The 144,179-nt window shown below is 40.7% G+C and overlaps 5 protein-coding genes and 3 long non-coding RNA genes across 8 annotated transcripts; 4 read left to right on the top strand and 4 right to left on the bottom strand.

The window, feature by feature from the left end:
• Nucleotides 1-5,040: 5,040 nt before the first annotated feature.
• LOC145806976 (uncharacterized) lies at nt 5,041-5,436 on the bottom strand. The gene has a single exon (XM_082904860.1). The coding sequence runs from the start codon at nt 5,434-5,436 to the stop codon at nt 5,041-5,043; it is 396 nt and encodes a 131-aa protein (XP_082760986.1).
• Nucleotides 5,437-23,221: 17,785 nt separating this feature from the next.
• LOC114306126 (uncharacterized) lies at nt 23,222-24,715 on the bottom strand. Its single transcript, XR_014351258.1, has 2 exons — nt 24,336-24,715; nt 23,222-24,251 (listed from the first exon to the last, which is right to left on the bottom strand). It is a non-coding gene; the product is annotated as an uncharacterized LOC114306126 (long non-coding RNA).
• A 2,217-nt stretch (nt 24,716-26,932) lies between these two features.
• On the bottom strand, nt 26,933-28,327 carry LOC114306125 (uncharacterized). The gene is made up of 2 exons (XM_028251318.2): nt 28,132-28,327; nt 26,933-27,959 (listed from the first exon to the last, which is right to left on the bottom strand). Exons 1-2 carry the CDS (start codon nt 28,137-28,139, stop codon nt 27,341-27,343), a joined length of 627 nt encoding a protein of 208 aa, XP_028107119.1. The 5' UTR covers nt 28,140-28,327; the 3' UTR covers nt 26,933-27,340.
• Nucleotides 27,261-29,804, top strand: LOC145807834 (uncharacterized). Its single transcript, XR_014351259.1, has 2 exons — nt 27,261-27,898; nt 29,501-29,804. It is a non-coding gene; the product is annotated as an uncharacterized LOC145807834 (long non-coding RNA).
• An 8,606-nt stretch (nt 29,805-38,410) lies between these two features.
• On the top strand, nt 38,411-38,872 carry LOC145806977 (uncharacterized). The gene has a single exon (XM_082904861.1). It carries the CDS (start codon nt 38,411-38,413, stop codon nt 38,870-38,872), a length of 462 nt encoding a protein of 153 aa, XP_082760987.1.
• A 1,701-nt stretch (nt 38,873-40,573) lies between these two features.
• LOC114306124 (uncharacterized) lies at nt 40,574-41,757 on the bottom strand. The gene is made up of 3 exons (XR_014351144.1): nt 41,249-41,757; nt 40,937-41,068; nt 40,574-40,851 (listed from the first exon to the last, which is right to left on the bottom strand). It is a non-coding gene; the product is annotated as an uncharacterized LOC114306124 (long non-coding RNA).
• A 20,727-nt stretch (nt 41,758-62,484) lies between these two features.
• LOC145806979 (uncharacterized) lies at nt 62,485-62,949 on the top strand. Its single transcript, XM_082904863.1, has one exon. It carries the CDS (start codon nt 62,485-62,487, stop codon nt 62,947-62,949), a length of 465 nt encoding a protein of 154 aa, XP_082760989.1.
• A 466-nt stretch (nt 62,950-63,415) lies between these two features.
• On the top strand, nt 63,416-64,130 carry LOC145806980 (uncharacterized). Its single transcript, XM_082904864.1, has 2 exons — nt 63,416-63,598; nt 63,837-64,130. Exons 1-2 carry the CDS (start codon nt 63,416-63,418, stop codon nt 64,128-64,130), a joined length of 477 nt encoding a protein of 158 aa, XP_082760990.1.
• The last annotated feature ends 80,049 nt before the right edge of the window (nt 64,131-144,179 follow it).

Genomic DNA, 144,179 nt, shown 5'->3' on the forward strand with positions numbered 1-144,179 from the left:
CTTAATTTTTGTAGAGCTTATTTGCCTGGGAGGCTGAAGAGTTGGGCAGATTACACACCTTGCTGAATCAGTCTCTGATTTGAAACTATAATAAGTTGGATCAGTGGAAATGGTTTCCATGCTCGTCAGGTCAGTTTAGCTGCTCATCTCTTTTATCATCTGTTACTGCCTTCTGGTTCTGTGGGGGTATCAAAATTGTTGTGGTCTAATGTCTCTCCTCTAAAAGTTCAGTTCCTCGGGTGGTTGGTCTGGAAGGAAAAGTTGAAGACTTCAGTGTTCCTTAATAGAATTGGTGTTTTGGGTCATAATGTTTCGATGAATTGTGTGTTCTGTCAGTCTCATGTGGAAACAGTACCTCATGTCATGCTTTGGTGCCCTTTTGTTTGGCAAATCTGGTCTGATCTATTGAGCTGGTGGGGGCTGTAATGGATTGTACCTGATATAGTGGAGGGTCTTTTTCTCTGGTGGAGTGGTTTTAGATGGAGGACGCTTGAGAACAAAATATAGAGAGCAATGCCTTTAGCAATTATGTGGTATATCTGGAAGGTTAGAAATGAAATTGTGTTCAATGGAAATGAAGCTGTGTTGGGAGAAATTTGTGAATTAATTAAGCTGAGAATCATTAATTAAGCTGAGAATCACGTACGGGGAGCAAATATTCTGCAGAGCCCATACTCCTTTCTACCAAGCTCCTTATCCGTCCGATCGACCTGAGAACACAACGACGGTGAACTACCCGGCGGTGTGTGGCCGGAAAACCCCTCCGACGGTCAAGTTAGCACACACTCAGAAATCGAGAGAGAGAGGAGAGACTTGAATGTATAGATTTATCTCACCAAAATTGTGTTCCATCCCAGCATGGGGGGCGCAGACAAGCTTATATACTTTCTGTGCCTAAATCTGCTCCCATTAGTCTCTTGATACGTGGTGCTGCTCTCCCATCTGTTAGCACAAATCATGCAATCACCACCTAACCAAACCGTCAGGCAATATTGGCGGAGCCCGGTAGACCGGCGGAACCACCTCGGCCTTTCACGACCGCGCTGCGCAGCGTACTCGTGTGCTCCACTCGCTGAGCTCCAGAACGACCGAGCTCAGTTGCATTCCGGCAAAGCCGAGTTCAAGATAGGTCGAGCCAGCAAACCGAAGGCCTTCCTACCGTGCTAAACACGTGAATCGTGGAATACAGACTGGCAGGCAATCATCTCGGCCAAGCAACTCAAGTAGCTCGGTTTTCTACATAGACAAGCCCAAGTAACTCAGTCCTAACATGGTCTTGGGCCTCAACTGAGCAAAACCTTATCTGGACGAGCCCAAGCTATCACGGCCCAAACATGTTCGGCCCCTCATTTTGCCCGGCCTTTACCATGGCCCATTCTAGCTCATAAATCTCCCTCTCAATTGCCCCTTAATTCCGTTCGCGCAAGCGTGACTGGGATTACATGGTTCGTCTAGGGTAGACTCTCCCTCGGTCCCTAGTTTGTAAGATGTTAACCGCGCTAATCTCCATGCTCGGTTTCTGGGCTTGCTCGGTCGTCGCCTCAACCTGCCATCTTGTCTCTTCAGAATTGACGCCGCTGCCATTATGAACACGTGTCGTGCATTTATTGGCCTCAGGCAGCCAACCCAGGCATCCCTTCATATTCAAATTTAGGCGTCCTTTCACTCCTATAAGTACGCCATTTCCCCTTCACTTTCTCTTCTTATTGCCTCTCTTCCATTCCTGACATCTTCGAGCTACAGTACTTGACCTCCATTCTTGTTCTTGTTCTTCATTCGTGCTTGAAGAAGTAGCCTCTGCCTCCAAACTGGTAAGTTCTTCAAATCTTCTTTGTTGCTTTTTTTTTTTTATTTGGTATTTCACATTCTAGGGCATAAAGTCCATAGGTTTTAGGATATACCCCCCCCCAAAAACCCTCTCCTGCCCCTGTTCTTTTCGCTGTTCTTCAATTCCAGTGATGAACACAAGAAGATCTGGAGCAGATCGGGCTCCAAGTCTTCTTTTGATCCCAAAAAACATCTAAACCGAGCAAATTGCAAGTTTACAAAAACCCCTGTAGAAACCGAGGTAGGCAGAGGACTTGACCGCTCGACCGGGCTAACATCTGGTCCGCTTGAGCGGCCGAGCTCCTAGGTTTACCTTCGTGACCGAGGTGGTCTGGCACTTTACCTGATCGAGCTAAAGTCAAGCTCCTTTTGCGCGACCGCGCTTTCGCTTATACTTACCCTCCTTTTTCTGCAGAGTCCAAGGGGACCACACACCGAGGCTCTCAAAGACTGAGCAGCCATCAAACAAGAGTCTGTGCCAAACCACTTCAGCCGCGCTAAAACCAGCCGGCTACACATGGGGCGCTATCGCTTCCTGGTCGACACACCGGTTGCTCTAGCTGCGTTCCGAGAAGAGTATGGTATCCCGGACGACGTTCACCTAGAGCTTAGTGCCGAGGAGACGACCCCATGGGGCAGATTAGACCAGTGCCCCTTACCGTGCTCTCCATAATAGAAGGTGGTCTCCGCTTTCCAGTTGACCCCCTGATGTGCAAGTTCTTGTGGCGCACCGGGCTAGCACCAATCCAAGTCTCAACCAACACTTATAGAATAATTAACGGGATCCACGAGCCGAACAACCGGCTAGGAACCAATTTAGGGTTAGCCGAAATACTTCGCTAATATACCCTCGGGCATACAGGCGACGTCCTTGCGTATTATTTAAAGATTAGACCGGGCAAAGAGAAGATAGTGACCGACACCCCGGACAAGGACTTACATGACGACGACTTTTTCTAGGTGTCTGGTAACTACGAAACAGCCAACGTGCCGGGCTGGTTTATCAGCAAGAATTTCGGCGAAACATGTAAGCCGCGCTAACTGCTCGGTTAGATTACGTTCCTTAACCATTTTGTACTAATGCGTTTTGTTCCTTTCCTCTTTGCAGCGATCGAAGCTTTGTAAGCCAACTACCATTACCCCAACGAAGCAGCAATCAGGATCGTGCTTCGCTACTGCAATCGGGATTGCCACGAACTCCTCGGTTACGTACTGACCTACAAATACTCAGCTCCACGCCGGAGTAAGGTCACAGACTTTCTACGTGCTCCATCTCTACCTCCCGATCCCACTTTACCGGACGTGCCCCTTATCCGGTTGACTGAGGCAGAAGAGATGGCAAAAAGAAGCCGTATCAAAAACCTCCTCACTACTACCTCCACCGAGCTACCGAGCATCCAAACTCGCACAACTGCTGATGGTTAATCAAGCGGGACCGTGGTTGCATTGGCGTCTCCTGCCGCCGGGCAGGCAAGCAAAGAAAGCCACTGGACTGGGAAAATGCCACGTATCGACCCCTCTGCCGAGCTAGTTGCGGAGTTGAACACCGAGCAACCAGTGGTGACAATTGACCCAACATCGCCATGGAAGCCGCAGCTCAAGCACCGGGGTAAGGAGATCCCGGCGGCTGCCTCGGTCAAAGGTGACAAGGAGCATCTACTCGCCTTTGACCTAACCAAAGCCTTGCTACTACCGAGCGACGTGGTCGGCAGTGACCACGTACCGGACACCCGGCTGGTGAAGTCCTTAGTCAAGTCTATGACTCGGGTAAGAACTTTGCATACTTTGCTCAAATTTTTCCAAGTGTTTGCTCTGATAAAATTTTCTTCTTGTAAGCCATCCAGAAACAACACTTGGTGATGGAGAGGATCCACTGACTTCGGCAGAAGGTAACCGACGCTGCCAGCCAGGTTGAACACCTTCAAGCCGAGCTCGGACGATCCAAGGCTTCGCTGGAGATAGAAAATTCTGACAACTCCAGGTTGCTCGGCCAACTTGGTGTCGTCGAGCAAGAAAGGGATGCTCTCCGGACCAAGCTGGAGGCGTTGAAGCAGTCAAGGAAGGAAGAGCTGGGGGATGCCAACAACACCGGTTTCAAGGAGGCCGATGAGAGCTACACAAAGCAAGTCCATGCCACCCAAGACATCTTCTTCAAGGCGGGCTGGAAGGCGGCTTGTGAACAGCTCGACCAATGATCTGGGACCGACGTGTTTGCCTCTCCCTCAACTGCCTTCCTGCCGACGTACCTTGTGCCATATGCCAACGACGTCTTCAGCGCATTGCAGGCTGAGGCCGAGGAAGAAGAAGTGGAGGACGCCGAGGAAAATGCTGAGGGTGACAACCGCCCAAAGCAGGCCGGCCAGGAGTAGACCGGTGTTCAGGAGACCACAACCACAGTCGACCTGAAGGCGACCGCGATCGGGGATGAATTCACAGACCTTTCCCCCTTAGTTTAGTTTTCTTTGTTTTCTTTCTTTTTCGTTTGAAAATGTAACTGGGCTACTGCCTCACCTTTTGTAATGCTATTACTTATCAATGAAAAGTTGTATTTTCGTTAAGTGTTTGCATTTATCAACCTATTCAACTGGAGTAAAACATCTCGGTTGAAATCTCATAGTTGACAAAATCATCAACATGCTTAACCGGAAAAAGAAATCTCAGTTTTGATCATAGAGTTGAGTAAATCATCAACTCATTCAACCAGAGTAAAACATCTCGGTTGAAATCTCAAAGTTGAGTAAATTATCGACTTGTATAACCGGAACAAGACATCTCGGTTTGAATCACAAAGTTGAGTAAATCATCAACTAATTCAACCGGAATAAAACATCTCGGTTGAAATCTCAAAGTTGAGTGAATCATCAACTTGTTTAACCGGAATAAGACATCTCGATTTAAATCACAAAGTTGAGTAAATCATCAACTCATTCAACCGGAGTGAAACATCTCGGTTTTAATATCAAAGTTGAGCAAGTCATCAACTTAATCGACCGGAGTAAAACATCTCAGTTGGAGTCTAAAGGTTGAGTAAATCATCAACTCAACCAACCGGAGTAAAGCATCTCGGTTTCAATCACAAAATAAGCATCAAAACAACAGAATGCTTCAACAAAGGTAAGTCACTTCTATTATATTGACAAAAAGAGTATTACATTCTGAAATGCAAGGCAAACAAGTCTTTGCTCGAAAGAATAATCATAAAAACTATGAAAACTAAAAATAGTACAGTCTGAGGTTGGTTGCATTCCATGGCCGGGGTATGCCTTTGCCGTCCAAATCTTCCAAGTGGTATGCCCCCTTGCCACCCAGACCGGTTATCCTATAGGGTCCTTCCCAGTTTGCCCCTAGCTTGCCTTCGTCTAGCACCAGGGTGTTGTCCATGACCTTTCTTAAAACCCAGTCGCCAACTTTAAACGGTCTGGGGTGCACGGTTTTGTTGTACTTCCTGGACAATTCTTGTTGGTATGCAGCCACGTGAATCAAAGCTTTTTCGCGGTGCTCTTCAGCAAGGTCCAATTCCAGGGCGACTGCTTCAGAATTCAGCTCGGGCTCAAAATTTTCACTGCGGATGGTGGGCATGCCAATTTCCAATGGGATGACAGCCTCCATGCCGTATGCCAGGGCAAAAGGAGTTTCCCCGGTAGATCACCTCGGGGTCGTCCGGTATGCCCAAAGGACACTTGGGAGTTCCTCGGCCCATTTTCCTTTGGCCTTCTTAAGTCTTTTCTTCAATCCATCAAGAATGGTCTTATTTGATGCTTCGGCTTGGCAATTGGATTGCGGGTAAGCTAGGGTAGAGTTGTAGAATTCAATCTTCAATTCTTCACAAAATCTTCTGAATAAGCGGCCGTCAAATTGGGTTCCATTATCAGAGATCAGAATCTTGGGGACGCCAAACCGCGTTACCACATTCTGCCAGACAAACCGTTTGACGTCCTTTTCCTTGATAGTTGCTAGGGGCTCAGCTTCAACCCACTTGGTGAAGTAGTCCGTAGCGGCAATGAAGAACTTCCGGTTGCCCGGTGTCGTTGGGAGTGGTCCCACTATGTCTAGTCCTCACATCGCAAAAGGCCAAGGTCTTGTGAGGGAAAGGAGTTCTTTGGCCGGTAGGTGAATTTGGTGGGCAAATTTCTGGCACTTCTCATATTTGTGAACATATTTCTGAGCGTCCGCTTGCATGCACAGCCACCCAATATCCCTGCGAGATAGTGCGGTAGGCCAAAGATCTGCCCCCTATGTGATTGCTGCATATGCCTTCGTGAATTTCGTACAGGAAAGCTTCCACGCAGTTTGGGTGTACACACTTGAGATAAGGACTGGTGAAAGACTTCTTGTATAAAGCGCCAGATAGAGAGAGCCAAAACCGCTTTGACTTCACCCGGACTTTATGTGCTTCCTTTTTATCGGCTGGCAGTGTTCGCTTTTTTAGGAAGAGGATAATAGGGTCCATCCAAGAAGGGCCAAGCTCGGTGCAGAGTACTTCTGTCTGCTCCGGTTCCTCTATTCTAGGCCTTGGAAGAAACTCAATCAGGAGAGGACTGGGAGAGGTTCGGTCGACTATGGAAGCCAGATCGGCCAGCTCATTCACGCGGCTGTTGTCTTTCCGTCCAATTTGTTGGACCCTAATCGCCTGGAATCGCTTGATGTGGTCCCTTACCAGAGCTTGGTACTTTGCCATTCTGTCATCCTTAGTTTCGCAAACCCCAGATACTTGGTTGACAACCAGTTGGGAATCGCTGTAGACCATCAGCTCGGACGCGCGCACCTGGAGCGCGCTCTTAAGTCCCGCCAGTAGCGCCTCGTACTCGGCTTCGTTGTTTGATGTAGGGAATCCGAGGGTGACAGAATGCTTAATGGTCAGACCATCTGGCGAGACCAAGACTATGCCTAGCCCGGCACTGTGATGATCCGAGGCCCCATCTACAAAAAGTTTTCACATTTCACCAACAAAGAGCTTCCAACATTCTGAGGGGTTCTGGGAGGCTTGAAGGTTGATGGGATCACGGTCGCTCGGCTATTCGGCTTCAGGTTCAATGCTGATCGATTCCACTTCCTCCCCCCTCGGCGACGCGGCACTGGACCCAACAGGTTAGTCTGTTATTCCCAAGTCCGTCGTCGCATCGCCGGGCTGCGGTGACATGCCGGCTGGAGGTTCTATGGCGGGGCGCGCAAGTTCCGCGTCGCTAACACCGCCCTGCTGTATAATTTCGGTGGAATCTTCGTTGGCCTCCTCGGCTACCGTGGTGAGATCCACCGGAGATACTTGGTGAATCTTGGGCGAGAACTCGGCAACAAAATCTGCCAATGCTTGAGCTTTTATGGCCGTTCGGGGTTGAAACTTAACGTCGAATTGCCCCAACTCGACTGCCTACTTTAGAATTCGACCGGAGAAGTCCGTCCGTTCGAACAAGGCTTTGAGGGGAAACTTGGTCAAAATGATGATTGTGTGGGCGTGAAAATAGTGTGCCAATTTCCTGGAGGCCATCATCAATGCTAAGGCTAGTTTTTCTAGCGGCAAGTATCTCGACTCTGTCGGTAGCAAGGTTTTGCTCACGTAGAAGATGGATAAATGCTGGATACCTGTTGACCGGACAAGCACTGCGCTAACTGTATGCTGGGACACGGCCAAATAAAGGCAGAGTTCTTCACCGGGCTTGGGCGTTACCAATAGTGGTGCAGAAGACAAATACTCTTTGAGTTCAGCCAGAGCCCGGTCACACTCCTTGTCCCACAAAAACTTGGATTTCAAGGCTCGAAAGAAAGGACGGCAGTAATCTGATGACCGGCTTATGAATCGGTTAAGCGTGGTGGCCATGCCGGCTAGATGCTGCATATCCTTAGCCGAGTTGGGTTGCTTCAATTCCTGTACGGCTCTGATCTGTGTGGGGTCTGCCTCGATGCCTCGGTTTGTGACTAGGAAACCCAAGAATTTTCCGAATCCCACGCCAAAGGCACATTTTGACGCATTCAGGCATAGGTTGTGCTGTTTGAGGATGGAAAACATCTCGGCTAGGCCGGACAAGTGGTCTGCTTGATGCCGGCTTTTAACCACCATGTCATCGATATAAGCCTCCATCGTCCAGCCTAGCAGAGGAGCAAACATTTTGGTCACCATCCTTTGGAAAGTTGCCCCGGCATTCTTCAAACCAAAAGGCATGACTCGGTAGCAGAAGAGTCCTCGTGGAGTAGTGAAAGAGGTGATCTCACGGTCGAGGCCATGCATGGCAATCTGATGATAACCGCGGTAGGCATCCAAGAAACCGAGCCTGTTATGTCCGGCCATTAGATCCACCAATTAGTCTATTCTGGGCAGGGAAAAGCTGTCTTTAGGGCATGCTCGGTTGACGGCCTTGTAGTCGACGCAAACTCACCACTTCCCATTCTTCTTGGGTACTATGATCGTGTTTGAAATCCATCGAGGGTAGTGCACTTCTTGAATAGCCCGAGCTTCAAGCAAGTTCTTTACCTCATCTACGACTACCTCGGCGTGGTGGAGCACCGATCTCCTGGTTCTCTGAATGACCGGCCTTGCACCAGGGAAAACATTGAGGTGATGACAAATAAAGCTCGGGTCGATGCCGGGCATGTCGTAGGGCGACCATGCGAAGACTTCAATATTTGCCATCAAGAATTCTACCATCTCGGTCCTTTCTTAGGCGGTAAGGCTTGAGCAGAGCAAAAAGAACTTGTTCGGGCTTTCAGTGTCAATCCACACTTCTACTAACTCCTCAATAGCTTTGTCCTCAGCCTTGGCGCCCACATCTTCAAGGACTCCACGGTCTTCTGGTCCTTCAATCATTTGGACGAAACCTTTGGCAACTCGGCTCTCGTTCACTGGCACGAAGCATTGTTTCGACATGACTTGATCGCCCCAAACTTCCTCAATTTCCCCCATAGCCGAGGGGAATCTTATAACCTGGTGGTAGGTTGGCGCCACAGCCTGCATAGCGTGAAGCCATCCCCTACCGAGGATCAGATTGTACGTAAACGGGACTTGTAATACCCAGAACTCCACCTGCTTGACCACGAATCCGGCTTTAACCGGTAAAATTATCTTTCCCAAAGGCCACTCCGGTTGCGAGTTGAAACCAACCACTGGAGAAGTTGTCGGAGCCAAGTCTATATCTTGGAGTTTGAGTTGTTTGAACGCGTCGTAGTACATGATCTCGACCAAGCTTCCCTGGTCGATCAAGATGCGCTTGACATCAAATTCTTTGACGCGGAGTGTGACCACTAGGGTATTGTTGTGTGGCGTTTGAATGTGCTCTAGGTCCCTCGTGGAGAAACTAATCACTTCTTTCTCCTCGGTCTTGCCCCTTTTGATCGCGGGCTGGATCGACAACACTTTCCTCATGTGTTCCGCCTTTTTAATCATCCCTCGGAGCTCGCATACACGCGTCGGCTCCACTATGCCATGGATTACATTAACCACTCCTTGAGGGGGTGCCTCCAAGTCATCCGGTCCATGCTGATCATCCGGGGTGGGATGTGCGGCCTTAACACCCCCGTCAATGTAAAGATCCAAGTGTCCGGCTGCGACTAACTCCTCCAAGTGTTGCTTCAGAGGCAAACAGTCCTCTGTTCGGTGTCCTCGCTCCCGGTGATATGTGCAGCGGTACCGCGGATTGAAACCCTTTTGTGCGTCGCCTAACTTAGCAGGAAACCGGACGTAATCCTTGTCACGGATTTCACTAAGTATACGATAGATTGGAATCTTAAAGACCATGGTGATTCCTGTTCGAGCTTTCAACCTTCTGTTAGCATCAGCTACATCATCGCGGGGGTATTCCTCTCTGTCATTCTGACGACCCCTTCCCTGGTTTCGACGATTTGACCCTCAGTCAGATTCCTCGGTGCGATCATTTGATCGGTTAGTTTCCTGTCCGATCGCGTGTACCTTGCCAGCTGACCTCTTGTCTGTTACCACCGGAGTTGTCTTCACGGTGGAAGCCACTGCATCATCCTCTACTCAGATGTGCTTGTTGATGCGCTGCATTAGTTGGCCCATGGATGTTGGCTGGCTCATGGTAAGTGAGTCCCGTAATCTATGTCCGACAGGGAGACCGCGCTTATATTGGGTGATTGCCAGGTAGATCGGGCAATCTAAAATCTCATTGAAGGTTTCCCAGTATCTGGAGTTGTATGCCTTGAGTGTGTTGCTCGACTCCATTTTGACACTGAGAAGGTGATCCACCTCCTTTGGCGTTTTTGTGTTGGTCTTAAAACGAGTCACAAAGGCTTCCGCCAACTGCTGCCACTTTTCGATGCTTCCCTCCGGCAGCCTCTCAAACCATTTCAAGCCCAGCTCGCCCAAACTCGACGGGAAGATTAGGCAAATAAGAGCGTCATTCCGCCTATGTCCGGCTATGACCTGTCGGAAGTGGCTTACATGCATGTATGGATCGGTTTCCTGTCGTAGAGCGTAAACTTGGGCTGGTGAAAGACCGCAGGGAGCGGTGTTGTTTCTATCTCCAGGGAGAAGGGAGTGGCACTCAGCCTTGCCAAATCTGTGTCTAGAAGGAGGGGCACAGCTGGGCGGGGTGGTGGCATTATGACCTCTTCACTGGCATGACACCCGAAAGATAGCCGCTGGAGCGCCGGCACCCTCTGAGTCTCTTGCCAGCGAGCCCGCTCCTTCAAGACAGCTCGCAAGTCCTCAGAGCGCGCGAAGTAGGAATACCTCGACATCATCGCCAGACGCGAGGGTTGATAGGTACTGTCTTGCGTGCTCGACTTCTCTGTAGGCGCGTTGGAATCTCCAACCATGAAACTTCTAGTAATAGAAAGGGAGGGAGTGTGCCGCTGGCTTTGACTGCCTAAACGGTGTGGTTGGGTGCGCTCACTGTGGTCTCTCACTCCAGCAACACCCTTCCCTTTGACATGCCGCTTGAGATCTTCCATCTCTGCCGCCATTCTTCGGATGACGGCGTTTTGGTCCCTCAACTTGTGCTCCAGATGTCTGGCGTGCGATTCTCTCCGCCGCCAGTGCCCGTTTGGGCTCCGAGAGTGACCAAAACTCCTTCTGCGCTTATCCCGCGTGTCTCTTGAATGTCCTCTTGGGGAAGTCTCCAGGTCCGCCATGGGTGGAATGGCGGGGAGTTCGTCTCTCCATCTGGCTGACTCTGGGGTAACTCCGTCGATAGCGGACGTCGGTATCTTGTCGTTGTTCGCCATGGAAGGCGATCAGATGAGCTTGGAAGACAAGGTTTTGTCTATCAAGTTCCCACAGACGGCGCCGGTATAAAGCCCCCGGTCCCGTGCCTTGTACATATTGTCCGCTTTTGCATTTCGACCGCACGGTTTTGTTCCTCCCCCGCTGGGGGAAAAGGCATATGCAAGGTAAGAGGAGCCAGCCTGCTTATAAGGTGGGAAGTAGTCCCTTACAGACCGATGTGGGATTTCTCGCACATTAGCCCCCAGCCGCGCTGGCTCCAGTCACCTCAGAGGGAGTTTCCACAGACGGCGCCAAATAAAGCCATCGGTCCTCGTGCCTTGCACATATTGTCCGCTTTGGCATTCCGATCGCACGGTTTTGTTCCTCCATCACTGGAGAAAAAGGCCTATGCAAGGTAAGAGGAGCCAGCCTGCTTATAAGGTGGGCATGTAGTCCCTCACAGACCGATGTGGGATTTCCCGCACAGGGTGAAAGCTCACACCATGGGTTGCTCTTACACAGTGTAGGACTTCATGTCTAACCGGCAACAGATTATATGGAGTTTAGGAGCTCAGGTGGTGATGGGGAGTTTTGACTGGGTTGTTCTACTTTGGTGAGTTGCTGTGCTGTAGAGCTGTTATGCTGCTGTGTTTGTGTTTCAGGCTGTATTGTGTCCAGTTGCTGGTTCGGTTGGGTGTTTCTTTGTGTTTTATTATTGCTATAGTTGGATTTCTGGGTTCAGTTTGTCACGACCCAAACCCACCCCTATGGGTTTAGCACCGTAACCGGCCAGTAATTCGAGATTACCGAAGGCCTGCTTAACAGTAATACAGTAATACAGAGTACAGGGGCTGGCGGAAGCCAATACAGTAAATAAACAAAGTCCAATGAGCTGTGATAATCTGTATGCAAAAAGACGTTTCATTCAAATATATACAGTCAGACAAAACAGTATGTACATATATACAATTATTCAGTCAGGGACCTAATCCTTATTAAACAGTACAGAACAATACAGTACAGTAAACAAAACGGTTACAGAGACGGAAGGGGAAGCTAAAACACCCCTAAGCCATAACTTGGCAGGCTCGAAACCTCGCATTGAGGCACATAGGTTGGCTTGACAAAACTGGAGTTTACCCCGACGCTCCTAGCTGCGGTCTAGTGCCTGTACACCTACATATATATATATAAGTAGTGAGCTAAAACCCAGTGAATAACACAATGCGTAAAGGGGTTAAGAATGAATGTCCTTACAGTAATGAAAACAGTTCATTAAACCAGTATTTCAGTCGTTTAGTCAGTACAGTCATATATGGTACATCCATTAGCATAACAGTACAGTGAACAGTATGTCTTAAAAGACTGAGCAGTAAATGATGGCCATCAATCAATAAACAGTGGTGGTTCCAACAAGGGAACCGACAGAGATCTCTGTAACAGTAACAGTAAATAATAGGTGCTAAGGATGCCACAATACATTTCAGAATATAGGACATAAATTCATTCAATTAACAGTATCAGTTCAGAAAGCAGTACGGTTCAATTGTTCAAAAGATAATCATTTTGAACATATCTTTACACAGTTGTTACTCACAGAGTTCTGAGTTACAGTAAGGCTAGAGCGCATCTCCCGTCGCTAACCCTACACAGTTACAGATTGAACACACACTAAGTTACACAGTTGGGAAAGATAACAGCTTAATCCCTAATTTGCCTCGGTGTGGTTCTACATCTATATCCTCACTAAGATGTCTTAAACTAGGCCTAAGAATGCCTAGAATGAGATGAGGATCTAAAGATGCACTTTAAAAGCATTTTCAGACTTTTCAGAAAACAGGGGTCACGCTTGAGCGTAGGTTACTTCGCTCGATCGGACATGCAGACGAAGGTTTTCGCTCGAGCGTAGACTTACCCGCTCGAGTGTTCTGCAAAACAGTCAAAAGTGCTGGATAGGCGAAAATCACGCTCGATTGGGCGCTCGACACCTGCTCGAGCATAAGACACAATGCCCCGCTCGAGCGTCAATTGTTCCGCTCAAGCGGACTTCAAAACAGAACAAAATGCTGGGAGCACGATTTCCACGCTCGAGCGCCAGTCACCCTGCTCGAGCGTGAGTCCAAATTCTGGAAATTCTAGATTTGAACCTCAAGCTCAAAACCAAGTTTTAAACCATAAATTTCGATCCTCTTGGGCCAATTTTCCAGAAAACACATCAAAACTCATACTTTAACATGATTCAAAGCTCAATTTGTAAAATCAAAGCCCAAGGGTGTTTCAAATAAATCCAATTCAAACCAATTTCTATGAATATGAAGAACGTGCAAACATGCATGAATTTAAACACTTCAAAGCTTCAAATGCTAGCTCAATTGAGCCAATTCTTTCTAAAAACATGATGAAATCATGGACTACTCTTAAAACATGGACATGCATGTGAGGAATGTGAACTACAACCTCAAAACTTCAATATATATACATGCATGCAACAATTAAGCTTCAACACAACAATTTGAGCCATAAGTTGGCTCTAGTCTCCAACCTAGGTCTAAACCATGCAAGAAACAATTTAAACACAAGAATGAGAAGATGAATTTCTACCTTAAGTCTCCAATTTAAGGAAGGGAAGCTCAAATATGCAATTTCTTCTTCAATTCCAAGCAATTCACAAGCTAAAGTGAGATGAAATCCAACTCTCTCCCTTATCTCTCTCTCTCTAGTCGGCAAAGGCAAGGAATGAGATGAGCAAAAGTGTGCCTAGGTCTACACTAAGGCTCAAATGTTGATCATGGTGTGGGCCACTCGTGTGGCAAAATGGTAAATAAGGCCAACTATGCAATTTAGCTCATTTAAATCTAATTTAATTGTACCTAATCAGTTTTCAGGTAACTACACCATAAAATCACATAAATTACGATGATCATAAAACACTAATCGGTTTCCGGTTCGGCCGCCGATAAGGCCTTCAATTAGCAGTTTAAACATAAAAACTGAACAGATAATTAAACAGTTAACAGATAGACATACAGTTAAATAGATATACTTAGTCAATTCAATTCCATATTTCAGTCAGTCAGTTCAGTATTTCAATCAGTTCAATTATCAATCATAATCAGTTTCAGTTTAACGGTAATCAGTGGTTATTCGGTAAACAGTGACGAGGGTTGTTACACAGTTCCATTATATTGGTAGCATGTTGGGATGATCTTGGTTTGTTGCTTCTGCTGGAGTTGGCTTAATCGACTTATTGGTTGCTGAGGATGTTTGCTGGGTTGTTCTGGTGGTTGCCCCTGAGATAGTGGTGGGCGGCTGCTGACTATGCTGGTGTGTGTTCTGGTAGTGTTTTTATTTTGCTTTTGGTTCTCTTCTTTGGCTTGGTTTGGTTTCTCACCAACTCTTAATGGTGTGCTTGCAAGGGATTAGGTGGTCATATTGGTGCCAACTTAGTTGAGATCGATATATCTCACTATGATGCATTTTGCACCCATCCTTCCCTTTTCTTTTTTTGTTGTAATATGTTCCTTGTTTCATCAATAATTTTTTTTTCTTTTGTTGATAAAAAAAAAAAAAAAAAGAATAGAAATTTACAAGAATGGACTGGACGGTCTCGTCAACGTTAATTCACTCTTCTCCATAGCGGTTTTCTTGGGACTTTCGTTCACCACGCCAGGCCAACGAAGCCTGGAGAGCCAACCAAAGTGCAACGCAGAGCCCCACAAGGCCAAGTTGCTCGTCGTACTTGTTGCCAAGCCTGGTCGTAAAGTCATTGAAAGTCCATCTCCAAATCTACGGTCGAGATAACTTCAACCCCAAAGGTGGACTCTCGTTCTGGAAATGGTTTTTACCCTGCTTGTCGGTGTACGCATCATTCTTGGGTTGTTTTCTTCTTAATGCTTTCGATGATTTATCTGATTCAGAAAAGGTTTTGAAAGCTGTCTTGCAAAAGCCCTTATTCAGAAGGAGCTATTCTTTCAATGATTGCTATTGTTTTTATTGGTATGCTCATCTATATGCCTCTAGTTGTGGCTGCTCTACATAAACAACCTCCCAATCCTCCTCAAAAGGAGAGAATTAGAGCAGACCCTTCAAGTTAAGAGGCTTCAGCAGTAGCAGAAGAAGAATAAGGAGGCTGGTAGTACCCAAATTATAGAGTATTTGGGTTGTGGGGTGACGAAGTTATGCAATTTGAAAAACAAAATGTTTGGTGTGTATGCATTTTTAATTTAGTGTCATGTCAACATCTCACATTACTCCAAATAAATTTAATTCATATATTTTTATTTTTGGATAATTTTTTATTCAAAGGCTAATATTACTTGGTTGTATTGTATGCACTTTAGTTAAGTAATTGTTAGGTTGGGTTTGTGCTTATGTTAAATGTATTATTAGGCTATGTGTCTGGTATTTGAAAGTTGATAATTATAATATAAAAGTATATATTTTTTTTAAATTTTTAATAAAATAATGTTTAACTGATTTAAATTATTCATATCAAAAACTGTAACACATATTTTGAAAAAGTAAAAATAAAAATTATAAACAGTTTAATAAGCACCAAACAAAAACCAATTAGAGATGAGAAAAACAAATTAATAGGCTATTCCTATTGCTGATATTTACTTCATTCAATGCATCTCATCACTAAAAAAAAAAGATTTTTCTTGATGTTTTTTTCCTGACATTTTTATAAAAATTTACAAAAAGTTTTATTCCCAATGTTTTTCAATAAACTCCGGAATTTATGTTATAATTTCCAGAGTTCTTAGAAAAAATCCATAAATATTAAAGTAAAATGACGTGGTTTTAAAAAATGATGCTTGACGATTGCTAATAATTATATTTTTTGGTGTTTTTTTTTTATGGTGTTTATTAAAAAACTTCATAAAAAATATTATGAAATAATTTTTTTTAAAAAACATCACTAAAAATAAAAAAGTTTAAAAATATATAATTTGTTTAAAAGTTTTAAACGGTCCTGAGTTGGAATGAATGAGAAGAAAAGCATTCAAGTGTTAGGGGTGCTGCAAAAGGAGTCTGGATCCTCTGCGGCCTTTCTCTGCGGTGGTCCCTGTGGCACTCCTAAAACGACGTCATTTTGGGGGAAAATTTCAAAAAAAAAAAAAACAAAAACGAAAGCACAGAATCAGAGAGAAAGAGGGAAAGAAGAAAGCGGAGGAAAAGAGAGAGGAGAAGGAGAAGAAGAACGAAAAAGGCACAGAGGAAGAGAGTTCTTTCTCTCTCACCGGCGACTCCTTCGCCGTCAAACTGTCAAATTCTTTATTTCTCTTTCCGTCACTGCCGATTGAGAATTTCGCTCGTCTTTCTCTCTCTCTCTCTCTCTCTCTCTCTCTCTCTATAACCAGTAGGCGATCATTGAAGGATTTGGCCTCACCACCATGTTTCCAGATCTGAGATCGCTCCGATGAACAACGGTAAGCTCCGGTGGCGGCGGGGGAATCGGTTGGAGAATTCGATTCTCCAAATTTGAGTCTCTCTCTTTCTCTGCTCTTTTTTTTTTTTAGTTATTGTTGTTAATAATGATGATGAAATTATATCAGTGTTCTTGGGTTTATATCAGTTTTAGTGAATCACATTTATGTTGATTGGGTTTGTAGATTCCATTTATATCAGTTCTTGGGTTTATTTTTTGTATTCTTTGTATTTTTGCTTCTTTCTCTCTGGGTCTGCATTTTTTTTTTCTTTTTTTCTGGGTCTGCATTTTTTTTTTTTAAAGTTGTTGTTGTTGATGATGATTATGAAATTATTCTTTGTGTTCTTGGGAAAAATGTCCATTTTGAATGATGACCATGGCCATTTTGGATTGTCCAAATTATTCTGTGTATTCTTGGGAAATTATTCTTTGGATGACCATGGCCATTTTGGAAGACGACAGAGCTTGTGTTCTTGGTAAGTCATGGTAGACATAGATGGCCATCTTATTCCCCTCTTTCTCTCTGATTCTGTGCTTTCGTTTTTTTTTTTTTTTTTTTGAAATTTTCCCCCAAAACGACGTCGTTTTGGAGGCGCCGCAGAGAAAGGCGACAGAGGATCCAGACTCGCTGCAAAAAGAAGGTTAGTGATAGAGACGTAGACATGTTAGAGTATTTTCAATCATGTTTGTTAAAATAGTATTATTATTGTTATAATTTGATAATGAATTGTATTATTTTATCAAATTATAATAATGGTGTTCCAATGGTCACATATTATTTTGACAAATCTCAACTAACTTTTTCTTAAAGCTTGTAGGTATTGTTTGGTTATAGGTTTTTTAGTATTTTTTTTTGGTGTGTTTATTTTTTTGTCTTTTGTGACCTTTTTTCAACTATTTGTAAAAAAATTACATATTTACATTATATCCGACTAGACAAATATAAAAATTGAAAAATATCCAAAAAAAAAAAATTAAATATAATTCACCCCATAAATTTAAATATAAAATACTCCGAATTACATTGAAAAAGAAATGACATTGCAAAATTAAAAAATACATTCTCCCGTAATTATTAATCAGAAAGTAGGAGAAAATAGTAATTTGGATTGCTGGCATGTGTCGATCACTTGACGAAAATCTCATTTTTGTGCATTATGTAATACACTTTCGTCTGAGAGTTCAAATGAAAAATGTCCATAATCATTATCAAACGTTCTTCCTTTTTAATCTGAAGTTTTCTCATCTCCTGCAAATGTTCTTCCTTTTAAATCTCTAGTTCTTTCATCTCCTACAATGGTTGAATAATTTTTTTCAGCTTTTTTCATTTCCTTCTCAATAAGGTGTTGGTTAAATGTCTCCAACAAATTGTTATATTTGTGGACTTCAGCTTAAACAGAATTCTTTTGCAGATTTCCTACCGATAGGCCTTTTACCTTTGCAGAGACACTATCCTTACCGATTGGATTATTACCAACATTTGGACTGTTGTTGTCTTCAAGAGAAATGTAGTTATCCACAGGGAATTCGAGGGCTGAATGAGGGAAAAACGGTGTATGTATCTTTGACTTCACTGTGTTCGTAGGAGTTATATCTTGCCACCTGATATTGTTTTGCAAGATTGGCCAACAATGTTCAAAAGCAAAATGTTTGTTTTCATCTTGATGATATAAAAGTTTTGCTTGAAGCATCTATATTAATAAAATATTAAATTAATTAATTAGTTAATTTTTATACAACATGAAATAAAAAACTAACATAATAAATGAAAATAAAATCTTACTATATCAACTTGAGACATCCTACTTGGGTGTAGATTTTCGATTTGCGCTAAACATCCACGAAATTTGTTAGAACATTTCATAATTATACCCTATCAAGATTTGATAGACACTTGTATTCTTGACTGATCATTCTAAAGTGAGTAATAATTTTCATAAATTCTCCCTTAAAAGTGAGCATAAGATTGCGAATTGCCAATAATGGGGTCTTCAGAAATGTGACACCAAGCTTTACAAAGTGCCACATCTTCATCAATGTGAATGATTTTTCTTTCTTTATTTTTTTGAACCTCCATAGTAATTGTGTGAAAAAACTATAAATAAAAAAATAACTTGGGAGGTTTGTTGTGAAATGAAATTGAGAAAAATGGAGGAGAAAAAGAAAGCAATAATGTGTGAGGCTTGCTGTGAAATGAAATTGAGATTGAGGGTTTGTACTTGTAGAGAAAAAAAAAACTACTTTTTTTTATAGTCGTTGAAACATAAAAATATGACCGTTTATAGATGTTGTCTCTTTTTTACAATTTTCTTTTTCTTTTCAGAACAAAAAGAGTTGTTGTGCAATTCCAAGACACCATCCAAAACCATTGGATGATTTCTTAATCTACGGCTGAGATGCAGCCTCCGGATCTTCATCTAGCTTTTGCTCTCTTTTGCTCTCTCTCTCTCTCTCTCTCTCTCACATTTCAACGCAGGGCTCTTTTAAACGGTGTCTGTTTCATCTCTACTCTCTCTGTCTCTATCTCCATTTTCATCTTTACTCTCTCTTCATTTTCATCTCTCTCTCCGCTCGATCATCCTTGCCTTGCTTTGCCTCTCGCGCAGAAACCTCCATCTCTCTCTCCATCTTCATTTTCATCTCTGCTCTCTTTCTCTGCATCTCTGTCTCCATCTCCATTTTTATCTCTGCTCTCTCTTTCTCTGTCTCCATCTCTATTTTCATCTTTGCTCTCTCTTCATTTTCACTTCTATCTCTCTCTCTCTCTCTCTCTCTCTCTCTCTCTATCTCTCTTTCCACCTGATCATCCCTACCTTGCTTTGCCTCCCGCATAGATACCTCTATCTCTTTTTCCATCTCCATTTTTATCTCTGCTTTCTCTTTCTTCATCTCTCTCTCTATAGATCGTCCTTACCTCTCTCTATTCCCTCTATTTTATCTCTCTTAAAACCCTAAACCGTTTGGATCTCTTTATCTTCAATCCATCTGAGAAACCAGAAACCCTAATCGTCTTTCTGATGGAGAAGATGAAGATGAAGTACAAACAAACTCTAAGACAAAGAAAACAAATGAAGAAGATGAATAAGACGAAAGCTTGAGATTGCTGAAATCATCTGAAATCCATCATGCATCTTGTGAATCTAGGTAAATTTGTTTTAGATTTGTTATTCACTGAAATTTGTTCTAAAATTTGTTGAGATTTGTGAAAATTGGATTCACTTGTTTTAAAAATTGTTATGAGATTTGTGAAATTGTTATTAGATTTGTGAAAATTTGTTCTAAAAATTGTTATGAGATATGTTTTTTAATTTGTGAATTTGTGATGAAGAACAAAATCAGATGAATTTGTAAATTTGGAGCCAAAATTCTGTTAATCTTTGATGATGTGGCATGTTTAGCAAATGCCAAAACTTCTGCCAAATTTGACAGTAGAAATGACATCTGCTATATTTGACAGTAGGAATAACATGCCATTGGAGACCCCATTTTTTCATTCTTGTCAAATTATAGCTTTGGCAGCTCATTTGGCAGCTCCATAGAAGATGCTCTTATATGTAAAAAAGAAATGCTATACATATATCATTTATTCTCTTTCATAATCACCAAGTATTACTGTGTAGATAAAAAATTATAATTAATTTTTTTATTCGAAGATAATTATTAATAAATTAATAAAAATGAAAAACATTTTGTTCGGTAAAACAATAATATAAACCAGTGAAAAAATAAAATAAAGAGATAATATATTTAGTAGTTCTTGATTTAAAAACATCAATGACTGAGTATTTCTCTCACTATCTCTTTTTACTTTGTTCAAATGGTTATTCTGATCAATAACTTTGTTCTCATATTTTCTCTCTCTCTCTCTCCACATGATTGCTCAGCAGATATTCCAATCCACTAAAATTGACCGAGATCGAACCAATCCGCCGTATTTTAAACGGATACGTGATGACGAGCAGACGGTTGTAGATTGATTTTTCTTAATCCGTTTAGTTTTGGACGGATGACAGATTTGAGGTTCTTTTAGCCGCATTCAAACCACCAAACTGCATGCACCCCTACTAATTTGTAAGACTTTGTGTTTTCAATTTGTTTAGATATTCTATTTGTATTTTCAATTGAAAAAGAGTTTAGATATTCTGCTATGTTTTCAATTATTTTCAATTGGAAAATTCTTTTATCAGATGACAAGTGATGATATTTGGTATTTTTGTGTAGAAAATATAATGCTTAATTTTTTCATTTAAAAAAAAATCAAATTAAATAGTTTTTGAATAAAAAAAAGTAATGAAATAGTTTTGATAATGCATGATTTTCTTATATGTATTTATTATTGGTATTTGACAATTTCTTTCATAATTTTTTAGTTATGTTGAGTTTGATTGTTATCCGAAAAAAAATTGTTGACAAGTTATATTATATTCAAAATTTGTAAAAGTTTAAATCGCCAAAGCGATTTGCATCCATCCGCCAATTCGTCAACCCGCATCTGCCAATCTGACAGACGAATACGAATTGATTTTTTCCAATCCGCTAATCTGACAGACGAATAACGAATTAAAATTTTTCCGACCGTGAGCACTCCTAGTTCTCACTAACTTTGCTCTCAATTTTTGTATCTATTTTTTCTAGTTGCGGGCAAAATAAACCAAAGGCTATTACAACAAATTAACGTTTGAGGAATAAAAATGTAAGAATTAGAATCAAAATATCTTAATTATAAAAAATATCATTATTATATTTTTAATAATGAAATTTGGCATTTAGTAATAGGAAAATGTTATTCATACAAAAAAAAAAAAATTACAAGAATGATATGGTAACGTGATTTTGATAAATAAATATTATCTCGTGGCTGTTGTTTTCAAATAAATTGTTACATTCATTCATATCACTATGTAAAAAATAGTGTATCAAAATTTTGTTTTTATATCATTATTCTTGGTGATGAATTATTGCAATTCTTTCGGATCAATATTTTCGTCCAATTTTTTTCTTTGTTGGCCATTGTTTTATTAGCCATATTTTTATAATTTTATCACTAACAGTCTTTTTCCACTTGACATGACCTTTTAGTGATAACTTAAATGATGACAGAAATTAGCTTTTTAATATTTTTTATAACAAAATTTTTACTTTTAAGGATAAAATTCAAATTTTGAGCCCTAAAATTTTTATCCGGTCATTGAAAGTCAATTGACATTGACTTGGGCCGATTCATGCCATATTTCTAAAGTCTAGACTCTGATCATGGGCTAAAAAATATAGTTTATAGCCTTTGGACTGGAACTAATTTGGATATTAATATATAAAATAAATTAGAAAAAAAATATTAAATTATAATAATAAAAAAAATCCAAATGCATTACATAATTAGAATTGGATGTTGAATCATAAAAAAATTAAATTTATCTATTGAAATACATAACTACATTAACTATGATTATGCTACTAAATTTTATGCATATTTCTTGTGAAAAAAAAAAAGTTGGTGTGCTACTCAGTTTTTTTATTTTAATCTTTTTTTTTTTTTTCTTCTAAATATATATATATATATGTACACAAAAAAGAAAATAACATATATTATTCAATAAATATGGGTCATGCCTTGAAAAGTCCATCTAGCCAGCCCAGATGCCCTATCCTTCTACCTAAGCCCAATTCCTATTTTTAGGACGGGGCTTGGACATTCTGAGGCCTAGGCCTGAGCAGAAGCTCGATGGGCTCGGGCCAGAAAGGTGAGGTTTACTCTCATGCACGATTATGATACACTGCCCAACTTTTATGCTCATTTGGATTGGACCCATGTGGATATCTATCTATCTATACTGTGAAGGATATATCTCAAATTTTGAATTTTTTCAAAATGTCTCTATAGTTGGTATTTATGTAAATTTTTTAGTATCAATCATAAAATGAATAATTTTGTCATAAATTGATGTAACAAAATGTTTTAAAATTTATAATTAATGTTGCAAAAGTTTGTAACTTGATTACGATATTTTTTTTATGTCAATTTATAATATAGTTATGTATTTTGTGTTAAAATTACACAATTTTATGATAAAATTTACACCTTTTTTGATAAGGTGCACAACATATGCATAGCATTTTCCTTTTTTTATCTGTACATCATTCCTATTACTATATACATATTTACAAGACTTTAAAAGTTGAACAAATTTCGGTGGCAAATCAACCCAACTTCAATATATATCGATTGAAAATATATATATATATATATACATATGTATAAGATATAGAAGAGGCTTCTCGATTTGGACTCGGAGGGTATTGTTGGGCCTCCGTGGATCTATTACAGAGCCCACATCGATAATCCAAATCATTTAATATATAGAACTTGTTGAGTATTTTATTCTTGCAAAAACTTACATTGATCGGCTATCCGTAACCACTTGGTCAAATCACATTTATGTCAATGGTAAATATGATTTTTAAAATAAATTGTTAATACAAATATGATCTGATCAACTACCTATTGATATCTGATCAGCGAAATTTTTTACAAGAATAAAGTACTCGATGTACACAATAAACAATTTGAATTAACAATATAGGCTTCATGATGAGCCCATGGAGGTCTAATATAGTACACTCCAGTGAGTATTCCCAACTGGAAAGAACCATGCGCATACACACAATTACAAGGGTATTGCTATACAAGTTCAAAAATTAGACCCAATTTTCAAAACCAATGATGTGGCATTCAATTAGGGTATTAAATTAACATTCTCTCTCATATATTCTCAATCATCATCCAATCATATTATTTATACATCATTAAATTTAAAAAATAAGTCTACATGGATTTATATATCATTTTTCATTACAACAACATATATACAACATATATACACACATGCATGTTCCTGCTAGGACACAATATTTCAAACAACTTGGAAAAACAGGATAATTTGTAGAATTTTTGATGAAAGCGTGTGAGTCATGCCCAATTCAAATAGTTCTTATTAGATAGACCCTCCCTCAGCCCTGTATGATCCTCCATTATCATCTCTTTGCCACCTTTGTCAAAAGAGAGTTTGTTTTCTTCCTTAAAGTGGGCAACCATTTTCAATCCATCTATATCACCCCCATCACCCTTGTCTCCCATGGTCTCCCACCTCTTGGACTTTGCATCCATCTCTAATTGCATATAGAATTAGGTCTCGCATGGATCCAAACATAGCTGGCTAGAATGAATCCAAACGTTTTTTAATATTTATTTTGACAACTTATTAAATATATATGTATATATATATTGGAGGTTCTATTCTAGTTGTAGCTATATTGCTCTGCTTCTAGCTTTTAATATGGGAGATGGCTGTGTATAAAGGAGGCAACATGAGAAACATAAAGACGACCAGAGCAGAAGAAACAATAGAAATCACGGACACGGCTGCTCCGAGAGACTTGGAACCCTTGCACGACAGTTTCCCCAACCGAATCTGGATGATATCAACCATCGAAAGCATCAAGAAAAAATAAGCAAAAAACGTGGCCAACCCTGCTACAAACACCATCATTTCCCTAATCTTGTGTTTCAATTTCCAACCACCACCGTAAATGTTGAGATGAAGCTTGACTGCCATGGCCACAACGGTCGATGAAAGGAAGCAACTGAAGGACAGTACCTCGAACACAATTAGCCTCTCCGTCACTAATGTTCCTGCGTCGCACTCTGCCCGATTCTCCAGGCTTCGCTGCTGACCCGTTGCCAGGGCTAAACCCAGGAACACTGCTAGGGTGAACAGTTTGTTCACGTTTACTAGATCATCCACTGCTTTGTTGTAATCCTCTGTCGAAACTTCAAATGTCCTGAATTATCCGAGACAAAAAAACAAATCAAAGCAATTAATAAGACAGTCATTTCATAAATATTGCCGAGAAATTAAGCTTTACCTATCCATAAGATTGATCGGTTGGTTTGGCATTTTGTTTGTTCTTAGCTGTCAAGTTGTATAAGATGCATATCTCTTGTATTTAAGGGCAACACTAGATATGTACAACATAAATAATAGATATTCTCTCTATTATGTATTTCTAATTGAGAGTTTCATTACATTATTTAACGGTGAGTGTAATAATAATATTTTTTAATTTAGAATAATTATAAATTTATATTCATATTTAATAATTTCATAGCCATTAAATACGTAATGAAAATTTTTTATTATATAGATGGAGTGAAAATGATCAAGATTTGAAGATAATTGTTGTATGCAACACGTTTGTGATATAAAACTATGAAAAAATTGCTGGCATATAACATTTCTTGACGCAAAATGTATTACTAGTTCACAAAAAATATGAAGGATGAGCATTAAACTGTAGAGTTCACATTTAGGTTTTGTTTGGAAGATTGAATTTTAGTCAAAAAAGTTTTAAAAAATTCAAAAAAATCATATAAAAAACTCATGCCCTTCTTTACTGTTTACAATTTTTTTTTTTAAAAGAAGTTAAAAAATCATTTATCAACACTTCAAATTTTTTTTTTATTTCATATTTAAATTAAAAAATTAAAAAAATTACTAAAAAATGGCTTTCCTAACCAACCCTTTAAAATAAATTTTAAAAGCCTATAATTATTTACAAAAACTAATAACATGGTACAACCGGCTCTCACATCATGCTCCCATAGCAATTATATGGTTTTGTCTAGTTCTGGCTTTTGTTTTTCTAGAACAATTGAAATAAAAATTTTAATCTGTCAATAAATTTTTTATAATTGATTGTGTTTTTAATATACATTTTTAAAGCGGCTCACATCATGCTCCCATAGCAATTATATGGTTTTGTCTAGTCCTGGCTTTTGTTTTTCTAGAAGAATTGAAAGAAAAATTTTAATCTGTCAATAAATTTTTTATAATTGATTGTGTTTTTAATATACATTTTTAATAAGAGTGCCAAGACTTTAGACAAAAAAAGAATACTAAGAAAAATAATTAATGATTTAAATTTATTTTAAATATAAGGCTATTTCATAAAAATTAAAATTTTGAATTATACATTATTTTTATATATATATATATTTTTAAGTCTTTATTTATATATATATTTTTAAGTCCGAGTAACATTTGCATGTGATTTTTAAGCTTAGTAAATGCCCGTTGAAAATGAATAGTATTTGAATTTGATTGTGACGTTAAAAAATATATCTTATATCTCTGATTTAAAATAATGATAAAAAATTGATATAAGATAAAATCCATATGTTCACCGATGACATTTCACCTGTAAAATTAATGTGTAAAATATTTTGTTGTTTTTAATTACTTCTTTTAACAGGATCTATTCTATTTGAAAATTGTTAAAATAGTGAAACATATATATATATATATATATATATATATTTAGGGACATTTTGAGAAGAGATTAAAAAAGTCAGTTTTTTAATTTTTTAATTTTTTTAATAAAAAAGTCAATTTTTTTAACCAAAGAAGTCAGTTTTTTTTGTCAAAAAGCCATCAGAAAAATTTAAAAAATCAAAAAGTCAATTTTTTACCAATTTTCTAAAACAGCACTTACTATTTTTTTATTTTGTATTTAATTTTGTTACTTTAGAGCATCCCTATGAGTTTACTTAAATTTTATTCTGAAATATTATTAAAAAATTCATTTCCTATTTTAAGAATTACTTTCTCATCTACGTTTCCCAACAAACTCCCCATTCCTTTTCTATTCTATTAAAATAATCTTTTTAATTATTTTTGAATTTGAATATTTTTTTAATAATAAAATAATTAAACAATATAAAATAAAATCAATAATAGAGGCTCAAAGGCAACTCCATTTACAAAAGAAAGCAGCAGAAGCAGAAACCAGGGATCGGACGTCCAAGAGCTTGACCAGCCGGACGTCTAGCTGGACGAACGACGAAGCAATTTTTGCTCAGATCATTTTATCTGGACATCCGGATGGACAATCACTATCAGATATGAGGGAGCTATAGTGACTCCCTACAAATAGGGAGTAATTGTAGCATTCCTAAATTTAAGGGGTCATATAAGAGATTTGATAGGGAAGAATTTTTAAAGAATCAATCCCTTATAATAGCAAAAAAATTATTATAAGGAATCTGATAGGAATGCTCTCACAAGTCTTTGGAAAACACCCAATAATTTTCTACTAACTATCTTGTTTCATAGATAATATGTCTCAACAAAACACTCTCTTTCTTTAATTAAAAGGGTAAATTACACTTTGCCCTTTTATATTTGGTTATTTTTTTATTTTGACACTTCATATTTTAAAATTTTTTCACTTTATTCTTAAAATTAATTTCTGTTAAAAATTAAATATAAAATAACATATTAATAGTCTCCTAGCATAAAAATATTGAGAATCTCCCCAAACTGCAGTGCACATCCGAACTGGAGAATCTCCCCAGGTTGCCTTCAGCGAATGGTGTTCATTCACATTTACACCCATGCATGCAATGCAACCAAAGGAACTGGAGGAACATATTAGGCAATACGCAATGAAAAAAAAAAAATGCATTTCGAAAATTAAAATACATTAATTAGATTTATTTTGAGTACATACTAGTGCTCCTCCTTCATATTACACTAAATTAAAATGCATACCTTACACTCTTTCTTATTTTTATACACCAACAATGATAGAAAGTTCTAATTTTAGAATTTTAAAGAGAGCTCTAATGATGTGGTAAGAAAAAAAAAAAAAAAAAAAAAAACAAACATAGGCACACATTACATCACATGTGGGCCCCACTCATCATCACATCACTAAAGCTTTCTTCACAATTTTAAAATTAGAACTCTCAATCTTTATTCTTTTATATACAAACAAAACGCAGACACAAACAGTACAGTACTCTTTCCATCAACATAGACAACAAGGCCTAACAAACTATTTGGGTACTACTAGTAGCCCACCCAGCCAGCCTAGCTTTGTTGTTGTCCTTCTCCTGAAGGTGGTGTACTAGTAGTAGCAGTAGCAGTAGTATCACTAAAATTCAAATTCAAAGTCTTATGTAGAGCAGCGAAGACTAGAGGTAGATAGATGAGCATACCAACACAAACAATAGCAACCATCAATAGAGTTGCTCCTTGTGTGTATGGGCTCTTGCAAGACAGCCTTCCCAACCTTATCTGAATCAGATAAAACATTGAAAGCATTAAGAAAAAGCAACCCAAGAACGACGCAAACACGGACAAGCTGAGGAACACCCATTTCCACCACGTCAGACGTCCATGTCCTGTCTCTTCATCGATCTCAAAGTTTCCATTGTCGTAAATTTGGAAATTAACCTTCAATGACTTCGCAACGAGGCTTGAGAAGAGGAAGAAACTGAACGCTACGACTTCTAGTACCACGAGGTTTTTGGCCTGGTGGGGCTCGGCGTCGCACTCTGGTCGGTTCTCCAGGCTGCGTTGGCCTGGCGTCGCGTACGTTAGTCCCACGAATACCGCTATGCTCAACAGTGAATTCACGTTAACCAGGTCGTCCAGTCCACTCTTCAAAATTTCTTTTATCTTCTTTTTTCGTTCTTCTTTATCTTGCCTGAAATAACAAACAAACAAACAAACAAACAAACAAACAAACAAACATAATAATAATAATACACAGAAAGAAAGTTATAAGAACAAAGTCACTCCACTAATCAGAATAACCATAAGAAAACTTAGACGTGTAGCTTCAACTGAATCAGCTATAGAGAGAGAGAGAGGGGTACCCATTCATGTTCTTCTTTTTTAGTTTCTTCTCTATGCGATTATGTATTGTAGATTGTGTTTCTTCTTTAAAAAGAGTACTCTCATATGAAACTTGGATTGGTTAAAAGTTTAACATGTTCACTTCATTGTATGGTGAAATTATGCATTGACGGATTAATATGTACTTATATCATTTATTTGAATTGTTTAATTCATATGATAAATTGAGAAGAATATGTATATAAAAAATTAGATTGATCAGACATAAATAATCATATTAAAAATATACTATATATGAATTGTTTATTCATCAAAACATATATAACATAATTTTTAACACTACGCCAAAATTGGGCTTTAGCGGCGGTTTTTTACCGCTGTTAAAGGCTGTAAAACCGCCGTTAAAGCCTTTAATGGCGGTATTAACGGCGGTTTCGTTACCGCCGTTTATGCGTGTGTCGGAAAAAGTGAAACCGTCGTAAAAAGGCAAATTACCGTCGTTAAAAGTCGACCAAAAACGGCGGTAATATAGGACCAAAAACGGCGGTTTTTTATCGCCGTAAATAGGTTCAAATTTTTCAAAAAATAATTCTTTCTCCTTGCACTCCCCAAGTTTTGAACCCAAGACCTCTCATCCACCAACACCAACCACTCTGCCATAGCCACTCTTCATGAAATATATTCCCTAAATAAATATTTAAACATTACTTTTACTTTATTGTAGATGGTTTCGCCGGAGCTCGCCGGAGTTTCGCAGGAGCTCCGCCGGCAAAGACCACCGTCATTAACGGCGGTAATGATTGGGCATTAGCGGAGGTTTTGTTACCGCTGTTAAAAGTGGGCATTAACGGCGGTTTCGTTACCGCCGTTAAAAGTGGGTTTCATTACCGTCGTTAAAGACACTTTTAGTGGCGGTTTTTTTAATAGCGGTAACGAAACCGTCGTTAATGATACATTAACGGCGGTATTAATGGCGGTTTTCGTTACCGCCGTTAATAGTACCTTTAACGGCGGTTTTCGTTACCGCCGTTAAAAAAACCGCCGTTAATGCCCTGTTTTGGCGTAGTGTAAGTATGATCTAATAGTATGAAAATTAATATTGGATCAACTTGATTTTTTACATAGATAATTTTTTTAATTAGTTGTATAACATGAACGGTTTACATTACCGAAGTGAGTCCAAATTAATCTAATAATGGTTCAATTTTTTCGTAAAATTCACATCTTTAATTTTAGCAAATCTAAACTCTTATATGAATACACATAAAAAAGTGAAATAAATATCATAATAAAATTGCACATTATTATATAAAAAAAATAAGTCTAATTTTTGAACTACATCAGCACTACTCTTTTCTAGATAATGTGAATTTTTGCTGATCATTGCAGTGAAAGTAGGTCTAGATTTGGGTCTTGGTTGGGCTTTGATGAAAATAGTGGTGGGTGTGGAAACCTAGTGTGATTAAGCAAAGTTTTGCTGAAGGATTTGGTGGGATTGGACGAAATTTGTTCGGTTTGTTGATTAATGTTTGTAAAGTTTCCTTGAGATATGTTGAATTATTATTGATTTGTTTGTAAATTCATAGTGAAGGAACTTGCAAAGCTTCCTTCAGTTTATACTCTGTTTTTTTTTTTTTTTGTTATTGATGCCCTGTTTAAGAAGATAGTAAAGTGTTATTTTGATTTTCAGTAACATGTTATTGTTTACATTAATTTCGATGGTAATTTTTTTTAAAGAATTTTATACTCAACATTGATCTTATTTGATAGATCTTGGAAGAGAATTCTAAAAATAATAATTTTATTAACAACCGACATCTAAATCAAAAGTTATATTATTTTAAAATTTAAAATATTAAATTACTCACTAATTTTTTTTGATAATAGTGATATGTGCTGAATTTATAAAAAAATAAATAAATATTATACTTATTTTTAATATATTAAAATTTTATTATGGAGAAATTTCGATCAAATCACTTTCATTTAGGCCTCGTTTGGCAAGAGGCTATTTTAGCCAATTAGTTAAAAAGTTACTAAATTAATCAAAAAGCCAACAATCCATATCAAAAAGTCAAAGATTCTCTTTTCTCTGTACTTTTTGCACATCTTTTCGTAATTAGCCAAAATGTCATCCCAAATATACAAATTTTTTTTACCTACCTTTTTAGCCAAATAACCAAAAAATTACTAAATTAACCTGTTCCCAAACGAGGTCTTAGGAATGAGATTCTCTCTTAGTTGACAAAATCAACCAGACAATGTTTTTTGGTTTTGGTAGGTCTACACAGCCATTTAAAAAAATGATTCAAGTTGCACATTTTACAAGGTCTTGTAATTATATTATTTATGTAAAAATTAAATTAATCTAATGATAGTAGATACATATTAAATCAAATTTGTCTTTAGAATAATATATAATATATTTTTTAAATTATATTTGTTTTGTATTTTTTTTTAAATGTTATATGATCATGTGATTGCAATTGTCCAATTTTTTTTTTTTTTTTTTTTTTTTTTTTTTTTTTTTATCAATAACATTTTTATACAAATTCTATAAGATGAATAATTTAAATTATCAAAATAAATCCAATAATGAGCTCACTAAAACCTAACAGCGATTAGAGAGAATCTCTAAATTTATTTATTATCTCACATAATATATCATGAGAAATGATTTTTTCCCCGAAAAATCATTCCCCCGAATCCCCCGAATCTGAAGAAATCGAAGGCAAGAGAGAGTGAGGGAGAAAGAGAGAGGAGAGGAGAGAGGGAACAGAGGGAGAGAAGAGAGAAGAGGGAATGGACAGAGAGAGAGGGCCCCTCCTTCGCCTCCGTCGCCGCCGATCGATGGCAGATCGATCGGCCGATCGTCGCTACAGCTCTGATCGTTGCAGCTGCACCCTCGTCGCAGCTCGTCACAGCCCCACCTTCGACCGCCGTCGCCTCCGGCCCCGCCTCCGCCTCCAGCCCGATTTTGTTAGCCCCCTCCCCTCCAGTTCTTCTTCTTCTTCTTCTTCTTCTTCTTCTCCTTCTTTCTCCTTCCTCTGATTTTCTTATTCTGAAAAAAAAAATTCAAAAACGACGTCATTTTTTGAATTCGGTGAATTCGGAGACTTAAATTCGAGCTACCAATCACTACTCATATATCATTCATATACTGGTAATACAATGCAAGATACATAAAATTCATCACACTAATTCAATGATGACATGTGAAAACTAATGATGAAAAGAAAATAAAATGAAATTTTTAGTTAGCAGACATGTTTGCCCTTGCACTTTTTCATCACTGCTTATCATTTCATAAAGTTTTAATATAATATTTTTAATACAAATATAGTGTATATATATATATATATATATATATATATTTTTTTTTTCTATCTGAACTTTTCTTTGCTATTAAAGTTATAAAATTTTTCATGAATATATAATTATCTTTAAAAACTAAATCCAATTTATAATTTTTTCGCTTTATTTTTCCTTATCAACTCGACTCTTGTCTTCATGCATGAAAGAAACTAATGAACCTAATTAAATCAGATTTGTTATTTTTTTCATTTTATTTTTCCTGACCAACTTGATTATTGTCTTCATGCATGAAAGAAGCAAACAAACATATTTAAATCTGATTTGTAATTTTTCCGTTTTATTTTTTCTTACCAACTCGATTGTCTTTATGCACGAAAGAAACTAATAAACCTACTAATGAACCTACTTAAATCTGATTTGTAATTTTTCCATTTTATTTTTCCTTACCTACTCCATTGTTGTCTTTATGCATGAAAGAAACTAATGAACCTAATTAAATCTGATTTTTAATTTTTTCGTGAAAGAGAAGAAAAACAATATGCAAAAGAAATAATTGTTCTTTGTTTAGTGATGGTGAAAACTAATTATGAAAAGAAAAGGAAATAAGAATTTTATGTTTTGTTTGTTGGACAGAAAATATTTTTTTTTAAATATTTTTTCACGTTTGGTACAATAAAAAATAAAAATTAACACTGCTGGAAAACTGACTTTTAGCGGCGTTTTAAAAATGCCGCTATAGATATAAAAAATGCATCTAATTGTTTTTGTGGCGTTTAGTACCAAACGTCGAAGATGCGGCCGTCGCTATAGCTTTATGACGCTTTAAAAGCGTCGCTATATTTAGTATAGGCGGCGTTTTTAAAAACGCCGCCGAATGTCCTGTCCTAACGGTATAATGACGTCACTATGGCATTTAGCGACGTTTTGGAAACGCCGTCATAGACATTTATGCATTTTTCAAATATGGCCGTTGGGTAAGGATATAGTGACGTTTAGAAAACGCCGCCATAGCCTTTTTCAACAGAGTACCCATTTAGTACAGTTCACCTTTCATTGACAAAAGGTTCTACCACACATCTCTGCATCTCATAGAACATTAGAGAAAATTGGCTTCCTAGTTTCCAAACTGATTTTTCTGCATGTACCAAGCTAATATTTAACTGGCACTAGAATTTCTATAAAGTGTCATAACATGGACATGAAAGAGTTGAAATTTAGCAAGCATCCTCAAATCTTAATTGCTTTTCAATCAGCAAGAAATCACTCAAAGTAAAATGATTTATAAAAGCAATTGCAAGTGAATCTATCCTTGCAGCATAGTTGGTACAGTACTTTAATGAATGTAAAAATGACAATCATTTCAGATTCTTCTGAGACACATTTATTAATATCAATAAGATGTGATACATGTACAATTACAGAATATATCTAGACACAATATATTGGAAATCAGTGAGGATTTATTTACAAAGTCAGCAGGCTTGAAAACTCATGCAGAAAGCAGAGAAGATATCCATATTCCTAATGACACAATACCGATAGTAGCAAAAGCTTGGCCCAGTTTATAAACAAATTTTTTTTTTTTTTTTTCTGACGACACAAACTTTGCCAATCTGTCCTGCAAAAAGTCACAGCCAGGACCAAATTAGAAAGGTTAATATCAGTACAATAGATTAATACATTAGATTAGAATGGAAAACATTTGATTAAATTAACTTAATGCATACAAGTGCATTCCCCTAATCAGCAATGACGATGTTAACATTATCTTGTGAACTTCGGTCCTGTAATATACACAAATCACAATTTAATTTTAAGTTACTAATTCTCCGTCCAGTTTAATTATTATTTCTATTATCAAACAAAGTTCTTATTTTGCTATTTTATAATTTAATATCATATAGAATTGACAGTTTATCCCACTTTTACATTAGGCCAAGGGTATTATATCCCATGATGATGAGTCTTCGATCTAATTTGGATTTTGATGAGTCTTCAATCCATCTTATCGGTCTGATTGGTCACTGCCTTGATGATGATGATAAAAGACCCATTGCAGATTTATTACATTTTCACCTTACTTTTGCTAAACAAATAATGAGCATCATGCCCCTCAATGATGAATTTAAACATTAAATTCAATATACTTAAGGGTGATACCAAAAAGCTTCAATGTGCAAACAAAAGAAAACATAACATCATAAAAAAATTCCCTCCATAGAACCCAACTGAACTTTTTAAATAACAAAAAGCATACCAACTGATCCTCTTCCTGGAGTTCGTGCTGCTATATATGCAAAGCCCACATCTGGAAACAAGCCAATCCCATTTTCTGGCATAGCAAGCACAGTCCTCTGAAAGAAACTCAAACAAGTAAAAATTAATAACTTAAATAGTGTTTTTTTATCTAAATATATATATATATATATATATATATATATATATATATATATATATATGTGTGTGCTAGAAAAGGCAACCAGACCTCAGTGATAAGCTGGTAGCGACCACGACCAGATAGGCCAATTCCAAATCCCATTGTTATGTTGTCCATGAAGCTTATATATGGCTTTTGTACTCAGAAATTTTACATATTGAAGAATATTCTGCAGTAAATACATGCAAAAGGTTGGCATGATAAGCACTTATAATTTTTTTCTAATATAATAGACATATAAATCTACTAACTGAAGAAGCAATATTGCACAATGTGTGATGCAGATGAAATCTAAGTTAAAATTGTTATTTGATCAATCTAATGAACAAGGATGTTCACAGCTTAACTGGCACAAATTATGGTGCATAATATGATTACCCCCAGTATTTTGTCTCAAAAATGCATACCACCCCTCTCAACTTTAAAACACTACAACCCCCCCTACTCTAGACTAAAGTGAATGTTAGTTTCTCTATCCAATTGCTGGAATTACTTTTATACCCTTAAAAGTGATTGAAATATATTTGATGGTGCTCTGCAAATTTGCAAGACTGTTATTACTGTACCTAAATTCAATAAAAACCATGATTTGTTTGAGAAGGTAATGCTTGAACTTGCTCTCGACAAGGATAATCACAAGGGAAGGATGCAACGCCATAGCCGAGTTCACTGTCTCAGGTTAACCCCCACCACACCTTACCGGTCCCACTCCGCAGCCCCTCTGCTATTTGAAGAACACAACTCTTGAGGATTTTGCACTTCAACATCAAAGTCATACCAGGATAATTGCTGAGTAAATATGTCCCTCTAAAATTCTTAATTTACCACAAAAATGAGCATGGGTGATGTAGAACAAGTAGCCGAAAACTTCTTGGAACAATTGGACCGACAAAAGGCAAGAAAAAAGATGTAGAACAAAATTCTATAATTTTTAAATTTCTTAATTTTATTATTTAGAATTAGGTTTTTGACTAGGATTTTAATAGCTTAGAATTTTTAGTCTCTTAGGTTTCTTAGTTCTCTTAGGTTTCTTAATTTGTGTTGATTTAAGTTTCCTAGTTTATTTTGGAATCACTTTTCTTACAAGTATTAGGTATAGTCTATTATAAATAAGCCTACAAGCATATGTAATTTTCATTCATTCAATAATGTTTTTAAGAGCTTTCTTCTGTCTTCCTTGTGGATTCAAGGTTGTTCTTATGGATTCAAGAATTCTCGTCTACTAGAACGATATCTAGTCTCGCGTGATTTATTCCGCTGCGTCAAGTGGTATCAGAGCGAGGATTCACCTGGCTCAATGGCACAAGACAGAGTAGATCATGCAAACCCTACTGGCGGTGATCGTGGGGTCGAGGCCCTGTGGGCATTCATCCCCAGGACGGATTCGAATTTGATGGTACCCACTTCTCAGACCGATCTTTGAAAACCACTTTGATCCTTCCAGCATATCCAACATATCATCTAGTTTGGGAATGGAAAATCTATACTTGATGGTAATCTTGTTGACGGCTCGGCTGTCTACACACATTCGCCAACTTCCATATTTCTTTGGCGTTAATAATGCCGGAACAGCACATGGACTTAGGCTTTCACGAATAAGTCCCTTCGTTGTCCATCTGATAGTGAGGAGGAGTCTGAGCCAGAGTTTGAACCACTTCCAGCCAACTATCAACCCCGAAGACAACAACAACAAGGGTTCGATGAGTACCGAATGAAGATAGATCTTCCCCAGTTCAATGGAAATCTACATATTGAGGATTTTCTTGACTGGCTTTTAGAGGTGGAGCGATTTTTTGAGATGATGGATGTTCCAGAATCAATGATGGTGAAATTGGTAGCGTACAAACTAAAAGGAGGTGCTGCGGTATGGTGGGATCAATTGTAGAAAAATAGGCATCGACAAGGAAAAGAATCTGTACGGACTTGGCGTCGGATGAAACAACCCCTCAAAGACAGATTTTTACCACCAGATTATGATCAACACTTGTTTCAGTTGTACCAAAATTGCAACCAAGGAAGCCGATCTGTATTTGATTATACAACTGAATTTTGCCGACTTTCAGATCGCAATAATCTGAATGAGACCAAAGGACAGCGTGTAGCCCGGTATCTCAATGGGTTAAAATTAACCATTCGGGAGAAGATGGGGCTATCAGTAGTGTGGACTGTGGATGAAGCACATAATATGGCTCTCAAAGTCGAGCTAATGGAGCGCAAGACAACCTATTCTGGATATCGTCGGAACCTTCCTGATTCATCGTTTTCCACTAGGGAAAAAGGAAAAGGGGCTGCCTAACCAACAGTTCCAGTACATCAGTAGAGGGGTATCGCTGGTGGAGGAGGAAACCAGATGACTGGATCAAGTCGTAGAGAGGCATCTCGAAACACAAATCCTTATGCCAAACCAACAATGGATAAGTGTTATAGATGTGGTATGCCTGGCCATCGCTCTAATGTCTGCCCAGAAAGAAGGACTGCTAATTTAGTTGAAGAAGAAGATGAAATTGGAGATAATGGAGATGCAGAATATGAGGGTGATCAGTATGAAGGTGCTGAACTCGCTAGAGAAGAAGGAGAACGAGTCAACTGTGTAGTTCAAAGGGTTCTATTTACACCAAAAGCTGAGGACCTCAGTCAACGTCACAGTATTTTTCGCTCTTGTTGTACCATAAACCAAAAGGTGTGTGACCTTATTATGGACAGTGGAAGTTGTGAAAATTTTGTGGCTAAAACGATTGGTAACACACCTGAACTTGTCTCCTGAACCACACCACTCTCCCTACAGTATTGGCTGGATCAAAAAAGGACCTGCTGTCAAGATAACTGAAGTATGTAAGGTACCTATTTCTATTAGTAAACATTATAAATCTGATGTATTATGTGATGTGGTTGATATGGATGCTAGTCATGTATTACTTGGAAGACCTTGGCAATTTGATGTGGATATTACATTTAGAGGGCGTGACAACACTTATGTGTTCAATTGGGGGTCTCATAAAATTGCTATGAGTCCCTTAAAGCAACACAAAGTGCCTTCGAAAGTCGAAGCGAAGTCTTTCCTCACTATAACCAATTCAGAGGCCGAGTTTGTGGCAGATGTGAAAACTTCACAAGAGTTATATGCTATGGTTGTGAAAACAATGGTACCTATGGCCAAGGAGAACACAGTCACACCAATCCCTCAGAAAATTCAACCATTGTTGGAGGAATTCCAAGAGCTTACTGCTGACGAGTTGCCAGATGAACTTCCACCCATGAGGGACATTCAACATCAGATTGATTTCTTACCAGGAACAAGTCTGCGAAACCTACCACACTATAGAATGAGTCCAAAAGAGAGTGAGATCCTACGAGAGAAAGTTGAAGAATTGCTGTGAAAGGGACTTATTCGTGAAAGCCTAAGTCCATGTGCTGTTCCGGCATTATTAACGCCAAAGAAAGATGGAAGTTGGCGAATGTGTGTAGACAGCCGAGCCATCAACAAGATTACTATCAAGTATAGATTTTCCATTCCCAGACTAGATGATATGTTGGATATGCTGGAAGGATCAAAGTGGTTTTCAAAGATCGATCTGAGAAGTGGGTACCATCAAATTCGAATCCGTCCTGGGGATGAATGGAAAACAGCATTCAAGACTAAGGATGGTTTGTATAAATGGTTGGTTATGCCATTCGGCCTTTCTAATGCTCCTAGCACCTTCATGCGAGTAATGCATCAAGTATTACGACCTTTCACTGGGAAATTTGTCGTGGTTTATTTTGATGACATATTAATCTACAGTAAATTTGAAGAGGACCACATGTCCCATTTACGAGAGGTGTTGACAGCACTGGGGGTAAGCAAGTTGTACATTAATCTTAAGAAGTGCAATTTCCTTACAAGTAGTTTGCTGTTCTTGGGTTATTTGGTTAGTTCAGATGGCATTCATGTGGATCAAGAGAAGGTTCGAGCCATCCAAGAGTGGCCAACACCCAGGACTGTTAGTGATGTTCGGAGTTTCCATGGGTTGGCTACGCTTTATAGGCGTTTCATTCGAAGTTTCAGCACTATTATGGCACCAATAACAGAGTGCATGAAGAAAGGAAAATTCCTGTGGGATGATGATGCAGAAGAGAGCTTCTTGCCGATCAAAGAGAAGTTGTGCACTGCACCAGTACTAGCTTTGCCTAGTTTTGAGAAGATTTTTGAGATAGAGTGTGATGCCAGTGGTGTGGGCATTGGGGCTGTCCTATCTCAAGAACATAAACCAGTGGCTTTTTTCAGTGAAAAATTAAGTGAAGCTCGGCAAAAGTGGAACACTTACGACCAAGAATTTTATGCAGTGGTTCGAGCTTTGAAGCATTGAGAACATTACCTGATACAGAGAGAGTTTGTGTTGTATACTGATCATCAAGCCTTAAATTTCATCAACAGCCAGAAGCACCTAGATAACATGCATATAAGATGGTCTACTTTCCTTCAGAAATTTGCTTTTACTATTCGCCACAAATCAGGGGTTTTGAATCGAGTCGCGGTTGCCTTGAGTTGACGGGCTAGTTTATTAGTCATGTTGACACATGAGATTGTGGGTTTTGAGTTCCTGAAAGAACTTCATCCTGATGATGATGACTTCAAGGAGATATGGGCAAAGTGTATTCAAAGACAACCAGTAATTGATTTCCACATCACTGATGCCTATCTATTTCGAGGAAATCGCTTATGCATTCCCCGTAGCTCTTTGCGAGAGAAACTAATTCGAGATCTCCATGGTAGTGGCTTAAGTGGACATTTGGGCAGGGACAAGACTATCGCAAGTATGCAAGAACGATATTTCTGGCCTCAGTTGAAGCGAGATGTTGGCAATTTTGTGAGGAAGTGCTACATCATTTGTCAAGTATCCAAAGGACAGTCTCAGAATACTGGCTCTATATGTCGCTACCTATTCCTAACAGCATATGGGAAGACTTGTCGATGGACTTTGTGTTGGGACTCCCTCGTACCCAACGTGGAGTTGATTCTGCGTCCGTAGTAGTTGATAGGTTTTCAAAGATGGCGCATTTTATTCCTTGTCGAAAGACTTCAGACGCCTCTGATGCGGCTCGATTATTCTTTCGAGAAGTAGTTCGTTTGCATGGAGTCCCTCAATCCATTACCTCAGATCGTGATGTCAAGTTCCTTAGCCACTTCTGGGTGACTTTGTAGAAGATATTTAACACAGCCTTGAATCGTAGTTCAACTGCGCATCCTCAAACAGATGGTTAAACAGAGGTGACTAATAGGACTTTGGGCAATTTGGTTCGCAGCATTTGTGGAGACAAATCAAAACAATGGGATCTTGCTTTGCCTCAAGCAGAATTTGCATATAATAGCGCAGTTCACAGTGCCACAGGAAAGTCACCATTCTCTCTGGTGTCTGTCGCGCCTCCAAAACATGCAGTTGATTTGCTCCGTTTGCCTCGGGGTCCAGGAGTGAGTACTGCCGCCGAAACCATGACCAAACAAGCCCAAACAATACAAGAAGAAGTACGACAGAAGCTGGAGGAAACAAATACCAAATATAAGGCAGCTGCAGACAACCATCGGCGCTCCAAACTATTCAAGGAAGGAGATTTAGTAATGGTGTTTTTGCGCAAAGACAGATTTCAAGTTGGCACATACAACAAATTGAAGCCTCGCAAGTATGGTCCATATAGGGTGTTAAAGAAAATCAATGACAATGCTTATGTGATTGAGCTACCAGACGACATGAAGATTTCCAAGACTTTTAATGTAACTGATTTATATGAGTATCATGCTGAAGAACCCCTCTATCCAGAATCGAACTCGAGGTCGAGTTCTCTCCAAGAAGAAGGGACTGATGTAGAACAAGTAGCCGAAAACTTCTTGGAACAATTGGACCGACAAAAGGCAAGAAAAAAGATGTAGAACAAAATTCTATAATTTTTATATTTCTTAATTTTATTATTTAGAATTAGGTTTTTGACTAGGATTTTAAATAGCTTAGAATTTTTAGTCTTTTAGGTTTCTTAGTTCTCTTAGGTTTCTTAATTTGTGTTGATTTAAGTTTCCTAGTTTATTTTGGAATCACTTTTCCTACAAGTATTAGGTATAATCTATTATAAATAAGCCTACAAGCATATGTATTTTTCATTCATTCAATAATATTTTTAAGAGCTTTCTTCTATCTTCTTTGTGGATTCAAGGTTGTTCTTGTGGATTCAAGAATTCTCGTCTACTAGAACGATATCTAGTCTCGCGTGATTTATTCCGCTGCGTCAATGGGGAACTACTTATATAGACGTTATCCATGAACTACTCATCAGATTCAAGAGGCCTCATTGAATCAGGCGAAAGGCACACAACAAAATCCATAGTCCAGGTACATCGAGGGAGAAAATGGGAGGGTGAGATAAAAGATAAGAACAAAGGCATTAAATTTGAGTGAGAATCATTTCTTGTTGAGGCCATCTGTGTATTCACTTTAAACAGGAGTAGAGGGCATTTAAGGGTAGGTTTTTAAAGTTGAGGGGGATCACATCTATATATACAAACCATTTTATACACGTTCGGATGTTGCTTCTGTATCTGTAGTATTAGTGTTTGCGATATATCCATCAATACATGATGGAATTTATCATCGATATCCACAGGCAAAATATTGCAACTCTTAAATCTCAATATATCACTCAATATATATATGTACACATTACAATATTTCATTCCATTATTAGACTGTTGCCATTTTAAAATTAACAGTTTATTAGATCTCTTTTTATGTATTTTCAAGTGGGTAACACCAAGAATAATAATTTTTAGTACACTTTCAGTTCATACAGACAATTAATCTCCCAATTCCACATACATCTCCAAACACGTCCTTGAAATGAAGGCGTTTTGAATTATAACAGACAAAACAAGAAGCAAATACCTGTGGTTATCCTGAACATCCTTTAGTTCCACCACACCATTTTGTTGTTCATCTTTGACCTTTGAAAGAGGAGAAAAGAACTGCAAAGGGGGGGAAAATGAAACACAAGGTAAGCCTGAAAATAACATGGTAATCATTAAAATATATTTCTCTTTCTTGTAGTACCTGGTGCATTGAGATGAAAACAACTGTAATTCCTAACATAAAGTTTATAGTCAGAGTGGCCAAATAATGCAGCAGATGCTATGCCTGTGAATATTGTGGCAACAGTTGATGAATACTTCTTCAAGATTGTATCTGGTCACATCAATCAAAATGTCAGATTGCAACTAAGAAAATTCCCCATGCAATAACTCGTGTAATGGTGCATATTGAACAATAACAAATATAATTCTTAAAGTCTCAAATGAGCAGAACAGCATCTGAAGGTTGATGCATAGAAAGAAGACCTCAAACTACTAAGGAAAGTAATCAAACCTGCATATTTGAAGAAAAATGAGGATAGGATTCCTTGTGCTGCATTGTTAAATATTATAAGCATGGTAGCTTTTGAATGGCCTTCAAAGATGTCAAAGCTACTAGGACCTGAAATATTCAACATTACAAAATTAGAGCCACAACTCAAAAATGTATATCCCATGAACCAAGAGCACTAATCATCCTCGAGTGTCCTATACAGATTGAATTGTCTTGAAGCTACACATCCAATAGAAAGGTTATAGCCATTAAAAAGAATGGAGCCTTCAACACAACAAGGCATTAACTATTTCATGAAATTTTAGTGTGACACTGGGAAAAGACATTAACAATATGTGCTGAAGGCTCCATTCGTGTAAAGCCACTAAAATTTGTGCAATTTCTGAAATATGACCCGATCACTTTACCTGTTTAACAAAGTAGAAAATGAAAGAAAATAGAAAAAAGCAAAGACAAAAGGCAGTTTTGGTTTATCTTTTCCACCTAAGGAATTGCTAAAAAGCATTAGGGGTCTATGAAGCACGGGTATGAGAAATGGTATAATACGGATACGTCGATTCGGTAAAATTCAAAAAAATATTTATTTTTAATTTAGAGTAATACAAAATTTGATTAAATGGTTTAACTTGCTAAGATTCAACCTACAATTAACATTTAATGCCAAAAGTAAAGGTATAAATTACAAACCAAAGCTTAATTAATCGACTAGGCTGTACAATGAAGCTTCATCTCCATACCTTTGACCATGGCAGTCACAAGAATGCCTAGGAAATTATTCATAAAAGTGAAATATTATAAAAGTGAACTTATTTATAAATTATACAACGCTAAAAACTTTAAGAAAAAACTAGTGCATGAATCAATATTATTTACCTTTGACTGTTCATCACTGCAAAAAAGAAACCTAGTTCCAATCCAATTTAAGAAAAAACTAAAACTGTTCACATTGGGCACACTCACATGCTATATGAAACTTGTCCTTCCAAGAGGCCCAAAGTCTATGACTAACCCATATTTATGATTGTCATGGCAGGTTCCCCAATATGTCACTTTAAAATTTCTTATCAGTCTTTGGCATTCACTTATAGTCTATATAGCCATAGTCAATCCATTAAGTTGGATCTGAAAGCCACGCTTGGGGAAGTTGGCTTGTTTAGGTTCCAAGTAGACCGTTAAAGCATCTTTTGCAGCCATTTGAGTGCTTATTACCTCAATCAAGATTTTCAGAAGCCTAGCTCCTTGGTTTTCACAAGATCAGTTTATTGGCCTTCAATATATTTCAGCGGTTGAACAATGACTAACAATATTTTCACATCTAACACAAAATCTAATATTTTGAAGTAGTAGAAATATACATACCATTTTCCCCAGAAACTATGAAATCGTCAATGTATTCATGAACACTAATCCAAAATGCAAGAATTGCCAATCCAAATGCACGACCGCCTATGATATCAACCAAACTGTGCATCCCAAGGTAAATTCTTCCTAACAAGACAACCAAAATTTCAGTTTGAAATTGCAGAAAGAAAAAAGTAAAAAAGTTAGAAAATCAGCCATAAACTGGGGAAAAATCAAAACTAGTCTAATGCATACAATAAACACAGAACGATTTGAACTGTCTAGTGGTAACAGACAATGATCTGACCTGTCTAGTGGTAACAGCTGGTGCTTAATTTGGTGATAGAATTCACTATAAGCCAACACCATAAGAGAATAAAGAAAGTAAGAGAAACAAGTCAACTACTAACTTGTGAGTTAATCATTTTGTCTGTCTTTATTAGAGATATGGCCCAAATGATTTCAGATACATCATACCAGTGATATATTAATTTCTGCAGTGTCAATATAATAATTAACAAGCTCTGCCTAATGTTCTTGCTTTCTTCCACATTCTGCTGCTGTTTTTTCAACTCAAACCTAAGTGTGTCTTTAAATATCAGCTGATAATATGAGAATTTTGTACTTCACGTACTGATATTTATTGATACGTAATCAATGACGCTGTGGTTTTAAACATTGTTTAGATTTAATCTATACTTGAGTCATAATCATTTTTGTGTCTCATATCTCATTATTTTTATATAAACACCACACATATACTTCTAAAATAAAACTCAAAATAAATTTTAATCCTTAGCATTTTTAGAGTGGCTCCTCGAGGAGAAGAGTCTACCAAAGTGGAACACATTGACTAAATAATTTATTAGATGACCAAATTCAAAGCATCCTCCAATGTTAGTTGTAACAGGCCAACATCTCAACTTGTATTGTCCTCAAAAATTACGAAGTGATGCATTTTTTTTATATGCAAATTTAATTAAATATAAAAAAATAAATCATATTAAAATAATTTAAATTCAAACTCTGATTACTATGTTCATTTTCTTTTGATTAGTTTTAATTCAAATAATTTTATATTAGACAATTGGCATGTTCAACAAATTCTAAAATTACTATGTTCCTTTCACTCTTCCATAATTATGTGAATCATAATCACCATAATTCTTCAGATTTCAAAAATTCAAGTAAAATGCAGGGGGAAAAAAAAAACCACAAGTAAAACTTGACAACCAAAAAGAAAATCAAGTGATTGCTTTGACCATAACGAAATCACACACATATTTTATACATCATATAATTCATGAATAGACAAATTAAATTGTATGTATATATGCAGATCTTAAAAGCAAAGAAAGAAAAAATCAAATAGAGACAAACTGAAGTGAATCATCGATCATCACCTAATAGTGATTTGAGCAGAATAATAAGTAAAACTAGAAACGAAGAAGATAATGATTTAAGCAAAAAGTGGAAACAGAGCACAGAAGAAGAGATTCACGGAGCTGAAGAAACATCTAAGAATACGAAGTGTTCCAAACAGAGCACAGAAGAACATCTAACCTCTGATCGAAGAAGATGAAGACCACGGATCTGAAGAAGAGTTCCAAATCACGGTGCTCAAACAGAGCACAGAAGAACATCTATCATTTGATCGAAGAAGACGAAGATCACAGATCTGAAGAAGAGTTCCAAATCACGGTGCTCAAAATTGAACTTCGAAATCGCAATCGCAATCGCTCTGTGCTCAAGAAGAAGAATCACCGAGCTGAAGAAAAATCACTGAATCGAGAGAGAGAACTTCATATTGATTCGATCCTTTGAGAGAAAGAGAGTGAGGGAGAGATTCGAACTTCATATGTAGATGGCGGTGCTCAAAATAGGTTTTCAAAATAAAGGTTTGGAGAGATGGGATAGGGTTTGAGGAGAGACAGGATTTGAAGGCGCTTTTCAAACGTCTACTAGTCACAAAACGACACCGTTTTAATTAATAACAATTGCGACGTTTAAAAAACGCCGTTAATTTTTAAAAAAGGTGACGTTTAATAAAACGTCGTTAATTAAACGCCGTTAAATCCCCCAATTCCAGTAGTGTAAGTAGAAAATACTTTTCATGATTAATAGAAACAAATCTATTTGGCAGAAAATATTTTTCATTGGATTAAAGTCTTACTAATATTACTACACTACTATCGTCACGAGTTTACATCCTCTGCCGTAGCTTCCTGCAATTGTTCCTACCATGCTTTCAAAACAATGTCGTTTGGACAAATTTTTTTCTTTTTCCTTTTCCCTCTTTTCTTCTCTATCTAAGCTCACAAATCCTAAGCACCTCACGAACGAACGAATAGAGAGACAAAGCCGCTGTAGACACCTAAATTTTCACGTGTCTTGATCACCATCTGATTAATCAAGCCAAATAAATTTTCTTTGATTGGTCAAAATTAAGATGGTCAAAATTTTCAAATGGGTATGAGTCTTACTAAAATTATGAATCTTAACCCATTTTAAATTATGAGTCACACCAAAAGAAATTATTTTGACAATTGGGCCAACTCAAAAGTGTGGGGCCTATGAAGATATTTTTATCAAAATTTAGTGGAATAATTTAAATTTAAATTTAAATTTGAATGCAAATTGTGTCCAAAAATCAAGAAGTAAATTGCTTGTTTCTTGGAAATTGGAGTCGATTTTGGAGTTTTCAAAATTAATCCTTCCCTCCTAAGCCTATAAATAGAGGCCCTCATTAGAGGGAAAGGGAGACATTTTTTGGCCAATGGTGTTGCAAGCTCCTAAGTAATCTCGAGACTCTGCCAAATTCTCTTCTTAAAATTCTCTCAAAAATTCCTCAAACTCAAAAGAAAGGATTATCAAGCACTCCAAACTTGTGCCAATCCTTTCAAGTTATAAATACAAATTGGTCTCTCTTTTCAAGAAGATCATTTCAAGACTCATTCGAGATCAAGCCGTTCAAGCCCTTGATCAAGCCTTTCTTCTCCAAGTTTCTCCATTCGAAGACTTGAAGAAATTCATCAACTTGTCTAGTTCAACAATAAGATTTTACAGCCGTTGAATTACACCCATTTCGGAGATCGAATAAGAGGATTTGTTCTATTGTAGTAGAGCAAACCATAGAGGATTGTACCCATTTATTATAATCAATAAAATTACTTATTTGTGCATTTATTTCGCGTTTTAATTGCAGGATACGAAATTTGTGTTTACAAATTTTGGCACGCCCAGTGGGACCTCTTTGTCTCTCATCTCTTTCTACTAAAGCATCTTCGTGGAGTCTTGTTTGATTAAGTATAATGGCTTCAAAGAAAGTTCAAATTGCTCCAATCAATAAGAACGCTAGCAAGAATGCCGCTGTCATGACCAGCGACAACAGCATTTCTACGGGTCTGATCACCCGTAGTAACACGAAGGAAACCATTGCTCTCGCCACTCACGGGGTCATGCCGACCGCCAATGCAACAAAGCAAGCGCAAGGCAAGTCTTACAAATCTATCACGGTATCCATGTCTGGGGCTAAGCAAAAGGAAGTGAGGGAATGAAAGAAGTCCACTTCTATCTGAAAGGATTCTCTACCAGAAGGTTTCTCTCCACACCCAACACCCATAGCTTCTGATGTAAACTCAAGTACAGACTCACACTCAGGATCATCTCCTAATAGTCCTTAATGTTCAATTTCATCGAATCACTCAGATTTGTCTCGCTCGGTGGCTATGCAAGTCATGACCACTGGCACCACTTTAGTGGAAGAACAATTGGCGACTATGGCTCGTGCCATTAACAAGCTCACCAAAACTGTGGAGGAGAAAGATCTTCAGATTGCAACCTTGATGAACAAGCTAGAAGCACGAAATGCTGATGAGGCAAGCTAAGACAATTCTCATCAACCTAGATTTACACCACAAGGCACTCTTGTTGAGAAGGTGAACCCTGCGTATAAGTCCAAGCAAGTTATTGGTGAGGAAACTTTCCATACATCTATTGTGAGGCAAGCGATTGGCACAAGTAGTCAACCAACATCCATTGCTTCTTTGTCTATTCAACAACTCCAAGACATGATTGTAAATACCATCTGAGCACAATACGGTAGGCCCTCGTAAAGCGCTTTCATGTGCTCCAAGCCTTACACAAAGAGGATAGACATTCTCAGAATGCCTAGTGGATACCAACCTCCTAAGTTTCAACAGTTCGACGGAAAAGGTAATCCTAAACATGTCGCTCACTTTGTTGAAACTTGTAACAATGCCGGGACAGACAGAGATCTACTTGTTAAATAATTTGTTTGGTCACTCAAAGGAAATGCCTTTGATTGGTATATTGATTTGGAGGCTGAGTCAATCGACAGTTGGGAGCAAATAGAACATGAATTCCTTAATCGTTTCTATAGCACCCATTGTATAGGGAGCATGATGGAATTAACCAATACCAAGCAATGGAAGGATGAGCCCGTGGTAGACTACATCAACCGTTGGCGTGCTCTAAGTCTAGATTGCAAAGACCAACTCTCTGAGATCTCAGCTGTGGAGATGTGTATGCAAGGCATGCACTGGGGACTCCTTTACATCCTTCAAGGGATAAAACCATGAACATTTGAAGAGTTAGCTACACGTTCACATGACATGGAAATTAGCATAGCCAACCATGGCGGGAAAGACCTTCCCATTCTTGAACAAAGAAAGATAACAAAGAAGTGAAAAAAGAAGGCAAGCCTTTCAAAGGTACCACCAAAGAAGCAATGGCGATAACCACAACTCCAATCAAGATTTCAACGAAAGACAAGAAGAAAGAAGAAAGGAAGGAAATACGCCCATCTCTAAAGGAACTACCAGAAAAGAAGTATCCCTTTTTTGACTCTGACGTACTAGGGTGTAGACACCCTATTTTTGACCGTCCTTAAGACTTGGACGTCATCGTTTGAATACTCGATGATCATCCATGCTCGTGTTCATTTTGAGTTCCTGAAGGTCTCAGCTACGCGCCTTGCCTTAGGATCTCTCAACTTGTTTGTTTTGTGCTTGGTTGTGGACCAAGGACTTGTGGTTTTTGCTTCTGAGGGAAGAGGGTGGCTTGTTGGCCATCCCTACAACCCATTGGCTAAGGCCTTGTGCCATCGGCCTTGTTTTCCTGCCATCGGCCATAAGTGGTGGCCGATCGGCACTCTTTTTGGTCGATCGACCATATTTCTTGGCCGAGATGTTTCCACCTGCTTTTGCAGATATTTTTGTGCCAGTTGTGACAGCTGGTAAGCACAGATCTCATCCTCACGTGTATGGCGGTATTGATTCAAGTCTCAAGCTTGCTCAACAAGCTTGAGAGTTGAATTTCTATAAGAAGGGAGACCCCTCTCCCCTTCTAGAGGGTCTGAAAAGTTGATATACAAAACATATATCACTCTCTCTCTATATTTTACCTCTCTCTCCATATTTACCCTAGTTTGTGGTCAAAAGTGTATTTTTTTCATACTTTTACACTAAAGCACCTACTAGAACACCATCATTTTGTTGCTGAGGTACATAGGAGCTGGTGTTAGTGTTTTTGGATTGGTTTTGGTTAGAAAAGAGTGTTGGAGTTGTGTTCTTGAAGGTGTTCTTCAAGGGTGAGTCAACTAGCCTTTAAACCCTTGTTTTGGTTTAAGATTTTGGACCTATTTGCATGATGATTTAAGCTTAAATTTCTACTGTAAAAAGTTCTAATTTTTCATGCTTGTAATGTTTGTTTAAGGTCACTTTTGTGTTGGGGGTTGTCTACCCTCTCTTAGGCCTTGTTTGGTCTTGTTCTTGTGCCTTCCTTTTAAGCTATTGGGATGACCTTGTTTTGGCCTTCTCACCATTGAAATCCAGAGGATTTTCAGTGGTGAAAATGGCGTTTTGAGGTCCCAAATAGGAGAGGATATCTCCTCTCCTTATGTCTCATATGCTTGTATTGATGGCCCATAAAAGTAACATGTTTGTTAAACTTGTTTTGGCTCCATCTTAGCATGTATTAGACCTTATTTCAGCATGATATACCTCTATCTAAGGTTGGTTTGATAGCCTCTTGCATGCACCATGCACTATGCACTTGTAGTGCAATCCTCTCTATTGCCTTAACATGCATCTTGTGTTTGGATCATCATTCTTGCATGTTTTGGGTCAACTCAAAGAAGCTTTCCCTCATGTTTTACCATGCTTGAGCTCTGTTTGATATTGTTTTAGTCATGCATGCATTGCTTTGTATAGCCATAGTGCATTCTAGCTTGTTAGCTTTGAGTGTCCAAGTCAATAGCATGCATTGCTTAGACCATTTTCATGGTTTGACATCATTTCATATGTGATTTCAGTCCATATAGTGTGGTCATGTACTTACATTTGTCACCTTTTCCATGCATTGGGAGGTTTGTGTTTTAAGCCTTGAACATGAGCCATTATGCATGTCTTATTGCTTAAGCTTTTGGGATGCCATCTCAGTGGATTTTTGGGCTTATTTTGACATGCCATAACTCTGATTTTTATTGGTTAAGTCATGCCATGCTTGGTCTTGGTAGGTGTAGTGTAACCCTCTTTATTGGCCTTGCATGCATCATGCCTTATGCCCTTCATGTTGGCTTGTTTTAGCTTTGGCCTATGCATGTTTTAGACTCATTTTGGCATGATCTAGGACTGTTTTGGTTGTCCTTAGCCCTTTGGGGTTTGATTCATGTGGCTTTGGTACAAGTTCCTATGCTAGTTTCAAGCTTTGAGCTTTTCTTGCATGCCATACTTGTCTTGCTTGGTTGATTTGGCATTATTCCATACTTAATTTCATAGCTTATAGTGTTGTTACACTTCCACTTTTGTCACCCTTTGAGTGCCTCTAAGGGTTGTGTTTTTGTTGCCTAGCTTGTGGACCAATATGTGTGCATGCATGTTTTGCCTTTTGGTACCTTAGTTTTGTTGTTTTGGCCACTGATTTGGGCATGATTGAAATCTGTCCATTTTAGTTTAAGTCCATTTTGCATGTTGTTGCATGCTTGTCGCATTGCACGTTGTTGCATTGCTTGGTACATTGCATGTTGTTGCATGCTAGTTGCATTACATAACATTGTTGCATACTTGTTGCATGCCATGTTGTTTATATGTTTAGGTTGCATTGCATTGTTTGCATGCCATTAGCTTTGTTAAGTTGTGCATGCATTGCATTGTGTTTGGTTTGGGTGTTAAGACAAGCACGAGGAACGAGGGACGTTTCATACTTGAAGTGATGAAACGTGTCTCAATTCTCGGTCGCCGACCCTCTTGATCATGCATGATAGAGGTTAAGACACTTATGTGTTTTTGTGCATTTCATCCATATTGATTTGTGCAACTCGGCCTCTTTGGCCATCATGCATCGAAATGCGTGATTGATGGCTCGAGAGTCGAGCACTACACTCCTTTGAGCTTCAAACATGATAAGGAGTGTGGTTGTACAAAAATTTTCTTGTAAATGTATTACCATGCCTCTGTTTGTACTCTGCTGCAGCAAAAGAAGGGGTTTGTTGGAAGGGATGGCCAATCGGCTATCTAGTGTGCCGATCAGCTACAAATATTTGGCCGATAGTCTCAAAATTGGTCGATGACCATTATCCATTGGCTGATGGCCACCCCTCTTGGCCGATGACCTCTCAGAATGTCCATGAGGTAGGTCAGAAGCATCATAAAAGTTGGCATAATTTTCAGAGGTGCAGAACAGTGCAAACAGAGGCAATGTGAGGCATGGCAACGGATTTCCGAGCGAAGTCGATCGAGCATGCATATGCCTCTCTTCTCGAGGCCGTTTTAATTGCTTTGTATAGTTAGTTAATTTGTAATTAATTAGTTAATGTGTTAGCTAATTTAATTCATCGTTGTAAATTCTCAATTAGCTTAGTTTAGCTAATATTCAATTTGATTATGTAATAATTAGTCTAATTAGATTATTAGATTAGTTAGAATAGCTTAGCGTAGCTAGCTTGTATTATTCATTCGGACCCTCCGTCGAGAGGCCGAATTTTGTAATAAGTGTGCGTGAGTGTGTGAATGTCTTCCAACCCCACGTCTTTCTTCCTTTTACTTAACCGCTTACGATGGTTAGTTCTAGGTCATGTTTTGATTAGCATCCTTATGCTTGCATGTTTGCATTCATTCATCTGTCTTGCATGCATCGGGCTCGGCGCATTATACAAACTGCATTGTATTTCAATATTTACTTGAATACGTGTTCAACAGCATGTTATCAAGTTGCATTTCATATGCCATCTTAGAATAGCCCAGCCTATTTTAGTTGCATTTTTGCATGTGTTGCATTAGGCATCTTAACATAGCTAGGATTATGCATTGATTACTAACTAGTTGTTGTTTTGGCTCGGAGTACACTGTAAGTGTTTATGCTTTAGTATCCTTGCATGTGTGTTATAGATTGCCATGACATCATGCTTGTCATGAGGCTATTTGCTTAAATGATATAACTGCCTGAATGCCTGTGGATGAAGGCTTCATTGTTTGAATTGGGACAATTCATCGAAATACGAGTTTTAAGCCCACTCGAGGGTGGCAAATCCACATCTTAACCTACTTGCGAGTAGCACCTTCAAACCATTTTCAAAGAAACAAACATGAGATGTTTTGTTCCAACTTAAGCAATCTAGTCTATACTTGTATGCTGTGCGCATCACGTAGTAATTCTAGCTAATAACCAGAATAAGAACGCATGTGTTTTCAAAAACAAAAATATCATGTTAGTAAAGGCCGATCTTTGATCGGGCAGTCGCCGTTTGAAGAAGTCACGATGTCCGCAAAAGTTAAAGGAGACTTTGTTCACCCCATAATAAAAGAAGATCTGCAGATACTACAAGAAGATGCAACAATACCAATTCCACAGGTGGGATTGTCAAGCCTAATCAAACCTCCACTAAAGGGATTTGTTAGGCCTGCACAAAATTCTATCGAACATGGCTCCTTACCTAAAAGACGAATGGAAGGGTCTGATCCACAAGCTCACAAGCTTCTAGCCAAGTTAGGTTATGACTTTGCTGATCCCTTCTAATTGGGAGAGTTAAGTACTGAACTTACAGGTGAGAAAGTTCATGGTCTCAATGAAACTCAAAGAAAGTTAAGGCAACAAGGGTACAGGGTGAGCTCTCCAAAGACCGGAATCGGATTCATGCCAACTGAACCCATTCGTGTCACGACCCAACCCCAGGGGTTTAGGGTTGGAATCGCAACTTACTAACTTATTCTATTCGTAGCAAATTAACCTGCGTAAGCGGAAATAAAATAATTAAACAGGAAATTGCTCCATTTTACCATTTTAATAAGAGGAAACACATCTATAGGGCTTTTATTATTTTATTATTTAGTGACCAACCCCGAGTAGAAACAAAAGGGAGCAAAAATATATAGAAAAAAAAGAAAGAAAGACAAAATAGTGGTTCCACATCAATCCTCATGCGGGTTCTATTATGTGAAGTTATGGGTTTTCCCTATACCTTGTCACCTGAAATGGTAACAGCTATAAGCACACAACAGATTGAGAAATATTATGGCAAAAAATTAGGGAATATAAAATAATCATGGATAGTTAGTTAAGCCAAAACATTTACATAACTCAATTTGGTAAATAAATCATTTAAGTGGCAGAAACTGAAATACATAAATTATGCAAATAAATAGCCATAATCACGGTACAGAACAGAACATAACAGAGGTCACAGAAGTAACAATCAAAACAGAGGTCAATGGATTCATGACAAACAGAGGACCACCAAGTGGCCAAACAGAGACCAATGGTTATTTAAGTCCCCCAAGGCATGGGACTCCCCGTGGTGGTACTTACAAAACATAATTATTTATAGGATCATAGTCACATATTCTTTAAAATTTAAACAAATATATCCATGGGTTTCATTTTAACAAATAGGGTTTTGAAATTAAACCACGTAATTGAAATATTTATGAAACATAACTTGTATTAATATAACTAATAAAATGCAACTTGTATAAAATAAATTATGGTAAGTCAAAACATATGTAAAATTTATTATGGTAACTCAAGGTATAATATAACTCACCTTAAGATTAAGTCTTACTATTTCCTTCCTATTTTTCCTATATTATCGAGATCACTTCCTTCCTCCTTTCTGCCACTCTTTTTTTTCCTCCTTCCTTTATGCAATTCGTAGCCTCACTCTCTCTTATATATACACAGCACCTGATGCCTAACAAATGGTGACTCACCTCTCCTAGGGCCTAGACAATACAGGTGGCGTATCATCCTTCTCTTGGAGGATTTACAAATCTCCTTAATTAAATTCTAGTTAATTAACCTCATCAATTACTGTTAACCTTATAAGATATGGTAGGCTTATTATTATCTCTATTGTTATTACTATTATTTATTTATTATTATTGTTATCAATATTATTATGTATTTACTATCTTTAACTCTAATTTGGCCCAACTAGTATTATAATTCCATATTTGTATTAATTTGTCCCCAAATAATAATCCCTAATTAATCTCATATCTGATAACCCAATGTCAAATTAGATTTATATATTTATTTATTATTATTTATTTATTTAATAATATATCATCACATACAACTATAATCATATTTAACTATAAATATTTATGTGATATTTAATTAAACGTTCAGGGTGTCACATTTCTCCCCTCCTAAATAGAAGTTTGTCCTCAAACTTGACGTATCTTAATTTTTGAAGAGGTGTGGGTATTTGGCTTGCATTTAACTTTCTGTTTCCCACGTAGCTTCTTTGATACGATGATTTCGCCATAAGACCTTTACCAGTGGTATGGTCTTGTTTCGGAGAACTTGATCACGACAATCGAGAATCTGCACTGGTTGCTCTTCATAAGAGAGATCTTCCTAAACTTCTAGATCCTCGTAATCAACAATGTACTCTGGATCTCGAAGGTATCGCCGAAGCATTGAAACGTGAAACACATTGTGGGCATTGGATAGTTCAGGTAGTAGTGCAAGGCGATAAGCTACAGGACCAGTCCTTTCCAGTAGCTCGAATGACCTGATGTAACGTGGGTTTAACTTCCCTCACTTTCCAAATCGGATAACTCCTCTTGTTGGTGAGATTTTAAGGAACACATGATCCCCCACTTGAAATTCCAAGTCCCGTCTTCGTGTATCTGCATAACTTTTTTGGCAGCTCTGAGCAGTGCGAATTCGCTGTTGGATGAGTTGGATTTTCTCACTTGTGACTTGCACGATCTTGGGGCCTAACAATTTCCTGTTCCCGACTTCTATCCAACACAGAGGTGATCGACATCTCCTTCTATACGGAGCTTCATATGGTGCCATTCCAATGTTTGCTTGGCAGCTGTTGTTATAGGCTAATTCCACTAAAGGTAGGTGCTCATCCCAGTTACCTTTGAGGTCCAATACGCACAAACGTAACATGTCTTCCAATGTCTGGATTGTTCTTTTGGATTGCCCATCCATTTGTGGATGATTAGCCATACTAAACTTCAGTGTCGTCCCCAAAGCTTCTTACAATTTGTTCCAGAAGTGAGACACGAAGCGGGGGTCTCAGTCAGACACGATCAAAACTGGGATACCATGTAAACGAATAATTTCCTTGATGTATAAAGTGGCAAACTTATTAAGGGAGTACATGATTTTGATTGGTAGAAAATGCGCTGACTTCGTCAGTCGGTCTACTATAACCCATATTGCATCATTCTTAAAAAATGGCTGTGGTAGCCCAACCACGAAGTCCATAGTAATGTGCTCCCATTTCCATTCAGGAATAGGGCGTGGTTGCAGTAGTCCTGCAGGTCTCTGATGTTCTGCTTTAACACGCTGACAATGCAGACATTTGGAGACATGGCTTGCTATGTCTATTTTCATTCCTGTCCACCAGTAGTGTTCCTTCAGATCATGGTACATCTTTGTGTTGCCAGGGTGGATTGAAAATCTTGAGTTATGAGCTTCCACCAGTATCTTTTTCTTGAGTTCCGGGATGTCGGGTATGCAAATTCGATTTTGAAATTTCAATGCCCCATTGCTTATAGTGAAATCAGGGTCAGGCGTATTCCTTTGTTCCTCGTACTTTTTCTTCAAAAGTTTATCTTCCCATTGGCGCGTTTTAATTTCTTCAATCAATGTAGGTTCCACGGTTATGTTGGCGAGCAATCCATTAATCTTGCGGGAAATGAGAGTACATGCCAAACTTCTGGTCGTCTTTCGGCTTAGTGCGTCTACTACTACGTTAGCTTTGCCTGGATGGTGATGGATCTCTACATTAGTCTTTCATAAATTCTAGCCACCGTCGTTGCCTCATATTCAGTTCCTTCTGTGTGAACAGATATTTAAGACTCTTGTGATTAGTATAAACCTCGCAGGTTGCACCGTAGAGATAATGACGCCAGATTTTGAGGGCAAAGATTACCGCAGCCAATTCCAAATCATGAGTCGGGTAGTTCTTCTCGTGAGTCTTTAATTGTCGCGATGCATAAGCAATGACTTTTCTATTTGGCATGAGAACGCAACCTAAACCATTGTATGAGGCATCACTATAAATTATGAACCTATCTGCTCCTGTAGGGAGTGCTAGTATAGGAGCTAACACAAGTCGACTTTTTAATTCTTGAAAGCAATGCTCCTGTTTATCAGTCCATTCGAAGGGTGTATTCTTCTGAGTTAGGTGGGTCAAGGGTGATGCTATCTTTGAGAAATCTTGCATGAAGCGTCGATAATAGCCAGCTAGACCCAAGAAACTTCAGATTTCTGACACATTAGTAGGTCGTGGCCAGTCCACGATTGCTGCAACTTTTTGGGGGTCAATCGAGATGCCATCTTTGTTAATGATGTGATGAGAAAGTGTACACTAGTGATTCATAATTCGGATTTCTTCAACTTGGCATAAAGTTTGTGATCACGTAGTATTTGTACAACTGTTCATAAGTGCTGCTCATGGGCCTCTGGTGACTTGGAGTATATGAGGATGTCGTCAATGAAGACGATGATGAACTCATCAAGACAGGGTTTGAAAACTCGATTCATGAGGTCCATGAAGGCTGCTGGGGCATTTATGACGCCAAAAGGCATAACAAGAAACTCGTAGTGCCCGTAACAGGTTCTGAAGGTAGTCTTTTTGATACTTTCTGTTTTGAATTTTAGTTGATGGTAGCCAGAACGCAAGTCGATTTTGGAGAATACTTGGGCACCTTGAAGTTGATCGAACAAGTCATCGATTCGAGACAGAGGGTACCGATTCTTGATGGTGACCTTGTTCAGCTCCCGGTAATCGATGCATAATCTCATCGTGCCATCATTTTTCTTCACAAACAATACTGGAGCTCCCCAGGGTGAGGTACTAGGTCGAATGAAACCTTTGTCCAGTAGTTCCTGGAGTTGAGTCTTCAGCTGTTTTAATTCTGCCATTGACATGTGATAAGGAGCTTTTGATATTGGTTGTGTGCCAGGTTGGGTTTCAATGGTGAACTCAATTTCCCAATCAACCGGGATACTGGGTAGATCTTTAAGAAAAATGTCTGGGAACTCTCGTACTACGGGGATCACATCAACGGTGGGGGCCTCTTTTTGTGTATCGATCACATAACAAATATAACCATCACAACCCTTTCTCAGAAGTTTTGGGCTGTCATGGTGGATATAATACAGGGAGGGTTGGAAACTCCAGTCCCATCAAAGACAAGCTCGGGTTGGTTTGGTAACTTGAGGGAGACCTTTTTGGCTTCATAATCAATAGAGGCGTGGTTGGCAACCAGCCAATCCATACCTAGGATCATATTAAAGTTCCCAATGCGGAGGGGAATCAAGTTTATGTATAAGGTTTTGCCTTTTAGGAATATAGCACAAGATCTGTACACATCAGTACTACAGGCAGACTTACCAGAAGGAAAAGACACAGACAATATATATCCTAATGGTTTGGGTGTTGATGCCAACTTGGCAACAGAGTGTGGTGCAACAAAAGAATGAGTTGACCCAAAGTCAATGAGGACATAAGCTAAATGACCACAGACAGAAAGTGTACCTGACATAACGTTTTCGGTAACTTCTGGCTTTCCAGGTACCAAGGTAAAAACCTGTCCTTGGCGTTTTTGGTCCTTCCTCTCTTCTCCTAGTCCTGTGGGTTTCCTAACTAGACCAGAGGGGTTGGCTGTAGGATTAGTCATCTTTGGATAATCCCTCAGCAAGTGGCCAACTTGACCGCATTTAAAACATGCTCCTGTGTCTTGATGGCATTGTCCCCAATGAGCCTTCCCAAAAATAGGACAAATTGGAACAGTGCCACCTCAGGGGTTAGTAGGACCTTGATGGCCTGAACTGGTTGTGCCCATATTCACCTTTTTAGGAGGCACAACACCGGGTCTTCTGTTACATTTTTCCCAGAATCGCTTCTTTTGGCTTGGTTCTCTAGAACGTGAGGCTTTAATCCCCTTTTCTGCAATGTACGCCCAGTGTACCACTTCTGCATAGGTTGGCAGTTTCAAGACCTCGAGCCTGTTTTTAATTTCAACATCCAATCCTGCTTCGAATTTTCATGCTTTTTGAGTTTCGGTGGGGATGACGTATGTTGCAAACCGAGTGAGTTGTGTGAACTTGCTCTCGTATTCGGCCACTGTCATGGTTCCTTGCTTTAGATGTATGAATTCGGATGCCTTCTGCTCCCACAATGAATCTGGGAAGTATTTTTCATAGAATATTTCCAAGAATCTTGCCCAAGTCGCAATTTCTTCTTTCTCCAGAGTGAGAAGCCACCATTCCTGTGCATTGTCTTTGAAAGTGAAAGTGGCGAAAGTCACCTTCTGTCTTTCAGTGCAAGGTAGGGCACGAAAAATCATTTCCATGTCTTTAACCCAAGTGTCTGCTACCATTGGGTCTGGGTTGCCGGTAAATGTGTTGGGTTTCAGATCTTGGAACTGTTTTATGGTAACTGGCTCTTTTTGCTGTTCTGGCATCATATTGTTGATGTTAGTCTGCAAGGCTTGCAAAAAGCTAGTAACCGCTCTTTTCGTTATTCTTTCCACCGATTCAGCGCCACTGACTAATGACTCGCTTCCGTTACCATTATTGGCCATTCTACAAGGTAATAAATGAGGCATTACATTTACAACGCAACATATATGTAAGCATGTGTAGCGCAATCTATATCTATATAAAATGCCAACTTTACATTTTTTACAATTAATATTACATCAGTTAGAATATGTTAGTGTCCATCCCTATGGTAAACAAAAACAAAAAGACAACAAAAAAGGATCGGAACATATCATGGTCAGCATAAAAAAGGTTTTCTTCTACCATATCTAGAGTGGTGGGTCAAAGGGGCCAAACAACCATGGAAAATAATGTTGCATAAAGAGCTCAAATTCCCATCCTAATTGGACTACACCAAAACACATCCACGTTGCCTGGACTATGAAAATGGAGACGTACTGTATGTATCCCAAAAATGCTCGATCGACAATCCAACCGGGTGTCTCGACATATAACAAGTCATTATTAAAGTCAACATTTTGAATATTAATTATCTCCAGCGGGTTAGGGACTGTGGTGAAAATATAGTCCTCAGGGTACACATTCCCCTTTCTGGCCACAAAATCTAGGGGTAGAGGGCCTATGATATAATATGGGCGGTCATGTCCCAGGACAACACCAAGGACACGAGTGGGTCCAAGAAAACGTCTGCGTGTATCGGCACGGCTTTGTCTCCATAGTAAATGTGGGACATCGGTAGGCTCAGCCTGTATATAGATTGGCTGACCTATCAACTGGGCAAGGCCTGGATGTAGTCCTCTGATTATGTCTTCTGAATCTCCCCAACCCTCAGGTGAGGCGGGGGTGGAGTTCTTGGCTAAAATCTTTTCTAAATTAATGGCCCCGAGCTCATCCCAAAACGCATCATCAAGGTTAATCTTTGACATTCCTACATCACCAGAGTAAACGTGAGATTTTACACAAAAGGACTAAAATTGCAGGTAAATTATTATTATTATTATTATTATTATTATTATTATTATTTTCTTATCTTATTTTATTATGTTTATTTAGCTATATAGTTTTATTTATAGATTTATTTATAACTTTTCAAACTTCCTGATCAAATTAAAATAGCATTTTTTTTGAACCGTTGCTCTGATATCACCTTTGTCACGAACCAACCCCAGGCGCTTAGGGCTGGAATCGCAACTTACTAACTTATTCTATTCGTAGCAACTTGAACTGCGCAAGCAGAAATAAAATAATTAAATAGGAAATTACTCCATTTTACCATTTTAATAAGAGAAAATACATCTATAGGGCTTTTATTATTTTATTATTCAGTGACCGGCCCCGAGTAGAAATAAAAGGGAGCAAAAATATATAGAAAAAAAAAGAAAGAAAAAATAGTGGTTCCATATCAATCCTCGTGCGGGTTCCATTACGTGAGGTTATGGGTTTTTCCTACATCTTGTCACCTAAAATGGTAACAGCTATAAGCACATAGCAGAGTGAGAAATATTATGCCAAGAGTATATGGAATACAAAATAACCATGGATAGTTAGTTAAGCCAAAACATTTACATAACTGAATTTGGTAAATAAATCATTTAAGTGGCAGAAACTGAAATACATAAATTATGCAAATAAATAACCATAACCACGGTATAGAACAGAATAGAACAGAGGTCATAGAAGTGACAATCAGAACATAAGTCAATAGATCCATGACAAACAGAGGACCACGAAGTGGCCAAACAGAGGCCAATGGTTATTTAAGTCCCCCAAGGCATGGGACTCCCGTGGTGGTACTTATAAAACATAATTATTTATAACGTCATAGTCAAATATTCTTTAAAATTTAGACAAACATATCCATGGGTTTCATTTTAACAAATAGAGTTCAGAATTAAACCGCGTAATTGAAATATTTATGAAACATAACTTGTATTAATATAACTAATAAAATACAACTTGTATAAAATAAATTATGGTAAGTCAAAACATACATAAAATTTATTATGGTAACTCAAAGTATAATATAACTCACCTTAAGATTGAGTCTTACTATTTCCTTTCTATTTTCCCTATATTCTCGAGATCACTTAATTCCTCCTTTTTTTTTTTTTTTTTCTCTTTCCTTTATGCAATTCGTAGCTCCACTCTCTCTTATATATACACAGCACTTGATGCCTAACAAATGGTGACTCACCTCTTCTAGGGCCTAGACAATACAGGTGGCGTATCATCCTGCTCCTGGAGGTTTTACAAATCTCCTTAATTAAATGCTAGTTAATTAACCTCATCAATTATTGTTAACCTTATCAGATATGGTAGGCTTATTATTATCTCTATTGTTATTATTATTATTCATTTATTATTATTGTTATCAATATTATTTTGTATTTACTATCTTTAACTCTAATTAATAATCCCTAATTAATCTCATATTTGATAACCCAATGCCAAATTATATATATATATATATATATATTTATTATTTATTTTTTTAATAATATATCATCACATACAACCATAATCATATTTAACTATAAATATGTATGTGGTATTTAATTAAACGTTCGGGGTGTCACAATTTGTATCTCTACCCAGAGAAAAGAGAAGAAGGAAGACGTACAACATATCACTATGGAAGAAGTGAAGGAAGACAAAAGTCCATGCCCAACTCCTCGAGTCTCAGTGTTTGACCGCATTGAAGCTCCTGCACCTCGAACCTCAGTTTTTGATCGGATGAGCACTGTTGATACGACAGATGGAGGTACAACTTCTCAAACTTCAGTTTTTAAAAGATTAGGCACTACTAAGGAAGGGGATGAAAAACAAACTTCCTGGTCACGAAAGTCCATTTTTGCTCAACTTGGTGATATGAATGCATCACCTAAAAAAGGCAAGAATAAGAGAAGCACAACAACAATTGAGTTGAATTCTACAAAGGAGGATGATGAGACTCGAAGTTTGATTCCTTCTCGCATGAAACGCATGACGTGACTTGAAGTTAGTGTTAAAGGTCGGCTTAAGGTCAAAAGGCACACTATCATACTAACTGGGGAAGTTAAGACTCAAGTGGAAAGTAAAAGAGAAGAAGAAATTGAATGTGTTGCTTCTCACCATGTAACAGTTGAAGAAGATTCTAGCTCAGATTTAGAGGATGATGATCTCCAAGAAGCTCCTTCAGAACTTGAAGATAGGGGGCAATCAACTGTTGACAATTTGAAAGAACTCAACTTGGGAACTCCTGATGACCCTCGACCAATCTTTGTGGGAACACTCTTAATGCTTGAGGAAGAAAAGACATTTTTTGAACTGCTCCTCGAATATAAAGATGTCTTCGCATGGACGTATAAGGAGATGCCAGGTTTAAGTCCAAAGGTTGCTGTCCATCGCCTTGGGATCAAACATGGTATGCGACCAGTAAAGCACGCTCATCGATACATCAGACCTGAGTGCATCCTTAAAGTGGAAGAAGAAGTCAACAAGTTGATCGAAGCTGGGTTCATACATGAAGTAAAATATTCGATATGGATATTAAGTATGGTCTCTGTAGTCAAGAAGACTGGATAGATTAGAATATGTATCGACTTTTGAAATTTGAACGAAGCATCTCCCAAGGATGACTTTCCGCTTCCTATTATGGAATTAATGATAAACGCCATTACCGGACATGAGGTGTTGTCTTTCATGGATGGGTGTTCAGGATCCAACCAAATACAGATGGCACCTAAGGATGAAAAGTTAACTGCATTTCATACCACAAAAGGCATCTATTGTTATAAAGTGATGCCTTTCAAACTCAAGAATGTTGGTGCCACCTATCAACGTGCCATGCAAAAGATCTTCGATGACATGCTCCCTAAATTTGTTGAGTGCTATGTTGATGATTTGGTGGTCAAAACTAAGAAAAGGGAAAATCACTTAAAGGACCTTCGTGCAGTCTTCAACCGGTTGAGAAAGTATGACTTGAAGATGAATCCACTTAAATGCGCATTTGGAGTCACGTCTGGAAAATTCTTCAGCTTTATTGTTCGACGTAGAGGCATTGAGGTTGATTAGTCCAAAATCGATGCTATACAAAAGATGCCACCACCAAAAAACTTGAAGGAACTTAGAAGCCTCCAAGGTCACTTGGCATATATCCACAGATTCATTGCAAACTTGGCAAGTCGTTGTCAACCTTTCATTCAACAGAAGAAAAAGAAGGCTCCATTTGTTTGGGATCAGGCATGTGAAAATGCTTTCGACAGTATTAAGAGATACTTGCTTCATCTCCCAGTATTAGGAGCTTCTATTCAGGGGAAACTATTGATGCTTTACACTACAGCTCAAGAAGAGTCTCTTGGAGCGATGCTGGCCCAAAATAAAAAAGAAAATAAAGAGTGAGCACTCTATTACTTGAGTTACAGATTAACTGAAAATGAACTCAAGCACTCACCCATTGAGAAAATGTGTTTCGCGCTTGTTTTTGCCTCTGAAAAATTGAGACATTATTTCCAAGCCCATACAGTGCATCTTATTGCAAGAGCCGACCCAATAAAGTATGTTATGTCTAAGCCCATCCTCCCAAGACACTTAGCAAGATGGTCTTTCCTCTTTAATGAATTTGAGATAATTTACGTGCCAAGAAAAGTAGTGAAAGGGTAGGCCCTTGTAGACTTCTTGGCCAACCATCCCATCCCTGCTGATTGGGAAATTTCTGAGGAATTCCCCGACGAAGATGTATTGTTCATAGAAGTTTTACAACCTTGGTTGATGTTCTTTGATGGGGCTGCCAGGAAGGAAGGGGCAGGAACAAGTGTCATTTTGTTTCACCACAGAAGCACATTTTGCCTTAATCATTTATTCTTGGCAAAAATTGCTCAAACAATGTTGTTGAGGACCAGGCCTTGATCATTGGTTTACAAATGGTAACAGAGCTAAAAATTGTTGACCTAGATGTCTATGGGGATTCTAAGTTAATAATTAATCAGCTCCGGGGGGATTATGAAGTCAAGAAAGACAACATAGTCCCATATTTCCAGTATGCAACTGATCTCATTGAAAAATTTGAGGGGGTGGTACTTGAACATGTTCCAAGGAAAGAAAATCACATGGCTGATGCACTTGCCAATCTAGCAACTACACTGGCATTGTTAGAAGGCAAACAAGTTAGTGTCCCTATATGTCAACGATGGGTATTGCCACAATTGTTGGAATGTCGCCTTGTTGAAACAAATGGAATTTCAGTACTAGCCATCGAAGTCGACGATTGGAGAGCGCTAATTATAGACTACCTTGAACACGGGAAGCTCCCTAATGATTCTCGCCATAGAACTGAAATAAGACGCCGAGCTCCTCGATTCATCTACTACAAGGAAACTTTATTCTGACGATCATTTGAAGGAATTTTTCTTCGTTGCCTAGGGGATGAAGAAGCTCAACAAGCCACGGAAGAAGCCCATTCTGGGATATGTGAAGCCCATTAGTCTGGTCCTAAACTTCACTTTCGAGTAAAAAGGATGGGTTACTATTGGCCTACGGTGGTTAAAGATTGCTTGGACCACTCAAGAAAGTGTCAACCTTGCTAGTTTCATGCAAACTTTATCCATCAACCACTAGAACCTTTACACCAGACAATTGCTTCTTGGCCATTTGATACATGGGGTCCAGATGTAGTTGGCCCATTGACCAAGTCTTCTGCAGGCCACTTATACATCTTGGCCGCCACAGATTACTTCTCTAAGTGGGTTGAAGCCGTCCCACTTAAAGAAGTCAAGAAAGAAACACATTATTTATCGGTATGGTGTGCCTTGCTACATCATCACTGATAGCGAAAAGCCTTTCTACAATAGTCTAATGGACAAATTTTGTGAAAGATTTGGATTTAAGAAACGCAATTCCTCAATGTACAATGCACCTGCGAATGGACTGGCAAAGGCGTTTAACAAAACTTTGGGCAACCTATTGAAAAAGGTAGTTGCTAAATCAATGAGGGATTGGCATGAAAGAATTGGAGAAGCACTCTGGGCATTTCTCAATGTACAATGCACCTGCCAACGGACTAGTAGAGGCGTTTAACAAAACTTTGGGCAACCTATTGAAAAAGGTAGTTGCTAAATCAAAGAGGGATTGGCATGAAAGAATTGGAGAAGCACTCTGGGCATACCGTACGACACATCGTACCCCAACACAAGCCACCTCATACTCCCTTGTGTATGGTGTTGAAGTGGTTTTTCCTTTGGAACAACAGATTCCTTCATTAAAGATAGCTATATAGGAAGGTCTCACCGATGATGAGAATGCAAAACTATGCCTTGCGGAGTTAGAAGCATTGGATGAGAAGAGATTGGAAGCACAACAAAAACTTGAGTGTTACCAAGCTCAACTCTCCAGAGCTTTCAATAAGAAGGTTAGACCCCGATCTTTTCAAGTTAGAGAATTGGTATTGGCTATTCGAAGACCTATCATCACCACTCACCGAACCGGCAACAAGTTCTTGTCAATGTGGGATGGTCCATACGTGGTGACTGAAGTCTACACTAACGGAGCATACAAGATTGTTGATGAATAAGGTATTAGAGATGGCCCAATCAATGGCAAGTTCCTAAAGTGCTGCTATCCATGAGAATGTAACGCTCCTAATCGCATGAGCATAAACTGCATGATGTTTTTGGCCCATATGAAATAAAGTTGTTAAAAAAAAAATTGTACTACTCCTGGCCCGCACGAGTATAAGCTGTGAACGTCTAAATAAATCTATAAGCCAAATGTGTTTTACAATAAGAGTATTTCTCTTTGAACTATAATATTTATTTCATAAATAAAGTGTTTGCTAGAACAATTATTTTATAATGAAGTATTTGGTTTTAAGCTACATTTCATTAAAATAAAAAAAATGAAATAAAATAATAATGAATAATAAATCATGGCAACTATGATAAACTCTGGATCTCGCCTTGTTCAACCTTCAAGAGCTGCTCCAACTTGTGGGCGACTTCGATATCTCCGCTTCTTAACACCTCAACTGCTTCTATTGTAACTTGTTCGTCCCTTAAAATGGAAAAAAGGGCTCGCCTTTGAACCACTTCAACTTCAGCAACACTAATTGTAGTCTCTAGTTGTTGGGATTGTTCATCTAAATGTTCCAACGCCTTTAATAATTCTGCCTTCTTTGCTGTAACGTTACCCAAATCAGACTTCAGCAAGTGAACCTGTTCAATTCCTTCATTCTCAAGAGCTAGAGCATGAGTAACACGTTGACTGACATCCGCCAAACGCTAATCATGTAGCTATGAAGTCATCTCTTGAGCAAACGCTGATTTCATAGATGTACGTAGTAGCATTTTGTACATACTTCTCAATCTGGCTTTGCAACAGAGAATAGTCTATCTGAAGCTTTGAGAGCTCATCATAAAGTTCTTGGAGCTTTGGGCCCAATGCTGGAACTTTTTGAATAGGAGTTTTGCTCAATAAGCCTTTAATATGGTTATCATGTATTGAAGTTGCTGAGCGGCGAGCATTAAGGATCATGCTTATTGTATCAATGATAGAAAACACAGAAGGTGCAACTTGACTCAGTGTAGGAGTAGTAGGTAAGGAAGAAGTTTGGACAATTGGAGATGGGTCCATTGAGAGACAACTTTTACGACCAATCACTAAATCAAAGGCTGATGGCCCATTAATTGATTCTTTATTATCTGAGAACTCATTAAGAAGTCTCATATCCTCATTGTCAGATGCCAAATCAAAGTCATCATTTGGCAATGTCAAAACAAATTAAAGAGGAGTAAAAAAAGAAAAAAAAAAATTGAAATGACAAATAATAGATTCTGTCATTACTGGTACAACATCGGTAGCCAATGGTTGAGAAGTACTAGGAATGTCGATCAAAAATCACTCCATGTAATTAAAAGTAGTGGTGTTCTTTCCAATAGTACCAATACCAGATTTTCTTCCTAAGTGACGCCAATTACGATCACCGTGACTACGGTCCTCGTCTACTACTCCAGCAAGAGTCCCATCAACACTTTCTCGAACCATTTCGTTGGTCTTGGGATTAGAATTTTGCTTAGCAATTGTATTTTTCTTCGCTTTAACCATCTCTTGATTTGGTGAAGCCGAGCGTTTACTCCTTGGGATAGAATTTTCTTTGTTAAAGAAATAGCCTGCATAAAGCTAGGACCACCACTCCAAATAAACCTTGGTAGTGGAACGAGATGGGAAATCAAAATGCCCTCGTAACCTCAATACAGAACGGGTACCATCATGAACACAATAATCCCAATGCTGAATAATGTTCTGTAAACTACCATCCCGAAGATCTACCTTAAGTTTACCCGGGATGGCTTGAATAAAACCAAATTGCTTGCAAAACCTGTTGTAGACACCCCATTTTTGACCGACCTTAAGACTCATATGTCATTGATTGAGCGCTTGGTGATGTTGCATAATGTGCTCGTTCAGAAGTTTCAGAGTTGCGGCCGTGAGCCCTGCCTCCAGACTTCCGAACCCTCTTTTGTACCTTGTCTCGGTTTGCGAACCAGACTCGGTTTTCTCTGTTTCTTTTCCTGAGAGGAGGGAGAGGTCCAATAGACCATCTCTCAATGTCCGTAGGCTACATTTGGTGGCCGTAGGCCATTTTTCCCATTTCGGAGTCCGGTTTCTGGTTTTCGGAGCTGTCAGGCCGTGTGCCTCGGTTCGGGACCGCTTAACCATCTCCTATTGCTCCGATTTTTGGCATACTTCCTATTTTCTACCTTTTGAGGGACACTGGGGTCTAAAAAACCCACTTCGTGGCCGAATGCCACTTTCGGTGCTTAACAGCCCATTTTCGGGACCTCGAACTGCGCGTTTTGGTCCCCAAGCATTCGTTTTGCATTGGTTTTCGTTCATTTTTGGCAGGTACCTCTGTTTTATCACCGGAGAGGTCACTGAAGGGTGAGAGGCCAGTAATTGTTGCAGCAACCAGTTATACATCCTCCGACGCCCTCCGGCGCCCGTTTTTCACACTTCCGGGCTAATGTTGAACACTTTGGGCCCATTTTCTCGAACTTTGAACCACATATTTGTGATGTACACACATGGGAGGACCCTAAAATGTGGTGGCCGGCCATTAATGTCACTTGACCCTTTTGACCCCTTTGACCCCCTCCTTCCGGGCTAATGTTGAACCCCTTGGACCCTTTTTCTTGAACTTTGAACCACATATTTGTGATGTACACACATGAGAGGACCCTAAAAGTTGGTGGCCGGCCAGTAATTCCACCTGACCCTTTTGAACCCCTCTTTCCGAGCTAATGTTGAACCCCTTGGACCCACTTTCTTGGACTTTTAACCACAGGGTTGTGTTGTACACAGTTAGGAGGACACCATCAGTTGGTGGCCGGCCACTAAATCTGATTGACCCTTTTGACCCCTAGCCGGCCGGCTAGGGGCTGTGGCCGGCCGGCCACCTGGAGCAAAAGTAATAGGCCGGCCGAGCTCCTTGCACTGTGCACTTTACAGCTGTGGGGCTTTATCCCCCAGAAAATATCCCAATCCGGGGGATATTTTGTGGGGGAAAGCTTACCTCCTTTTCCCCCACCTTTACACCCCCTTTTTGGCCCTTATAACAAGCAAGCTATATCATTTGTTGGGGTTAGAAAAATTGCTCTTCAAGCATCCATACACAAAGCCATCTCTATACCTCTCATTTCCTTGAAAATTCCTAAGTCCCTAAGCACCATTTCTTCTACACCACCAAGCTCTACCATCACCACTTCATTTCCAGCAACAAGGAAGACTCCTCAAAGGCAAAAGGAGCTACAAATTGGTCCAAGAAGCAACAAAAGCATTTAGTCTTCAAGGGTGAGTAACATTTCTTCTCTTTGACCCTTTTTCTTGATCCATTGGTAAGCCCCATATGCTTTTTGTTTCAAGCTCCGGCCCTAACTGAAAGGGGCCCTCTTTTGAGCTCATATTCACTTTTCATTAAGGGCTCAACCCTGTTTGAGCCCTCCATGATACACTTGCTTCATTGACCCTCTTATATGTCATAATCTTGCATGCTATTTTTGGCCCATGAGAAATCTGTTTTTGAGCATGTTATAAACTGATATTAGGCTTATTTTGAGCCCCTATTCAACATCGAAGAAGGGCTCAACACCATTTGGGACTTCCATGTTGTACTTACCTTTATACTCCTCTTTTATTCCCTATTCTTGCATGCAATGGCAGCCTACCATGCTTTTGTTTTTGGCCATTTTACAGTTCTGAAAAAGTACTTATTTTGGTCCATTCTTCATGTTTCATTTAGGGCCTTTCATGGTTTGGGACCTCTATACGACACTTCATGTTATATCTCTCTTTTATTCCCCATTCTTGCATGTTTAGTTAGCCTATCATGATTTTGTTTTTGGCCATTTTACAGTTCTGGAAATAGTCCTATTTTGGCCCATTCTACATGTTTTATTAAGGGTCTTTGGCTGTTTGGTGATTATTTTGTATACTTCATGTTATAGCACCTTTTGAGCCTCAATCTTGTGCCTTTTTTTTAGCATGTTTTTATATTGATTTGAGGTTTTCCATATACTGTAAATATTCATATTTTTGGTCCCTCGTCAATGTTGTAGAAGGAAGTTTTTCAGTTTGGATTTTTCTTATATCACTTGCTTCATTACCCCTCTCTTGGCCCCTATTCTTGCATGCTATTTTTGCCCTACCTATGCTTGCTGTTTGGCCATGTTTATAACTGTGAAAATGCCTTTTTTGGGACTGTCTAGCTTCTGTCTTTGCATTGCATGTCCATATTGTGCATGTTTGGCATAGCTATAGGCCATTTCGGGTGCCTAAATTCGCATTTCGGGACAATTTCATGCATTTGGTGTCATTTCGCCTCATTTCGGGACTGTTTTCCCCCATATATTTCTTGCTGAAATTCTATTAGAATGTTTGCTTTCCATTCTCATGTCATTTCATCGCATTCCGCCATCGCCTCGGTTTGCGTGCCCGTGTGCACGCATTTCGAGGCACTTCTTTTTTTATCCGCCGGTATCCTATGTGAGTGTGGCTGAGGCTCACTCATATTGGTATAAGCCCATATCATGTTTTCATGTCATTACATCACATTCCGCCATCGCCTCGGTTTGCGTGCCCGTGTGCACGCATTTCGAGGCACTTCATTTTTTTATCCGCCGGCATCCTATGTGAGTGTGGCTGAGGCTCACTCATATTGGTATAAGCCCATATCATGTTTTCATGTCATTACATCGCATTCCGCCATCGCCTCGGTTTGCGTGCCCATGTGCACGCATTTCGAGGCACTTCATTTTTTATCCGCCGGCATCCTATGTGAGTGTGGCTGAGGCTCACTCATATTGGTAGAAGCCCATATCATGTTTTCATGTCATTACATCGCATTCCGCCATCGCCTCGGTTTGCGTCCCTGTGTGCACGCATTTCGAGGCGCTTCATTTTTCATCCACCGGCATCCTATGTGAGTGTGGCTGAGGCTCACTCATATTGGGATAAGCCCATATCATGTTTTCATGTCATTACATCACATTCCGCCATCGCCTCGGTTTGCGTGCCCGTGTGCACGCATTTCGAGGCACTTCATTTTTCATCCACCGGCATCCTATGTGAGTGTGGCTGAGGCTCACTCATGTTGGTATAAGCCCATATCATGTTTCCATGTCATTTGCATTGCGTATGCCATTGCCTCGATTTGCGTGCCCGTGTGCACGCATTTCGAGGCATCTCATTTTCATTGCATTCATGCATCGCCTCAGTTTGCGTGCCCATGTGCACGCATTTCGAGGCATCTCATTTAGATTGCATTTTGGCATTTTCTCGATTTGCGCGCCCGTGTGCACGCATTTCGAGGCATCTCATTTAGATTGCATTCTGTCATTTTCTCGATTTGCGCGCCCGTGTGCACGCATTTCGAGGCATCTCATTTAGATTGCATTCTGTCATTTTCTTGATTTGCGCGCCTGTATGCACGCATTTTGAGGCATCTCATTTTCATAGCATAGTGCATACTAGGTTGTATCTTAGATCACATTCTGCTATTTTCTCGGTTTGCGTGCCTGTGTGCACACATTTCGAGGCATGTCATTCCATAGCATTGTGTATGTTAGGATTGTATCTTAGTTGCATTTCATGCATATCATGCATATTGCATCGTGTCCGGATTAGGAGTTAGCCCGGGCACGGGAAACGAGGTACATTTCATACTCCGAGTGACGGAATGTGTCACAATTCCCCAGTCACCGACACTCCGGATTATCCATGATGGAGTTAGGTTTTAGCTGTAATTTCATGTGCATTCACCCTATATTGAGTTGTGCATTTCGACTCCTCGACCATCATGCCTCGGTATGCGTGATTGGTGGCACGAGGATCGAGACATGCATATATCTGTGCAAATACATTGCTATGCCCCTTTCCTGCTCTCTGTTGTAGCAAAATGAAGAATCAGCAATTTTTTGGGGCTTGGCACGCATTTCAAGAACAGGTGTAAACAGAGGCTAATTGGGGCATTCCGGTGAATTTCCGCGCAAGACAACCCGGACATGCATCATCCATCAGAAGCAAGGCAGTCCCTGGCTTGCACGCCAGTTTTATTTGCTTTCTTAGTTAATTCATTAATTAATTAGGAATTTGTATATTATTCGGACTGTAATATTTGGACTGTAATATTTTTTTCATTTGGGACTGTATTATTTATTCGGACCCTCTGCGCGAGGGCACAACTGTAATAAGTGTGCGTGAGTGTGTTGTATGTCTTCCAACTCCACGTCTTTCTCCCTTTTATTTATCCGCTTATGATGGTTAGATTAGGGCATATTTCAATTAGCATACAGTATGACAGCATGTTTGCATTTCATTCATCTGTATTGCATGCACCGGGCTCGGCGCATCATACTAACTGCATTGTACTTTCAATTTCAAAGTTGAATACATGATAGTTGTAACATTTCATATGCCATCTTAGAATAGCCGAGCCTACTATAATTGCATTTTGCATGTGTTGCATTAGGCATTTCTGTATATTTAGGATCATGCATGATTTCTAATGAAGTTTCTATTTTGGCTTGGAGTACCCAGTAAGTTTTATGCTTTAGCATCCTTGCATGCGTGTGAGTGACTGCCATGAATAGCATGCTTACCATGAGGCTATGTGCTTATCTGATATAACTGCCTGAATGCCTGTGGGTGAAGGTTGGGTTACTTAAATTGGAATAAATCATCAAATGTTTTAAAGCCTACCTGCGGGTAGCAAACCATTTTCAAAAAACAAACATGAAATGTTTCGTTCCAATTCAGGCGACCCGATCTATATTTGTATGCTGTGCGCATCACATAGTAACCTAGGCTAATAACCGGAATAAGAACATACAATGTTTTCAAAAATTGATATCATGGTTAGTAGAGGCCGGTCTATGACCGGGCGAGCGGGGGTGCTCACGAAGTGACCTTCCCCAATCGTACCCAAGTTCCCGAGCCGAGGCAACTTTGGTGATGACGGACACGTGGCCTTTTGGCACCGAGTCAGGGTTTCCTAAATTTCCCAAAATAAAATATTTAGGTGGCGACTCTGTATCTGGCAAAGCAGTCCATGTTTGGCACTACTTTTTCAAAAATCTGTTTCTCAAAACAATTTGCCGGATTTGGACTCTTTGGTTCAGATTTAGAACCGTGACTGCGAAAGTCGAGTCCGAGCTGTGGCGAGGTCCCCCGCGGGCTTGTTACACCTGTGAGGACTGTATGGCTCAATGACCATAGCAGACGAACTTCACAAAGTCAAATAGCTCGAGCGGATGTTGATGAAATACTCTAAGTCTATTAGAAAGATGACCGTCATCAACCAATTCCTTGAGATTGCCCTCGCTATATGCCAAACGGTGCAAGGTCATATCTTTGTATGATCGAAATAAGTCATAGGCCTTTGACTCTTCAAAATGTTTGGCCATCTTTTCACCAGCATATCTCGTCATTCGAGGCTTCAGAGAAGATTCAATACTAAAGTGTGTGTTGAAATACTTTGCTAACCAAGCATAAACATAATGGATCGGGAAGATGGGATCGCACTTTCCAGGATCATGAGAAGAAACAATTCTATTCAGCCCTTTGTAGATGCTAACAAGTATATGAATAGCAGTATTGAATGAACGACCACGAGCCATCATGCTAGCAACCTTAAACACCCTAGGTCTAATCAAGTCGCCATCCCCACGGGGTAGAACAAATTTTCACAACCAACAGACAAGGAAAACTGACAGATAAGTCTTACCCTTTGCCGCACAAACAATCCCCAAGTCAATGACAACTTTGTTCCCTCGCACAGTTCGAGACCGAGTTGTGTTAATAATACCAGAAGAGTTGCTAGTATCTGTAGACTGCCCCGAACTCTACTTCGCGCGCGAGGGCACGAATTGTAGTTCTTGCTACTACAGTTCGGACTCCTGTCACGGTTCTGAATCTAATCTCACTAAGTGCAATGTAAGACTGATAAATCACCAAAGAGTCCAAATCCGGCAAATTATTTTGAAAAATCAATTTTAATCAAAAAGTACCAAACATGGACTGCTTTGCCAGATTTCAGAGTCGCCACCTAAATATTTTATTTTGGAAAAATTTAGAAAACCCTGACTTGTGCCTAAGGCCACGTGTCCGTCATCACCAAACTTGCCTCGACTCGGGAACTTGGGTACGAGAGGGGAAGGTCCTGAAATGAGTACCCTCGCTCGCCGGATCAAAGGATCGGCCTCTACGAACATGATATGTTGTTTTTGAAAACACATGTATTCTTATTCCGGTTATTAGCTTAACTTACTATATGATGCGCACAGCCTACAAGTAGATCGCCTAAATTGGAACGAAACATCTCATGTTTGCTTTTTTTCGAAAATGGTTTGAAGTTGCTACCCTTAAGTAGGCTAAGACGCGGATTTGCCACTCTCAAGTGGGCTTAGAAAACATGATTTTACACTCTCAAGTGGGCTTAAAACGCACATTTTGATGAATTGTTCCAATTCAAGCAATAAAGCCTTCATCCATAGGCATTCATGCAGTTAATCAATTAAGCACATAGCCTCATGGCAAGCATGCTATACATGGCAACATGCACATCTCATGCAGTATGCTAAAGCGTAAAAGCTTACCTAGTACTCCGTGGCAAAAAAGAAGCTAGTTAGTAATAAATTCATGATCCAAGCTAAGTTAAGATGCCTAATGCAACACATGCAAAATGCAACTAAAATAAGCTCGGCTACCTAGAATGGCTTATGAATGCAACACTTGATAACATGCTTTAAAACACGTATTCAAGAAAGTGTATTAAAGTACAATGTAGTTTGTATGATGCGCCGAACCCGGTGCATGCAAAATAGATGAATGATGTACGCATGCGAAGCATAAGGATGCTAATTGAAACATGCCCTAAACTAACCATCGAAAGTGGTTAAGTAAAAAGGAGAAAGAAATGGGGTTGGAAGACATGCATCACACACACGCACACTGAATACAAAATACCCCCTCTCAACGGAGGGTCTGAATAATAATAAGCTAATTAGCTACGCTAAACTAACTATTACAAAACAAAACTAATTAACTTAACAAGTTAACTAATTACAAACACAAATGAATAGCTAAGTGTATTAACTACTTAAGTACAGAACCAAATAGTTAACTAGCTAAGCAAAGCAGTTAAAAGGAGCCTTGGGGCAAGAAGTGTATGCATGCCCGGTCGCCTTGTTCGGAAATCCATCGCTATGCCCCAACTTGTCTCTGTTTGCATTTGATTTCAAAACACTGTACAAACTTCCAAATAGCTTCTACTCCAACATGGAGACCTCCAGGAGGGCTGCCGACCACTTAATGGTGTTGTAGACCACCTATAGACCACTTACACATGCTGCAGACTAGAAAAAGTGGTCGGCCAGCTACTTTTTATGGTTTGCCGACTAGAAAATCCTGCCAAGCTCCAATTTGCTGCAACAGAGAACAAGAAGGGGCACAACAGTGTATTTGCAAGATATGTGTGCACAACCACCCTCCCTATCATTTCTTAAGCTCAAGGGAGTACGATTCTCAACTCTCGGGCCACCGATCGAGCATCGCAATGCACGACGGCTGAGAAGCCAAGTTTGCACGAATCAATGTCAATGAATGCACAAATAACACATAAGAGCCTTAACCTCTATCATGCATGATCAAGAGGGTCGGCAATCGAGAAATGAGGCACGTTTCATCACTTCAAGTATGAAACGTCGCTCGTTTCTCGTGTTTCGATTAACACTCTATCCAAACACAATGCAATGTAACATGATCAACCTATCAATGCTAATGGCATGCAAACATAATGCAATGCAACAACATGCAAACGACATGCAAACAACATGAGCATGGCAAGTTAAAGTCCTTAAGCATGCAAGCTAGTGAAGGATGCAACACGGGGGCTATGTAATGCAATGCTCAATGGACCAAACCAACCTCAAATGGACCTCATGCATGCCAAGATAATGACCAAAATGCTCTAAAATGAAGGCATGAAAGGCAAGATAATGCATGCTCATGTATTGGCCCATCAACTAAGCATAAGAGCACAACTCTCAAACATGATTAAGAAGTGACAAACATGGAAGTGTGACAACACTATATGCACTGAAATCAGGTGTGAAATGATGCCAAATCATCCAAACAACACAAGCATAGCATGCTAGAAGGCCTAAGGCACAAGGCTACCAAAAGGGATAACATAAGAGGCATATAATGCATGGCACAAATGAATGAACCAGCCATAGACAGAGCTCAATTAGGTCAAAACAAAGACCAAAACATGCTGAGATGGGAGCTTAAAAGTCTAGGCATGCATGTATATGCATTGGTCCACAAACAAGGCTATAATGCCCAACTCTTAAAAGCACTCAAAGAGTGAAAGAGGTGAGAACATGGCAATGCTATATGCTCTGAAATATCATGTTGAATGATGTCAAATCCTGCACATGTCACAAATGAAGCATGCTAGGAGGCTCAAAACTCAAGGCGAGCAAGGCCAATTGCACTACAGCTATGCAATACATGAACCATATGGCCAAGACAACCCAAAACAGTCCTAGAGCATGTCAAAACAATGCCAAAATATATATGGAGTATAGCCAAAACAAGCTAGCATAAAGGGCCAAAAACACCAAGTACACTAGGCTAATAAGCATGATTACACTACAAGTGTAAGAAGCAAACGAGGGATGCTCTAACCAACCAAAAACAGAGTTGTATCATGGCAAAATAACACCAAAAACACACTGAAATGGTAGCCCAAAAGCCTTTGGCATACACATAATGGCTCATGTTTAAGGCATAAATCACCAACCCTCCAAAGCATTGAAAGAGTGAAAGATGTGAGGGCATGGCCACGCTACATGCACTGAAATCACATATCAAATAATGCTAAATCATGCAAATAGCCCAAGTAATGCATGCTAGTGACTTAGAATGTAACGACCCCAAAATCTGTATATGAAATTACCCTTATGCCCTTGTGGGTTAATGCCTTTTTAATTTAATGATATCTGTTTGAATAGAAGAATTATCTGTTGGGTCACGACTTTAAAATTGAAATTACCGACCTTTACAGGTTCAAAAAATCACAATTGAGTACTTGGGTATGTTAATGGGAGTTTTTAGACCTATTTGGGAAAATTAATTGGAAATCCAACTTGTCTGATTCGTTAATGTACGATTGGGTGGTTAACTTAATACTGCCAATTGAAGGCCTTAGAGGCTTCAGAAACCAAAACAGAGGATATATTTATGATTAGCTCAATTTTTAGAGTCACCTGGGAAGTTTAATTGAAATTTGATTTTGTGCGATTTGTAAGGACGTGTTTGGCCTCCTTACTGTGAAAAGCTTAAGTGTGTGTATATTTTTATATATGGAGGCATGTTATGTGTGTTGGGAACTCAAGATATTTGAGCCAAAAATATCTAAGGTAGAAGAGAAGAGAAACGTGAGAGAGAAAGAGGGAAAGAGACCAAGATTCTTGAAGAAAAAAAAAAAAAACAACTCAACAATCATGGGGGTTTGGAGATGATTAAAGGGAATTGAAGAAAGAGAAGGGGAATCAACCATGGAGGCTTGAGGAAATGGAGGAGAATTGAGAGGAAGACCAAGATTGAACTAAGGTATGATAATATCTTGAATCCTTGTGTTTAAGACATTAATTTCATGAAATCATAATGATATGGAAAGATTTGAGACCATTTAAGTTAAGGTTCTAAGCATGTATTTAATTGAATTCAATTTAAGGAATGAGACCTTGGGTTCTATGGTTTGTTTATGATTAGGGCTCAATCTTATGAATACCATATGAAATGCACTTTGGAATTGTCCAAAGAATAAAAATCAAGCAAGAATTAAGTGAATTTGTGGGTTGTGGGTTGTGTTCTAAGACCCTTGAAGATTATGAAAGATTAAGCATGAATTTTGAACCTTGAAACAAAGATTGATTTGTTTGAAATGAAAATACATTTGGTTAATGTTAAATTATCATGTTATGGGGCAATTTTACATGTTTTTAAGTGATTTATATTAGAAACTAAGCTTAAGAACGGAAGAACCAAGTGTTGGAACAAAAAGAGCCATTTTCGGACTCCAAACTGCCCAGAGCCGCACGTGCGGCGGGTCTTCCCGCACGTGTGGTGCTACAGTACCAAAACCAAAATTGAATCTGCTAAAAAAGCCCGTTCTCCTGCACGAGCGGCCTTATTCCCACACGTGCGGCTCTATTTCCCGCACGTGCGGGGAGATAGCTCTGCTCAGCCAACTTTGAACAAGCATATCTTTTGCATCCGGACTCCGTTTTGAGTGATTCTTGAGCCTAAAATGAAGCCCCGAAAGTCTAGTTTCCAATGGTGGTGGTATCACTCCCAAATTCTAAATACAGAAATAGTTATGCCCAAATTAGTGAGAGTTGCTCACTTTCTATCTACCGGTTTTGTACCATTTCTTCGTCTGAACCTTTCTCCTATCGCTTCCTCTTATCTTGAGGCTTGGATTATAACCTATGGAGGACTAATGAGTCTAGAACCACCATGGCTATTGATTAAAGAATAAGAAAGAGATTGGTTTTATTCTCATATTCTGTTATGTGCATTATGTTTGTAGGTCAAGACGAGGACATCGTTCTACCGCTTCAGAGACCTACCACTGTGAGTAATAGTATGGAAATGTACATTTTATTTACCATTGATAATTATTGTTACTAACGCTCTGTTCCTTGTAAGTGTTACACGAACATTTATGACGATTGGAAATCAATGTGAACGCTGAAAGATTTGCGTACATCGGTATGACTTAGGAATCATTCTGTTCTATCCGTAATGAATAGTAACCCTCTATTATTTATCAACATACTACGTTACTTCTTAAAGAATAGATAGAACTTATGTTCATCCTTGAGTAATGGTATCTGTGTGAATCTAAAATTATTCTGTTGTGTTACGTATGGACCTAAGGTCGTTCAGAACCTATGACATGAATACAAAGGTTTAACGTCATTATGCGACCCACGTTGGAATGTGAATTGTTTTGTCTTTGTTAAGTGTACTGTAATGACATGATATGACAAGAAATGCTCTATTTTCTGATATGTTACGTTTTGAATCAATGAGTGATTGTCCACATATATATAAGTATTCATGGCATCCTTAGAACAAGGCCCTTACCTGGGGGTGAAAATACCGTGGTCTTATGGCCCTTGCCCGGGGGTAATAATACCGTGGTTCATGTATGTTATGCTATACTATGACACCATATGGATGATTCGGTCTTTAAGACCTAAGGATTTCTAGTATGGAACAAAGTGCTGTACGGAACTAAGTGCTGATATACGAGTCACCTCTAGAATCCGTATGAGCCACCTCTTGAACCCATACATATATGAACTGAGGCCTATGGCTGCTCTGTGAAAGTTAAGAGGCCTACGGCCGATCTGTGACATGTGTGAGGCCTATGGCCAAACTGTGACATCTGGGCCTATGGCCATTCTGTATGATCTGTTAGTATGAAACAAAGTGCTACACGGAACTAAGTATTGTAATGCGAGTCACCTCTAGAATCCGTGTGAGCCACCTCTTGAGTTCATACATGCATGAAAAGGGCTTAATGCCATTCTGTTTAAGGGCTTAATGCCACTTTGTTAAAGGGCTTAATGCCACTCTATTCAAGGGCTTAAAGCCATTCTGTTTAAAGACTAGGCCTAAGGCTGTTCTGAAATTAGTACAGAATCAGATTAACTATAATTTCTCTGCATTTATATACCTTGTGATTCAAGTTAGTTATTGGATTATCGCGTACTATTATTCATTGAGCCTTGCTCACTCTGTTTTTATGTATGTTTATGTAGGTGAGCCATCGGGGATTGACACTAGAATTGTATTGGGGTCAACCTGTTTGCCAAGCCGCCTGGTGTACGCCTCCGTGTTGAGGCCTTAATTTTGATTATTGGGAGTTATGTAATTTTTGGAGTCTTATTTAAGTTTGTGTGAGATCTGCATAATTCTGTGATTGTATATGTAATTATGGGAATGTATGTAAATACTAAATTAATTAAGCCATCATGTATGCACAAGCTCAATGGATGTTGTCTTTTATAGATGTTGCTTCCGCTTAAGGCCCCGTATGTGGTTAAATATTATTCTAAAATTTCTGTTTTGAGGCCTACGTACAGGCCGGTCATGGACCAAACTTTTAGGGGCGGGTTTGGGTCGTGACATGAAAACTCAAAGCTAGTGAGCTAGAATGCACTATGACTATACAAAGCAAGGCATGCATGAACAAAACAACATAAAATAGAGCTTAAGCATGGAAAAACATGAGTAAAAGCTTGTTGGAGTGGAGCCAAAAACATGCTAGAATGACATGCTACCTTGATGAGCCAACAAGACAAGCAACAAAGACACAAGGAAAGGGGATGACCCCCTCCTATTTGGGACCTCAAAACACACTTTCCACCATTGAAATTCCTCTGAGTTTCAGTGGTGAGAAGGCCAAAAAGAGGTGGTCCCAATAGCTTAAAAGGATAGCTCAAAGCAAGGCAAAATAAGGCACAAAAGGGGGTAGACCACACCCAACACCAAAGAGGCCTCAAACAAACATTTCAAACACTTGAAAATGAAGCTTTTTGAATTAGAAAGTTAAGCCAAAAGAAGTATGCAAATAGGGCCAAATAAGCAATGAACACAAAGCTTAAAAGGGGCTAGTGACTCACCCTTGAAGAAGAAGAACAAAGCAGTAACTCTAGCAGCTTTTCTGAGCTAAAAACCAACTCTTAAGTCCAAACAAGACCCTCAAGTACTTTAGAGACAAGAGTATGGTGTTTCACTATGTGTTTGTGTGCAAAAGTGTGAAGAAACTACACTTTCAAGCACAAATATGGAGCAAATAGAGCAATATAGAGATAGAGATTTATGTATAACCCTAATGCAAAATTCTGAACCTGAGACAAGAGGGAGGAGGCTCCCTTTTATAGAAAACCATGCCTCAAGCTTGTTCAACAAGCTAGAGGCTCCAAGTCATCCCTCCATACACGTGTATGTAGGATGCTTTCTGTGCCCAACAGCTGGCAAGAAAATATCTGTAGAAAAATATAGAAAAGGTGCCGACCAGTTGAGGTGGTCGGCCGACCACTCCCACTGGTCGACCGACCAGAAAAAGTGGTCCGCAAGGAGAACAACTGGTCGGTAATGGGGAGGGGGGGGAGGTGGTCTGCACAAAAAAAAGAAGGTGGTGGCATGGCTGTCGACCACTTTTGGTGGTCCACAGACCACCAAGACCAGCTGGTCGGCCAGAAAACTGGTTGGCAGGGGAGAAAAGTGGTCTTCAGGGGGAGAAACCGGTCCACACCCCTTGTTCCACCCTCCAGGCAAACAAAACAAGGTTTGGTTCAAAACCAAACCAAGAAGGAAGCAAGACAAAAGTCCAGGAGACAAGGCACGCAACCGGAAGCCCCGAAAACTAGTCTACGGGCACAAAAAGTGGTCTACAGACCTCTATTTCCCTCTAGGAAAAGGCAACAAGGAATGGTCCAAAAACCAGGCCAAGAGGAGAACGTTAAGAGGTCCCGAGACAAGGGGCTCAGCCGAAGGCTCCGGAAACCGGAAACTAGCCTACAAGAGGGAAAAGTAGTCTACGACTACAAAAAGTGGCCTACAAGCCTCTCTCTCCCTCCAGGCAAGGTCAACAAGGCATGGTCCACAAACCAAGCCAAAACACAAAGAGATCAGAGGCCCGAAGACAAGGCACTCAGCCGAAAACTCTGGAAACTCGAAACGAGCACAAACATGCGCGATCATCGAGCGCTCAATCGATGACGTCTGAGTCTTAAGGTCGGTCAAAAATGGGGTGTCTACAGTATCCTTAGGGCATTGAGTCTTATTCCTCGAAGCCCGCTTGGTTGATTTATGGTACTTGACTTCCCCTTTAAACCAAAATTTTATCCAGCTAGTAATACTCACCACATTCTTCTTCGACTCCTTATAAAGCCGATGGTAAACAAGGAATAAATATTCACAACTGACAGGAAGAAGGAAATTCTTGTCCCTCATGTTGCTGGCCAACTCTTGGGCATTTGGCACCACTTCATCATATATTGTATCCCTAATAAGAAGACCACCAAGCTCATGCAAATCCCATAGTGAGATAGACATCTCGCCTATGAAAGTGTGAAGGGTATTAGTGGATGGACACCAAAGCTAAGAAAAGGCCCGCATAACACTGTGCAATCGGTCATATGAGAACAATGAAGCATAAATTGCATCATAAATACTCGCTTGATGTAGTATCTCACGATGTTGCCCCAGCACATCCTCCAACCACTCCCAATATCCTTCACAAAAAGAAGGCTATGCTATGGCCTTGAAAATAGGGCCCAATGCCACCTTCTGATCTCGAACCGCACTCTCAATGATAGGAAATGAACTAAGATCCTCAATGTCTTCATGGTTAGATGACTTTAATAATAAAACCCTAGAGTGTGATAGGCCTTCAACCAATTGACATGAAGTCTCACGAGCCCATTGTGCCAAATGAAAAGAACTATCAAGCGGCTCGAACTTCAAGCCCCAAGCACCAAGGAAAGGAGGACGAATTGGAAGAGTAGTCCCCTCCTCAATAGTGTCACTAGAGTCCTCGAGAATAGTTAAGCATCCTTTCTTGAAAGTCTTGAAGTACCCCATCACTGAGTGACAAAGCCAAACAATTATTAAAAAAAAAAAATGCATGTGTTGTGGAGAGACATATATATGATCATGGCATAAGTCAAACTAATCACCTATGGTTGAATGGGTGATGGTGGAAGTGTCTACTTCGTTAGCCCAACATCAAGGCAACTAGCTCGATAGGTGCATTACCCCACATAAGTCAAACTAATCACATATGGCCAAGTGGGTGGTGGTGGAAGTGTCTACTTCGCTAGGCCAATATCAAGGTGACTAGCACGATAGGCGCATTCCCCCACATAAGTCAAACTAATCACCTATGACCGAATGGGTCCAAATCCAAGTGGCTAGCTCGATTGGCGCATTCCTCCATATAAGTCAAACTAATCATCTATAGCCGAATGGGTGGTGGTGGAAGTGTCTACTTCGCTAGCCCAACATCAAGGCGACTAGCTCGATAGACACATTCCCTACATAAGTCAAACTAATCACCTATGGTCGAATGGGTGGTGGTGGAAGTGTTTACTTCACTAGCCCAACATCAAGGTGACTAGCTTGATAGGCACACTCCTCTACATAAGTCAAACTAATCACCTATGGTAGAATGGGTGGTGGTAGAAGTGTCTAATTCACTAGTCCAATATCCAGGCGGCTAGCTCGAAAGGCGCATTCCTGCACACGAGTCAAACTAATCACCTATGATCGAATGAGTGGTGGTGGAAGTGTCTACTTCACTAGCCCAATATCCAGGTGGCTAGCATGATAGGCGCATTCTTCCCCCTCCACATAATTCAAAATAACCAATTATGGTGAAAGGGCAGTGGGATATATTACTCAATTTTTGTTACAGACAATAATAAAATACAATTTCCAAAGAAGGCTATCAAAAAAATAAAAATAAAAATTGCAAGCTTCAAATAGTTGATTTATAAATATATAAGCCACCAATTTGTGTTGCACATGCTTGTGCAGGCACCCTCCCCAAAAAAAGGGATTGAAATTTGCCAGAATATACATCTTATCAATTCATAAAATATATGTATATTTGTGTGGCTTGTCCAGGAAAAAAAAAAAGAAAAAAAAGAAAAAAAAAGTCACACAGCTATTCAAAGTCAAAGATATTCAAACCATGGTGTCTTGAAGGGTGATCTCATCAATAAAGACTAGGTGTGTATAAAGCTTTTGAATGGGCATTGATATATAAAAACAATTCCGACAAGTTAGCAAACTCACCTCGACTAGTGCTCTGCCATACGACCTCTAATTGCTTTTGATGGTGCCTTTCATTTCTGTGCATGGACCTAATACTTGTGTTGCTATAAATAGGACAAAAGAGTGTTTTGGGCTACGCAAACTCTAACAAACCCTAGCAATACTCTTCTCATTACCTTGCATATAAGGAGGAAGAGCTGATTGTGCATAGCAACACGAAAAAAAAAGCTCCTTTAAGTTATATTTAGAGGACCACACTTCGTTATTTTGAAAACAATGTATGACTGGTTTTTACACTTGTTCCATGATTAAAATCCTTACCTTGTGAACATGACAAAGATACTTTAAACCTCGCCTTTGATGCTAGCAAGCAAGCATCAAACCAAAATTTTGAAGTGGGGGCAATTTGTAGACTCTTAAATTTTCACGTGTCTTGATCACCGTCTGATTAATCAAGCCAAATAAATTTTCTTTGATTGGTCAAAATTTTCAAATGGGTATGGGTTTTACTAAATTTTGTATCTTAACCCATTTTAAATTATGGGTCACACCAAAAGAAATTATTTTGACAATTGGGTAAACCCAAAAGTGTGGGGCTTATGAAGATATTTTTATCAAAATTTAGTGGAATAATTCAAAATTAAATTTAAATTTAAATTTGAATGCAAATCATGTCCATAAATTAAGAAGTATTTTGCTTGTTTCTTGGAAATTGGAGTCAATTTTGGAGTTTCCAAAATTAATCTTCCCCTCCTAAGCCTATAAATGGAGGCTCTCATTAGAGGGAAAGGGAGCCATTTTTTGGCTAATGGTCTTGCAAGCTCCTAAGCAATCTCAAGATTCTGCCAAATTCTCTTCTTAAAATTCTCTCTAAAATTGCTCAAACTCAAAAGAAAGGATTATCAAGCACTCCAAACTTGTACCAATCCCTTCAAGTTATAAATACAAATTTGGTGTCATGACCTGAGCCCGCCCCCATGGGTTAAGGACATAACCGGCCAGTAATCATGAGATTACCTACGACCTTAAACCAAATCAAACATGTTTTAATAGAGTTAAGGGGTCAAACGGAAGCAATTTCAAACTTTTGTCCATAAAGCTGTGCTTACATGGCACATCATAACATTTCACAAATATAAATTAATAACTCACATCAAGGAAAGTTTACATATAAGCTTTACACAACAGGATCATTCAGGTCATGGTTAGCCAATCAAAACTATATACAATTGTAATCCAAAGTTCTCACCAACATGACAAAACATAACAAAATAGCAAAAGGGCGAAAACAAGTCTTATGCATGAGACGTATGGACTGACTCTTCAAAACCTTGACCGTTTCACACAAACTTCACTGAGGCTAGGTCTGGACCTCCCTTGGCTCACCTACAGACACATGAATGAGCGTGAGCGAAAGCCCAGTGAGTAATATCTTAATAAAGATATTTGAAATATGTTATTTATCCAATTGCCTACTTCCATGTAAGTCTTATAAGTTTGTTAAATTGAATTGGGGACAAATATTTGTTATGCCACATGATTGGGCCAAAGGCTGTCTGTCATGAATGATAGTTTGGCATGAATAATTAGGCTAAAGGCCGTCTGACATGAATGATTGGGCCAAAGGCCGTTTGTCATGAATGATAGTTGACACGAATGAATGGACCAAAGGTCGTATGACATGAATGAATGGGCAAGAGGCTGTATGACATGAATGAATGGGCCAGAGGCTGCCTGACATGAATGAATGGCCCAAAGGCCGTCTAACATGAATGAATGGGCCAAAGGCTATCTGACATGAATGAATGGGCCAAAGGCCGTTTGACACGAATGGTTGGACCAAAGGCTGTCGGACAGGAACGGTTGGGCCGAAGGCCGTCGGATACGAACGAATTGGGCCCGAGGCTGTTTGATGTGTTTGGAACCGTAGTCACTTGACTTGTATATATATATATATATGTATTAGATACAATATGAATTCGGCCCGAGGCCGTCTGATGTGTGTTGTTCTAAATACTATTCGTGTATCTTCTTTATTTGATATTATTCACTGGGCTTTCGCTCATGCTCATTCATGTGTCTGTAGGTGAGCCAAGGGAGGTCCAAACCCAGCCTCAGTGAAGTTTGTGTGAAATGGTCAAGGTTTTGAAGAGTCAACCCATACGTCCCACGCACGAGACTTGTTTTCGCCCTTTTACTGTTATGTTATGTTTTGTCTTGTTGGCGAGAACTTTGGATTACGATTGTATATAGTTTTGATTGGTTGACCATGACCTGAATGATCCTATTGTGTAAAGCTTATATGTAAACTTTCCTTGATGTGAGTTATTAATGTATATTTGTGAAATGTTATGATGTGCCATGTAAGCACAACTCTATGGACAAAAGTTTGAAATTGCTTCCGTTTGGCCCCTTAACTCTGTTAAAACATGTTTGATTTGGTTTAAGGCCGTAAGTAATCTCATGATTACTGGCCGATTATGTCCTTAACCCATGGGGCCGGGCTCGGGTCATGACAGAGTTGTATCAGAGCCAGGTTAATAACTCACACACTTGTCCAAAAGAGCAATAAGCGTCTAGATGAGATCTAGGATGCATTCATGTGATAAGTATGGATCTGAACGCATCAAGAATGTGCTTAAATGCTTTGAGATAAATGATTACGTGCTATATGTTTGTGCCTTACTTGCATTGCAATTATTTGAATATGTATACTTCTTGGTAGATGCATACATGTGAAACTTCTGTATAAAGAATAATGCAAGTTTAATCAGATTGTGAGAAGAAGAGGTGATGAAATAGAGGAGTCCTCTACTTCCAGAATGGATAGAATGGAAAGATTGATCCAGGAAATGACAGAAACATTGAGGCAATAACAACAGTGGCAACAACCACATCCTCCACCTCCTACTCTGGCACCACCTGTGCCAGACTTACAGAATGATGACCGAATAATAGCTCTCACCAAAGAGTTTAAGAAAATGAAACCGCCACAGTTCCATGGTGGATTAGATCCGTTGAAAGACGAAACATGGGTCCTCGGCATTGAAAAGCTATTTGAAGTGTTTCCTTGTTCGGAGACACAGAAAGTACTTCTAGCCACCTTTATGCTAGAAGATGAAGCGAGAAGATGGTAGATGTGGATGCGTGAAAATCATAAGGATGTCAATTGGACGGAATTTCTGGAAATTTTATATGATAAGTACTTCCTTGAATGTGTCCGTAACAGGAAAGTGTCGGAATTCATGGAACATAAACAAGACAGCATGACAGTGGCTGTGTATGAGGCCAAATTCACTGAATTGGCCAGGTTTGTACCACATGTGATCGATACTGATTATAAGAAAGCAAGACATTTTGAAGGTGGGCTTCATAGCGAGATTTTAGAAAGGGTGAATGTCTTGAAGCTGGAAACCTATGTTGGGGTGCTAGATAGGGCCATAATGTCAGAAGCTAACATAGCCAGACAGGCTAAGTCAACAACAGACTGGAAGAGTACCAAAAGACAGGGCTTTTTTTCGAAGAAGAAATTTTCAAATAAACAGAATACGGGCTCCTCAGGTACTTCAAATTCTTCCCGAGATACATTCCCAATGTGTAATATTTGTAGTAAAAGGCATCGTGGGGTTTGTTACCGTGTGTTAGGAGCCTGTTTTAAATGTGGTAAACAAGGGCATATGGCCAGAGATTGTAATCAAAACAGTAGAAAGCTAGTTGCTAGCTCAACTGCATCAATCTCGAAGCCGGGAAATACTATGAGATCTACTACCACCGGAGATACCGTGAGACAAGGAAGAGTTTTTGTGCTTGTTCCGGGCGATACACGGAATGCTAACGCAGTTGTCTCAGGTACTATTTCTATATGTAATCAGGATGCTTTTGTGTTAATTGACTCCGGATCAACACACTCTTTCGTAACATGTGCATTTGCATCTAGACTGAGTAGACCTTTAGAATTAATACCATATCTCCTATGTGTATCTGCTCCATCTGGGGAATCTGTATTGTGTGAATTTATATACCGATTTTGTGACATGCGTATTGAGGATGCTATCCTATATGTAGATTTGTTGCCCTTGAACTTTAGACATTTTGATGTAATTTTGGGCATGGATTGGTTAACCAAATATTGTGCCACCATTGATTGTGTGACAAAACGGGTTGTATTTAAACCACTAGAACATAAAGAAATTGTGTTTGTGGGTAATGGGGTAGTGCCTCCACCTTACTTAATATCTGTAATGATGGCATGCAAATTAATCAGGAAAGGGTGCCAGGGTTATTTGTGTTGTGTGCTATCTGAACAATCTGTGAACGTTGAATTGAATAATATCCCTATTGTTGGAGAATTTCCAGATGTGTTTCCAAATGAATTACCAGGGGAATTGGTGGACAGGGAGATAGAGTTTACGATTGAAATTATGCCAGGCACCCAGCCTATTTCTAAAACTCCCTACAGAATGGCTACTGCTGAAATGAAAGAACTGAAAGAACAGTTGCAAGACCTGCTTGACAAAGGGTTTATCCGACCTAACACTTCACCATGGGGTGCACCAGTGTTGTTTGTGAAAAAGAAAGATGGAACCTTGCGTTTGTGTATCGACTATCGAGAATTGAACAAGGTAACAACAAAGAATAAATTTCCCCTACCTTGTATTGATGACCTGTTTGACCGATTACAGGGATCACAAGTATTTTCCAAAATTGATTTGAGATCCGGGTATCATCAGTTGAAAGTGAAAGCAGAAGATGTTGAGAAAACCGCGTTGCAAACAAGGTATGGCCACTATGAATTTCTTGTTATGCCATTTGGGGTAACTAATGCTCCGGCAGCGTTTATGGACTTAATGAACCGAATTTTTAAAACCTACCTTGATGAATTTGTTATGGTTTTTATTGATGACATTTTGATATACTCCAAGAATAGATTTGAACATGAACAACATCTGAGGACTGTGTTACAGATACTTAGAGAAAAAAAATTATTTGTTAAACTAAAGAAATGTGAATTTTGGTTGGATGAAGTCATATTTTTAGGACATGCGATCAACAAAGAGGGGATTTCAGTGGACTCACAGAAGATAGAGGCAATTGTGAATTGGCCTACACCGACTAATGTGACAGAAGTCTGCAGTTTCATTGGCTTAGCCGGGTACTACAGGAGATTTGTGAAGGATTTCTCAAAAATAGTTGTACCTCTTACCCAACTGACATGCAAAGGGCAACCGTTTGAATGGGATGACGAAAGGGAAACTGCCTTTCATGAATTGAAAACAAGATTGACCACTGCACCAGTTTTGACACTACCATCAAGTACGGAAATTTTTTTGATTTTCAGTGATGCATCTTATAAAGGTTTGGGTTGTGTGTTAATGCAGAATGGGCGAGTAATTGCTTATGCCTCTCGACAGTTGAGACCACATGAGAAGCACTACCCAACACATGATTTAGAATTGGCCGTAGTTGTTTTTGCTTTGAAAATCTGGCTACAATATTTGTATGGGGCAAAGTGTGAAGTCTACACAGATCACAAAAGTCTGAAATGCTTCTTTACGCAAAAGGAGTTGAACATGTGACAAAGGAGATGGCTAGAATTGATAAAGGATTATGATCTTAAAATTCGGTATCATCCCGGGAAAGCTAACACAGTTGCTGATGCCTTAAGCAGAAAGTCGATGGGGAGTATGGCTTGCTTGTTTACTAAATAGAAAGAAATCTTGCAAGATTTTGAGAAGTCTGAAATTGAAGTGGTATTGTGTGAACATGGTGGACTGATAGCCACTATTTCAGCTGAACCGACAATCATTGATGAGATTAAACAGAAACAGAAGGAGGATGAATTCCTTAAAAAGATAGTTGATGAACCTGAAAGGAATCTGAGGCCAGATTACAGTGTGGTAAATGAGGTGCTGAAATTCCAAAACAGATTGTGTGTTCCAAACATTCCCGAGTTAAAGAAAAGAGTTTTAGATGAAGCCCATAAATCAGTGTTTGCTATGCATCCGGGTAATAATAAAATGTATCAGGATTTGAAATAAAACTATTGGTGGCCTAAAATGAAGAAAGAAATTACAGAATATGTGTCCAAATGCCTTCAGTGTCAGCAAGTAAAAGCTGAACATCAGAAACCAGGTGGTCTGCTTCAACGTCTCCCTATTCCTGAATGGAAGTGGGAACATGTGACTATGGACTTTATTGTTGGTTTGCCCCAAGCGCCTCGAGGTATGGATTCTATCTGGGTCGTAGTTGATAGACTGACTAAATCTGCACATTTTTTACCTGTCAGAACTGCATTTGATGCTTACAGATTGGCTACTATATATGTTGATGAGATTGTCCGTTTACACGGGGTCTCGGTATCCATTGTCTCGGATAGAGATCCAAAATTTGTATCCAGATTATGGAAGAGTTTGCAGAAAGCTATGGGGACAGAACTGAGGTTTAGTACCGTATTCCACCCATAGACAGATGGGCAATCAGAAAGGACTATACAAACATTAGAAGATATGCTCAGAATGTGTGCTTTAGATTTTCAAGGAAGCTGGGAAGATTATTTGCCACTGGCAGAGTTTGCATACAATAACAGCTTCCACTCCAGTATCGGTATGGCACCATACGAGGCTTTGTATGGTAGAAAGTGTAGGTCACCAATTTGTTGGACAGAAGTTGGGGATAGAGCTCTTCTTGGGCCTGAAATTGTGCAAGACACATCTAAGAAGATCAAAACTATTCGGCAAAGGCTCAAAACAGCTCAAGACTGACAAAGAATTATGCAAATGTTCAAAGAAGACCTCTTGAGTATGAGGTTGGTGACCATGTATTTATCCGTGTGACTCCGATGAAAGGCCAAGTCAGGTTTGGAAAGAAGGGTAAGTTGTTGCCCCGTTACATTGGGCCGTTTCAAATTCTGGAAAGGCTTGGTCCAGTTGCTTATCGAGTCGCTTTGCCACCGGGATTCGAACAAATCCATAATGTGTTTCATGTATCAATGTTGAGGGGTTATCTTTGAGACCCGTTTCATGTGATTGACTATCACTGGGTTGCTCTTGATGAAAATATGGAGTACGCTGAATGGCCGGAACGAATCATTGACCGACAAGTGAAACAATTAAGAAGCAAGTCCATCCCAATGGTGAAAGTGGAATGGAAAGAACACTATGAGACGGGTGCCACATGGGAAAGAGAGGATGAAATGTGACTACGCTATCCACATTTGTTTCCTGACGAAGGTAAAATAAGTTTGGAGGACCAAACTTGCTAAAAATGGGAAGACTGTGATAACCCTAGTCCGTATTATGCTAATTAATCTTAATTATGATTGTGATTATGTGTTTGATATGGTTTTGTGTGACATTTATATGAATATATGTGATTTTAAATTTCTATCTGTTCACCGTAGGAATATCTGTTCAACTTGCTGTTATAAACTGAAAATTGAAGGCCTTATCGGCCATAGAAGTCGAAATTGACTACGCCTTTGTGATTAGCGTAATTTTTAGAGCCTACGGTAAAATTTAATTGAAAATTGATTCGGATCAGATTAATTAGATTAAATTGATGATATAGTGCTCAATTATTTAATATTGATAAATGTGATTAAGGGAGCTTGTATAAAAAAGGCCACTATACACTCAATTCCTCTCTTTCATTCAATTTGGCTGAGATTATCTCTAAGGAAAGAGAGTGAGGGTCGGCTAGAGAGAGAGGGGGGAAACAATTGGAGATTTCAGTAAGGAGCTTGGAAATCTTGAAGATTAACTCAAGAATTGGCTAGAATTTGGGTGTTTGAAGCTCCTAGTTGAGTAAATTCATGGATTTTAGTTTGTTACTTTGTGAATTCAATGTTGAATAGTGATGAAGAATATGAGTTGAATTGGTTGTGATGAAAATGAGTTGGTTTTGATGAATTGGGAGCCAATATACACATGCATATAGGAAATTGCTATGAATTTGTATGTTTGAGCTTGAAATTGCATAAGCTAGTGTGGGGGTCGAATATTTGGGATCGTAAAGAGGCCAAATGGATGAGCTTGGAGAGTTGGAATACAAAAATAGTATTCAGCTTCATTCCGCAATTTCAAATCATACCCTATTCGGTCAAAAGGCCGGTTGGGTAAGGGGCCGAGTGAAAAGCAGTTTGCTTTAAGAGAAGCCGAATGAAGAACTAAAGGTAGGCCCAACCTCGAGGCCCAAGAAAGAAAATATATAAATAGAAGAACATCAGCCAGAAAGAGGTACGTGAGAACTATTACACTTTACTTAAAATACAAGTAATTGAGAGAGTAGGGACTGACTTGCCCGTCGGAGTGCTAATTCCGGCACCCCCGACCGGAGTGTTGATTCTTTTTCAGGTGGCTAGCTGAGGATCACGAGCGTCCCCCAGGATCAGAAGAGTATTTCCAAACCACTTCTCCACAATTGGCGCCTTCTGTGGGAATACTCAAACACATCCATGGCGGGCATAACGGAAGACCCTCCGATAGCCACTGATGAAACCACGCAGAGAGACGACCTCACTCCAACAAACATGCTTGGACCGGAGACTATCCCCGTAAGGTGCGCTTTGAACTTCGCCTCACCCTCGACTCCAGAGCATGAAGCAATGCAAGCGATCATGGAACAAGCAAAACAAAATGAACAAAGGTTGGAGAACATGATCGCAGAGAACAAACGTCTCCATCAAGATTTGGCCTTGGAGGTGGCGAAGTCCAAACAAGTTGTATGTCAAGGCCCGGAACGACCTGTGAGGGCAGGTGGTCGACGATCTCGAGCCCGACAACAAGACACTGATAGCAACTCCGACTCATTATCCCTGAAGCCCAAGAAGAAGGGGCGATCTGAAACCTCCAGTTCCTCTGAAGAGAGTCCCCGTATAAGGCATAAGCGAAGAAGAAACAGTTTAGATGAAGATCAGCACGACCCCTTTGTACGACGGATTGCAAAGGCAGTGCTACCCAAGAAATTCAAAGCACCGTCCTTCACTTTGTACGACGGTAAATCAGACCCCACCGATCACATCTGCCATTACAAGCAAGCCATGACACTGTATGCGGATGACGAGGCTTTGATGCGCAGAATATTTCTGAGTAGTTTGGGACTATTAGCTGTCAGGTGGTATTATAAACTAGAGCCGGCTTCGATTAAAAGCTTCCACCAACTCCAAAAATCTTTCAGGGCGAGGTTTATCACTAATGAGGTCCAGCCAAAGCAAGCCGATTCCCTCTGGGCAATACAGATTCAACCGGGGGAAACCCTTCGTGCCTACTCGGCGCGATATTGGGAATGTTTCAATCTGGTAGACGATGCTTGCAACGACTCCATGGCCATCACTACCTTCAAGATGGGGTTGCATCCCGATAGTGCCCTCCGCAGCTCTTTGACCAGACGGCCTCCCAAAACAGTTTGGTCGTTGATGAAGAAAGTTGAAGAATACTGTAAAGTGGAGGATGATGCCTTGAGGGTTAAAGCCGGAAATATGACCAACAAGACGGCTCCTGCTGAAATTACATAGCCATTAAAATCTGTAGCACTTCAGAGTCTAAACCACGGCATTAGGCGAAACGAGATAAGAGACGAGATTCTCATCGATCAAGCGACCAATGCTCCCACCAAGAAAATGAATAACTGCAAGTTGACAACAGGCACACGAGGCGTGCCGACAAGAAGTATATGGAGTTGACAGAGCAGATCAGTGCGGTTACGTGCAAAATCCAACACCTTCCGTTCTTCAAGTGGCCGTCGAAAATGGTAGGACCTCCCGACACAAGAAGATGGGATAGATGGTGTGAATATCACAAGGACCATGGCCATGATACTGAGAGTTGTTATGCACTGAAGGATCATCTGGAGGAATTGGCACAAGATGGCTGGCTACAAAAGTATGTCCGAAAAGGCAACCCGACCAAAGCAATAACCTTAAGACAGGATTCACCTCCGGTCGGGGTAATCCACATGATATACAGCCTGCCAATGTCATCAGCGGTGCATACGATTCAGTCAAGCTTCGACCTTGAAAACCAACTCACTCCGGCTAAAAGGCCCCATGAAGCCGCAGGCATTACTTTTGATGATTCAGATTTGGCTGGAGTAACACTGCCCCACATCAATCCCTTGGTAATTGAGTTACGCATAAACCAGTTCACAGTTGAGCGCGTACTCATCGATCCGGGGAGCACATCGGAGGTTATGTACCATAAGACATTTACCAAACTTGGGTTCTCCGAATCGGATCTCTCTCCGGCCCCGTATCCACTATTCGGTTTCAACGCCAATCCAGAGTACCCGTTGGAGAAGATCACACTACCTGTTCGAGTAGGCTCCCGAACAGTGGATGTGGAATTCTTGGTTGCCAAGCTGCCGTCACCGTATAATCTCATCATGGGGCGGTCTTGGTTGCATACTATGTAGGCCGTCCCAAGCACCTATCATCAGCTACTACGCTTCCCAACAAAATGCGGTATTGAGCAAATTCGTGGCTCCCAAAAATCGACACAAGCATGTTATCTCCTTGCTGAAAAAAACGCCAAAGGAGCTGCAGGTGAATTCTATTAAGGTGCCAGATCGAGAGAGCCTCGACGATGTTGGGCGGCTCCCAAATGAAAAGGCCATGGAAGGCTTTGATCAAGTTGAAATCGATGGAAGCCCAGACAAATTCTTCATGGTCGGCGCATCCCTGAATCAGGCTGATAGATAGTAGCTAATCTCTTTCCTGCTCAGCAACCTCGATGTCTTTGCGTGGACTCCATATGAGATGCCAGGTATAGATCCATCCATTTCACAGCACCGTTTGAATGTTGATCCTAAGTGCAAGCCGATCATTCAGAAAAGCCGGCGGTCGGCCGCAGAGCACACTGCCGCCGTTGTTGAGGAAGTTGACAGGCTGCTTGATGCTAGGGCAATTAGGGAAGTGACCTACCCTACATGGCTCTCTAATATAGTGGTAGTAAAGAAGAAAAATGGGACCCGACTATAGACGCGCCTGCGTGGGGCCCCGCTACAGTTCGGACTCGATTTGTGTCATGGTTCTTAATCTGAACCAAAGAGTCCAAATCTGGCAAATCGTTTTGAGAAAACAGATTTTTAGAAAAAGAAGTGCCAAACATGGACTGCTTTGCCAGATACAGAGTCGCCACCTAAATATTTTTTATGGGGGAATTTAGGAAACCCTGACTCGGTGCCAAAGGCCACGTGTCCGTCGTCGCCAAAGTTGCCTCGGCTCGGGAGCTTGGGTATGATTGGGGAAGGTCAGCTATGAGCACCCCCTCTCACCCGATCCGAAGATCGGCCTCTACTAACCATGATATCTATTTTTGAAAACGTTATGTGTTCTTATTCCGGTTATTAGCCTAGAATTACTACGTTATGCGCACAGCAAACAAGTATAGACTAGGTTGCCTAATTTGGGAATAAGCATTGCATATCCGTTTGTTTTGGGAAATGTTTTGGAATTTGCTACTCGCATGTAAGCTAAAATACGGATTTCAACGAGTTTTTCCAACTCAGACAATCCAACCTTCACCCACAGGCATTCAAACAGTTTATCACATAAGTATCTAGCCACATGGTAAGCATGCTGTTATGATAGCATTCACACGCATACGATATGCTAAAGCATGAAAATACTTACATCGTACTCCATGCCAAAACAATAAACCAGTTAGCCAACATGCATGGTCCTAGTTCATGTCAAATTGACTAATGCAACACATACAGGATGCAATTGGAGCAGGCTCGGCTAACCTAAACATGGCATGTGAAATGCAATCAATTGATGCACGTATTCAGTTTGGAATTGAAATACAAATGCAGTTAGAATGATGTACCGAGCCTGGTGCATGGGAGACAAATGTATGGATGCACGCATGCATAGCATAAGGTATGCTAATTTAAACATGCCCTAATCTACCTTCATAAGCAGGTAAATAAAAGGGAAGAAAGAAGTGGGGGTTGGGAGACGTGTACACACTCACCCACACTTATTACAAATTTGCCCTCGCTCGGAGGGACCGAATAAATATTACAGATAATTAACCTACAAGCTAATTAAATATTACAGGCCATCTAATTAGCTAAACAAATTAACTAATCTAGGGAAAGCAGATAAGCCACCTCGGGAAGAGAGCCCAATGCAATGCATGCTCGGTCCTTCTCGGAAGTGCACTGGCATGCATAGGCTGCCTTTGTTCTCCCTGCTCTGCTCCTCTGAAGACTGCCAAAGTCTCAGAATTGCTTCTCTGGATACTGGGGAATGCCACCGGCTGGAAGGAATCATCACCGGCTGTGATCTAGTGGTCAGCGGCCAAGATTGCATCCATCGGCCATCGATGGGTTGCCGGTCGGCACTCTATGCAATCGATCGGCAGAAAGTGCCTGTAGAACCTGCAATTGACAGCAGCAGAGGGCAAGGCAGAGCATGGCAATGCAATTCAAGCAATGTATGCACCAATCCTATCCCTTATCATGTGTATGACTCAAAGGGGCATGGTTCTTGGTTCTCGGACCATCAATCGCGTATTTCCATGCGTGATGGCCCAAAGAATCAAATGTGCATTTTGATATGGAATGCAATGCACATAAACAAACCAATGGGACTCAACCTCTATCACAAGCATTTCAAGGGGCCAAGCATGCATGCAAATGGAATGTAATCCTAAGCATGTGAACTAAGGATGCGACACAGGAATGCATGGATACTACCAACACGCATGCAATGTGTAGTGCCAATGTGCACACATGTGAGGCATACAACAAGTTAGACAACTTGGCAAGGAACACATGCTAAATGTAATACCACCTAAGAATGTAACAACATACCAAAGGGGCCAAATGTATTACAACATGCAAGGTGAGCATGCTACAACATATAAGAGTGGTCTTAGACTAAGTTAGGCAGCCCTAACTAGGCCCAAAAACAGTGGCCAAAGTGCCCAAAAATGAAGGACTAATGGCATGCAAACATGCATATATACAAGGACCAACACTTAGGCATAAAGGGACAATTCTCAAGCACACTCAGGAGGATGCAAACATGGACAAATGGCATGCACTAAGCTCTGAAAATCATGCAAGAACATGGTGCCCAACCAAGCAAACAAGATAGGCTAAACATGCAACAAATGGCCCAAGCATTCAAGGCAAGCTAATGAAGTATTTGACCACACTTAACAAGACCAAACATGGCATGAATTTAATGACCAAAAACAGAGTTTTAGCACATAAAACAAAGCTCAAAAGACCACTTAGATGGCATCTAAATGGCTTGAATTCAAAAGCATGCACAAATGCACTTTCAAGGAGCATACAACACAAGCTCATAAGGTGTCAAGGAGGCATCCAAGGCAAGCATACAATCATGCTAAAGGGACTGAAATGATGCTACAAGTGGTGCTAAACCACTGAAATAAAACAAGTAACACATACTATACCTTCATATACTTAAGGCCAACAAGCCAAAATGCAAAGGGGCTATACTAAACATGTCAAAGTCGAGCAAAGTGGCTAAGGATAGACTTTAAACATGGCAAAATAAGCACAAAAGCTTCACAAAGCTAGACCTAAAATATGCTTGGACAATGATTTACAACCTAAGGCATATTAAGGCCTAAACATGGCATTACAAGGTAGGTATGCTAAGCATGCATGGTGTACCAAAACCAATTAAAAACAGAAGCATATTATGACATAATAAGCACAAAAATCAACTAAGGCATGGTCAACATGAAGCTTAGCTAGGTGCTCCCTCAAGAGGCCAAAAATGGTCCATTTCAAGGACAACAAGGAGAGGGGGTGGCCCTCTCCTCCCTAGGACCTCAAGGCACCATCCTCACCTCTGAAATCCCTCAAGATTTCAGTGGTGAGGAGGCCCAAACACCAAGGTCCCGGAGCTCACTCAAAATAGCACAAAATGGGGCCTCTCAAGGCCTAAGAGGGGTCAAACAACTCCAAACCACAAAACACTCTAAACAAAACTATTTAGAGGGCCTAAAAACAGAACTTTTTTATATTATACACTAAGCTCAAAAACAGTTCTAAGATAGGCAAAAATGCAATGCAACAAAGGGGTAAAAAGGGGCAAGATTGTTACCCTTGAAGACCTCTTCAACAATGGTGGACCAGCTGCTCCGCCAAGCTCAAAACCACCCAAGAACCTCAAGAACAACCTCTTAGAACCTCAGTAGCCAAGGGAAGGTGTAACACTATGTGTTTGTGTGCAATAGTAAGACACAAATGCACTTATACACACACAAAGGTAAAAAGAATGAGAGAAATAGAGATAGGTGAGACACAAACCCTAACCCTAATCCAGAGCTCTCCTCTGTATATTTTCTAACCTTTTTTTCCAACCCTAAAGCCAAGAGAGGAGGGCTCCTCTTATAGAGGAGCCAATCTTGTAAAGCTTACAAGGTAAGCTAACAAGAAGGCCATCCCTCCATACACGTGTATGGAGGGGAACAAAATGCCATACAACTGTATTAAAATATCTGCAAAAGCAGATGAACAATAGTCGGCTGCTCAAAATTGCCATCTTGACAAAATGTACTGCCGACCGGCAACAAAGAATGCCGACCGGCAATATACATTGCCGATGGCAACAAAACACCAGCCGGTGGCCTCTGGCCATGGCCGGTGATGTGTGGGGATGCCTCACAAGGCATTCCCTGCCCCTCCAAGGCAAAACACAAGTGTTTGGTGCAAAACCAGACACTAAACAGTCAAGTCGAGAGATCCTAAGGCAAGGCGCGCAAGCCAAGACTTCCGGGAACTCAAGACGAACACAAACATGGATGATCACCGGGTGTTCAAACGGTGACGTCCAAGTCTTGAGGATGGTCAAAAATGGGGTGTCTACACCGGCGAGTATGCTTCGAATTCACGGATCTGAACAAAGCCTGCCCCAAGGATTGTTTTTCCCTACCCTAAATTGACCAACTTATAGATGCGACGGCACGCCATCAACGTACGAGCTTCCTCGATGCTTACAAAGGCTACCATCAAATTGCCATGCATCCAGAGGACCAGGACAAAACTGCATTCCTCACCCCAAGAGGAACCTACTGCTACAAGGTTATGCCTTTTGGACTGAAGAATGCAGGGGCAATCTACCAAAGACTGGTCACCGCCATGTTTAAGGAGCAACTGGGCCACACTATTGAAGTGTACATTGACGATATGGTGGTCAAGTCCAAGGAAGAGCAGAATCATATAGCTGATCTGGAAGAGACATTCGGTATTCTACGCAAATATAGAATGAAGCTGAATGCTTCCAAATGTGTGTTTGGGATCGGCTCTGGAAAATTCTTGGGATACATTGTCAACCACCGAGGAATCGAAGCGAACCCAAGGTAAATCACAGCAATCCTAGAACTCGGCTCTCCTCAATCGGTCAAGGAAGTTTAGAAGTTAATCGGGATGGCCGCTGCACTCAACAGGTTCATCAGTTGGTCAACAGATCTCTACCAACAATTCTTTCATACACTACGGCAGGGCAAGGCTTTCGAATGGTCCCCTGAATGCGAAGCCGCTTTCAACGGCCTCAAGACCTACCTTCGCTTAGTACCACTCTTGAAAACACCTACTGCTGGTGACTCGCTTATTTTGTATCTGGCAGTTTCTGACAGGACTGTCAGCGCCGTACTGATAAAGGAAGAGCTGGGGGAGCAGCGACCAGTGTATTATGTGAGCAAGGCAATGGTTGACGCCGAAACACGCTAGCTTCCGTTGGAAAAACTCATCCTAGCCCTAATCATGGCGGCAAGAAAACTGATGCATTACTTCCAGGGTCATAGCATTGGGGTGCTAACAGATTATCCCCTCCGATCAGTACTACGAAGTGCAGAAGCATCAGGACGTGTTTTAAAGTGGGCTCTTGAACTCGGCCAGTACGACATTCAGTTTCTACCTAGAACCTCGATCAAGGGACAGGTGCTTGCCGACTTTGTTGTCGAATTCACTGGGGGTCTTACCGATTTCAAGTCTGATGAGATTCGATCGGAGTCGAACTGGAGAATTCATGTTGGGTACATTTGGCAGTTGTATTGTGATGGATCATCCAATCAGCGGGGCAGCGGAGCCGGAGTTGTAATCATGGCTCCCGATGGCGCAATAATTGAGCAGGCCGTCAAGCTCAGCTTCGAAGCGTTAAATAACGAAGCCGAGTACGAAGCCCTTTTATTCGGTTTGCAGAATGCACATCTTCTGGGTGCTCGGTGTTTGCTTGTATTTTGTGATTCAAAATTGGTGATCAATCAGCTAAAGGGGGAGTACGCGGCAAGAAACGATTGTATGGCGGCTTACATGAAAACGACCAACTCCTTGCTGGAAAAATTTGACCATCATGAATTGAACCAGATAACACGTGATCAGAACACACATGCAGATGCCCTTGCTTGCCTAGCCTCCGCCATTAATTCAGAGATTAAATGGACCATTGAAGTAGGTTTCATCCCGGAGCCGAGCATTGGCCCTTCGGAGGAAGTCCAGGCCAATGTTATAGAATCTAGACCAAGTGTAACAGCGCCCGCGTGGGCCTCATGCTACAGTTCGGACTCGATTTGTGTCACGGTTCTTAATCTGAACCAAAGAGTCCAAATCTGGCAAATCGTTTTGAGAAACAGATTTTTGAAAAAGTAGTGTCAAACATGGACTGTTTTTCCAGATGCAGAGTCGCCACCTAAATATTTTAAAATGGGAGAATTTAGGAAACCCTGACTCGGTGCCGAAGGCCACGTGTCCGTCATCACCAGAGTTGTCTCGGCTCAGGAGCTTGGGTACGATCGGGGAAGGTCAGCTATGAGCACCCCCTTTCGCCCGGTCCGAAGACCGGCCTCTACTAACCGTGATATCCGTTTTTGAAAACTTTACGTGTTCTTATTCCGATTATCAGCCTAGAATTACTATGTTATGCGCACAACAAACAAGTATAGACTAGATTGCCTAATTTGGAAATAAACATTGCATATCCGTTCGGTTTGAAAATGATTTGGAATTTGCTACTCGCAAGTAGGCTAAAATGCGGATTTCAACGAGTCTTTCCAACTCAAACAATCCAACCTTCACCCACAGGCATTCAAAACAGTTTAACACATAAGCATCTAGCCACATGTTAAGCATGCTGTCATGGCAACATTCACACTCATGCGATATGCTAAAGCGGAAATACTTACATAGTACTCCATGCCAAAACAAAGAACTTGTTAGCAAACATGCATGATCCAAGTCCATGTTAAAAATGGCTAATGCAACACATGCAAAGATGCAATCTAAACAGGCTCGGCTAACCCTAAAATGGCATATGAAATGCTACAGGTAACATGTATCCAATTTGGAATTGAAAAGTACAATGTAGTTTGTATGATGTACCGAGCCCGGTGCATGTCAACAAATGCATGAATGCACGCATGCATAGCATAAGGTATGCTAAAATAAATGTGCCCTAATCTACCATCATAAGCAGGTAAATAAAAGGGAGAAAGAAGTGGGGGTTGGAAGACATACACACACGCACCCACACTTATTACAAGTTTGCCCTCGCTCGGAGGAACCGAATAAATATTACAAATTAATTAACTACGCAAGCTAATTAAATATTACAAATTGCTTAATTAATTAACAAATTAACTAAACTAAATAAAAACAGTAAACCGCCTCGGGGCGAGGGCCAGATGCAACGCATGCTCGGGATTGGCTCGGAATCGCACTGTCATGCATAGTTTGCCTCTGTTTTCCCTGCTCTGCTCCTCTGAAAACTGCCAAAGTCTCAGGGATGCCTCTCAGGACACTGGGGGATATCATCGGCTGAGCAGAATTTCCACCGGCAGTATCATTTAGTCACCGGCACAAAATAGATCCACCGGCCATCGATTGACTGCCGGTCGGCACTAAATACTGCCGGCCGGCAATGAATTCCTGCAGAACCTGCAACTCACAGCAGCAGAGGGCAAAGCAAAGCATGGCAATGCAATTCAAACAATTTATGCACCAAGCACATTCCTTATCATGTTAATGACTCAAAGGAGGATGTGCCCCGATTCTCGGACCACCAATCACGCATTTCCATGCATGATGGCCCAAAGAATCAAGTGTGCAACTTCAATTTCAAAATGCATGCAAGCCAAATAAACACACAAGGAGGCCTAACCTCTATCATACTCATCTCAAGAGGCAAGGTGATGCATGCAAGATGCAATGCAACTTAGGCATACGAGCTAAGGATGCAACATGCCGATACAAGCAAACATGCAAGATGATGCATGCAAATAAGCCAAGGATGGTCTTAAACATGAATTAGGCAGCTCTAGTTAGGCCCAAAACAGTGGCCAATGGAAGAAAATGAAGTGCCTCGAAATGCGTGCGCACGGGCACGCAAATCGAGGCAATGGCATATGCAATGCAATGGATAAAATGGCATATAGAATGCAACATGGACTCATACTAACATGAGAGAGCCTCAGCCACACTCACATAAGAGGCTGATGGATGAAAATGAAGCGCCTCGAAATGCGTGCACACGGGCACGCAAACCGAGGCAATGGCATATGCAATGCAGTGGCATGGAAAATGATATGCAAACATGCCAATGGGATTTCAGCACTGAAATGTGGTGGAAAACAGCCCCGAAATGAGGCGAAAACACACCCGATGCATGGAATAGTCCCGAAACATGGACTTTTGGCACCCGAAATGGCTTACAGCTATACAAAGCATGCACAATATGGACATGGAGCATGAAGACAGAAGAAAAACAGCGTCAAAATAAGCATTTTTCTAGTACAAGTCATGGCCAAACAACAAGCAAAGATAGGGCAACAATGGCATGCAAAAATGGCCCTAAACATGAGGTTATGAAGCAACTCACGGCTGCTAACTCCAAACAGGTTAGGGACCTTCAACAACATTTAAGAGGGGCCCAAAATAAGACTATTTAAAGTTTATGGCAGCCCCAAAAACAGTGTACAAATATATTAGAAATGCAATGCAAAAATGAAGCTCAAAAGTGGCTATAACATGAGGTATACAAAAAATTCACCAAACAAGAAAATGCCCTTAATAAAACATGTTAAGGAGGTCAAAATAAAGCCACTTTTAGTTCGGACCAAGGTCCAAAAACAGCAACATCAGGGGCTGCCAAGACATACAAAAATGGGACCAAAAAGAGGATATAAAGGGAAGTACAACATGGAAGTCCCAAACAGTGTTGAGCCCTTCTTTAATGTTGAAGAAGGGCTCAAAATAAGCCTATATACAGTTTACTATATGCCCAAAAACAGATTACACATAGGCCAAAAATAACATGCAAGATTAGGGCCTAAAAGAGAGATAAAGAAGGAAGTGGTAGCTACTATCCTCAAACAGCAAGAGGTCCTCAATCAAACATGAAGAGGACCTCAAAATATGATTATTTGAAGTTTGGATCGGAGCCCAAAAGTGCAAGAAACTATGGCTTAGATATGAAGCAAGAAAAGGCTAGAAAAGGGAAGATGAGGACTCACCCTTGAAGACCAGCAAATCAGCACCTCTTGGACCAAGTTTAGGTGCTCCTAAGCTTTGGAGAACAGCCTCAAGCTACTGGAATGGCCATTGGATGCCTTGTGCTATGAGTTGATGAAGAAATGGCCCAAGAACAAGGGTGTTTGATGGTTGAATGGGAGAGATATAGAGAGAGATCAAGGGTTGTGTGTATGTATATCAGATATATCTATATATCTCTGGTTTTTTTGTTGCCTCAAATCTCTAACCTAAACAAAGGAGGAGGAGGGGTGCTTATATAAGGCAAGGAAAACACTTAACTTACAAGCTAAGTCAAGGGAAAGGGGTCAAAGGGGTTCAAGGCTTATTGGAGAAGCTTGGACAGCTGGTAGGCTTCTTGAGGAAACCAAGACAAGGGGTCAAGGCTTCCTCAAGAAGCCTTGAGCAAAGGGTGCAAGAAAAGGGGCCAAAGGGTGTGCAAAGGGTGCAAAATGGCCACATATATGCACGTGGAGTAGGGTCTGTGCAACCCAGCTGGCACAGCTGGCATGCACCATGCTTGGAGGGTGCAAATGGTGCAAACCGGCCAGAAAATTTGGTTGTCGGCCAAAATAAAGTGCCGGTCGGCATAACATTTTGCCGGTCGGCAAAATAGATTGCCGATAGATGATTCCAATGTCAAAAAACGGCTGGTGGGTGTCCAAATTGAAGCCCCGGAAGTTAGCTTTCCAATGGCGCAAACCTTGCATTAAAATTCGTTCTGTGCAAAAAATTATGCCCTTTTTCGTGAAGCCGCGCAGATTCGATCCAACCGGGATGATGCCCGACTTCAACTGATCATATCTCCCCCACCCGGACTTGGCTCTAGGAGATTCTTGAGTGAAAAATGAAGCCCCGGAAGTAAGCTTTCCGATGGTGGTGGCCCCATAGCTAAAATCCAAGTGTACAGACAGATAAGCCCGATTCAGCGAGGGCTGCTCGACTCGCTTCTACCCGGATTCATGCCGAACTTCTCCCAAACTAGTTTTCTCCTCTCCTTTCCTCTTTTCTTCAACTCCAAAACCCTAAACAAAGTGTTTTGAAACATTTGCCTCTCTTCTAGCTGAAGAAACTGATTCTTTGCCCTGTACATCTCTCAACACCGAGCAAACCATCAGTAGTGCCCAAGTCTTAAGGGCGGTCAAAAATGGGGTGTCTACACCAAGTTGGATGGATCCCATCGCCGTATTCCTGTCTTCCGAACAGCTCCAAGAGGACAACAAAGAAACGCACAAGCTGCGAAACAAAGCCCTGCGATTCTACTTGGATCTGCAAGGAAAGCTGTATAAAAAATCCCTTTATGGTCCACACCCAGAATGTGTACACCCGGACAAAGTTGAAGAGCTTCTGGCTGAAATACATGAAGGCAGTTGTGGTGCCCATTCTGGCGGGCGCTCTTTGGCCCATCGAGCTATAACGTAGGGGTATTACTGGCAGACAATGAGAGCTGATGCCGAATGCTATGTGAAGAAATGTGAACAGTGCCAGAAGTTCTCCCCGTTAACCCATCTGCCTGCTGAAGAGTTAAGCTCCATTACCAGTCCCTGGTCGTTCGCCCAGTGGGGACTTGATATCGTAGGACCACTGTCGAGGGCCCCAAGAAACAAGCAATACTTGATCGTCACGACATATTACTTCACAAAATGGGTCAAAGCGAAGGCATTAACGCACATTCGAGATGCGGATGTTAAGCGCTTTGTATGGAGAAATATCATAACGCGATTCGGCATTCCAAGAGTCTTATTTCAGACAACGACACCCATTTTGATTGTGGCGTCTACCAAAAGCTGTGCAGCAAATACGGTATCCGGCCCTACTTTTCTATGCCGGCTTACCCACAAAGCAATGGTCAAGCTGAAGCCTCTAACAAATCCATCTTGGATGACATCAAGAAGAGGCTGGAGAGAGCTAAAGGCAAATGGGCCAAAGAATTGCCGAGTGTATTATAGGCCCATCGAACTACACCGAGGCGATCTTCTGGAGAAATGCTGTTTGCTCTATGCTTTGGAACCTAGGTGATCATACCCCTGGAGATTGGCCACCCAACCCTGAAATCTCATATTTTTGACATGGGCCGAAACAACATGATGCTGGCTTTGGATTTGATTCTGAATGAAGAATGAAGAGACCATGCCCTTGCATCCATGGCGCGGTAGTAATAGCAGCTTGCCAAGTCATATAATCAATGTGTTCAGCGATGCCGCTACATACCAGGAGAGTTGGTCCTGAAAAAAGTCCTTCCAGCTGCCAAGAAACTGACTGATGGAAAGTTGGGTCCTAACTGGGACGACCCCTATCAGATTGATTCGATCGCAGGAGTAAGGGCATATCAGCTCAGAGACATGTCAGGAAGGAGTCTGCCTCAGCCTTGGAATTCCACACTTTTACGCAAATTTTATCATTGACCCGACTTGTGGGGCATGATACTTGTAATGCAAAGATCACTATTTACAGTGATGCGAAGATCGCTATTTACTCACTTCAAAATTTAGTTCAAAGGTGTTCCGAAAAAAGCCTCTGGATTTGGAGCGCCCTTCGTAGATATCACGATTGGCCAAAGAAGTCTCCGGATTCGGAGCCCCATCAGCGCATGACGCCTTTGGGCCGATTAAGCCTCCGGATTCGAAACACCCTTCGTGGCTATCACGATTGGCCAAATAAGGCTCCGGATTCGGAGCCCCATCGGCGCATGACGCCTTTGGGCCGATTAAGTCTCCGGATTTGGAGCCCCATCGGCGCATGACACCTTTGGGCCAATTAAGCCTCTGGATTCGAAGTGCCCTTCGTGGATATCACGATTGGCCAAATAAGTCTCCGGATTTGGAGCCCCATCAGCGTATGACACCTTTGGGCCGATTAAGCCATCGGATTCAGAGCGCCCTTCATGGATATCACGATCGGCCAAATAAGTCTTCGGATTCGGAGCCCCATTGGCACATGAGGCCTTTGGGCCGATTAAGCCTCCAGATTTAGAGCACCCTTCATGGATATCACGATTGACCAAATAAGTCTCCGGATTCGGAGCCCCATTGGCGCATGACGTCTTTGGGTTGATTAAGCCTCCGGATTCGGAGCGCCCTTCGTGAATATCACGATTGGCTAAATAAGTCTCTGGATTCGGAGCCCCATCGGCGCAGGACGTCTTTGGGCCAATTAAGCCTCCGGATTCGGAGCGCCCTTCGTGGATATCATGATTGGCCAAATAAGTCTCCGGATTCGGAGCCCCATCGGCGCATGATACCTTTGGGCCGATTAAGCCTCCGGATTTGGAGCCCCATCGGTGCATGACGCCTTTGGGCTGATTAAGCCTCCGGATTCGGAGCGACCTTCGTGGATATCACGATTGACCAAATAAGTCTCTAGATTCGGAGCCCCATCGGCGCAGGACTTCTTTAGGCCGATTAAGCCTTCGGATTCAGAGCGCCCTTCATGCATATCACGATTGGCTAAATAGTCTCAGGATTCGGGGCCCCATCGGCGTGTGATGTCTTTGGGCCGATTAAGCCTCCAGATTCGGAGCGCCGTTCGTGGATATCACGATTGGCCAAATAAGTCTCCGGATTCGGAGCCCCATCGGCGCAGGACGTCTTTGGGACGATTAAGCCTCCGGATTCAGAGCGGCCTTCGTGCATATCACGATTGGCCAAAGAAGTCTCCAGATTTGGAGCCCCATTGGCACATGACGCCTTTGGGCTGATTAAGCCTCTGGATTCGGAGCGCCAGGACCGTGTATAACACGCATGCTGAATAAATATTTAATGAAGAGCGCTCCGTTATGACGAGCCAGCAAAAACCGTTTGTACATTAAGGCATATGTACATTTGAAATGAACTCTAGACGGTCAATGTCTATCCAATCATCTAAAACACATTTATTCAAACATTCATGCAATAAAGCACAAAACATGCAAACATGTGTGTACCGAACAAAAATTATAAAGAAACACGATCATTGAAAACAAAACATTTTATTCAATCAGCCAATGATTACATAGTTTTTAACGCAATCTGCATTTTTAGCATCACAATGAGTGTTTTTATCCGGCGTCTCCCTCATCGTCACTCTTTTCAACTTCAAAAGCGGAAAAGGGAAAATGATCACGCTGGTACAGCGGTGACGCCGAATCAATACCCTTTGCACGGAGAATCTTCGTGGCCTGAAGTGCCTCGATCCAACAGTGCCTAAATCCCCGGTTCTCGCATCGGCAAACCTCCTCCACAAGTTTCTCTTTGGTCTTGTCGATGTCAACCTTCCGGCCCGCATGAAAGCCTTGTTCATAACCCATTGACCTTGCATTCTCTACGGTGAACATGCTTGCCGTGTCTCGGTCGGCGATGGCATGGTTCAACAGCCGTTGAGTCACTCTCTCCTCCACGATCGGGTTGGACTGACCCACCGCATCCGGCTCAGTGGTTTGAGCCCTCCTAAGCTCCCTAAGCTCACGCTCGGTATTCTCCGCGTGAGCCTCCAAACTGCGGATTCTTTCCTCCTTCTTCTCTATTTCACATCGCGCGGCACGCAGGCACATGCCGACTTCATAGGTGGTATACAGCCCTTTCACCGCCCCATGGATGCCCTCCTAAAATACGTCGAAATCCTATCGACCAACCATCAACTGCTGGACCTCCGGTGGAAAAATCTGTCGAGCAAACTTGACCGCGACACCTGGGTCCTTGATAATGGAGTCTACCTCCGTCATCGGTTTATTCTCCATGAAAACTGCAAAGCTCAACGGTCGCGGCACCACGTCGGGCTCATTTCTTGGTCGCGGTCGCGATCGCGGAGAACTTCCCCGTTGCTGTTTCTCCTTTCGGGGTGATCTGTTTCGACGACTTGGAGGCTGACGTTTTTCCTGTTCTTTGGATGCCCTACCTCCTGCGCGAGTTGGTTTGCTGCTACGATTCATTGCACTATTAAGCCCAGCCAAAGTTTGCGCTTCTCCTTTGCTGTTGAAGAAAGCTCCATTTGACATTCGCACTTATCTAACCCCACGCAACAAGCTGTTTTAAATTAAGTCTGAACACAGTAAGTGAAGTTACTGGTGCGAAGAGTCCATCCCATTTATTTCTAATGCTTGCAGCGACCTCGAGGCGATTTCATTAACACTAAACTCCAAAAGACGGATGCCGATTGATATGAGCCACAGCCACTGCATGTGCTAATTTTCGGCTTTTTGGAGTTAAAATGGCCTAATTATATAAACGGCAATTATACATGAATGCCTTGGAGTTCATGCACTGGTTGGGGCAATGGTAGATTTATTAATCTAACTGGCCAAGCATCTAGGCCCCATGCCGATCGATATGTGCCACAGCCACTCCATGTACTAATTTTTGGCTTTTTGGAGTTAAAATGGCCTAATTATCTAAACGACAATTATACATGAATGCCTTGGAGTTCATGCACTGGCTGGGGCAAGGCAAATTTATTAATCTAACCGGGCAAGCATCTAGGCCCCATGTCAATCGATATGTGCCATAGCCACTCCAAGTACTAATTTTCGGCTTTTTGGAGTTAAAATGGCCTAATTATCTAAACGGCAATTATACATGAATGCCTTGGAGTTCATGCACTGGCTGGGGCAAGGGCAGATTTATTAATCTAACCGGCCAAGCGTCTAGGCCCCATGCCGATCGATATGTGCCACGGCCACTCCATGTACTAATTTTCGGCTTTTTGGAGTTAAAATGACCTAATTATCTAAATGACAATTATACATGAATGCCTTGGGAGTTCATGCACTGGCTGGAGTAAGGGCAGATTTAGTAGTCTAACCGGCCAAATATCTAGGCCCCATGTCGATCGACCTGTCGGCAAACATACATGAATGAATGATCCAACAACACAATTTAACACAAATAATAACAAAGTGCAAAAGGAATTTTCATTAAGTAAATTGGGCATAAATTGTAGCCATTTTACATATGAAAACTACTAAACAAGAAGCTACAAATTTACAGGGAAATGCCTAAAGAAAACTTAAAAACTGTAGCCATACATAAAAAACTAAACAAAAGTTGTAAACAAAAACTACTGTCACCCTGACCAATCCTTAGAGTCAGATTCCAACGGCTTAACATCCACTTGCTCATATGGAATTTTCATAGGCAATGTCACATTAGCAGCAACAAGGGCTTTGAGCCAGCCGTGTTTGAATCCCCGATTCTCGAATTTGGGGACTTCTTGCACATAATTATTGAGGGCAGCGCCTTGCCCGGCCTCATACGCCTTCGAAGCTTCAGAATCAGCAACTTTCTTTGCCACCTTCGATTCCGCCAAGTCCGCCTCAAGTTTGGCGATCGCCTCTTGGGCTAACTTGAGTACAGCTTCGCTTGCATCCGCCCTTTGCTCGGCAGCCAATCTGAGTTCGTCCACATTTCTGGCCCTCTCGAACTCGGCCTCGGCCCTTGTAGCTTCCATTTTCGCCCTCATGGCCTCAAACTCAGTTCGGCTCCTTTGGTCCTCAACTTCGGTCTGTAGACGGCCAATTCGTTCAATGGTGTCGTGCTAGCAGCGGCCTAACTCGGCTATCCTTTCGACCGTATACAAAATAGGAGATTAGATCCAAAAATATATACATAGAAAGGAAAGACAAGATCAAGATCTTTACCAGAAGAGCCGATTGAGCGGCTAACGCTACTGCTAAAACATCTGGCTCCGAGAGAAAAGTCACCTTATCATATGGTAATGAAACTGATGAAGCCATGTTCAGCACAACGGTTGGGTCTTTTATAGCCAACGCGTCAGAGGAGATCGACATATTTCTTATCTTTGGTTGAACCACAAAAGGCACAACCGTATCCGACTCCTCTAAACGTGGCCGTTTGCCGGCACGCTCTTCTTTAGAGCCCACTTCCTCTACTGCACGTTTCTCCGAACGTCGTTCAGTCTCATCATTTGCCGCCACGATCGGCTCTGACTCGGCATCTCATATTTGAATCGTCTCCTCAGTAACAGGCAGGGGCGGCTTAACATCTGCGACGGGCGTCACTTCGGATCGATTGGCCTCTGCGCGAATGGCCTCTGCTCTCTGCCACGCGGCCATTCGTTCGGCGTTGGCCTTTTTGGCGAGTTTTGTAAGTGATAAGCCGACCATATCTTCAGGAAACCCGCTTGGAAGATCTTCTAATCCGATAAAGACGTCATCGTAAACTTCCCCTCGACTCGAGGTGGATGGAGGGTTGGATGAATTGAGGCCGGCTTCTTCAAAAGCTACCCTTAAAGCCTCGTCTACTTCGGCCTCAGACTAGTTTGATTCTTTAGTGACCTCAACTTCTGCACGCTCTGACTTGGATCCTTCCAAGCTGATTTGGTGCAAGTTTATGAAGTTGGTCAAAATAAGAGCCATTGGAAACTCCTCGCCCCTTGGAATCGGGATGTTTTCTGCTGTCGAGAAAGTCGTGTACGTCGGCTCGTATTTAAGTAGAATATGGGCCGCCCTCCCTTGTTTCTGAAGGCTTGGACGGCCGAAGTATTTCAACCCGATTTTTATCTCCGAAAGAATGACGTCGTTGGTCGAGGTTGAAACTTTCTTCAAATCGTTTCCTGCACAAGCAAAACCATTAGGACTCAAAAATCAAGCTTTACAAATATAACAAAGGAAAAATAAACAAAAGAGGCTATACGGCCACCTGGTTCACCCCTCTACCTAGGAATAGGATCGAGGCGATCCTTGCCTTCACCGAATTCCCAGTTGCCTTGCACAATGACCATAACGTTATCGACTCGCTTCCCAGAGTTGGAAAGCATAGTCACTAGTTGATAGTCGGTATCCTTGGCCCTGAGGAAATAACGATCGTGCCGACCGAAAGACTTGGCCAAGGCATAACAATGCCGAATGGCAGGAATGCCGAGGTTGATCCTAAGGTGACGGTTTAGCTCTACAATTTCAATTATGATTCTAAAGAAGTTGACATTGGGTTGGGAAGGAATTAGACCCCAATGGCAGAGCACAACCCTAAGGAGTGGGTGAAGGGGAAATTAGACACCACCCTCTGTGATTGATAGGAGAGGGAAAATGATCGTGGTTTCATCAGCCCTTTCCATATCGAGGGTGTCGTCTTTCACGAGAGACAGACGGATGTCATCAGGAATGGAAAAATGGCGTCGGAAGCCAAAAATTTGACCCAAAGAAAGGAGATCTTTCAAATGTTTTACCATTTTCTTCAGTTTAAGGGTGTATGCTAAACCAAAAACAAAACAGGAAAAAAGGATTTAGAGCAAAGATGGAGAAAACTTACAAGAGATGAAGAGGATAGTGAAGGAAAGGAAGTTGCAAAGATAATTCGGAAGGAAATCCAAAGACAAATATCTGAAAGTGTGTATGTATTTGAAAGGACGTCCAAATTTTAAATCATAATAAATAGAAGTGTACGAAGGGGCGGGAAGTTGAAATGATGACCGAGAAGCGTGTGCTCAGACATCTCTATTGGAATGAGGTCAGTCGCCGAATTTCAGCCCTGACTTTCGAGTTCTAAACCAAACATTCCAACCAACTGTCATTTGTGGGGTGCTTGGGGGGCAATTGTGGGGGCCAAATATTTGGGATCGTAAAGAGGCCGAATGGATGAGCTTGGAAAATTGGAATACAAATATAGTATTCGGCTTCGTTCTGCAATTTCAAATCTTACCCTATTCGGTCAAAAGGCCGGTTGGGTAAGGGGTCGAGTGAAAAGTAGTTTGCTTTAAGAGAAGCCGAATGAAGAAATAAAGGTAGGCCCAGCCCCGAGGCCCAAGAAAGAAAATATATAAATAGAAGAACATTAGCCAGAAAGATGTATGTGAGAACTATTACACTTTACTTAAAATACAAACCCCCGACCGGAGTGTTGATTCTTTTTCAGGTAGCTAGCTGAGGATCACGAGCGTCCCCCAGGATCAGAAGAGTATTTCCAAACCACTTCTCCACAGCTAGCATGAATGACATTGAACATGGAGAATTGGGCACCAATCTTCACATGCATGCACAATCTATGTGGGTTTCATGATAATAAATGTCATTTGTAAGATTTGAAATAGAAATGAAGTCAAAAATTGACATGTATGCTCGATTATTGAAGGTGTGGAACTTATATGAAGTTTGAATGCATGAGTTTTGATTATACAAAAGAGATGTTGATTAATTTTGAAGATTGGACCATGATTTTGAACAATTGGCCTCATATTGTTTGTATACTCATGATATATAATTTGCTTCCCCATTTTTGGTACCTTAATTCGAGCTTTGGAGCCTTTGAATATCAAGTTTGAGCCTTGGCATGTCCGCTTGAGTGGGGAAAGCATCGCTCGAGCGGGAAATACGAGCTCCCAGAAGTTTTACAGACATGGGTGTCCGCTCGAGCGGGGATATTCACGCTCGAGCGGGGAGCCATGTAGTGAGACTTTCAGCTCGAGCGTCCGAATCCACACTCGAGCATAAAAATGAGGCAACCGGTATTTTTGCAGACCCAAGGGGTCTGCTCGAGCGGCGAAAGCCATGCTCGAGCGGGGACCCCTGTTTCAAAAAATTTGTAAAGGAGTTCTGTGTTTCACTTTTTGTTCTCTTTCACTTTTAAGTACTCTTAGGCATGCATTGAGCATTATGAATGAATGAATTAAAAGAATAAGAAAGAGGCCTAAGAGGGATGTATGAATTAAGAACGAATTTAATCGTTTTTGACCCATATGTGTTATGTAATGTGTAGGGTCGAGCTCAAGGGTGAATCCACCGGTAGAACACTGTGAGTAATATCTTAATAAAGATATTTGAAATATGTTATTGTCCAATTGCCTACTTCCATGTAAGTCTTATAAGTTTGTTAAATTGAATTGGGGACAAATATCTGTTATGCCACATGATTGGGCCAAAGGCCGTCTGTCATGAATGATAGTTTGACATGAATAATTGGGCCAAAGGCTGTCTGAAATGAATGATTGGGCCAAATGCCGTTTGTCATAAATGATAGTTTGACACGAATGAATGGGCCAAAGGCTGTATGATAGGAATGAATGGGCCAAAGGCCGTATGACATGAATGAATGGGCCAAAGATCGCCTGACATGAATGAATAGGCCAGAGGCTGTCTGACATGAATGAATGGACCAAAGGCCATATGGCATGAATGAATGGGCCAGAGGCCGTCTGACACGAATGATTCGGCTAAAGGCTGTCGGACAGGAACGGTTGGGCCGAAGGCCGTCAGATACGAACGAATTGGGCCCGAGGCCGTTTGATGTGTTTGGAACCGCAGTTACTTGACCTATATATATATATATATATTAGATACAATATGAATTGGGCTCGAGGCCGTCTGATGTGTGTTGTTCTAAATACTGTTCGTGTATCTTCTTTATTTGATGTTATTCACTGGGCTTTCGCTCACGCTCATTCATGTGTCTGTAGGTGAGCCAAGGGAGGTCCAAACCCAGCCTCAGTGAAGTTTGTGTGAAACGGTCAAGGTTTTGAAGAGTCAGCCCATACGTCTCACGCACGAGACTTGTTTTCGCCCTTTCGCTGTTTTGTTACGTTGTGTCATGTTGGCGAGAACTTTGGATTACGATTTTACATAGTTTTAATTGGCTAACCATGACCTGAATGATCCTGTTGTGTAAAGCTTATATGTAAACTTTCCTTGATGTGAGTTATTAATGTATATTTGTGAAATGTTATGATGTGCCATATAAGCACAGCTCTATGGACAAAAGTTTAAAATTGCTTCCGTTTGGCTGCTTAACTCTGTTAAAACATGTTTGATTTGATTTAAGGCCGTAGGTAATCTCATGATTACTGGCCGGTTATGTCCTTAACCCATGGGGGCGGGCTCGGCTCATGACATTTGGTCTCTCTTTTCAAGGAGATCATTTCAAAACTCGTTCGAGATCAAGCCGTTCAAACGCTCGATCAAGCCTTTCTTCTCCATGTTTCTCCATTCGAAGACCTGAAGAAATTCATCAACTTGTCTAGTTCAACAACAAGCTTTTACAGCCATTGAATTATGCCTGTTTCGGAGATCGAATAAGAGGATTTGTTCTTTTGTAATAGAGCAAACCACAGAGGATTGCATCCATTTATTATAATCAATAAAATTACTTATTTGCACATTTATTTCGCGTCTTAATTGCAGGATACGAAATTTGTGTTTACAGTTGCCATTGACGATCGGCCAGCGAGGTGACTGCAGCAGTGAGGCGACAGCGACGACGGTAGAGATGCACCTGAAATCCCAATATAAAAATATTAAAAAAGTTGAATCAATTTCCATAGAAAGTAAACAACAAAGCAAGGAACTTCAATTTTCAATTGTAAAAAAGAAATGAAAAAAATTGATCCTAGTTGTGTCATTTTTCTTAAGCAAGAATAGTGAATATTTCTGTTAAAACCAAAAAAAGAAGAAGTGAATATTTGGGTAATCTAGAGCTAGGGGTTTTGTAATGTTATCTCTAGGTGTTGAGTAAGGTGGGAGGGAAACATGATGAAATTAGAAGAAGACTATGGGTCATGTCGCATGTTTTTATGAAAAATATTATTTGTCATAACACTTTAAATATATATATATATATCATTTTACACATAAAATGACACCCAATATAAATATATGTGATTATTTTTCCATCTTGCCCTTTTTTTTTTTGGCACCAAAAAAGCTTTTTTATCCTATTAGAGATTGCTTTTATGGTATTTAATTTTTTTTTCTATGTATATATAATTTATATATCATATTGTACATACATATATGTTTGTGAATATGGTATTTAATTTATGGTATTTAATTTATATATCACCGGTATTTTTTTTTCGGCTCCTCCGAATAAAATTCTAGTTTCGTTGCTGGAGTGAAATATATATATATATATATATATATATATATATATATATGTATATGTACGTATCTATTTGTGTTTAGATATAAAAGATAGTGATGGAGAGAGATGGTGGTGAAATCAAGTTTTTTGTGGTTGATCATGGCAGTTCATCCTCTGAGTTTCATTTATGCAAATATAAAAGAGTGAGGTTCAGGTGTGTAGAAATCGTTGAGTACTTGATGCCTGCAAAAAATTACGTTGATTGGATATCGGTAGTCCCTTGATTGGAAAACATTTTTGTCAATGATAAATATGATTTTAAAAATAAATTGTTAACAAAAATATATTTTGATCAAGGGGCTACCAATATCCAATCAATGTGATTTTTTGCAAGCATGAAATACTCAACGAGCTCTACATATTGAACAGTTCAGATCATTGAAACGGGATCCATAGTGGCCCCACAAGCTCAACAGTACGCTTCAGTTCACACAATGAATCGGAAAAAGCCTCTCCATATATCAATGCCGAGATATTTATTACTAAATTTAATAGGGTTTTTTTTTTTAAAAAAAAAACACTTTATAATCTTTTTATACTTTTTCAATATATTTTTTCCACATTCTCAATATTAACAAGTGTCATATGGAGGCACTTATTTGCATTTCCTTTCAAAAAATTAGAACATATAAAATTACTAAAAATTTAAATTTATGATTGAGATTTATTTAAGTTTTGAACCAACAGTACAAATAAATAAATAAATAAATAAAGTGGGAGTGGGAGTCTGGGTGGGGAGAAAGATTAATAATGTATAAGTCCTATTTGGAATCAAATTAATGTGTTACCAAATTCAATTTTTAAACTGTCATGCTAATTGATAACAGTTATAATCTAAGGCCATGTTTGTTTGGGCGGACTGGATTAGCATTCCCATGACTAATAGTCCTAGGACTACGAATTCGTTAGATTATGTATCCTATCTTAACTAATAGTTAAGTTTAAAATAATTAATCTGTACTTCAATTGTTTAACCAAACATCGGATTAATAATTTTATTGGATTATTAGTCCAATCCCAAGCTCATGTCCACCCAAACAAACATGGCCTAAGGGTTAGTTTGGCATGCAGTTAAATTTTTTTTAAAAAAATTAATTTTTTTAAATTTTTTTTATCTTTAGTGGTTTTTTTTTTTTTTTTTTCAAAATTATATCAAAATTTTTTGGGGCAATTACAAAAAAATACCCCAAGGTTTGAGTTTTTTACAAAAATAAATTTTTAATTTTTAATTTTTTCAATTTAGACTCTAATTTTTTGATTTGTTTCAATTTAAACTATTCATCTATTTTCGTTAAGTAAAACCGATAGAAAAATAGCATTTTAAGCATTAAACTCAATACAGATATACATAAATAACATTATTTTTTATTGAGTTTAGTGACTAAAATACTCTTTTTCAGTTGATTTTACTTAACAAAAATAATCAAATCGTTTAAATTAAAAAAACAAATCAAAAGTATAAGATTTAAATTGAAAAAAATTAAACATTCAGGATTTATTTTGTTACAATGGTCAAACTTCAATTTTTTTATTATTTTTATTTTAAAATTCGTCTTGTGTAAAAGAATCTAAAAAGTAAAAATAAATAAAAGAAAGTCCATTGTTTTTTTTTGGGACTTCATTTTTCAAAATTTTATTTTTTCAGTCCATCTAGAGTAGAACCCAAAATGTAAGGTTTTTTGAATTAATTATTTTTTTAAAAACGTTATGTGAAAATGAAAAAAAATTCAAAAATTCAAAAAAAAAAATCAATCCCAACCCAAACATCTCATCAATGCATTTGTCACATGCTTCTTCATATTTTTTAGATGATCATTGGCATTTCCCATTTTTAAATGAGGTTGAAATATTACATGTTTCATTATTATTATTTTAAAAATGAAAAAAAAAGGAAAGAAATTGATCCTATTTAACTTTAATTTTCATATCCAGATTGGGGGGTGATAAAAGAAGAAAACAATAGGAATTTCCAAGTTATTTATCCAATTTTGGTTTATTTGAAGTCTACTTTCAATCCAAAATTCCTCGCTATATTTATTTACTTATTTTGGCATCCCCTTATTCAAATATTATAACCTTTTCACTTCTAGACTTCCACTCTCAAACCCAAATCACTGAACTCTAACAATCCAAGCAGAATTCAATAATTTGCCTCAAATTAGGTTCATATATTTTATGTATAAATTCAAATTTGGAGATGGAGAATCTTCCCCTCCTTCATTTTTGTTGTAGGGGATATAACACCTGTTTTGTTAGGTTAGGGAACCTTAAATTCCTCCTCACAATCAATGTCAATTGCCATTAGCTTGAGAAGCTAGGAGACGAGTGTTTTAAAAGCATATCTCCAATGGAGATGCCAAAATTGTGTTAGTATATGTCAAAGTGTACATGTAGGAATCTTGAGTAAGGCCATCATCAGATGAATGAATTTCTCTCTCTCTCTCTCTCTCTCTCACACACACACACACACACACAGTCACCAGCACTTCTAACACACCATCAGGAGCTGAGAAATGAAAGTTCGCAGATATGGGTATGCAACTATGTTTAATCACATGAATTCTTCCTGCAGAAATGCCCCAACAAGATGCCAATGCACATTACTATGAACAACCACTCATAACTCACCATCCTCATTGTTTACTGGTGGCCTGGCTTCACCTTCCAATTGCTGCCACCGCAGTGTCAACCTTGGCATGAAAAGTTCTCGATTAAGATGCATGCTCAAGCATCATGGTAAGAACAAAAAGCCACCACCCTTGATGAGTCACCAAGCACACTGGAGGTCCAGCCTTTGATTTGTGCCAAGGTTGAATTCATTCCATGCAAATCTTCATTGTTAGTGCTTGCTTGCTTTTAAACATCAAATTCTTGTATATTTCCTCATCCTGATCTATTCACCAATTCAAACAAAGCTTCTCCATAGAGCAATTCAAAGATAATGTCCTTCCACACCCTAGAGTGTTTGAACGAAGATTGCACAAGAGGATGCTAACACTCTACCTCAATCTTATATTTGCTGCAGATAACTTTTCTCCATAGAACATTAATTTGATTTCCAAATTTCCACCACCATTTGGGAAGCAAGCATGCATTAACATCCCTAATCCTTCTAATGCCCAAGCCCCCTTGGGCAACACTCTTTGTAACCTCTAACCATTTCACCAAATGTACTTTTCTTTTTAGACCATCAGCACCCCACAAGAAAGCAGCCTCAATCTTTTCAAATTCACGAGCCACCCCTTCAGGCATCTTAAAAAGGGAAAGATAGTATACAGGGAGACTTGAGAGGACAGACGTGATCAATGTTAATCTTTCTGTAAAGAACAACATTTTTCTCATCCAACCTGATAGTCTAGATCTAATATTATCAAGCACATGCTTCCAGGTTGATTTTCTACCTGGATTAGCTCCTAAAGGCAGCCCTAAAAATTTCAGTGGCAAACTTTGCACTGTACAATTCAAAAGTTTTGCAAAGGCACACATAGACTCATCAACCACACCAGCGCCACAAACAACACTCTTGTGGTAATTGATTCTAAGTCCAGATAGAACTTCAAAGCATCGAAGAATTCTTTGATAATTACTACCTAGTCCATATCAGCATCACAGAAGAGAATTGAGTCATCTGCGAATTGAAGATGCGATATAAGAACCTCATTAACCCCAACTAGTACACATTAAGGATGCCAAGATTCAGTGCTCTAGTCAGGAGAATGTTGAGCCCCTCAGCCACTATATTGAAAAGGAATAGAGATAATGGATCGCCTTGCTTGAGGCCTCTTTGTGGTGTGAGGCCTCTTTGTGGTGAGAACTCATTAGTTGGTGACCCATTCACGAGGATGGAAATCCTAGATGTAGACACGTGCTCTCATCCAAGATACCCATTTTGCCCCAAAACCAAAGCTGTACATCATAGAGAGCAAGAACTCCCAGTTTATTGAATCAAAAGCTTTCTCGAAGTCCAACTTGATAATCAACCTTTGCTACTTGGCCTTTTTCCATTCATCTACTACCTTGTCAGCAACAAACACCCTATCTAGGATATTTCTTCCCTTTATAAAAGCAGTCTGAGTGTTACCAATAATTGAGGGCATCGCTGAATTCAGTATGTGTGTTAGAACTTTTGCTAAAATCTTATAGATAGAACCCACTAGGCTAATGGGTCTGTAATTAGGCAGATTAATGGGATTAACTAACTTAGGAATAAGTATAATGAAAGAGCTGTTGATTCCATAGGTTAGACTGATGTGGTTGTGAAAATCTTTAAAGAAATGCATGATCTCCGGCTTCATGACTTTCCAAAATTTCTGATAGCACAGGAGGTTAAACCCATCGGGACCTGGTGCTTTGTTGCTATTACTCTCTTTTATGGCAGCCAATACCTCAGCTTCAGAGAAATCTGATACAAGAAGGAAAGTGATAGAGCTATTCTCGATTGAGCTGAACTCCCCTCCCTAAACAGGCCAATTAATCTAGTTTTTCTTGAATTGTTTCTTGACATGAAGGAAAACCTCATGTTTAACTCTACTAGGTTCCTCTAAAGACACTCCATTAACTGAGATGGAATTGATCATGTTCCTATTTTGTTTGGAGCTTACAATAGCATTGAAGACTCTAGTATTTTTGTCCCCATGCAGAGACTAGTTCATTCTGGATTGTTGATGCCATAACCATTCCATCCTTCTATAAAGTTTCCACACTTCACCTCTAACCTCTCTTCTTCTAGCCTTTTCTGAATCAAGCAGAACTCTTTCCTCTACAGTGATGTCTAGTGCACTTAATTCCTCCTCTGAAGCCTTGAGTTTAGCTGAAACATTGCCAAACACTTCAGTGTTCCGTTTCTTAAATTCCACCTTTAGGTGCTTCAGCTTTTGCTGGAGTACAAAACTTGCCCAACTAGTAATAGTAATGTTCTCCTAGCAAGAAATGGAAAGATTATAGAAATTGGGGTGCAGAGTCCAAGCATTGATAAACCTGAAGGGTTTGGGACCCCAATCTCTTTCATCCTCCATCATCAATAGAGGGCAATGATCTGATATGAACCTAGGCAGGCCCCAAAGCTTCATTTTGAAGTGAATCAACCATTCTGGGCTAAGCAAAATTCTGTCAATTCTTCTCAATTTCTGGGCCTCCTGAGAATTACACCAAGTGTATGATCTTCCAAGAAGGGGTAGGTCATTTAGTTCACATATGTCTATAAAGTCATTGAGTTGATTTATTCCACTGCGTCTTCTAGAACAACTTATCCTCTCTCCCATATACCTTATTTCATTTAGATCACCTCACAAGCACCAAGGATTGGGGAAAGAGTCCTTGAGCTTGATTATAGAATTCCAAAGAATGGATCTGCTGTTGACATCATTAGGTGCATAAACATTTAGAAGAACACAATCAAAAGAATTGTAAACAGTACCTGAGAGAAGAATGAGCCTCCAGTTACAGCAGCTACCAACTAGTTAGAAAACATCTGGGTCCCAAACGCAAAGAAACCCTCCTGCAATGCTACCAGGATCCACAGATATAAACTTCATTTTCCTGTTTCCCCAAAGTCCTCGAGCTACAGAATCTGAAACCACTGCTTTCATTGTTTCTTTAAGGAATGCAACATCAATGTGCCTATCTTTTAAAAGTCTTTTAATTCTGCCCCTCTTCTTAGGCTTACCAATGCCTCTGACATTCCAAGAAAAAAGCTTCATAGCAAAACAATTGACACACTATAAGACCCCCAGCCACTTTTATTACAGCTTTGCTTTACCCTCTTTGTTGATTCTCTCATTATCCTTAAGCTCTAGGTCAATAATCTTGTCTAGCACAACAACTTCTTTTCCTTTAAAGTTTATTCCAAGTTTCTCCCCCAAGTTAATAGTTGCTTTAGCTTTTTAAGGAGAAAGGTATTTGAATTAGAGTCACTCTCAAACAGATCTGAGTGAGCAAGAGCAGCTGCGGCTGGTCTGAAGATTACGGACCTCTGTAGCTTTGTGACCATAAAGCCTAGCAAAATGGGAGAAGCCCTCCACCTGAGCATTCTTTCCTGATTTCTTAACATTTCGCAGGGGATTAAGGGTGAAAGAAGGTGGTCTACCGTGGCCTTGCTCCTGAAACCCCAGAATGCCCAATCCAGTTGGGACAACATGATTATGTGGGCCTGTGGAATTAGAGTGCACATGAGAGTGACACCTAGGCAAGGCTTTACTACTGCTGGGCCTAGTAACAAGTGGTTCAGATGGCTTGATTAGAGGGCCTTGAACTAAATACTTACCATGTGAGTGGGCCAAGTCCACCTTAAGATTAATGCCAGGCTCAAGATCATCTCTTGGTCCACTAAGACTTTTGAAAAGCCAAGTGATAAAGCTTGCTCAACATATCTTTGGGGGTCAACATAGCTTTTTGGTAGGGCGCTAGCTTCTCCATCATTGCTTCTTCCACAGCTACTGCACAAGCATTGCAGAGCCGCACATCACTCAAGGTCTCCTCAACCACTGTATTCACCTTCTCTCCACTATAGCATTGAGTGAGTACCTTCCTATGGGCTACCTCATTGGAACAAGCCACAACAGCATCAGACTTGTCATACCCCTTTGCCACCTCATCATCATCAACCTTCTCCTTGAAACTTTCCTCAGGAAAATGAACTTCCTCCACCCTACAGAACTTAACAGAGAAGTTGCAACCATCCTGCCCACTGTGTGATTTGCTAGTAGACTCTACTGGGTTGTCGAGGTGATCTTCAAACATAAGTATAGGGTGCAATTTACCCTTTCACTCTAGATTTATTATTGAGGAGATGAACTCCATGCATGATGTAGCCACTTTGATTCTAGAGTAGGAGAAAGACTTAGGTTGACTAATGTTGCCTTCCAAGTTAAGAATTGATCCCCACAAGCTTCCGATGGTATTGAGTGTGTTCCTATTCCAGAGGTTTAAGGGTATGCCATAACACCTTAATCACACACATCTCTCCTGCTAGATTTGGACTTCTGGCTTCCATTTCAACACAAACTGACTCCAATCTTTAAATCATTACTTAATATTGTGGATATTTGATTTTAACTCCTCTTTGGATTTAAAAGTCAATATTAGATCACGACCTCCTCTTTTTCTGACCATAGCTTGCGGTAACCCATTAGCCTTCAGGGCCTTTTTGATGTTGTTAGTGAAGTATTTCGCATTGAGCCTGATTATGACACTCTCATAAAGCTAGCTATAGCCATCTTCATTGACTTTGATGGTAGTACGTGCCTTCCCAGCTTCTGAGATTCTGCCCCATTTTAGTACCTCTACGAACGATCTGTGACCCATATATGGTGCGTGACCCCTGCTCTTGGGTGGTTTGATTGCTTCTCTGGAATTCTAGGCCTGTCTCCTGATGTGCACCTCCCTTTTGCTCCTGTCATAAAAAGCAATTTTGACTTTGAGAACCTTGTCATCTACCAACAGACCATTTGCTTTCTGAATAGCAATATCTGATGCTATGGGACAGTCAAATCTCACAAAACCAAATCTTGAGGTAGACACCCTCATTCTTTTGAACGGGATAAAAACATCTATCACTATGCCAAACTTTGTGAAGAGCTTGAACATGAATTTAGCTTCCATTGATCTTGGAAGATTGTCCACAAATGCAGTGTGGAAGCCTTGTTTTACTTCTGTACCTCGAGCACTGCCTCCTTTCCACTACTTCACGACCTGAATCCAACCTCCTCTTTTCTCAAAACCATGCATCATCCTTTGTTGACCTAATCTGCTTTAATCCCTCTCTAAGCTCTTTTGACTTCAAAATCTGGAAAAGAACATTCAACCACCACTCTTTTTTAATGTTCAAGAGTTATCTTTGTGGTTATAAGTAGTAAAATTTCTAGTTAATTCTCTCATCAAAAGAGACATAAAATCACACACCATCACCCTATTTGGTTTGCAGACAAGGCATTATGTGCATATGCATGTGTTTTACACTGTGTAGTTTTGGTTCCCAAATATATATATTGCAAATAAAAGAAATTGAATGATGGGACATCCTCATCTAGAGGTCTAGCCAGATGAGATCAATAAGTTGAAAATTGGATAATCTATGGCCCTGTTTGGTAGGGCTTATTTCCAGCTTATTTCAGCTTTTAGCTTAATTTAAGTTATTTTGATGTGTTTGGTTCAGCTTAACAATACAGCTTATAACTTTTTGTAAGTTAAAAAACAACTTATTCTTTGAGTGGGGGAGGAGATGCTTAATTTATAAGTCAAAAATCAGCTTGTGTTCACAGTTATAAGCTATAAGCTATAATCACTTTCCCACAGCTCTACCAAACGGGGCTTATATCATATGAAAACCTGGGCAAATATTAGCACTACAAGCAAAGATAGATTCCATGAAAAGAGGAAGCACACTGATCAATGATTCCATTAAAAATCACTACATGAAATTAGGGATTTAATGGCATTTAATTAACGACATTTTATTAAACGTCACTTTTTCTAATAATTAACGGTATTTTGTGAACGTCGCATTTGTTATTAATTAAAAATGTACCGTTTTGTGAATAGAAGACGTTTGAAAAACGCCTCCAAATCCTGTCTCTCTTTACACCCTCTTCTGTCTCTCCAAATCTTTATTTTGAAAACCCTATTTTGAGCACAACCGTCTTGATGACCGAATCATATTTCACTCACTCTCTTGCTCTCTCTTTCTCTCAGAGGATCGAATCCGTTTGATTGAAAAAAAAAAGATAATCTTTCTCGATTCTTCTTCAGTCTCTTACTTAGTGATTTTTCTTCGATTCTTCTTCAGTTTGGTGATTCATCTCAGGATTGCGATTCCGAAGTTCGATTTTTAGCACAACTCAGTGAATTATCTCTATGGATTTGGAACTCTTCGTTTTCTTCGATCAGAGGTTAGTTGTTCTGTTTGTGATTTATCTCTGTTTTGGACAGTGTTTTGCTTAGTGAATACTTTTGTTTAGGGCTCTATACAGGTTTTAAGCCGTTAGGGCTCTCGATTCTTCTTCACTCTCTTACTCAGTGATTCTTCTTTGAATCTTCTTTAGTTCGGTGATTCATCTCGGGATTGCGATTTCGAAGTTCGATTTTGAGCACAGCTCCATGATTTGTCTCCATGGATTTGGAACTCTTTGTCTTCGTCGATCAGAGGTTAGTTGTTCTGTTTGTGATTGATCTCTGTTTTGGATCAATGTTGTGAAAAATGCTGAATTAGTGTTTTGAAAAATTGGTCACAGTGATTTCATATCTGTTTCAGTAATTGTTTTCAACTGATGTGTTGCTCTGCACTATGAGATCTAGATTGTGCTTTCAGTAATTGGTCTCAGTGCTTTCATCTATGTTTATATTGTGTTCGATCTGTCATCGATGTGGTTATGGATTTTGATTTTTGTGAATTCGTGTGTGATTTGTTGATTCTGTTTGGAATTGTGGATTTCACTGATCTGAGTCGACGTGGTTTGTGATTCTATTTGGTGTCAGGATTGTGATTGATGATGGGCACAAACTATATTCTTAATCATGTGCTGACACAGTTTTAGTTTTTTGATAGTGGACAAGGTTTTGCTTGAAACTCCAGAGGAAGAGATTGACTTCCAGAGTTTGAGTATTAGATAGATAATTTTGCTTGCAGAGTACTGGGAGTGGATGTCGATATGTACTATGCTTCAATTTATGATTACTTTCTTTTAATGGATATGATGAGTGGATATCATTACATGTTATGCATTGGTATTTTTGGTGATACTTTGTTATTAAAATATCACCATTTTCTTTTTTGTTGTGTTACATTTCTCTACCTGTGCAATTTGTCTAGTTTATTTTAGCATATCTAATTCAATGCCTTGGTTCCGTTTGGTTCCCTTGTTCAGAGCAAAGAGGGAAAAACATCATGACCACCTTTAACCAATCAAAGGTATGGAAGTTCTTCAAACAGGTATTCAAAAGGTTGGAAGTTATGAGAATCTTTTGCAGCCTTGTGTGATAGGTGATCTCAAGAAATCTTCGGCCTGATTCTTTAAGGAATCACGTTTTACTTACTGTTCTGGAGTAATTGCTCATAACACTTGAACAATGCTCATTTTATTCCTTAAATCCTACACCATCAAGCTCAAATAAGCCCTAACATTCTTTACCTTTTGGCCTTCAATTTTAACGTCCAAACAAGATAAGTAGTTGGTGTTCCTTTTTCTTTTTTCAACCTCCAGCAACACTCCGACCACCAACTCCAATACTCATCTTTGACCACCCCACCCTCGGCCACCACCAACAAATCATCAAACATGTTTCTTTATTTTTGTTTTCATTTATATTCAAAACAAATTACACAAAAAAAGTTTTTATTTGGTTTCTTGTTTTATGTAACAACATTATCAAACAATCCCTTAGTAATTGGTTTTTGATTTTCTAAAGGCATGTATGTTCTTTAACTTCTATTTCTGGTTATTATTTTTGCTGTGCAGTTTTGGTAATCCTTTCACCAACTATAATGAAGATGAGAACTTTGAGTCTGAACAAGGAGGATGCTCCATTAATGATCTAGCAAATCCTGTAGTTCAAGAGAGTTCTAATACCCAATTATCAGTCTTACATGACGAAAACACCAAGGTCAAGATGGTCAAAACAAGACACGAAATTTTTTTATGAGGTAAATCTTGTCGTAGTTTCAAATTTTATTTATAGTATTACTGGAGAAACCTCTTTTTGTATCTCAATTTAATATTTGATATAGAAAGATGAAAACTTATGTATATCCATGCATGCTAGAGTTGAAGTTGAAGTTAAAGTTTAGACTTTGTTAATGAGGTATCAGGAAACCAGGTAAGACTGTAGCATGAGCTGTTTATAGGAGAAAAAATTTGTGTAAAAATCATCTAACTTCTTATTATGATAACGCTTGATCAATGTGTCATTTAAAATAGATTTTTGTTATTCATTAATTATCCCTCTCATGCTTTCCCTTTACCACTTTTTGATTATAAGATGTCTCTAGCTATCTCCTGCTGATAAAAAAGAAGAAGATGTATTTAAGCTATCTATTGTTGATCAAGTATTTGCATTTTTGGAAATTGGCATTTTTCACCCTTGGAGGTGGCTTTTTGTTTGTTTTGAAGCGTGGAAAATTTAGTTACATAATCTTTGCTTTCCACCTTTTTTGTTTTGGTACTAAACTTCTAATCTAAGAATGGCAACACAGATCTTGCTGTTGCATTCTACATGAAACCAATTTGTACCTCAATGGTGAAGGCCTTATGAATAGAGAAGATTTTTACCTCTCATGCATTACAATATAAAAAATTGGGACATTGGAGCAATTATTTAACGAACTTGGTAATGAATTTGTTGGTTTCATCTAGAAATGTCAATGTGGTATAAGAAAGATGATAGTAGCAGTCTTTGTGGAGTTCTAACGTGTTATTTCAAACCTCTATGTTGCCTTTAACTCATTTCTGAGTTCTTTATGAGGACTTAAAAGAGTAGTGATTCAAGAAGTCATATATGCTCTAGTTTATTTACGTACAACGTTTTGTTCCCGAGTTAGCCAGTTTATGGACTAGACTTGATTGTTTTGACTTTATCAGCTTCATGTTCGAGCTTGTAAATGAGTGAGAAACTAGACTCAAAGTGGCTATACTAATAGTTATCTAATGTTGAAACATCTCTATTGTAAATTCTCAGTTTTTCTTGTATGATACTTGGGAGCAAATGATGTACAATAGAAGACAAACCTAGCAGCTACCATTGTGGTGACAAAGGAAGATAAATAATTGGCAATTTCTCAGCACAGAAATGAGCCCAGATGGAGGTCACTTGAGTAGAGGACGTAAGTAGGTCTGCTAGGAGTAGGACTTGCACTTTTAACAAAGACTTGTCTATTCTCCTTTGATTAAAACCATGGTTGGTCTCTGCTAATGCCACTTGGGAGTCACTTCTGTAAGATTCATATGTTTGTGATGTGATGACCTGTATCAGTCACTTGAAATTGAAGTATGATTATTGGATGGGTCACTATACATTCCTGCAGCCTGGCTGTTATATGCTGATTGTAGTGTTGACCGGTGTTTTCCTCAACAAGTTGACATTGTAATCTCTCTCTCTCTCTCTCTCTCCCCCCTCTCTATGTATTTGTGTGCTTTTTTGTGCTGCGGTTTATTTGTGTTGGAGTTAGTTGCTGCTGTTGTTGCTGTTGCTGCTTTGTGTTTGTGTTGGAGTTAGTTGCTGCTGTTGCTGCTTTGTGTTTGTTCATCTTTCACTCTCTTATTGTCTCTTATTGTTCTTAATGCTTGAAATGGTTGGTTAATTTTTTATTTTTTAATTTTTTTCTTTTTGCTGCAATTCTTGTTCCTTCAATTGATATTAGTGATCACTGAAAGACTTGGAAGCTACTGCAAAATTGTATATTTCTTATTGGTTAGAACTGGCAACTACTCGATATGGTTCACCCCTGGATTTGGCCTATAGCCCTTCCTTGAAAAAGTCACTTTAAAGCAGCAGCTAAGATGAGAGCCTTGAAGGTTGTAATTGTTAAAATAGCTTATGGGGTTCTGTGCAAATTTTCTAGCAAATCACCACTTTTAAATGTTGTTCATCTCACATTGATGAGAGCTACTCTTGAAGTTTAAGTAATTTGACTTCTTCTTAACCATTTTGATTTTAATTGCTGTATTTAAAGTCTGAACATGAATGGTTTCTATTCTTGGGTGCACTGTTTCTTATTTTTAATTTTGTTTTCAAGCTTAGTTTATTTATAATTTTAATAAACATCAATTATTAGTTCTTAATAATTGTTTATGACATGTATTTTCTTAGCTCAACCATATAAAATTACCACAACTTAAAAAAAAGAAGAAGCTATGGCAGCGTTTTTTAAATGTCACTATATCCCAACCCCAATGGCTAGATTTTTAAAATGTATAAATGTTTATGACGGCATTTGTAGACACCCCATTTTTGACCGACCTTAAGACTCAGACATCATCGATTGAGCACTCGATGATTGTGCATGTTGTGCTCGTTTCAAGGTTTCAGAGTTCTTGGCTGAGAGCCTCGCCTCCGGACCATGGGACCCTTTGTACTTTGACTCGATTTGCGGACTAAGTCTTGTTTTCTCTTCCCAGAGGGAGGGAGAGGTCTTGTAGACCATCTCTTAGTGGTCATAGGCTATTTTTCGTGGTCGTAGGCTACTGTTCCCATTTGGAGACTAGTTTTCGATTTTTGAAGCCGTCAATCGTGTGCCTCGGCACGGGACTGCTTAACATTCTCCGTTTGGCACGGTTTTTGGAACACACCTCGTTTTCTCTGTTTAGAGGGAAACTGTGGTCCGGGAGACCACTTTTGTGGTTGTACGCCACTTTTGATGCTCGACAGCTGGTTTTTGGGGCTCCCGGCCGTGCGTCTTGCCTCCTGAACCCTCGTCTTGCATCCGTTTTGGTTTATCTTGGGTACAAACCTTACTTTCCCTGTTTGGGAAGTGGTATAAGGGTGGGAGACAAGCTTTTATCCTTGGAGACCACTTTTCTCTCCGCCAGCCGATTTTCTGGTCACAAAACTGGTTTTTCTTGGTCTTTGGGCCACATTTTCTGGTTTTCCACCCCACCATTGGCTTGCTTTTAGTGTGGATACCACCAATTCCCCCTACAGACCACTTTTTGCCAAGGAGACCACTTTGGGTGGTCGGCCGACCACTAAAAGTAGCAGGTCGGCAACTTTCCCCCTGTTTTGTCAGACTGAATGGATGCCAGCTGTGCCAGCTGGAGGGAACAGACTGTATCCTCTATACACGTGTATGGAGGGATTGCATCCAATTTTACCTTCTCCAAGAAGCTTGAACCCTTTGTTTTTCTATAGAGAGGGTCTCCCTCTCCATTCCACAAGTTCTGAATTTTGCCTAAGGCACAAGTGTATATCACCCTCTATATCTCTATATTTGGTGCCTAAAGTGTGTGTGGTTCTTCACCTTTACATCACAACTCTTAACCATACACCCCACCATTGAATTGAGGTTTTGGAGGACCTTTTTCGAAGTTGAAAAGCTGGCTTTTGCCTGAGAAACTTGCTGGTATTGCAGTGCTTCAAGGGTAATCCCTTTTTCTCCCCTTTTAAGCTTTTCTTGATCATTCTCTTAGCCATACGTGCAAGCTTATTTGAGCTTTGTTTCCAACTAAAAAAAAGCTTCACTTTTGAGCACTTAACATGTTTGTTTAAGGCCTCTTGGGTGCTGAGGGTCTCCTACCCTCTTGCATGCCTTGTTTGGCCTTGTTTTGTGCCATGCCTTAGGGCCTTTGAGCTAATCCTTGCTTGGCCTTTTAGACACTAAACTCTAGTGGATTTTTAGTGGTTGGTATGTGGTTTTGAGGTCCTAAATCAAAGAGGGGTGACCCTCTCTCTTTTTGTCTTGTTTATTTGCATTTTGACCTATCAAAGGAGCATACATTTTCATACTTTCAAGGCTTGGTTCAGGCACTTTTTGGTGACTTTTAGGGCCTGCCTATACTCTATCCATGGTTGGTTTGGTCACCCTTGGCATGCTTCTCATATGTGTAGTGTATTCCCATTTATGGCTCATCAATGTGGCATGTCAATCTAGCATGTTTTAGCTCCATTTCAGTGTTTTTTTGGTCATCATTTGACATGTGATGGCTCTATTTTTGGCTGGTTTAGTAGCCTCTCACATGCTCCATATGCTTGTAGTGTAAATCTTGTTTACTAGCTTGGTTCGCATGATGTTTTGGCTCTTTATTCTACCACATTTTGGCTTTGCTCCAACATGGTTTTGTTCATATTTTGGTCTGCCTTATCTCTGTTTTGAGGCCTCTTGGTCGAATGATGCTTGCCATGCATGCTTGTTGTGTAATAGCCTTGACTAACTTTGAGTTTTGAGGTCTCTTGCATGCTTAACTCGAGATATTTGCATGTTTTGGCATCATTGGGAATGTTATTTCAGAGCATGTAGGGCTGCCATACTTCCATATTTTTCCACCCTTTAAGTGCTCTTTAGAGTTATGCTTTTATACCCTATATGTGAGCCATTGCATGAGCCCCATTTTGGTGCCTTTCAAAGCCATCATCCCAACTCATTTTGCTACTATTTTGGTTTGCATAGGGTCTTTTTGGGGTTGGTTTGGTCATTTGAACATCGCCTTGCATGTCTCTAGTGTAATATGTTTCACTAGCTTTCGATACTTGAGCCTTTCAACATGCATTGCGTGAGTTGTTTGCATGATTCGAAGTCATTTTGTATGCCATTTCAGTGCTGGTACACATGCCATTGTACTCCATGTTTCATCTTTTCAATGCTCTTGGAGACTTGTATTTTGTGCCTTAGACCTGGGCCATTGCATTATGCATGTTTGTGTGTGTTTTGGTGCCTTGAGTCCATTGTGCATTGAGTATGCCATGTAGTCCATAGCATTGAGTATGCCATGTGGTTGCATGATTAGACATTGTATTTGTGCATGCCGTATTCATTGCATTGTGTATGTTAGTTGCCACGTGCATTGTGTATGCTAGTGTCATGAGCGTTGTGTATGCCTTGGAATTCATAGCATTGTGTATGCTAGTTGCATGTTCACTTGTTTACCCCTTTGCACGCTTGCATGTCTAAGTTATGTTGCATTAAGTTGCATGATTGAGTAGCATTATGCATGCCATGTTTGTTGCATTGTGTTTGGAATAGACGTTAGCCTAAACACGGGAAACAAGGCACATTTCATACTCGAAGTGATGAAATGTACCTCGATTCCCGGTCGCCGACACTCTTGACTATACATGACGGAGTTCTAGGCTTTAGGTGTTTGTATGCGTATTCATTCCATATTGAGTTGTGCAATTCGGCCCCTCAGCCATTATTCATCGAGATGCGTGATTGGTGGCCCGAGGGTCGAGATCTACACTCCCTTGAGTTTATGCAATGATAGGGAGGGTCGTCGCGCATACATGTGTTGCAAATACTTTGCCATGCCCCTTTCTTGCCCTCTGTTGCAGAAAACCAGAAACCAGCAGCAAAAACTGGTTGGCCGACCACTTTTTCTGGTTTTCACCACAAAAAGTGGTCGGTAGGTGGTCTCCAAGGTCAATATCTGGTCGGCAGCATCCCTACAGATTTCCAAGGTGGAGTTTCGTCTCTTTGGAGCTTGGTGCAAGTTTCTGAGATCAATTACAAACAGAGGCAAATCGGGGCGTCGCGAGGAATTTCTGAACAAGGCGACTCGAGCATGCATGCATCCTTTGTCATCCAAAGCAGAGCTGAGGCAGCCTACATCATATAGTTTATATGCTTATTTAATTTCTAGCTTAGTTAATTTGTTTAAATTAGTTAAGGGTTTTGTAATATTTAATTAGATAGGGTAGTTGTTTAATTATTCGGTTTGTATTATTTATTCGGACCCTCCGTCGAGAGGGCAAATTTTGTAATAAGTGTGCGTGTGTGTGATGCATGTCTTTCACCCCCCCATTTCTTTCTCCCTGTTATTTACCAGCTTACGGTGGTTCGTTTTAGGGCATGTTTCAATCAGCATCCTTATGTTTCGCATGTTTGCATTCATTCATCTGTCTTGCATGCACCAGGCTCGGTGCATCATACTAACTGCATTGTATTTCAATACCAAGTTGAATACATGTATCAACTGTTGCATTTCACATGCCATTTTAGAATAGCCGAGCCTATCTTAGTTGCATTCTTGCATGTGTTGCATTAGCCATCTTAACATGAACTAGGATCACGCATTGATTACTAACCAGTTTCTGTTTTGGCTCGGAGTACTCGGTAAGTGTTTATGCTTTAGCATCCATGCATGAGGGTGAGTGTTGCCATGATAGCATGCTTGCCATGAGGATAACTGTTTATGTGATATAACTACCTGAATGCCTGTGGGTGAAGGTTGGATTACTTAAATTGGAACAATTCATTGATTGTGAGTTTTAAGCCCATTTGAGAGTGGCAAATCACCATGTTTTCTAAGCCCACTTGAGGGTGGCAAAATCCGCATTTTAGCCTACTTGCGAGTAGTAAACCGCTTTCAAAAACAAACATGAGATGTTTTGTTCCAACTTAGGCGATCCAGTCTATACTTGTATGTTGTGCGCATCACTTAGAAATTCTTGGTTAATAACCAGAATAAGAGCACATGTGTTTTCAAAAACAAGATATCATGTTAGCAAAGGCCGATCTTTGATCAGGCGAGCGGGGGTGCTCATTGCATGACCTTCCCCTCTCATACCCAAGTTCCCGAGCCGAGGCAACTTTGGTGATGATGGACACGTGGCCTTAGGCACAAGTCAAGGATTCCTAAATTTCCAAAAAATAAAATATTTAGGTGGCGACTCTGTATCTGGCGAAGCAGCCCATGTTTGGCACTTCTTTCTAAAAATCAGTTTTTCAAAATGATTTGCCAGATTTGGACTCTTTGGTGATTTATCAATCTCGCATTGCACTTTGCAAGATCAGATTAAAAACCATGACATTGAGTCTGAACTGTAGTGAGCCCAATGAACAAAACGGGATTTTCCCGGGACGTTCGGGCGCGCCCACAGTTTCTGGCTACTCTGCTGGGGAGTTAGAGAACTTGACTTGAACTCATGATATCTTTTTTTGATTACACTTATGTATCTCTTTGCATTGCATTTGCATTGGTGCACCTAGGACACCGTGTTTGCCATCTGCTATTCCTGAACGGTTTGTTGGAGGCTCGCTTTGAGAAGCGTGCCATAAGGCTGACCGGTTACGGGCTCTGCCACGATAGGAACACAAACCCCGATTTTTACCGGGGCACCCTTTTTTTTACCATTTGGGCTAGTGCATTTCGAAATCCATAGTGACCATTCCAAACTAGGACAGGTTGCTTATCCGGTTATAGGTTGTTTGAAACCGCTGCGTGCGTAGTGAAACCCTAGCTCCTGACAAAATAGGACAGGGAAAACCTATCCCTCCATAGGGTGTTTTGGCTCTCATTTGCTTGCTATGTGCTTTCAGAGTGCGTCTCTACAGGAATGCATGTATCAGTCTGCAAATTTGGGTATCAGGCCTGAGGGCATCAGTGTTTTAAGAATCAGTTATATCTGCGGGTATTAGATTCAGATTTGGGGCAGTGATTCGGGAGTAGTGATCAGTGGTTGAGAATGGTTCATTCAGCATGTGTTCGCCAGCTGTGTGTTGTCTTTATTTAAGTTGTTATGTTGTCCATTTTTCTGTTCATTATTTACTTATTATGCTTTATTTATCTTTTTGCTAGGTAGTTTAGCACAATTGCTTCCGACCAAGCAGATATTCCCCAAGCACGTTGGACTAGAGGTTGTAGACTCCATCGATCTGAGGATCTAATCGACAGACAACCAGTGTTCCATTCTTTACCCCCAGTTGCTAGATGAAGGTCAGTAAGGCGCAGTGTATCGATACCACGGTTTCCAGATCAGTGGTCCTTGAGTAGTCAGGTTGAGATTTTCGAGTCTACTGCAGAGACAGATATACCCATGGTTCAGTTAGATCAGGGCAGTATGGCAGGAATGGAAGAGATGATGCGTCAGCTCTAGGAAAGTATGAAAACCATGCAGTAGGACGCTGCCCGTCAAGCAGAGTTTGCCAAACAACAGGCCGAAGTCATGGCCCAACTGGCAGAGTTAATTACCAGGTTACAGCAGCAAACCGGAGCATCTGCTTCAGACCAGGTTCCTCCCCCACCGAGAGTTCCCATACCTGGGGAGACAATACACGTCTAGGATGATACGGACACTCCAACAGGGCCGGCTCTGCCCTCGATCGTACCCCAACCACCCAACGCACAGACCAACCTGCTGGATTCTCCCTTTGAGTTCAAGGTGGACCCCACGGTGCTAAAAGTGAGCAAGCTTGAAAAGCTGTTCAAGAAATCTCAGGGTGTGAAGTCTATTCCGGACATTGAGGATGGGTACATCGACTTGGCCGTGACTATGCCGCACCGATTTAAAATGTCGCACATAGACCGTTTCGATGGGTCTAGGGATCCCATGGTGCACCTACGGCTGTTTTCATATATCTTAAGGCCAATGGGCCTCTCCAGATTGCAGACGCTTTCCCTATTTGGCCGGACCCTGTCGGGTGTAGCGGCTATTTGGTATGCAAAACTGGAAGACTCCGTTAAGAGGAACTGGGAAGAGATGACTGAGGCCTTCGTGGCTCAATACTCTTACAATACATAGATCGAGATCACAACTCGTGATCTCAAGATGACTAGACAGGAGCGGAAGGAGAGCTTTTTCAACTTTGTAACCCGCTGGAGGGCCAAAGCCTCAATGATGACCATTAGGCCGACTGACAAAGATCAAATACGGATGGTTGTGCGCAACCTCCAACCCAAGCTCATGCAGAAGATGATCGTCCTCCCTCTCCCCACTTTTGCAGATCTACATGAGATTGGAGTGCAAATCGAGGATGCGTTCAAGCAGGGTCTGATTGACAATGACAAAGAGCAGCCCAGGAGGACTTTCAACCGTAGTACGAATGCAGGCACAAGCAGTGCTGCAGCTCCCAGAGCTTCAGATGTGAGCATGGTCACCGCCATCCCCCCAAGAACCCTTGTGGCTACGCCATTCACCAGCACATCCGGAAGTAACTCGCAAACAACCAAGTACCTACCTCGAGGCCAAAGAACCTTCACTCCACTATATATGCTCCTGCCCAAAGCTCTAGGGGTTTTAATCAAGAAAGGGCACTTGAAGCCCCTGCAGCCGCGGCCATTGCCAGAAACACTTCCCCCCTCCCATAACCCAACTAAATACTGCGCCTTTCACCAACAACATGGTCACAACATCGGCCATTGCTTTAGATTGCGTCATGAGATTCAAGATCTCATTGATAACAGGGTGATTATGCCTCCGGAGAAACCTAATGTCATAACCAACCCTCTCTCACCACATAACCAAGCTCTACCTCCCAAACCCATCAACTCAATCCAAACTGGGGTTGTGTCATACGACCCTAGCATATATATCACCCCTTCTCATCTACCCAAGCCGGAGGTGTTCATTCCTGACAGCACTGACTTGTGCATGTTGGACATCTCCCAAAGCCAACCTGAACCAATGGTGGTGATTATCGAAGGCAGGACAGGGATGATTTAGAAGGAAAGTGGGACTGTGGATTTAGGGTTTGAGGAATTTGGGAGCTTTGCTGAGGAGGCATACAATTCGAGTGGCTACATTACATCAGCGGGCCAGGTTAGGCCGAATGTGGAATTGCCAGTGGAGGCAGAGATTTGTGTAGTACGGGAGGATGGACTTGATCAGAGGCAATATGACTTAGCGGATTTGGAAGAGGACATTGCTAACCTTCAGTTTTTCAACGAACAAGAACCAAGAGACATGATAGTCAACTGGTTTGATTTTGATGTGTCAGCAGAGGCTACAGGGTGGCTTGATGACCAACCAGATATTGTTGAAGAATCTCAGTTAGAACAGGGTCCTTTAGGGACATGGACATCAGCTGTGGCTAGAAGGGTCGGGAATTAGAATGCATCGCCGGAGAGCACCGGTGTTAAGAATTTTGCTCAAGATCTGAACATTTCAAGTACAAAGGATGCTGAGTAGCAGGCTGCACTGAAGCAGTTTAAACAGGAAGGGATCATAGATTCTGAGAGAGCCAAAAAGGCCAAAGCCCCTATGGGGACTGAACGTACTGTGTGCACAAGAACAGAGTGTGCTGCGAGCACATGGACGGAAGGTGCTGTGGGTACGAGGATAGTTGTAACGGAGCCGGACAGGTGTTTGTCAGCTGCCGATGGAATGTGGTGGGAAGACGATGACCTATGTCTCGCCCACACCGATGAGGACTGGGGGAGAAATCAATCGGATGATACCTGGTATATTGGTGAAGTTGACCATATGACTAGGAGTGGGCAGTATTTCAAGCCCTTACACCTAGATCAACTAGAGGCGTCCGGGAAGGATAAGGAGTCAGAGAAGCAGAAAGAGAAGCAACTTAAAGAAGAGGTCGTGCTGAAGTAATTGAAAAAGATACAAGCAGACATCTCCACCTGGGGACTGCTTACGACTTCACGTGTTCATAGACAAGCTATCCTATCGGCAATGGACAAGGCCAAACTCTCAATAGACACCACGCCTGAACAGTTGGTGGGATTGGTTTTTTCGGGAGGGGTTTCCCCGATGTTGACCTTTTCCGACAAGGAACTGCCACCTGAGGGCGTGAATCATAACAAACCGTTCTACATCTCCGTGGAATGTAGAAACAAGTGGGTACCGGTGGTTCTTGTCGACACGGGATCCGTTATTAACGTGTGCCCGTCAAGGACGACATATGCAATCAGGTTGAAGCCCGCGGACTTTGTGCCAACAGCCCAGGTGATAAGGGCGTATGATAACACAAGCAGAGAGGTGATGGGGACTGTGAAAATTCAGACTCAGGTTGGTCTAGGACAACACGAGGTTGACTTCCATGTCTTGGACGTTCCCGCAACCTTCAATCTACTCCTGGGGCGGCCGTGGCTGCACCAGGTGAAGGCAGTCTCTTCCACCCTGCATCAAATGTTGAAATACCCTCACGGGAAGGCGGTGGCTATAGTTTTTGGGAATTTGTCAATCCATCCACCGCCAGAAGTGTCTACACCGGTTTTGGAAATTGAGCATGGCAGGGAGGATGTGTTCCTATCGGGTTTGACCCTAGCCGAGGCCCGGGTCATACAGAACATCTTAGCTGTTGATGAAGGGTTGTATGTTAGCGCTTAGTCAGTATACCTCATGAACAAACTCCAGCACATCCTTGGGATGGGACTAGGAAGAAGTGGCCGGAAGGGCATTGTAGTATCGGCCGAAGTACCGCACAACCCATATATCTTTGGTTTAGGTGATCTGCCCACCAAAGAGGACTGGGTGAGGAAAGTCAGGGAGATGGCTGGGAGAGCCAGAGCAAAGTAGGCGGGGAAACCTTATGAGTTAATGCACCAACCCATCCAGGGTACCCTAAACGGACGCTTTGTCCGGGAGGGGGAGGATTTTCCATACTGCGGCTTCCCAGAGCCATGGTTGAACATAGAGAAGCATCACTTGCCAGGGTTTGAGATCTTTTTTGACCTGCAGTTATCTGGGGATGATGTTGCCGAGGAGCAGACAGACCCACCAGCTGAAGTTGAGCAGTGTGGGAAAGTGGATTATGAGAACACTGAGATTTAAATGGGGGTAGCACTGGCTTGTCTACTTTCAGATCCTCCGATTGTACAGAAGTGCTTGGGGGATGACTTCTCGGTGTCCATGATCGGGAATGAAACGGCTGCGAGCCTACCTTCAAACATTTTCGATGCAGCCATCGCATCCTCCCTCATTTGGCAGTACAAGGAGGAATTTTTATCAAGCAGCACCGGGTCAGGTAGTGAGTCGAAATCTGATTCCATCGAGTCTGTGGAGTCGGAATCAGGTTCCAGCTCGTCTGAGTCTGAGTCCGGTATTCCTGAGGGTGACAACCCGGATGCCACAGTCCTGTCTAGGTCATCTTTTCTTTCTCTTTGAGTCTTTTGTAATAGAGGAATCGGATGATTTGGAAGTGATTAATGAGAATGGAATGGCTGTAGCTTCTGAGTACTTTTCTGTGCCTTTGATTTATTGTATTAATCAAGACTTTGAAAATTTTGATGAAAACGACGAGGAAGAATTTCCTCCGGTTTTACAACGATTAATTGATCAGGAGTAGGAGAGATTTGTTAAACCCTTGGTTGATGAAATCACTACAGTTAATGTTGGTACTGAGAAGGACCCGCGGCTGGTCCAGATTGGGTCCACGTTGTCTTTGGTGGAGCGCGAGCGCTTAGTCGCTTTATTAAAAGATTTCAAAGATGTTTTTGCGTGGTCCTACGAAGACATGCCTGGAATCGATCCTGAGATTATACAGTACAGGATCCCTCTTGACCTAGAGGCCCGACCCGTTAAACAGAAACTCAGAAGGATCCGCCCAGACTGGGCTCTCAAGATTAAAGAAGTGGTCACCAAGCAAATTGACGCAGGGTTCCTGCTGGTATTTGAGTACCCAACTTGGCTAGCCAACATAGTTCTGGTGCCGAAGAAGGACGGCAGAATTCGGGTATGTGTGGACTTCAGGGATTTGAACAAAGCCAGTCCGAAGGACAACTTTCCTCTGCTGCATATCGATGAATTAGTGGACTTCACTGCAGGGCATGCGCTGCTCTCATTCATGCATGGTTTTTCTGGCTACAATCAGATATTGATGGCACCCGAAGACCGGAAAGGATTGCTTTCACCACCCCGTAGGGGGACATATTGTTACAGGGTGATGCCATTTGGGTTAAAGAATGCTGGAGCTACATATCAAAGGGATGCGACCATGATATTGCACGACATGATCCACAAAGCGGTTGAGGTGTACGTGGACGACATGATTGTCAAGTCCAAAGAAAGAGAGGGCCACTACACCGCCTTACAAATTTTTTTCCAAAGGATCAGGGAATTTCGGTTGTGGCTAAACCCTCAGAAGTGTACGTTTGGTGTTACAGCAGGGAAAATGATAGGATTCTTGATTACACAGAGAGGTATTGAAGTCGACCCTTCCAAAATCAAGGCTATCTTAGAAATTCCACCACTGAGGACTGAAAAGGAGGTGCGAGGCTTTCTAGGTAAAGTGCAATTCATAAGACGGTTTATTGCTAAATTAACCTTGACTTGTGGACCACTCTTTAGTCTCCTAAAGCAAGGAACGAAGTTCCAATGGGACAGCCGATGCCAAGCTGCTTTTGAACAGATCAAGAAATACTTACAGAACCCACCTGTGTTGTCACCACCTGAGCCGGGGAAGCCGTTGATTTTGTACCTTTTAGTGACTGAAACTACAATGGGCTGCATGCTTGCACAGGAGTCTGAGGACAAAGTGGAGAGAGTTATCTACTACCTAAGCAAGAAGATGCTGGATTACGAGACCCGTTACACTCCACTGGAAAGGGCTTGCTTAGCCCTGGTATGGGATACTAAGAGGCTGCGATACTACCTATTAGCTCACTCTGTAATGTTGGTTTCAAGATTAGATCCCATCAAATATCTCTTCGAGAAACTGGCACTTACGGGTAGGGTAGCTCATTGGTTGCTTTTGCTTTCCGAATTCGATCTGAAGTATGTGACGCGCAAGTTAGTGAAGGGAAGAGTGGTAACGGAGTTCCTAGCCGATCACCTAGTTGAAGGGGATGAAGCAGTTGAGTACCTATTCCTAGATGAGGCCATTCTGCACGTCGAAGAAGAATTTTGGACGATGTACTTTGACGGAGTGTCAAACCAATACGGGTATGGGATAGGGGCGTTGCTGATAGCACCCGATAATTCTCGAATTCCTCTAACATTCAAACTCTGGTTCAAAGACTTGAACAATGAGGCAGAGTATGAAGCGTGTATTGCTGGACTAGAAGGAGCCCTAGAACTAGGGGCAAAACAATTGGACTTCATCGGGGACTCGAACCTTGTTGTATCTCAAGCTAAAGGAGATTGGAAAGTCAAAGAAAAAAAGATGAGAATTTACCACCAGACCTTGGACTTGCTGATTCCTCGGTTTGAGAAACTAAACTTCGCTCATCTGTTAAGAGAAAACAACAGGTTCACAGATTCACTAGCAACTCTATCTTCTATGATAGACATCCCTTTTGGAGTCCGGATGCGTCCGATCATCATTGACCAGAAATTTGCACTGGCCTACGTGCTGATTGCTGCTAGAAATGAGGTTCAAGATGAGAACCCATGGTATTATGATGTCTAGAACTTCTTGGAGAAAGAGGCATACCCACCAGGGGCAAATGCCAAGGATAAAAGGGCAATTCGAAGAATGGCTGCTCAGTTCATCATCTGCGGGGAAAAACTGTACAAGAGAGGTCATTTGGGAATGCATAAGCTGCGTGTTGAGGTAGAAGAGTCGAAGCGCCTAATGGAGGCCATCCATGGGGGAGGGATGGATGAGGATTGTGTCGGCTTTGTTTAGTGATGCCACAAATGTTAGATCCATGCAAACCGCATGAACATCCCGCCATCAAAGCTGTACAATATGACTTCACCATGGCCATTTTCAGTTTGGGAATCGATGTGATCAGGGCTGTCACTCCGAAGGGGTCTAATGGGCATGGGTTCATTCTGGTCGCGATAGACTATTTCACAAAGTGGGTTGAGGCCCAATCTTATGCGGTGTTGAAGGCTTCACATGTTGCGAAGTTCATCAGGAACAACATCATCTGTCGCTACGGGGTCCCGAACGACATTATTTCAGATAACGTTTCCCACTTCAAGAAGGAAGTGATTGACTTATTGGAAAAATACAACGTGGCTTTTCATAAGTCATCCACATATCGGCTGCAGACCAACGGAGCAGTTGAGGCCGCCAACAAGAACATCAAACACATTTTACAGAAGTTGGTGGAAACCTACCGGGACTGGCCAGATAAGCTGCCATTTGCTCTGTGGGGCTACCGGGCTTCAATTCGAACTTCTACTGGGGCGACACCGTATTCTTTGGTTTATGGGATGGAGACCGTTCTACCTATCGAAACTGAAGTTCTGTCATTACGAGTACTGGCTAAGTGTCAGATAGCTGAGACAGATTGGCAGTAGAGCAGATTCGAGGAACTCATGCTCTTTGATGAGAGAAGGCAGAAAGCACTGTACCATGTTCAAGGTTATCAACGACGAATTGCCAGGACTTTCAATAAGAAGGTTAAGTCTAGGAATTTGAAAGAAGGAGATTTGGTGCTCAAAGACAACTGACTCCCATCCACGACCCTAGGGACATGTTTAGACCCAATTGGACTGGCCCTTACATCATCAAGTCTATCTGGTCGGGCAGAGATGTTGTTCTAATGGACTTGGATGGTTTAGAGTTCTCACAGCCGATCAACATGGACAAGTTGAAGAAATATTACCCCTGAGTGGCTCACTAGGCCGAAAACCCAAAAGGGCGACCTAGGCAAAAGTTAGACCATAGAAAAATTTAAATTATAAAAACTGAGCTCGCAAGGTTGAAAACCCGCAAAGGGCGGCCTTGGCAAAAGTTAGAGCGTAAAAGGTGAGGGTTAATACACGAGTGAACCTAAGCCGAACTACGTATGGCTTGATTCCCATCTTTGGGATACGTAGGCAACTTCATCTTGAAGTCCAGTCATAAACACTTCCCTGATCAACTTTGTCCATGTGATCATGTTTGGTCATCTTTGTCTATTCTGCGTTCAAGAGCTCAGTTGTAATCTCTGGTGCAGTGCTATTCAGACTAGGGGCAACTTTCCAGTTGCTGGGATCCAGGATTGTGCATCTCAGTGACAGATCTCAGGTGTGTCCAGTTCTGATCCATATTAAAAATGGTTTTGAAAAAGTTTTAATAAAAGTTGATTTTGTTCAAATTAATGTTTTTACAACTTAGGCCATTTTTGGACCAAACGGAAAATTTTTAGTACCCACAACCTTCAATTTCATTGATTTCAACACAGAGTTCTCATACTCTTGAATACAAATTGAAGTTGCTTTTTTTATTACACTCATGAAGAAAACTTGAAAGTTTTGATTAAAGAAAATAAATTAGGGGCATAGTCAGGTGTTCCCGCGTCCCCTCCCAGAGCTGGTCAAAGCCTCTAATGCCAAGCTGGGCCCAATCTATGCCTCTTCATTAAGCCAATCTATGCACTCATCAGAAAGGGTGTAACTGAAAGTGGGAGCGGGGGCCAGAAGCTCTCTCCTCCTCCATGCCCTGGCATACCGAGCTAGTTGTGCACCTCAGACCAGAAATGCAGCTGGGTACTCAACCCCCTCTGCTGGGCAAGTCCGATCATGTCTGAACTGACGTCGGAACCGGAAAGGAAAGTAGAAGACACAGTAAGTCAGGCCGATCAACTGAATCCCGGTCTGTTAGGACATGTTGTAGCTCATTGCTGGTAGATTTAGCCAAGGGCACTACCAAGCAATGCGTTCTGTGGACAAACTGCACATCCAATCGAACCACCATCCCTCATCAAGGGCATCGACCAGACGTCGTCGGAAGAAATAGCCACGAGCTGAATACGCTGGGCATGAGTCTACAACCTACAACTTATCCATCAACCACACCTGGGAAGGGATGAAAAATGAGAGAATAAAGAATAGATAGATGTACGATGAGAGAAAAGTGAGAAAAGGGTTTTGAGAGAAAAACCGAGCCTGAAGGCTGAGTGATGTGAGCAATATATATGTGAGACAGGGTAGGAAACATTTCCTGTAGCAGTAGTGGACTCCCCGCGAATCTGGTCGTCTCCTGGCGATGGAAAGCGTCCAAGCCCGTCAATGTCTCGGCCAATGTCATGGTAATGCAGCTCTTGCCCCCTTTCAAGCCTTGGGCAACTTCGATCAAACGAACGCTAGGCCCATTGAAGCCTCGGGCAAGCAAAAAGTGAGACAACATGCACAAGCAATGGGCATGTCGCCGAAAACCTTGCCAGTGGTGATCACTGTGGTCACTGGCATTGGAAAAATGATGAATCAAGCTGAGGATGTCCAATTCTCCGTCGCAAATCAAAGACCGAGCATCGTGCATAGTGAGCCCACACATTCGTCCTAAGGCTTGGGCGTGGCCGAAGCGAAGTTGGGGCAAGATTTCTTCGTTGCGCTCGGATTCCATCAAAGCTTGGAAGTCTTCGAAGGTAGGACACATCTCTTGCCCACCAAAACTAAAGACATGTGTTACCGGGTTCCAAAACCTAGCCGCGACATGGAGAAACGGAAGGTGCAGCGGAGTGCGACTCAGCGTAAATAGTGCATTTATGCCGAAGCCTCGGATGCTCAACTTTTTCGAGCCATCTAAGGTAACAATCCAGGTTGTGAGATTTTGGATGAGAAATGCCTTCATTTTGATGGAAAACTAAGATGGAATGAGAGAACCACGAAGCTGGAACTTTTATGGAGGATAAGGCATTGTTGGAGGACAAGTGCCAAAAATCTGGAGGTCACCATGCCAACTGGTCGGCCGACCACTTTTTCTGGTCGGCCAGCCAGTTTTTCTACTCGGTCGACCACATAACTGGTCTATTGAGCAAAAAAAACTGGTCGGCTAGCCACTTTTGGTGGTCGGCCATGGAGAAAAACTAGTTTTTGGCCTTTTCCTAGTCTCTAGAAGAGAGCTCCTAGCCTTTCCATGTGTTGGGAGTGTTGAAGGTCCGAGTTTTCCTCTGTTTCGGATGTGTTCCGTTGCCCTATTTGTCCGAAATGCATTTGCTTATCGAGTTGTTAAGTTTTGCTTATCGAGTTGTTAAGTTTTATCGAGTTGTCGAGTTTTGTTCATCGAATTGTTGCTCTTTGTTTATCAACATTGTCGAAATCTGCTTATCGAGTTGTAAACTTGCTGAGGTTTTGTTGTTTCTCAGTAAGTTAAGCTATTTAGTTTGCTATGTTGGCTCATTACTTGACTTGGCAATGTACAATGCTCGATTTCCATTCAATATCATTTTCGTGCAAAATGATGCGATGCGATGCTAAGAATGAAAAATACAACACTTTTTGAACAAAAAGCTATTTCATTCCATCATGGCTTCTTTTGTTACAACATTTTACAACAGGGTACAAGTTTTAAAGAAAATAAAACTGCCTAAAGCTGATATGCTACAACTACTAGTAAAAAAAAAGAAGAAAAAAGAAAATAAAGCAAGAACATCTGCATCAGTGCTGTCAGGCTCAAGATCGGGAGGCTCTCTTCATCCTCTTCGGCTGAGCAGCTTCTATACCACCTCCACCAGCACCACCATCCGAATCGGAGCTGCCGTCCTCGGAACCCTCCCCGGCATCACCTCCACTCTCAGAACCGGAGCTAGAGTCCTCCTCTGTGCCTTCGGATGTCTCTGACATAGGATGCACAGACTCCTCCTCCTCGCTGGACTCCTCATAATCTTTGATAGGCGCTCTACGCCTGCCTCGGCTGCGAGCCGAGTCCCCTCTCCCAGCCCCTCGAGAAGGCCTGGATGGCCCAGCTTGTAGTGGTGGGACATGAAAAGAACAGTTTGAGTTCATTAGCCAGTCTGTATATCAGATGCAGATGCAAGAATGCTACATAGAGTGTGTGCATGCAGATACAGTATATGAATGTAGTGTGTGTCAGATGTGCTCTACACATGCAGTCAACCAATGTAGTGAAATATTCAATTTTAGTATGTCATCAGAAGTATGATAAATGCAAGAAAATTGAAAAGTACGGAAACGCCAGCGATGAACAACAGTGTCTTCCTCCGTAGGACCATGCCCTCGAGCGAGGCCACCACTCTGAGCAACCCATCAGTGTACTCTCTGGGAGGCTGCAGACGCAAGTTCAAGTCATCAGTGAATGAACGAATGTCTAAGTATATATCTGAATGATGAATAAAAACTATAAAGCATACCGGTGGTGAGTCAGGGTCACTGACGTATCAGTGATCTGGCCGCAGAGGCTCTAGTGGGATCTAGTATGGTGTCCCATACTCCCAACCTGTCAGCCCGGTCGGAAGATCTGGCCATCCGGCATACTGGCAAGTAAAGGGCATCCATCTAGCCCCACCCCTCGATGTGCTGGCTCCGCTGGTCGAAGGAATGTCTCTAGCTCCCGTGTGACTCAAGGAAGGCACGTCAGCAGCCCTCCTCCTGGGGGCATGGACATCTGACAGCGGAGGCATTAAGTAGGTAGGGCGGTAGGTCACGTACTCTCCCTCCTCTAGCAACAGAATTGCATTAGTACCCACTATGAGCTCCTCGACGTTCCGGGGAGTGAGTCTCTCAGTGGATCACATATCTTTTAGAGGTGCTAAGGGGATACCCTGATCAGGGTTGCCCATCGTCTTACGCATGAAGCGATCCCCCAGAAACCAGGCCCTGCCAACTGGCCCCTCAAATAAAGCCCTGTATCGAGAAGTGGCCCACCCCCTAGGGAATCGGAACCGGGCATCTCCTGACAAGGATGCCCAGGGCTGCTAAGTGATCTGTAGATAACAAGTGTATAAACTGATTAGATGTCGTAAATATGCAAGATGAACCAAAGCTGAAAAAATGACGAACTGATAGTTTTGGATTACCTCCGTCGGCCGTACAGTATCAAAGAAATGTCGGAGATAGGGCAAAGTCCCCCGAGTCCTCGGCCGACAAGGACCCTCAAATCTGTGTGAGAAGGGGATCTCAAGAGGTACCTCCACCTCGAGCTCAGGGGCTAATGTCGGAAAGTATGCATAAACCCATAGCTGTAAAAAAAAATAAGACAGTGGCTGCCAGAATATAGAATGTACAGAAAATACAGAATGCTGAGTGCAGAATGTAGGATACAGAATGAAATGTGTGCCATGTGTGCAGTGTACAGATAATGAAAAGCGGAAATATAAATCAAGAGGGCAGAATGTACCTCCCAGGCTCTCCAGTAGCCACCTACTATGTTCCCTCGCCCGCGGGAGGTCGCGCTCATATAACAGTAAAGGGTAGCGAGGCCGGCGCCACCCCAATCATACTGGCTGACCTGTGACAGGTCTACCAAAGCACTGAGCAAATAAAGTCCAACTGTGTTCCCCCTGTCGGAGAACAGAGTGGTCCCGATGAGGAAGATCAAAAAACCCTGGGCATATTGCTCTATCTCCTCGACAGTCTCAGGCATAGTCCTCTTGAACCACTCGGAGAACCAGGTGTACCTGACTCTACCTGATGATCTGTCTATCGGCGAGTGGGCTCCCAGCAGATAAATCCAAGCCGCCTCCCACTCGCCCATGTCTGCGTCATAGGGGACCGGTCGGTTGGCCATGTGAAGGCCCGTTAACATAGAGAAGTCATACGGGGTCATCGTCATGTCCCCAGTAGTTAAAAAGTGGAACGAGTAGGTGGTGTCCCACCATCTCTCCACAAGTGCCCCCATGAGGGTCCTACTCGCCGCGCAGAAAGGTCCAAATCCT

This window comes from Camellia sinensis, chromosome 14 (assembly GCF_055761805.1).
Source record: "Camellia sinensis isolate YWXY chromosome 14, ASM5576180v1, whole genome shotgun sequence".
Lineage (NCBI taxonomy): Eukaryota > Viridiplantae > Streptophyta > Magnoliopsida > Ericales > Theaceae > Camellia > Camellia sinensis.

Coding starts and splice junctions, on each gene's coding strand:
- LOC145806977 (XM_082904861.1), top strand. CDS start 38,411: ATGTTGACACATGAGATTGTGGGTTTTGAGTTCCTGAAAGAACTTCAT.
- LOC145806980 (XM_082904864.1), top strand. CDS start 63,416: ATGGACAAATTTTGTGAAAGATTTGGATTTAAGAAACGCAATTCCTCA. Junction 63,599..63,836: donor CACTCTGGGCATTTCTCAAT/GTACAATGCACC, acceptor ATAGCTATATAG/GAAGGTCTCACCGATGATGA.
- LOC145806976 (XM_082904860.1), bottom strand. CDS start 5,436: ATGGAGGCTGTCATCCCATTGGAAATTGGCATGCCCACCATCCGCAGT.
- LOC145806979 (XM_082904863.1), top strand. CDS start 62,485: ATGGTAACAGAGCTAAAAATTGTTGACCTAGATGTCTATGGGGATTCT.